At 39.0% G+C, this 144,179-nt stretch overlaps 6 protein-coding genes across 7 annotated transcripts; 4 read left to right on the top strand and 2 right to left on the bottom strand.

The window, feature by feature from the left end:
• Positions 1-3,558: 3,558 nt before the first annotated feature.
• On the top strand, positions 3,559-53,426 carry LOC102236471 (neurogenic locus notch homolog protein 2-like). The gene is made up of 35 exons (XM_023339811.1): positions 3,559-3,958; positions 18,625-18,706; positions 32,309-32,583; positions 33,864-34,071; positions 34,199-34,332; positions 34,718-34,840; positions 35,303-35,536; positions 36,716-36,871; positions 36,963-37,148; positions 37,733-37,846; positions 37,958-38,071; positions 38,158-38,391; positions 40,316-40,426; positions 40,541-40,733; positions 41,615-41,760; positions 41,950-42,063; positions 42,188-42,307; positions 42,391-42,543; positions 43,038-43,266; positions 43,413-43,614; positions 43,905-44,058; positions 44,237-44,421; positions 44,525-44,657; positions 45,366-45,617; positions 45,780-45,892; positions 47,150-47,679; positions 47,773-48,102; positions 48,784-48,929; positions 49,173-49,374; positions 49,489-49,576; positions 49,659-49,812; positions 49,898-50,217; positions 51,028-51,175; positions 51,615-51,712; positions 51,922-53,426. The coding sequence occupies exons 1-35, from the start codon at positions 3,886-3,888 to the stop codon at positions 53,326-53,328; spliced, it is 7,461 nt and encodes a 2,486-aa protein (XP_023195579.1). The 5' UTR covers positions 3,559-3,885; the 3' UTR covers positions 53,329-53,426.
• Positions 53,427-57,287: 3,861 nt separating this feature from the next.
• slc35a3 (solute carrier family 35 member A3) lies at positions 57,288-66,328 on the top strand. Of its 2 annotated transcripts, XR_002753292.1 has the most exons (9): positions 57,288-57,645; positions 57,727-57,925; positions 59,180-59,334; positions 59,430-59,552; positions 61,795-61,969; positions 63,486-63,604; positions 63,741-63,874; positions 63,959-65,499; positions 65,715-66,328. XR_002753292.1 is itself a non-coding variant. In XM_005795618.2 (8 exons), exons 2-8 carry the CDS (start codon positions 57,736-57,738, stop codon positions 64,047-64,049), a joined length of 987 nt encoding a protein of 328 aa, XP_005795675.1. In that variant the 5' UTR covers positions 57,288-57,645; positions 57,727-57,735; the 3' UTR covers positions 64,050-66,328. The 2 variants fall into 2 exon arrangements, 1 of the variants encoding a protein (XP_005795675.1); XM_005795618.2 differs by having other exon boundaries at positions 63,959-66,328.
• A 2,937-nt stretch (positions 66,329-69,265) lies between these two features.
• LOC102229044 (protein FAM78B-like) lies at positions 69,266-75,656 on the bottom strand. The gene is made up of 2 exons (XM_005795617.3): positions 73,805-75,656; positions 69,266-71,358 (listed from the first exon to the last, which is right to left on the bottom strand). Exons 1-2 carry the CDS (start codon positions 74,158-74,160, stop codon positions 70,836-70,838), a joined length of 879 nt encoding a protein of 292 aa, XP_005795674.2. The 5' UTR covers positions 74,161-75,656; the 3' UTR covers positions 69,266-70,835.
• Positions 75,657-75,702: 46 nt separating this feature from the next.
• rex1bd (required for excision 1-B domain containing) lies at positions 75,703-79,761 on the top strand. The gene is made up of 5 exons (XM_005795616.3): positions 75,703-75,842; positions 76,100-76,182; positions 78,152-78,356; positions 79,117-79,205; positions 79,334-79,761. Exons 1-5 carry the CDS (start codon positions 75,840-75,842, stop codon positions 79,404-79,406), a joined length of 453 nt encoding a protein of 150 aa, XP_005795673.1. The 5' UTR covers positions 75,703-75,839; the 3' UTR covers positions 79,407-79,761.
• Positions 79,762-80,067: 306 nt separating this feature from the next.
• On the bottom strand, positions 80,068-90,343 carry LOC102236220 (cytokine receptor-like factor 1). Its single transcript, XM_014471372.2, has 9 exons — positions 90,307-90,343; positions 90,095-90,231; positions 88,594-88,872; positions 87,348-87,477; positions 86,786-86,958; positions 84,172-84,329; positions 83,579-83,747; positions 81,628-81,809; positions 80,068-80,837 (listed from the first exon to the last, which is right to left on the bottom strand). Exons 2-9 carry the CDS (start codon positions 90,150-90,152, stop codon positions 80,814-80,816), a joined length of 1,173 nt encoding a protein of 390 aa, XP_014326858.1. The 5' UTR covers positions 90,153-90,231; positions 90,307-90,343; the 3' UTR covers positions 80,068-80,813.
• Positions 90,344-93,905: 3,562 nt separating this feature from the next.
• LOC102228512 (transmembrane protein 59) lies at positions 93,906-106,654 on the top strand. Its single transcript, XM_005795615.2, has 8 exons — positions 93,906-94,248; positions 95,384-95,489; positions 95,852-95,946; positions 96,130-96,282; positions 102,582-102,687; positions 102,909-103,023; positions 103,481-103,598; positions 104,825-106,654. Exons 1-8 carry the CDS (start codon positions 94,078-94,080, stop codon positions 104,981-104,983), a joined length of 1,023 nt encoding a protein of 340 aa, XP_005795672.1. The 5' UTR covers positions 93,906-94,077; the 3' UTR covers positions 104,984-106,654.
• Positions 106,655-144,179: the final 37,525 nt, after the last annotated feature.

Here is a 144,179-nt window from a genome sequence, read left to right on the forward strand (position 1 = left end):
TCCTCCAGTTACCTTGGCCACTTCTCTAAATAATGCTCTCTTTCCCATGCCTGTCTGTTTAGGTGGATGATCATGTTATGGGATGTTTTATAGCTGCCTCATATTCTTTTCGTTATTGCTTCCAATAGTGATTGCTTGAACATTATTTGCATGACTTTATTTTATTACTTTAAGTGCTGGCTGCTCACATAAAAACCCATAAACCACATTGAGGTTTGCACTTGTGACATGACAACATTTGAAAAGTTAAATGGGTTGAAAGTCTTCTGTGAAAGTGTATCGATTTTTTTTTCACATAAATCCAGAAAATGGGGTTTTGGTAAATTCAATATGACTGCTTAAAGAAATATAGCACTTTCTTAGCACCTTGTTTTCAAGTGTTTTCTCACAGACTCTACGGTCTTTCATCAGTGCAGTGGCAAGGAAGAACTAATCAGTATTTTCTGCCTATGCGGCAGAGCCGCGCCCTGCTCTCAACCCGTCTCTCCCAAACTACAGAAGCCCACATCTGGAGTGACATCACTAAGAAAACAGCCCTGTAGACAGAGTGATTCTCTGACCAGATGCATCTCACATTACTGTACACTCTAAGACTGAGATTGGATCCACCAAAGGTTCGTTTATGACCCTACAAACAATTTAGAGAGGATCGTCTTACGACGAGTCAGTGAGCAGATAGTAGGGGGGAAAAGCAAACACAAGGCCAAAAGGCAGACCTTTTGAATATGAAGTGCGTCTAACCAAACGTCTGAGCACCGCTGCTGTGCCAGCACCTGATAACAAACCACACATGAAGAGCAAAAGACTGACACTGGCCGGAGCAACAAAAGCACTCTTAGTATGAACCCCCTGAGGAGATCAATTTGCTCTCCTCTGGTTCCAGGCTTTTCAGCGGGGTTGAATAGAGGACAAAGGGCAGCTCACAGCAGCAGGAGGTTCAGCAATGTTTTTCTAATGGGGTGTAAAGATAAACAAATGACCAGGAAGAGACATGAGGACATCCCAGACATTTTGGAGGAACCTGTGATTTACACCTGGATTATTCACCTTGATAAGGGATAACGAGTCCCAGATTACTGAGATCTATTGTGGCTTATAAAGTATAAGTGACAGTGAGTATTATAATTATACTCAAATACAGGATCACAGGAATCACAAATCAAAAAATGTTACTTTCTGAGCCTTTTTTTTACATAAAGAAAAATAAAATATCATCACATTATTAAAATAATGGCCTAGGTTCTAAAATTTCTTTTTTTGGCAAAAATATCATCCCTGTTTTATTTCCAAAAGATGATTTAGGAAAGAAAAAACACTTTTGGCAAAATATATGGCTTAGACCATTATATTAGGATAGTGTATGTGTGATAAAGAAATTCAACAAGATATTAGGAAGAAAATTATGGATCTCCAGAGGTTCGATTCATCCTTAGGTGCAGTTTTCAGATTCCTGAAAATGCCATCTGCCCAAGCAAGTATGTATCATAGAATCATAAAAACTATGGGAATGTCACAGTGTTCAGGAGGGAGAGGGGGTTTTCCTGTTCCAGCGATGAACAATCATCTCTGTTAAATGTGTGAATCAACCCCAAATATAGGCAAAAAGACCTTGAGAAGATTCTGGCTGAACCTGGCAAAAGTCCCCATGCATAGTGAAACAACCCATGTCCAGACACTCAGAAAGGAAGAACATATGACTCCAAAAGCATACAAGGCCAGAGGTCTGCTTGCAAATAGACAGAGGGACAAAGGGTCTTCATTTTTTGAAGTGTTTGGCCATAATTAGAGTCATTACCATTACATTTGGAGGGAAAGGAGGAAAGCTTGGAATATTGAGATTACCATCCCAAATGTGAAGCCCTGTGGTGTCAGCATCTTGTTGTGGGGGTGATTTACTTTAAAAGGAAGGAACATAATGGGTCATTATGTGGAAATATCAAAACAGCATCACAGCAACTTAAAGCCTGCATGGGCACAAATGGCTCTTCCAAAAGGACAATGACTTTAATCCTACCGTTTTAGTTGCAGTGCAGATTGGTTTAAGGACAGCAAAGCTAATGTTTTGGAATGGCCACCACAAAGCCGTGTGAGAAAAGCTGAAATACAAGGCAGATTACAAACCTGACATAGTTACACCAGCTTTACTGGAAGCAATGGGATAAAATTCCAGCAGCACAGATTATAAGGCAATTCAACCAAATACCAGGGAAATCTATTTATACCTCTGAGTTTAAAAATTGGTAAAAACTATTAACCAAAGTATTCTTATCCATCATTCTAGGATTTAGCAAATACCTATGATTTCTGTAATCCCAAATTTTAGTTTAAAAACAACAACCTACCCATGGTGAAACATGGTGGTGGCAGATTTATTATCCAGGATCGCCTTTCTTCAGAGGGTACTGGTTGTAGTTTAAATTATAAACAGGTCCATCTCAGTTTAGACCCACAGCCTTCAGGTATTTGTGAGAAAGCTTAAGAGGATGTTTCTTTATAAAAGTGAGACCAACATACGTCCAGTTTCGCAAACTTAATTAGACAGAAACTTTGTGCAGCAACCCAAAAAGGGCTGTGTACAGGAGATGTCTCCACAAACTTGATAGGAAAACATTAGCAAAGACTGAGGATTGTTTTTTTTCCAAGTCACATATGAATAACAAACACATATGAAGCTGAATAACAACGTCCTCCAACAAAGCGTCAGTTTAAACATTTGCACTATTAATGCAACTATTTCATTTTTTCAATTTCCCACTGGAGCAGGTTTGTTAGTTTTGTAGTTATTTGGCCATATGTTTGGAAAGAGGGGCGGACAACGTTTCAAAATAATGTAATTTTGTAATTTAATCCTGAGATATTTGACGTTTCTGCCTTTGAAACGCACTGTAAATTTTTTTATCTGGTAAACCTACCCAAGTTCTACTCAGAAATGTTGATTTTAATACCATAAAAAACGCAACACCACTTTTAAAAAATACCAACAGTTTATTTTATTAGTGTGAGGACAGCTTTATTGACTCTAATAATGCAGTTACCAACAACTGTTTGCATATTATAGATGGTCTAGTCTGCTAATCCACCACTACTTTGTATGTAAACTCCAGTTTTTTCAGCTCAGATTACCTGGAAGCAGTGATTGACACCTCACTGTGGACATGAACCCTGGCTGCGCATTATGGTAATGATCAGGGTAACTTAAGGTTACTTTAAAAGCAGACATTTAAGGCGTAGGTGTTAAAAGAAATACCGAGGGAAAACGTGCATTTCACGGTGAGCAGAGAAGAAAGAAAACTCATTGAACGGGTTAACTTTGAGTCATACCAGACTCCGCCAGAAGTAGAAAAATGAGAAAAAAAATTCCTCCGCCACAACGACACTAACAGCGACTACTTCTATTTTTTATTTACCTTTTACACACCCTATCTACGACAAAATGTCTTTTCTCCCGTGTAATTTTTTTTAAAAATGCCAATAAATGCTGCCTTAAATACATGAACCCCGTAATTTTAAAGACTAGCCATATTTTTTAACCTAACGAATAGATCCCCTGGGTTTCAGCGGAAGGATATGATTTTTTCAGTGGTAGTGACTTCAGCGCTCTGGCAGCATAGAGAGGTGCGAGACTTTTTCAGCGCCGTGGCTACGCAGATGAAGTTTATTTTTTTGGACGGGGTTATTTTGTCACAGTTTTAGAGTAACAACCCGTAGAACACATGTAGACGAGTAATGGGAGGTTGTAAGTAGCCGCTGAAGCTGATTTTGAACCATTTAAATTTCGCGTTAATCCTCCACTGAGACCTTTTTTTTTTTTTTTTGAGAAGTAATCGTTGAAGGGAGACAGCTCAACTTTTGGGCTGGCTGCCCTATGTGGATTTTACATAAAATATGGAACACATACCCGGTTTCTGCCTTGGCAAGGCCCTAGTCTTGGTCTTCTACTTCACTCGGCTAACTCTTGGTAAGTTTTCTACTTGTTGAATTGTAAAATGGTTTTGGCACGAGTTCATAGTTTTCGTGAAACACGTTTTGTTGCCTCGGCATCTGTGAGACACGGGGCATCACTTTGCTTCGCTCACCGCCTATGCGCTGCTGTCTGACTTTATAGTTACGCTAAGAAGAAGTTGAGCTAAAGTTAAGAAAACCCTCTAACTTTAAGGGAAGTTCACATTTCGGTGAATATGGTTCTTTTCGCCTAAAAATAGGTGCAAGCGCGGTTTTTTTTTTATTCACACCTTTCACCAAACTTTTCTTTTTTTTTTACCTCCTACTCACGCGCTGTAAATTTGTGCGTAAAATGGTTGCCTTCTTCCTAAAATGTTTAAGGAATGTATTTTACATTTTTTTAAAAGAACTATGAGCTGTTTAATTCTGATAATATGGTCATAAACCTGAGTTGCACGGTCCAGATGTTTTCAAGCAGAGCTAAAAACTCAAAATGGACACTTCACATTGATTAGGCTGCTGTGCTGAATTAGTAGAGCTGTCAGTAATGACGGATTAGATACTGTTTGAGTTTTATGTTTCATATGCTGCAACATCCCTGCCTTTTCTCTCTTATGAAAGACAGTGAGCTACCATTGTAAGGTTTTCAACTTGCTGGGTTAAATGTCAAGTGCACATCTTCACAGTGTGTGGGATAAAAGGGCAATAAGGGTGAAACATAGAGATGCACTCCTGTCCTGGTCAGATCTGACCGTCTGACTTCAGATTTGGACTGATTCAGATTGCTTTATTTTAAAAATATTTATGCAAACAATCAATTATACGCAGCTTTATAGAGAAAAGGTAGTTTGTGAATGTAATGATCCCTTCACACAGTTGGAAGTGGGGATCAGATGTTTACTTTTGAATACTTTTGTCTGGTTTTCTATGAGGTCTGAGTTGTCGATTTCTGATTTTTACCAATTTGGGTTCCTTTTATTTTAAGTATTTTAACACATATATTGCAATAAAAAGTCCTGCAGGCCCTTTTATGCAAGTAGCCATTTTAAGTTTAGGAATTACAAGATTATCCACATTCACCCGTCAAAGCATATATCGATGGCCCTGAACTTTTATCAGATTTTCAGAAGTAAAAAAAAATAAAATGTTGTTTGTTTATGAGTTATTGACCGTAAACAGGGAATTCATCATTTTGATGTATTTAATGAATAATTAAATAAATAATCCTAAAATGGCCTCCAAAGGAGGGGCTGTACACTATTGTGTTTTTGACACAAATCAAAACAAAGTGCCTGTACATTATTACTTATTGACTATTACTAGATTTTATAAACAGAGCAGCCATATTGGATTCTGATATCGGGTTGGGTTAGAAACCTTTCACTCCCCAACTTCAAATTGTGACTGGCATGTAATATGTATTCTCATATCAAGCAAGCAGCAAGTAGAGGAAAAGTCTTTTCCCTTCTTTAAAAAAAAAACCCAACAAAAAAAACCTTTTATGATATTAATGCAATTACAGCAAATCTGCACAATATATCATCATAGTGACAACAGTGTGTGCACTATTGCAGCTATAAAGGATGCAATGTTGTTCAGGCTATTATATTTCAGGTGACGTGCATTAATTCTCTGTATGCAAATAGTTGAAACAACTCTGTGTATGGGTCAGCTTTCCCATACATTGGATGGGAAAAAACTTCAACTCATGGAAAGTGGTGGAGAAATCATGATGATGATAATGATGATGATGATGATGATGATGATGGGAAAACAAAGAGAAAATTGAGGGAAATGTGTACTAATTGCAATTGATATTATCATTGCAATATTGAATAACATGATCAAAATTACATATTTTCCTAAGATGCAGGCCTCAGGCACATGCTGGACATATTTACAACTGGAATTAGCTGGTTCCATGAACAGAAACATGTATAACAACAATATCTTCAGTATCTATGAAATTCAACAATTTCATACTTTTGTAATTGGCTGTTTTATACCCAAGTCTTTTGACTTGTTCTTATCCAGTGGGGGAAGGTTTGGTAACTCTTTAGCAATCATTGATTTAGAGTAATTTTCTAAAATCTGATCATAGTCTACTGTAAGGAAACGTGATTAAGCCACTCTGAGTAAGTGTTGTCGATCAGATATAGATTACAGAGAGTTGTTTTGGTTTGATCAGAGCTCATAATCCTGAAGCATTATCGGGTCCGTCCATGAGTCAGAACCACATTCAGAGGAAGGAGAGTTCAATTTAAAGTCAATTAACAAAATTTCATTACAGTTTAGATTGAAGCATTTTATGTCGTTGCTTTTTGTAAAGTACCTAATTACAATGAAAAATGGTCCAGAATGGTAACACATCAGTTCACAGTGGGGCTACAAACTGACCAGGATCCTTTATGAACTGATCTATGGATAATAATAATAATAATAATAATAATAATAATAATAATAATAATAATAATAATAATAATAATAATAATAATAATAATAATGCAAGTATTGGACCTTCTTGTGTGAAATTGACTTGTAGTGTGCTAATTTTCTATTTTTCTTATATTTGTGATTATGCCAGCTTTTATTTTCACAGAGTGTAGTGTGACACTCTGCTGTGGATATGAGTTAAAATGTCACTATGCAGTTTTCATGCAAATGTACCAAAGTGGTAAAATATATTTTACATCAAAGGTCTTTGAAACTATTTAGCTCACATTTGATTGATGTTTGTTGGTGTTTTCTTTCTTTTTCTCGGTCATGCTGTTTTTTTTTCATGCACCATAAGTTACTTATGAATGGTGATATCACACAAAGGACGAAAACACAATGTAGAAGTGCTGCAGGCTGTGCAAGGAGAAACACTGGAATGCTGTTGGTGTTTGACATTCCTCCCTTCTCTGTTGTTTCCCCCCCTTCTTTCTCTTAAGCACACACACACACTTACACTCGTTGCACTGGGATTTTCTCTTCTTTCTATTTTCTGTGTTTTTACCTGCTAATGATTGTTTGAGGCTCTGTGCTGTTCCGTCCCATTTAAAACTATTGCAGCCTTTAGATTTTAACCCCTAATGGAACAATGTTTTATTTTTTGTGTGGAAACAGCAAAAAACATGCGAAGTGGCTCCCTAATTGTGATTAAAACACTCTCGTCAGCTACTTTTTAGCAAACAACGGATGAATTCATTCAGTGTAAAAGTTGTTCTATAAGCATAAATCAGCATTCAACTTTTGCTGATACTGTAAAATTGGTGATTTTTCAGCTTTGTTTATTCATTCAGCCACTGTGCTTTGCTATGTTGTCGAGTTAGAAATATCTTGCAAAGATATCTGTGCAAGACATGGGCCCGTATGAGATTCTCACTGTCTTAAGTTAATACACCATGGTATCACCACAAAACCTTAAAACTAAAATCTCAACCTTGGTTTAATTGCCTTTATTTGAAACAAAACAAAAACCCCGCAAGGTATTCAAACTGGGTCACATATACAGTATGACAGTTGTCTACAACATTAATTTATTTTGGTGAATTTATTGACTTAGACACAAATACAGATTTGTTTAATTTATTACTGCCTATGTGAAAACTGTTATACATGCTGTTGTGTTTTTAATAGAGTAACAAAAGTAGAACAAACTTTATTATCTGGTTAGCTAGTCGGGTTGTGTGCTTCGGTAGCCAGCCTTAACTTATACACATGACACTTGCAGATTCAAAACTGTGGGATTTTAAACAGTTATTTAATAGGAGTGATGCGTTGCACTCCTTTAGTGTCTGTCTACACCATGACTGTCTGTGTTTGTTGAGACTGGAAATATTTTTAAACACTAAAGTTCGACATTCAGCAAGCTGACTTGCTGTGCATAGCAACAGGTGGGATGCTGTGTTAATCAATGTTTAATAAATCTGGAGATGAACTTCAGTTACTTCAGCCATTTCTCTCCCATTAAAAGCACTTGGTAAAATGAAGTTATAGCTTGATACATGCCTCATTCTAATGTGTATAACCCACAAACATTTATGAGCAAAGATGTAGACAAAGAAGTAGCAGTGTAGTTTAGCCTTTATGTGGTAAGTAACAAACAACACGTGAATCTTAGAAAGAGAAACTTCACAATATCAAATTATGGAAATATGTTATAATTTATCATTCTTTGGTTCAGCTTTTCAGGTATTTAACTACTGGGTGAAATATTTGGGCCAGTATACCTCTGGGTTTTACATTTCTAGAATATTCACTGTTATTTAGGAATGTGACAGTTATTTTTATTTTTTATTTTTTGGTCAGGAAGCACAATAACACATATGTTGTCTTTCTATTGTTAGAATGGTCATATGTGGTTTGTAGAGATCCAACAAGGTCAGCCTGTAAAAGACTTCCTTTGTATTTGGGGTGTGGCACCAGCAAAGTAAAACATCTGCAGTAGGTTTGCAAGATAATTTAACATATGAATGTAGCACATAGTTTTCTGGAACATACAAAGAGTCACTTGGTGTGCAGGCTATTAAAGAGCTGCTCCTTCAAACTTTTGTATTGTGGCTGCCAGCCTGTATGCTTCTTTCCCCTCATTGAGGGATCATGTGAATGACTTCAGTTACAGAAATCCTGAAAAAGTCCTTAAAGGCCATTGTTGCATTTATTGAAAGTAACACAGATTCATTTCATCCTCCTGTGCATTCCAGCCAAAGCTTCCCATGCATTCCCTATGAGTTCATCTGACATTTTTGAAGTTTATGCAGGAACAGCAACAGTTTGAATTGTCATGACTAAATTGTGAACATTTCTTATTCTCATTAGTGAAAACTGCAACCCCCCCATTGGCAAACTAAATTAAGATCATATGAAATCATGTGTAAATATTAGGTCATCTTCTGGTGTTGCAAACAACACTGCTTAAATCTTTTGATGTGAACTGAAGCCATGGTGTGGAGTTTTTATATCATACTGTTGATTCATTGCATTGTTGAATATAAAAGCTTTCTAGTGCATCTTTGTGAGAACATAGATAAAAAGGAATCAATAATCTCAAAGCATTTAAATTTGATGGCTGAGACTATTTGGAAAAGTCTAAGATTAATGCTGTCATTGCTTTCATAATTACACAAAACAAAGCGATTAAAGCTGAGAGGCTCAGAGCTTAGCGAGGCAGGGGACAAGCAGTTTGACTGACGAGTAGGTGCACAGCGTTCTCCTTCTTGAACAAGCGTTGGTGTCATTGTTGTGCCACACGACAGTGCCACTCTTTGGGTGTGGGCATGTGGATGGCTACATATTTTAGCCTAGTGTGAACTGTAGACAAGCCACCATGCGTGTGTGTATCTGTTTGTGCGCGTTATGCGCTGCTTGTGCAGACCGACAAAGGCCAGCAATTGTGCCATCAGTGGTTTACTTCAATTTGACCCAAGCTGGAGCGTGGTGTGAAATGTGATTTATCTCCATCAAGTTTTGGCCTATGCTCTGGAAGACAAAGATTTTCATTGAACAGCCCACAGGACAGCATTATTTACTGACCTCCAGATTGGAGCGTAACATTGTGGCTGTTTGTTATAATATAAAATATCATCTCCATCCTCTCTGAACTCTACACTGACATCAGGTTGGGCTTAATTCGTTGCTTTTGCATTGTCAATTTAATACCAGAAGGCAGAATAAAAAATGCTGTTATTTTGTTCTGCTATTAGTATTTTTATTTATCAGTAGTTATACAAAAATCCAGAAACAACATGCATGTTGGCTCTTCCTTCACATATTTAGAAAGCTTATTTGATTACAAATTAGTTAATTTTATTAAAGGTAGTGAAATTTAGACCAGACTTACATATCAGATTGTAGTATGGAGGAGAATGGGAAATCTTTAAGACAAAAAGCTTTCCCACAGACAAGAAATGGGAATGCTTTCTGATTTAGCGCTAATAGTTCTCATCATAAAAGTACAAAACATTAATTTTTATGATCTATTTCAATGTAAAGTGTTCAATACTGATAACTAAATAGAGAGTAACAATTATGCCTTGGATATTTTCTCACACTCTGTAATCCTGGCTATTTAGAAATATTTACTGATATATTAATACATTTAGCTACGTGGGTGAGGAATGCAGTGACATAGTAGCCCGAGTGTGTGAAAATTTATCAAAACATCCAGATAATAAGATAGCAGGCTTCTATGTATCATCTTTAGACACCGTGATTGAAACAGAGTAGAAATGATTAGTAATGCTTTGAATGGAGGAGAATTCTGAATATGAAAAAGGGTGGGGAAAGTCCCCAGATTTGCCTTCTCTGGACTGCTCACCTTGTTTTTGTCTCCTTTTCCAATCACATTCTGACGCACGCTGACTGTAACATGTGCACAACAGTATGCTCTGGTGTCCTGGTGTTTCAAAAACAGCTCAGCCCAATGTTATATTCTGCTAAGACTCGCCTTAGTTTTCTAAGTGTCTAGCAGGGCCACGACTGACACTTTAGGTCTTTTTACTTTGAACTTCATGGCTTTTTTTGTTCTTTGTTTCAACCACACTTTTAGCTTTTAAAAACTACTGACCTGCTTTTATGTATTTTGATTGTTACTGGTGAATTATCACAGACTTTGTGACAAAAGGCTGTGATATTGTTGAGCCCCTTTGTACTCTGAGTCTGCAATACATTAGGGTTTAGAGTTCAGGAAACAATTCTAGAGAATTAGCTTAATACATCTCAGTTAATCACATAATTTACCTGTTTTTGCTGACGCTCATCTATCTGTACAGTTAAGACACCACCCTGAACCTGAAGCAGACCTTGAAGCCTGTGTGAGATTTAGGCTGAGATCATCCGCTTGGACCCAGTTCTGTTTGTGTGGGCCAGCAAAGCTCCCTTCGGGGTAATACTGTTTACTCTCTCATACTCTCTCTCTCTACTTCATGCTGAGCTAAAAGTATTTTATTGCAAATTACCATGGCAACATTTTTTTCTTTACCTTGCTAGATAAAGAGGCTTGTGGAGCAATTCCAGGAAATGGGGTTACTTCCTCACTCAGCGCCAACAACTTCCTGCCCTCTCCTGTATGGATATGTGCCAGTCGTCAGCGACAGCCGCTTGTGCCTTTTGACTCCAGTTTCATAATTACTTCCTCTTATCAATCCACAGCTTTTAGCTCAAAACTTCTTTTCTTCATTCTGCTACCTTCATGACTTTAATTTCTTTGTGGATTGAGCAAACCAAAGCTTGTTTGCTTTTTTGTTTTTAACAGCAAAGGATGTTCATCCTACTGTTCTGCTGAAGGACATTGTGGTGTCACATTGCTGTAAAACACCAAAAATGTTAAAGAACAAGAAGGAGCAAATGAAACAGCTGTTGTGTTGCACTGCTGTTACACTAATGCATTTTTAATGTACTGTAGTCCTGAGTAGTCTGTGGTACAAACTAGCTAACAGCTTACTGTGAAGACTACAGTAACTGCTCAGCTGTGATTTGTCTGTGTTGAAAGTGCTGCACACAGTGTGGGGTATCTTTTGTCAATGTAAGCCAAGCTGCTTTGCTGAATTATCACAAGCATCTCCACTCTGTAGAAGAATTCATAGCACAAACATTCGTCACATGTATTTCAGAGTATCTGTGATACACCAGCATGCCACCTTACAGATATATCGCACAGGTTGTGGCACGTTTTTAATACTTGTAACCACATTGATTTCTTTTTCAAGAGCTACTGAAGTATTTAAAGACGTACAAGTGCCATTTTAACACACGGCCCTTAGCATTCATTCATGACAGCCTAGTTAATTAGTGTGATTCTTATTTGAAATTATGAAAACAAAATCTTTTAAACAAAAATTGTGTTGCGTTTTTGTCTTTTAGCTGCTGGAGAAGGTGTTGCAATATTAAGGGCGAAGGCCCGGTTTGATTATATTAGGTAAACATGGATTACCTGCCTGGTTGACTTAGGGCTTTGTCGTACTAACTTCTTTTCCTGTATTTTTTTCACCCAAAACTTATGAAAATACAGCTCTGTTGATTTTTAGCTTTTGAAGGTTTTTAGAGCATATACAGGACTTTCTACATGTAGCCATTTTTGCTTGGTTACCTTTTTACCTAAATGAACAACTGCTTTCTGATGCAATTGCAACTCATGCCTTGCAGAAAAGTCCTCCATCAGAAAACAGGGGCCATGCGGTTTGCTAAAACTCCCTCTGCTATTATCCGCATTATGGGAATAGTTGGTGGTAAATGAAGCACGACAATAATTTCAATGTTGATGATAGAAACAAGAGTGAACAATTTTCTTTATCCGCCATTTCTGGTTTATTCTAACTTTAAGCAAACCTGTTTCCAGTGTTATGATTTTGGGGTGATATGTGTGTAGTTTTCATTCCTGATCCCTAATATTAACTGCTTTCAGAATGCAGTTGTTGAAGTAATCAGATAATAAACAGTGACTCTCGCACATACACACCCCTTTTAAAATTCCTGGTTTTGAAACTCAACAAATTAAGGAAATAAGTAATCTGTTAAGCTTTTCTACTGAAATAATTTTTAATTAATTTACTTTGCACTTGCATTTAATTCTAGTGAATTTGATAAACCTGAAATAAAGTTCACATGTCCTAGTATTCAGTGTTTTCTTTAGCTAAAGCAGGAGTTTGCAGAGAGGTTGCAGAGCAACAAAATAGCCTGGTTGTACAAAGATACACGATAAAAGGTGGGAGTCTTTAGTCATGATTCAATTGGATTGCACTGCAGAAGGCTACGATGCGATTTTAAACTGACTAGACGTATCGCGCACACGCACAAAGGCAAGACATTTTTGTTCAACCACCAGCTCTGGAAAAAAAGTTTTTGGAGAAAATGACACCAAGGTGAAAATATTGCTGTCATGTTTTCTGTCTGTAGCAGATGTAACTTCAAGTATTTGCTAGAAGACTCAAGAAGAAGATGTATCTAGCTTTTCAGCATCACTTTGCGTCCAATCAAATGTCCAAATCAACGCAAAAATGAATTCACTGAAGAAATGAGAAGCTGTGAAGTTTCCTTGTTAGAGTCCAGAATTAAATCTGATAGGAAATCTTGGAGGTCATCTCAAGAGAGCTTTGGACAAGAGTTTGCCTCACAATCTGATAGAAATGCAGAACTTTTGTAGACTCAAGTGGACAAATATTATCAAGTTCAGATGTTCCATACTGATAGACTTAACAACATAAGACTGAATGCTGAATTTGAATCTAAATGTGCTCTAGGGAGTAACAGTTAAAGGGTGTACAAAGTTATGACACCAAGTTATTGCACCTTTTCTTTTGTTTTTATAATTTAGCCTGAAGGATTTGTTTCCTTTTCAAGAGATTGTGGAGGACTTATGGTTCTGCAAAGAAAAAACAGTACCATAAGTTATGCAAGTTATAATCATAATCAAGATTTCTCCCAGAAAACTTTCTAAGCCCTTTAGTTGGGTGCCAGGGCAGTCATTCATCCAGCAGCCTGTCGTGTTTTTGAGTTAGAAAATGTTTAAGGTTGGCAGGAAATTTGAAAATATCACTTGATAATTATGTGCTGTTGAAAGATTGGAAGAATAATACCTGAACACCAACTATAAAGTCTTAAAAAATACAGACATTTTAAAAAGACTTAAATAAATAAGCAATGCTTAGCCTGGTGGGGGCACAAGTAAAGCCTGGTGGCCCCCCAGTCTTATAATACACCCTGCATGACATCATATTTTAAAGTTTAAATTTTTACAGGAATGTGTTACTTGAGTGAAAAGGAATCTTTACCCACACAACATGATTAGATTTTATTCTCTAAACAAAGCACACTTGTAGTGAAACAGGTCAAAAACTTTTTAATGCTACTGTTTGTGTTTATGTCCTTCCTACAGTCGTCAAAACATCTGATAGAGTTTAGCAGACCACCCTGACATTCTGTGTGTTCATTGATGTTATCGTCTGGAGGTTATTGAAAACTGCAAACCGTAATCTGTTATTTGCAGTCTGATAATATCTGTCAAGATCCAGCTACTATCAGGAGGCTTCCTTCAAGGCTCCTCTGTCTCATCAAATTGTAAACACTAACATTCGCTTTTCACTGAGTTTGTTTTACATGTAAACCTTTCATGTTGATCATACTTATGCAGACCAAAAACACACAAAGCTAAAAGGTGAACTGGAAGTTAAACAGAAATAAAGACTTTTATTGAAATGACAAGGATCCAATTCATGGTTGAAGTCAGTCAGGCAGGTAATGTCCACACAGACTGGTTTTTGTTTTACTGTTGACTTGGTCGATCGGGCCAATGTAGGTTCTCACTCCTGGGAAATATTTCTATCTGTGCTCCATTGATAGTGAGGTGTGAGAATAGCCATGCAAAAAAGTCCTAATGCTGGTGTTCACATTCAGGACCACAATCTGAATGTGTGTGAACTTCCTGCTTGTTTTATTTTCCAATAAGTCTGCTTTGGAAACATTTTCCAATCATTCAGTCAGAGTGTTGGTAACCCCTGCAGGATGAGGTCGTTGACCTTTATGTGTCTGCTGATGTGGTATTATGCAGGATGTTCCAAATTTGGTAAAGCTATCGCGTCTGTGGTTACAACAGGTAGTATCGGAAGCTTGTCAAACCTGCTGGGGTAATAAAGGCCTTTGGTCTGAGCTTCTGTTCTTTGTTTATCTATATTTAATTGAAATGGATGAACTATGTTAAGTTAATAGTAATAAGTAATAAAAGTTGTAAGGCCAGAGTGAATTTCATGTTGCAGGCCTAACCACTTAAGACATAAGAAGTATACATGTCTGAAATAAAGCTTTTTTCTTCATTTTGATTTTTTCTTTGCTAGTGAGAACCATGTCTATTTTGGATCTTTTGCTGTGCGTCTTACTTAGGGTGTTTTTAGCTTCCTGGCTAGCATCTGTGTGGTGCTGTGTAGTCAGCAACAACAACATGTGTTTGAAAAGCTAGTTTGAAATGCTACACAACTTAAAGAGGACTATTGTTAATTCAAAATCTGTAAAGCTTTTACCGGAAGAATTTCTGTCTAGATGAGATTTTGTGTTGCTGTGGATCCATGCATATTTCAAGTTGGTCATTTCAACAGCAATAATTTTGATAAAAGAATATTCTGCATGACTACATCAGCATTTGACATTTCTCCAAGGACCAAATTGAAGAGCAGTCAGGTTTGTGGACGTATATTTATGCACATGGGTTTTAAAGTTAACTTGCATTGTTTTAATCAGCTTGTTGTTGTTTTTTTTTTTTACTGGCTTTGTCTATTAGCTATTGTGGTTTTGTCGTGTTATGAGATGCAGTTTTGAGGAGAGGATATATCAGTCAGACAAATAGTCTAAGATTTGACCCCTGACTCAGTAATTGCTATATGGTTGGATGCTGTGGCTGTAAAAAAAAAAAGCAAGAAATGTTACCCCTCATGTTGGTATGGATTGTTCACATTAGCCTTGTATTTCTGAAGCACATTTTTGGATGTTTTTTTCAGACAGAGCTTTGAAAATCTCAGGGAATGCTCTCTCAATGTAACACATCCAAAGAAGCAATGTTTGTTTGGCTATTATTCATGCCGATTGGTACTGGGCAGTTTCTCTTGATCAGCACTGATTAAGTAATGAGCAGGTCAAATTCAGAAAATCAGAATACAGTGAACCCTCGTTTTTTGCCGGGGTTGTGTTCCGAAAAGAACCCATGATAGGCGAAATTCGTGAAGTAGTTACCTTTATTTTTTACAATTATTATACAGCGTAATTAAATACTCTACATTGAAACCAAAGAAAAAAACCTGTTTTCAGGCCCAAGCATTTTTTTAAACAAATATAACGCTTTCTTACATATAACTACAGTAAAATAATCATTTTAATCATCAATACGAAGTACAGTAGGACAAATTGTGACTCACATATTTCTCTGCTTCTGATTATGACGCTGCAGCCTGACTCCGCTCTCTAGTGTCATTTTCTTCTGAAGACTGTGGTGCAACATAGTTATTGGTAGTTGTTGTTGCTCTTTTTTTCTAATGGGCAAAAACAGTTACCAAAATTTGCCAAGCCGTATTACGTTTATTTAAATACCGTAACGTTAGTGTCACACAGGTAGAGAAGAAGCTCGGAGACTGTTTAGCCAATCAAGACGCAGAATACAATGCACTGTGAAAAAAACTGCACAAAAAAGTTTGCAAAGCAGCGAGGCCTTGAAAGGTGAACCGCGTTGTAGTGAGGGTTCACTATAGTTGCATTTAAATTTATCAGAACTCATAACTCCCACCATGTTTGACCTGTAAAAACATCAAACATTGTGTATTTTGATGCAGTTCTGAGTTTAAGAGATGGATAAAGGTTAGTGAAATGTTTTTAAATGGTGTTTAGTTTTCTCTTAGACTCAGAAGTAATAACTTTGTTAAAGAACCTGAAGTACATGTATTTTATGTTTTATTGGTTATCGCCCTAACCCATATGTGCAGACCAGACCTAAAACTCACTATCATCCAGGAAAAACTTAACCGGTTCATCTTATTGCTGATGCATTTTCCATCTTGCTATTGAATTACCACATTCCTCAATGTCTGAGAGCAGCAACCTATCAGGCTTTTGCTCTTTTTAACAAACATGATGATATCAGTTAATGGCACAACACTTCATTTCCATTTACTCGTTGAAACCATAATTTCACTCAATACTTCCACAATGTAGTTGATTTATGTTAGTGTTGTGCTAATGGTTGCTATTTATCAGAATTTGTTTTTAATAGATTCATGTACTTGTCATGTCCTGCTGTAGAAAACATTAAAGTGAAACAAAATTCTACTTATTTTTGCCAGGATGAAGAAATTCTTGTTGCAGTATTTGCATGATCTACTTCTGCAGTCCTAAAATAGCTACGCATTTTCTGTGGTTTTTGTTATGCAGCAGCCTACACTTCTTTTTTTTACTCAAAAGATATCTAATAGTAGCAAAGGCTGAGTGTGTGTGTATATGTGTGTGTGGATGCCTGGAGGATTATGAATTTCACAGGGGTTTGTGTATTGTATCTCCATGTCTAAATGGGTATGCCTGTTTGCCACACTCTAAGGCATAAGTTTGCAGTTGCTCTCTTGTCATGTTCAGAGATACTTCATACACAACAATTTGCAATAAACTTCTGACACTTCATAAGTAGATGAAGTAGTCCAAATATTGGTGTTTGTGTCATCACAGGGACTTCCTAAGTTGCGTGATATTGAGATTAATCTAGGTGCAGGAAGTAACATAACTGCTGAGTGCACTTCCTGTAATGCAATGACTGTTTTGCGAAGACACTGTTTCTTCAAAATCAGCTGACCTGCCCCGTGTTTTGAAAAAAAGCATCTTAATACATTAGAGGCTATTTAAGAAGAAAATATTATTTAACTACTGGTAATAACTCATGCCAGTTCTCTTAATAAAAGACATCCGTTAAGCATTGCTTTCCAGCTGTATCACATTAATAAATAAAATGTGAAAACTCCACTTCTGCTTGGCATGTTGTCTTGGCCTGGTGCGCGTGAGGACCTCTTGAGCCATGTGTCTCTGGTGGCTTGAAGGCACAATGGCTGATGTGTCTGGCAATAAGTGTTTCATTGGATGGGGAATAGTTGGCCTTTGTTGTCTTCTGCAGGATGATTTTTTTTCCCCCCTGCCTAGCCATCCGGCTTGCTCGTGGCCGATGACTTGTTCCAGGATGGCTTTGCCAAGTTGGAAAAGAGAGTACAGAGTCTGCTGCCTAATGTTACTTCTAAAATAAGCAAAGAGGGGAGATTTAGAGCAAGCTTTTGGGATCTTACCATTTCCTTTGAAAGACTTCCAGGATTAATGGGCAAAGCTAAATTTAATTTTAACTCAATTTTAGCTTGTATGTTCCTCCTTGTAGAAACATTTTTTTCACTTAAAGCTGCAGTATGTAACAAACGTAACAAAAATATGTTACGTTTATTACATATTTTTTAAAAACTGTCACTATTTTGTGACAGTATAATAGGAGGCACATAATCTGTGAAAAGATCAATTTCCTCCACCTCCTTCCTGAGCTTATTATTGATGTCTGAAGAGAGAGGGATGAGCAGTGCCACACGAGATTGTGATTGACTGGATCTGATTGGTTGTATCTAGTTAGCACTTGGAGTATTTGGAGAAGGCAGAGGAGTTTGATTTTTCCCACAGATTATGTCTCATACTGTCATGACATAGTGACAGTTTCAACAGACGTAAAAAAAATAAATAATTTTTTTTATACAAGTTACATACTGAAGCTTTGAAGTGACAGCATCTCACATTTAATTTGGTATTCATAAAATAATGCTACTTTACTGACTAAGAAAGCAAAATTGTCATAATCGTAATGGTTGGTTTTCTAAACACGATCTGTAGCATATATTCTAAATTCATTTAATTCATTCAGAGTAGACAACAATTAAGTCATCCTACCAACACAGATGCATTTCAGTAGGAAAATCAATATTTCTGCCACTGTTACTGTTTGTTGCTCTGTGATACTGTGGGAATTGTCAAATCTGACCTGCAAAACATGCTAAAGAAAACATTTCCGAAGTTAGAAGAAGCCTGTTTAATTATTTACAAGATATCTTTTTCTGATTTCTGATCCGTTTTCAGTATTTTGACTGAAACTTTAGCAGCAAAGTAATGACTGTTACTCTAATCGTCTAACATGACTCACGTCTCTTGCAGGTCTGCAGTGTGTGGATGAAAAGGCGCCTTGTATTAACAACGCAACATGCTTGACCTTTAACAATGGCACAGAATACTGCAGGTAAGATCCACTGGCGAGATTCACAACCAGTCAAAAGCTTTGCAGTTTCATTTCACCAGGTCACACTGTGATCTGAGATGTATAAAAATTTGAGCACAGAGGTAGACATGCGTTTATGTAATAGTTGGATATGAAAGGCCAAGCCAAAAATATGGCTTCTAGGTCAACCACAGTCTCTTCAGGGGATCAAGAGGTTTTGTTTGATTGACAGACTGCTTTGTTTGATTAACTACTTTTCCATTAGTAAATAAAAAACAAGCAACAGACATATTTCCTCTCTCCATGTTATTACTCTTAATGAGTCCAGAACAACACACACACACAAACACACACACATTCAGTGTGAACAGAATGAAAGGAAACTGTCCAAATCCCAAGGAAATTGAAGTTATCAAAGAGTGCCAAGTCCATGTCAGCTAAAAGCTAAAAATAATTTTTTTTCTGCTATTGGAGTAATCAAACCATGTAGGAAAGGGACTGCAATGTAAAGAGTGCAACTACTACTTTTTGATGACATATCCTAGTTTGTAATTAGGCCTGAGCTTTCTTTTTAATTCTGTTACCACTCCCAAGCCCAATTCCCAACAAAAAACACACCATAGCTGGTTCATGAACCTGATCGTGTTTCATCAGATGTGATGAGAATGCTGAAACGTGTCTGTTCCCAGAGCTTTTGGAATGTAAGTACTTGGCTGCCGTTGTAGAAAGTGAAGATAAAACCAACAGCTCTTAATCACTATTAAACATTTTCTCTGCTTAACTGAAGGTCAAGTAAACATTTTTCCTGCAGGTGCAAAGTTACCTGTTGTCAGTTTGTATGTGTGTGACAATAAAGCTTTGTTGGAGTCAGTTAGGCTTTGACATTTCAAGGCTTTGCATTGTTTAAGGCAAAAAATGAATTGGATTTTGAATTCAAGTCACAATGATAAATGCAATGTGTGAAAGAAGGTCGGTTTTGATATGATATTCTGTGGTCTTCATTCAAGTTGTTATATCTAGAGAGATAAGAGATGGTTGTTGTGACCACTTAAAGGATGTACATAGTGTGAGAAGTATACTATTGGTAGAACTTTTTCAACAACCAAAAAAGACCTGATTTTAAATGTGGAACTGTGTGTACAGTTAACACAAACATGAGCAGAGTTTTAGGGAACCAATGTTTTACAGTATGGATGTTATTTTTAGGATATACATTAAAAAATATATATGCTAAGCAACATTTAGATCAGTTACAACTCAGCAACTGTAAACAGACACACACAGTTGCTGAGGATGATGATGAGAAAGACAGTTAAAGACAATACGAATTAGGCCGAAAATGAACCGATACTGAAATTTATGACAATGACCATAAATGTATTTTTTGGCTGTATATCGACAGACTATGTTCATGTCCCGTCAAGATACTGTGCTACGTGTTCCGTCTGCAGTCACCTTACTCCACTTTTTATGATTTTAGTGATGCTAGCCTTGTATTGCTAATAGAAGATGGTAAACCCAGATTAAAATGTTGGCTTGGTAAACATTTTTTTTACAACAATGTGGTAAGTAGTGACATCATATTGTGTGTGTGGGAAAGTATTTGGTGCAAATGGGGATTTCTTTAAAATATAGGGATTATTTAATTATGCTCTTCCCCTATTTAAATAATAAATGATTACTCACCATAGAAAGACTAGAAAAAACTGTTTTTAATTGCCAAGATATTGGTAGAAGGGCTAGCAGCCCTGAGGTCATACATGGGTTTTTCAGCATAGAAGAGTCAGCTGACAGAGAGCAGGCCTAGTGTTAGACTGATTCAGTTGCCGATTTTTTTCCTACTGTCTACAAGCAGAACAACATGTTCATTATCATACAGGCATAGTGTATGTACCCATGTGTGCATAGTTGCCTCTGTTGAACCTCTTGGCTTCTATTTTTATTATATTGTCGTTCAAAAGACACATTGTCCAAAAATCTGATTATACGTTTATTAAACTCTGCTGCAAGTTAAACTCAAATAAACAGTCACTGTGGCCTTTTGACATCAACCAGCTACAAGCTACATGGATCTTTGTGGGGGTCAAACTGAGTAGCTGAATAATTAAATAAATCCTTATTAGGAAAAGCTGGAACAATAAAATGCATACAATTATGCTATCTGTTTGATATTAATAAAAAAAGAACAGCATGTTAGAAATTGATGTTTTGTGCTACCTTTTATAAACAGAAAGCACAGAGAAAGGAACACCGAGCTGCGGTATTTTTCTCTGGTTAATTTCAAGATTAGCTTTGAATGGTTTCCCATTTTGATCTATTCCCTCCATGGTTTTTATGTCACCAACCCTTTAGAAACGTCTGCTGTTAAAGCTGCACTGTTGAATCACATGTTTCATATGTGCTCGGTGTTGGTGTTTTGATCAGACATGTTCACCTGTTGTGGCATATTAAGCCATTTGGGTTGCTGGTGTCTGTTGGTTGCACGTGTGGCTTTGTTGATCTTATTTTATTATCATAATCTCTACCACTGAGAGGTTATATTGGACAGAAAGTAACAGAACAATAGAGGGAAACTGTTGTCCAGTTTAGTTATTCACACTCTATTCAAATATAATCGTACACCTTCGACTTCCCACATTTTATAGGAATTTTACAAAGTGGGGCAAAACATATGAAGTGGATAGAAAATGAAATTTTTTTTTTACATTTTTTTTTTCTTTTTAAGACAAATTTGAAGACTGGGAAGCACATGTACGTATCTCCTTTGTTTTGTTCGCCATAATTAAAATCCAGTTTAACTAAATGTCTTCAGATGTCAGTTAGTTAAGAAATAAACTCCCTATTTGTGTTTGATGGGTGTTGGATTTGTTTGGGAACATTACTACACAAACAGTATAATAAATACTAATGAAGACATTAGACAAGTTTAGAGCACATTTTTAAGCAGAGTTAGGTTTTACTATTTCTGAAGCTTTGAAAATCACACAAAGTGCTGTTCAGTTCATCCTCTTATAATGGGAAAACCTCAAACTTGCCAAGAAGAGTTGTCTGACAGGCTAGGTAAGGAGTGGTTTATTCAGTGAACCAGCTGAATCATCCATTACTAACTGTGCATGAGCTGCATAGATCCACTGCTTAGTTGAGAGAATCTGTTGATAGGAGAAAATCTTAGTTGTGCAATCCCCAAATATGGCCTCTATGAAAGAAAACCATTCTTGAAATGGAAAGCCAAAAGAAAGTCATTTAAAATTTGCCTCAAACCTTGTATGGAAAACAGAAAATGTGTGTAAAAAAGTGCAAATTGACATCATGCTTGTTAAAAAAAAATAGCTTGAAAACCAGATATTTTCTTCTATTTCACAATTATGTACCATTTTGTGTTGCTGAGTCTGTGTTGCTCTTTCACATAAAAAATAGCTATGAATATACCTGATTGTTGTGTGGAGTATGATTCTCTCATATGCCTGTCATATCTATGCCTAAAGAGGAGGCAGAAGAAGCTGCTGCTCACAGTTCATGACTTCACTGACCTGCAGAAATCCAGTACATTCTCTAAATTCTGCAAATCTCATTTTAGTCATGAGAATTTCATTTCTTTTTTCTTTAAATTTCTATTTAAATTAACAAAACATTTCCGCTTCCATAACAGGTTAATAAGATATGTGCCTACGAAACAGCAGCATAAACTATGACTATTTTCTCAAAGGCAATATCGTGGGATTTTCTTGCACATCCATGTCTTCGTGGACTGAAATACTTTATCAGATGAAGTGAATGTCCGTGGGAGATGTCAATTGGCTGCTTTTGCAGGGCAGGGTTCAGAAAAGCTGTCTAACCGGTGAAACTGCAAACCATCGGCTTTAGGAGGGTGAGGTGCAAGCTACGAGTCAATCCCTGTGAGGATCTGTCTGTGTTAGCCTGAATGGTAGGTATTTGTAACTTGCATCACAGTAAACAAGTTACCTGGTAACAGAACTAAAGTCATGGTGTTGTTTTCAGCCTTGTGAGGATTCATGTTTAACTTAAACATGAGGTTGAACACCATGTTGTCCAGATCCTCTGAACAAGACCTCTCTGTCTTGTGTTGGCTTCGGAGCAAACTGATTACTTCCTCTCTCATTTGTGAAGCAGTTTTTCTTTGCAAAGTTTTTCTGCAGCATTTTTGAAGAGATTTACGGTGTTGTGTGGATCTGCTCCCTGTTTGATCTGACAGGTAGAATTAACCTGCAGGGCAGGCAGAGGAAGAGAAAGGGACAAAACAAAAGAGGATGTCTCTTTTTAGGTAATTTGAGAAGGAATACCTCAGAGCACAACTCCTTACTAATGATGAGAGACTTTCGAGTGGGGGGGATGGGAGGCACGGAAGAAGTGGAGAGAGGAGTGTAATTTCCCTTCTTGCTTTGCCTCCTTCATCAAACTGTCACTCATCCATCTATTTCCCAGTCCAGCCCCTGCTGAAGGGATTTAGATGCCTCTAGACAAGCCACCTGGTCTGCTAATCTTTTCATGACTATTTCCTAATTCTAGATGAGGTTTGGATGTAATAAATCATTAGTCTTTGTTTTAATAATCATGACTTGATCTCTATTTAAAATCTCAAGGCTTTGTGAGCTTTGTTCTGAACTTTCCCTTCCTCAGTCATTTTTTCTATTAGTCACCTTATAGAATCACAGAAAACCTTTTCGATTTAAAAAGGCTGTCACACACACACACCCCCACGCACACGCCCACGTTCTAGAAATCCACTCTAAGTTTTGGGAATGGTTTCAGCACAAGATTCAAGCAAAGCTCCCCATACCCAAATGTGGGGAACTGTAAGCCAAAGCAGTGATTTCCCAATCTTACACTCCAAAGATTTATCTTCTTCCCACAGCTCAGCCAACAGCAGTGTAGTTGTGGTTCAGACTGGAACCACAGTGATAAGAGTTTTATTGTGAATGTGTGTTTGAACTCTTCTTTGGTGTTTTATCTGGAAGTCTAGGGCAACCAGAGCTGAGTGCAGTCTCACATGCTGCCACTTTAAATAGCTAGCTCTCAGTTAGCGCATAAAATCAATATTTGGATGAGTGAGTTTAAGCTCTGCATGACTCGTGGGGTGCATGACACTTCATTAGCACAGAACAGCATTGCACCAACCTTGTGTTGCTGTATTGTTTGCCCTTAACTCCTTTTTCTTGCACAGTTCAATGGACTGTAAGCTGTAAAGAAATTTGAGTTACTCAGAAAGGGGAAGACTTTCAAAGCAGTGGGGAATGTAGCAACCAGACCATAACCCGCATACGGTGGAGTGGCAAGTGTCCCCTGTCACACATGAATGTCACACTGTGAGGTTAAATGTATGTCTGTTGTGTCTTAAGGTCACACACATTGTCCGCACATGCATTGTGATGATGAGTCTTTATTTGACACTACTGTAGTAATTAGATTTTTATTTTCAACAAAAAAATTCCAAATAAAGGGCCGCTCTTAAGATTGGGAATAAAAAAAATACCTTAAAGTTTGTTTTGTTATTTGAATAAACTTCTTAGGGTAATTGCGATAGTTTGAATCTACGTATTTATTCTTGCCAAATTTAGAGTTCCATGATATTTAAAATAACTTGCATTAACCTAAAACATCAACATTTTTCAGTCTTTTAATTCAAAGGTAGTTTTCACAAGAAAGCAAAATGCTACCCCTACAGCCTCAGAACAAAAATCTTAAGATAAAAAAAAAACTCAGGAGGGTTAGGAAGCATCCATAAAATGAATCCTTGATAAACTGATGCAGATATCAGCCACTATTTGATACAATTTCACCATTAAGTTTAAAAGTCTTAAGACAGTACTCCCAACTGGAGCCACTCCCTTATGAACTGAATGTGTCACCGTGGTCTCATATTGGAGGGAGATAAATAACAAGCAAATCCTTATTTTAAATTTGAGAAAACTATGTATACTTGTACATTATTGAGTTTATGTTCGAGAGATTCTGAAAATTTATTTTCAAGAGTTTTTATGTTAAATCTTAAATCTGTTTGTGTGTGGCAACAACACAGTTTATCCACCCACACACCCGACTGCTTTCTGAAGTAAATTTGGCATTTATGACAAATTTGGTTAAACAAAAATTTTAATAGAACATTCATTTTTTGTTATGAGGTGTGAGTTTGTTGATGATCCAAAATGCACACAAGAGCTGGGAGCACAGATCATGTTGAATTTTCTTTAATGGTAAAACTGAAAATTTACAGAAATCAAAGAGAAGGTAGGGAGCCAGAGCAGAACAAAAGCAGGGACCATTAACCAAAAGCCAGCATGGTAAAATGGGGAAGCAACAGGGAAGTAATGGGATTAAATGGGAAGAACCAGCAAGGAGTGTAAGCAAGATAAGGATTTAAAGGCTGAGGGTGAATGCTGGAACAAAAGGCTTGGTCCGATTAGCTAATGGGTTACAGGTGTGAGGGGAGAGAGCAGACAGAGGCTGAGTCTCTGTCTGAGAAAGAAAGTGGCATAGAGCAGGAGTGTCAAACTCCAGTCCTCAAGGCCCGGTGTCCTGCAACTTTTAGTTGTGCCTCTGCTGCACCACACCTGAATAGAATAATTAGGTCATTAGCAAGGCTCTGGAGAACTGATCTACACAAGGAGGAGGTAATTAAGCCATTTCATTCCAGTGTTTTGTAACTGTGGCACATCTAAAAACTGCAGGACCCTCGAGGACTGGAGTTTGACACCTGTGGCATAGAGGGCAAGGGAGAGTACACAAATGTGTCTAAGAATAACAAGGAATGACTAGACACACATAACAAACTAGAATCACTAAGAAGAACTGAACAAAGGCAAAACCGAAACGAGGCTGATCTAATCAAAGAAAGACTAAAGAACACATAATAATAATAAAACTAGAACCAAATAATCAAAACACCAAACCAACCCAGGATCTGACATTTTAAAATTTTTAAATTCATAAATAGTTTTCTTCAATGTATATCCTGAAAAAGCAGTACCAAAAACAGTTCCAGTTTAGTAAACAAAATGTAAAAACTGAGAGGTACCCATGAAATACATTGAACTTCATGTTTTTATTTTTCTGTTCAAGGAATCACAGGCAAACATTCAGCCAGACAGTATCTCAAAATGTCCTGCTTTTTTCAGTTTCTAACCTATCATAGGCTGTCATTATTCTGTGTTAGTTACAACAGTTTTTGTAGCTTACTTCCAAATTAGCCAGTGGTGTCCTATGCATAGTGTAGAGCTAGATGTGGAGCTTTTATATGTCGACCGGCCCATTGTTGGAAACCTAACTTTAAGCAACCACAGGAACAGCATAATGACAGAGCAACATACAGAAACAGGCACTAGGAACATTCGCAGGCTGAACGGGACTTGTGCTGCGTACCATGGCAGCTTGGATGAGTCTTTATGGGTGCATTTCTAAACATGGCCTGTGATTTTACCACTTGATGCTTGTGTGAACTCCACCCAACTCGACACTCCTTTTTTCGGTCAACACTGATGGTTTTAGTCTGCCTGCCCGACTTCCTTCTCTTTCTGGTATGTCTCGCGCTCTCTTTACTTTAGTTGGCTCTTTAGTTCCATCTCATTTCTTACTGTATCTTTTGCCGTCATTTGATTTGTGTAACTTTGAATAACCTTGATAGTTGCCAACCCTCCTCCACCTTGTGTCAGAATGAAAAGAAAATATTGGTAAATCATAATGTGGTGGTAATTCACCTCCAAATCATAAAAAAGACCCACAATTGAAGTTCAATATATAAGTAAAATTACATTTTGTTTCCTCATTTATTCAGCAGGCCCTGCTGTCTGAATTTAACCACTCGAGGTCTTTAAGATTTTCAAAGTTTTCAAATTATTTTGTTGTTGGACATTTTATTGTATCTGCCCTGTTTATAAGCAAAGGCCACTGCAGTAAAAATTCTAGGGTGATACACCTAAGAAAAAAAGTATATCACTGATTTGTATGCATTTACTTATTTACTGGGCTTAACATTTATGTCTTGATTGAAGAAGATAACTCTACGCATCTCTATGAACTCGACATAATTTAGCGTAAGTCCTTCAAAATGTTATACATCCCCAGTAACTTTTTAACAACAGCATCACATTGTGAGGGTAGCTACAAATGTTAATTCACCAATCAGGCATTTCATGTCCCGCACTCTAGTGGGTGTTGTTTGAGGTCTGTTGTGCCATTTCCAACTTTTACCAGAATGGAATTTGTCAGTGAAGAATCTCATGTGATGCAAACTTTTTATTAATCAATAATTTTGAATCCAACATGAAATGAATGAATCACACAAATATCTCCATTTACACATCAAAACAACTGCTTCCAGAGCTTTATCTTACTTTTCGAGAAGTGCTTGAAAATACATGCTGTTGGTCGATGCTTTTGTAGACCCAAATAATGAAAGGTTTTAGTTGTGGTGCATTTTATGAATTGGATAGAAAATCTAATTTCTCAGTGTTAGACTTGCTGATCAACAATCAAAGCCAATAAAGAGGCTTAAAACCACTAAAATAATTAGCTTATTTCTCAAAAACAGCACTAAATACAGCTGTTTTTAATTAATTTATGGATCAAAACTGCTTTTGCTGCATTTAGTATTCTATGAAAAAGATACAAGTATTTGATCTGCTGATCGCCAGTCAGATCTGGTTGAGGAAATACTGTCTGGCTCTGATCATTGATTGATTGCCTCGTCTCTAATACTTGCTTTATTAGTGTTTTTCTACATGAAATGAAATATTGTACAAAGCTCGATCTCCATGCAGCCTTGCACAAACATTCAGTGAATAGGCTACCTCTGCTCCAGCCAAGTAAGGGGATGATCCGGGGATTGAAATCTGAGCTGGTTTTTACTCCGTCTTGTTTCTCTAACACCAAGTCTTCACGATGGCCGCAGGGGTTGAACAAGTTATTAACCGTAGCTGAGAAAGGAAAAGTAGCAAGAGGAGGTCGTGGTGACATAACTGTAGCTGAGAATGCAGACGTAGGTGGGAAGATTTGGCAGCAACAAAAACATAATTAGGCTGAAGAAAATCTTAAGACAAAGGAGTGGGGAACAAAGAAATTTTGATATTAGAAGGCTTAGTTCACTGCTCACTGAAAACCCCCCACTGTTTGCCAGGATAGGCAGAGGTCAGCATGAGGTAGAGGAGGGGAATGAAGAAAATGAAGGAGCACAGAAAAAGAGAGAAGAAGGGTGCGCATGAGATGGGGGCGTTAATGTGAACCAGCTGTAGAAACCTGACACCCCAAGAGTGGGTTTGAAAGGAGAGGTGGAGGACTGAGAAAGAGAGGGAAAGAGGGGCTGCAGGAAACGGCATGAGACGAGGGACGGAGAAAAGAAGAGGGCGGAAAAAGTCCTCATGAAGTACAACAAAGAAAGCCATAGATGACTGAGGTAGCAAAGTCTTTCTCTGGCAGGCTGTTTTATAAAAGTAAAGGTATTGTAAAGGTTTCTGACTAATGATTTGTGAGAAAATATTTGACTTTTTTGTGTGTTTAGAAATTTGTCAAAATAATCACATTGGGTCCTGTGTTGTTTTTAACCACAGAGTATGTGACAGAGTATTTGGTTAGAGCTTCCTCTGTGAGACACCACTCCCTGACAATAATGTGAATCATGCACAGCCTTGTCTGTTTGCCTCGGGCTCTGGTGATACAGCCAGCGGCTAATAATGAGCTCTCTATCTGGCTGCGAAACCTGAAGGACAGGGTATCGCTTCCTGACGCCACTGCGTTTAGCTCTGTCAACACTGGTTAGATAGCAGCGATTTAATTTTAATAGAGCCTACCATGCATCTTTCCTGTCAGCACTTTTAAATTTTCACAAAAATCCATGACAGGCAACTAATTCTTGACAGGTGGGACTGAGTTCAAAGAGACCTCCAGAACAGATGTTTTAGCAATTGAGCTCTACTTCCTTAAAAAACCCTCATTAAATACACAATAAATCACCAGCAAATCCAGTGATTTAAAGAATATTTTAGTTTATTAGGTCTGATGAGGTGGTATTGTCTTACTTTGAAGATTTTGGCTGTTTCCCACCTTTAAAAAAACAAAACCAAAATAAAAAAAAAAGTTTTAAGTGATGAAAGGTAAACCTTGTATTAACCAGGACATGGGGCTCTTTCTGTGACAGTCTGCTAATGTGATTTATGTTGCAGGGCAGAAGGCCGTGTCATTACTCTGGGACAGAGGGCACAGAGGTGGTCTGAACAAAAACGAGCGAGCTTATTTCCCAGGATGGCCGTCTTGTTGTGACATCGTGATGAAGCTGTATTTGTGTTTATAGTGGGGAGTCAGACTGGGGAGGAAAGTGTGTTTATGTGTCATCTTGAATACTCGTGTTGTGGAGGAGTTGCGCTGCAGACCAGCTGATACAGATGGGGAAGATTGAGTGTGACCGTGTCTAATTTGAAGTTTGTCCTGTTTTTGAAGATTTCACATCTCTAATTTATCATCTTGTCTGCCTGTGTGCTGACTTCACAACACTATTTACGTTCCAAGGGAATTGTTTAGACTTTCAAATCATATTTCCATGAATACTGCTTATGATGTTCTTTGGATTATTATTTATAGGTCCCAAATATTTGACACAAAACAAATAAAGCTTTCTAGGATTTTGCTTTATTTCTTAGCTTGTTAGCTTGTAGAGGTTTAGACATATGGATATTTTATATTAATTTTAGCATAACTGTGAAATTAAAATAATACAAGTAAAGAAAAAGGCTAGAACATTCAGTAAAATCTAACAAAGTAATGAAATTTCTGATGAAGGATAAGTTCGGACACCAAAACGTTTATTCCCATGTAAAGTGGCTAAAATCACAAACAGGCCTCTCACAATAGATTCACATGATTAGAACGTCGTTACTGTGCGTTTTGAAGGAGGTTTGCCCAGTAAAGCTCAGACACACAGTTTGATGTGCTCCTGACTGATGAAGTAAGAGTGACCTTCATGGTGAGATTGGAAGAGCTGTCTGAGGTGTTCATACGGAAGATTGTAGCAGCTTATGTCAACATAGTTGGACCTGAACAACCAGTAAAGCTCAACCACGACAGCAGACTCTTACTATTGTTGACATGAAAGTACATGTTTGTAGAATCTAAAAACCTCACATTTAACTTTTTCGTACAGACAAGTCTAAGACTGAATCATTTAGTCACCAAGGAAGAGAACTTGTTCAGCATAAAATCTACCTTGAAAATCTACATTGTATTTGAGGGTTGAGGACCATCTATCAAAAAGCTAAAGAAAAAAAAAGCTGGAGCAGAACTGAACCCTGCAACATGACCTAATTTATACCAGTGAACTCATCAAGGACTGGCTGAAAAGTAAGAAACTGAAAGGGTCCAGTCAAAGCCGGATGTGCCACCGGGGCCTTGACCAATGTCAGAAACTCATAGATGGAATTGATTTCAGCCAAAGCGGGAAACACTAGCTATCAGGGCATTGAGGGTTTGTTTAATGGATGAAAATAATATTTAATGAGGTGTGATATTTTTCCACATGGTTGTGTTTTTCCTAACTTTTTAACTGTTTTATCCAAACACTTAGTGTTTTCTTCAAAAAAAAAAAAAATTTTTTTTATTACAATTATAGGTTTGTTTTGCAGCTGTGCACGTCTTTCTTATTCTGCCAGGAATGTTCTTACAATGACCTTATGAGTGAACGCACTCGCACAAGTGCTTTCTAGTTTAACTGCTGATAACTGAGAGCTGATTAATTAAAAATGATCTGATTACTGTCTTTCTGGTTTATCTGTGCATCCATGCCTAAAGAGACTGAAAACCATCAAAATAACCACATAGCTTTGTACTTTTTTTTTTTAGGTCTGTTTATGTGTCTGTCTGTGCATTTCATCTGTAAACAAGCTCCTTTAGACTGGGACTTCAGTGTCAGATGTTTGTTGTGAAGATGTTTCTGGTGACTCACACATGGTACCAGGCAGGAGCTTCTAGGATGTGATCGATCTGTGGGCCTTCGGTTTGACGTGATTCATAGCTCCCCTCCTTTCTCATGCGCTTACAACCTAATAGCTTCAAGCTGCTTTGGGGTGGAGCAGCAATTTCTAACTATAAGTTAAGTGTGAGATTGAATTTCACACAATTTTCTTCTCCACTACCTCATTTAAACGTTACACTCCTGTTTTCGGCTTCTCTTCCTTATTATTATTATTATTATTATTATTATTATTTATTTATTTATTTTTACATTTTATAAACCTGTTTATTTGTAAAATGATTTAAAATTACGTGTTAATGTGTCCTTGTGTACGTGTGTGTTAGTTCCTGCGATGTGTATGCCTGCCGTCTATTTCATTACCTCAGCTCCTCAAGGGAGGAAAGTTTAGAGGCCTCAAAGAGAGGCAGCAGGTCGCGCTGTCGCCCACGGTCTCCAGACAGCATGTCTGCCATGTGCCACTGCCGACACAAAGATGACGAATCTATGCAGCACACGAAGGAAACTACCTGACTGCAGATATTTTTTGTTACTTACAGTGTATTATCTATGACCAAAAACGGCCTCGCATAGAGAAGTGATGAGTGAGAGTGGGGAGTGGGAGTAGCTGTGAAAAAACAGAGGAATAGAAAGTCACAAAGGGAACATTGTCTCAGATAAGATCCCTGGTGGACACATTGGGCAATATTATAAATGTCTCCACGCTGCCCTACATGTGGATGAATCACTTTACTGAAAAAGAGCAAAATCGAACCAAAAAGGATGACGAATGTGATTTTGTAAGCTGTAAAGAGTAAAAGACAAGATTTTTTTAGGTTGAGCAAAATACGTTGTGGTGAGAAATTTGCTATGAAGTGTTAATGTTAAGATCCATGCTGCTGCCCGATCACTCTTCGGAAATGTCTTCTTGTTGTTTACAGTTTCTGCCAGGCACATACAACAACTTCCATATAGCCTTACTCCACATCCTTCTGCTTTTCAACTTCTCCTTGTCATCAATGACCTAGATTTAACCCTTTCACAGAACTCTGCTTCCCTAGTTTCTCTAAGAGGGGTTCTTGGGGCAACAGCTCTGAATTCAAAATACTACCTGTTGCAATTTTTGGGTTAGGGTACCTATGCCTGTCAGTTTCTTCAGGCATAGGGGTTTGAATTAACTTTGTATAGCAAAATACAAACCATTTAAACAAACATAAGAAGACTTTTAATAAGCAAAATCATTTACCCCTTAAATATTTGAACTAACTGAACACCACTTTCTTTCTAACTCTCCTAGAGGGATGTGGTTTCCCACATACTGCTCTTTAGGCCACTTTATAGCAGCCTAAAGAGCAGTATGTGTAAAGAGAGTAATTAGACACAAGTATTCACTGGTGCTCTTTGATGTGTGTTTTAGAACAGGATTTGTTTTGCAGATGATACTTGCAGCATTTGGCAGCAGTTGTCTGATGTGGTGTCCTACATCCACCTCACTGAAACTCACTCTTGTTTTGTCTGTTTGCGTCTCTTTAAAGCACACACATGATTGTCTGCTACTTCAATTCATGCTTTCTTGTTGCATTGTCTGCACCGAGTGCTGGTTAGCTTTAATTCCTTTGTGATTTTGTCCGTTTGATTGATAATTTCTATGTTTTTTATCTCTGTGTATACAGGTGTGCTCCAGGTTATTTGGGAGAGTACTGTCAGCACAAGGACCCTTGTCAACCAGGATACTGCCTGAATGGGGGGAACTGTTCTGTGTCCATGTCAGCTGGGGTTCCTGTTCCTGGTAGCGCCTCCTGCACCTGCCCTCTTGGCTACACCGGACAGCGCTGCCAAACTCCCCAAAACTCCACGTGTTATCCAAACAACCCATGCGCCAACAAGGGGGTCTGTACCCTGCTGTCCCTTGTCAAGTACAAGTGTGAGTGCACCAGAGGATGGACAGGTGAGATGATGTTTAATCAGCTCTTTCATCACTTCCCAGAATTATTTGATACAAGGAAAGATAACCCAGCTGTCTATTTTTGTTCAGTTTTTGTTGCTTCTGAAGTTTTAAAGCAGTTCATTCTGGACTAATGGTTTTTAATTTGCTGACAGAGGCATTGCTCGTATCATAAGGATAACTTCCCTATATTGTTTCAGCTGTGTTTTTTTTTTTGGAAGTGTCACAAGAAGAAGGGAGTTTATGAAGTGAAAAAGGGCTTTATTAGCAAAGATTCAGTTCAGGAAATTCCATCAAACATTTTGAAACTGCTCTGATTGCCTAATCCATTGCCTTTTTCCCCTTTAATGTCACACTGTTGAGTCATCACTACGCTTAATATCTGGCTGAAAAAATCTGACTTTCTTTTGCATTAGACCCCATCAAAGCACACACTCTCATAATTTGTCCATCTTCACCACTTTCACCAACCTATTACCTCAATACAAAGTTACTGAGAAATCTAGAACATACTAATGGGTACAAATTAGTCAGGGGCCACAGATGACTCTATGACAGCCTTTTGTACCACAATACATGTAAACTTTCACATCAAATAAAAAAATAATTACTCCCACTACTGCTGTAACAATATGACATATATTTACAGCTGTAATAATTAACTTAACAATAATATAGTAAATAAACATTTCTTGATTGCTTAGAGTTCTCCAGCAGAATTGGAGAACTCAATATGGCAATATGGAATAAATTTGAGCCAAATTTGAGCCAATAAATTTGAATCTTATGTTTATAATTTTCAAATAAACATGTTTGTTGTACAGAAAATTGTATTTTTTTTGTTGTTCTGCTTATTATAGAGCAGCACAAGTCTAACAATGTGACATTGCCTCTTAATTAATGGACTATTTACTCAGGTAGAAAGCGCTTTCCCATCTATCTCTTTGAAAATGAGTTTAATGGCAGGAGGGGTGATATGCAAAATCGACTTTTTGAGCTTTACATAATCTTATAATTTTATCCCATGATGAAAGACATAACTAAAGTGTTGCTTTGACACATTTTAAAACAACTGAAGGTAACATAATTATGTGATTGTGCCGTAAAATGGTATCATGTGCCTGGAAAATCCATAATACAGCCCCTTTAAGCCTGAGGAACTGTATGCAGATTTGATGTCTAATCCCTCAACATCTGTAGAGTGTCACTTTTTCTAACGAGACCAATGACAGCTAAAGCACCAATGTTTAGCGCTTTTTTACGTTTTTTTCCCCAATTTCCAGGTCCACGCTGTGAGCATGAGGACAGCTGTCTCTCCAGTCCCTGTGCCAATGGAGGAAGGTGCAGCTCTCTGCCTGGTGGCAGCTACACCTGTTCATGTCTCACCGGCTACCATGGTCCGCGCTGCCTTAATGATACAAATGAATGTGCAGACACACCCTCTCCCTGCCAGAATGAAGGCGAGTGTGTCAACACCCCTGGCTCTTACAAGTGAGTTTCCAGTGATCACGTGAAAAACGTCGCTACTTCCACATGTTTTTTCTTGAAGGAATAGAAGACAGATTATACTGAGTTTGAAGGAGTTTATTGAATGAAGTGATCTGTGCTTTTGCTACAGGTGTGTCTGTAAGCCAGGCTTCACGGGTCTTCACTGTGAGAGTTCATACATCCCCTGCTCACCTTCGCCATGTCTAAACGGAGGCACCTGCCACCAGACCTCTGAAACCACCTACTCATGCCACTGCCTTCCAGGTAGGACCATTAAGTTTGTATCCTAGCACATCTGCCACCACACTCTTATTGAGATGTAAACATTGGAAGAAAAAACTAAAAACTGTTACACTATAATTGGTATTTATGAAAAAATAACAGTCATATTTGAATGTTTTAATTGTTACTCTGTGCTGTTTGCAGTGCAAACAGTTTGATCTTGATCTTTGTTGTATTAGCCACATAGCAGCCTGTTACATTTAGCTTGTGGAAACAGCAAACACACTCCTGTACGGTTTATACTGCACCAGGACATACTTTATTCTAAAATCGATGTTCAAAACAGTTGTTTTTTTGTCTTCATGGACACACCATTGAATCGATGTGCGCCACATCTTTATAAATGACTGTATTTCATTAATCCCAGGTTTTAATGGAACTAACTGTGAGAACAACATTGACGACTGTCCTGGCCATCAGTGTGCCAATGGAGGAACATGCATAGATGGAGTCAATACCTACAACTGTCAGTGTCCTCCAGAGTGGACTGGTAAGAGAATCTTATGTTTATCTGTAGTTGGGATTAAATTAATCTCATTCCTAGGTCTGGTCTGTGACTTGACATGTACTTTTGGCTCATGGCTTTAAATATTTATTTAAAACTATACATTTGTAGTAATTTAAAATATCTGTACAAAGATATTCTGAATGAAACATGTTGGTAAAAAAAAAAAAAAAAAAAATTATATATCTGAATCTGTTTTCAAGTGCCTGTCATGAGTTTAAAACTAGCCTGCAGAAACACAATCAAAGGAATAAATATCTAATAGAAAGTTGGACACTGTGGGAAAGTTCAATTATTATATATTTTCAATCTCTGTCCAAAGTGACTTCCTTCTGGAAGTGGGTTATGCTGTTTCACCAGAAATCGACTTACCTCAGTTATGATGAAAGCTGGTACCCAGAGTGTTATTTTAACACGTCTTCTTCTGTGTTCATTTCCCATCCACAGGTCAGCATTGCACAGAGGATGTGGACGAGTGTCGGCTGCAGCCAAATACTTGCCAGAATGGCGGTACATGTAGCAACTTGATCGGTGGCTACGTCTGCGTGTGCGTCAACGGTTGGAGCGGCCCCGACTGCTCTGAGAACATCGATGACTGCTCGACAGCCGCATGCAGCCAGGGCTCCACTTGTATCGACCGTGTTGCGTCTTTTATCTGTGTCTGTCCCCCAGGAAAGACAGGTGTGTTATATTAAGAAGACAGTGAAAGAAATACTTTGATATGGATTTTCACTCTTCCTTTGAAAAGAGTATTCTGTCACTTCAACTTGATACTGATTTTATTTTTCCTTTTTTTCTTGGAGATATTGTTGAAATAGTATTCCTGTCTATTTAGTGGAACCAATAAACACAGTTATAGTTATTAATTTAGAAAACTGATGACACTGCTTTGAAATTAGGCATGGACCTATAAAAAACATCAAAAGTATCTCTATATAATGTATAACATGAGCTACATTCATACATACATTCATACATTTCAAACAGAAATTAATTTCTCCTCTTGCATCTAGAATAGTGTGAAATATTTGTCATTACATTTATGATTTTATCTAGACCATTTATTTAATATTTTATTATTGATTTAGGCTTAACCAAAATGACTAAATATTGTGCTCTGTTTTACTGTTCCCTCTTTATTGAGGAACAAAGGTTTGAGAAGGCAATGTTAGTAAAGTAACTAAGTACGTAAACTTTGCTTACATAGAAATTGCAAACAGCAGTATGCTTTACAATAGTAACAAGCATAAAAACAAAAACACAGAAGCTAAAGCCTAAAAGTAGAGATAAATCAACATACTATACATTTAACAGAACAATTATGCAGCCAAACTTTATCTAAAATCCAGTCTGAATCAATGATTAGTTAATTAATTAGGTTATCTACTCTGGTAGGTCCTGGTAAGTCGGTTGCTCAGCAGATCTTTCACTTGTAGTTTGAAAACTTTAGTTTTTATACACATTTAGAGTGATAGATTGCACTCTTATAGTTTTCGCACCATGACAGCCCCTGTCTTTCTTTCCAAATTTGTCCTTCTGTAATCAAGTCATAAGCCTTGTTTCATTCAGAGGAGATGCAGATGCATCACTACAGAACCTTGTGTGATAACTTTGATACTGGCGACCAGCCCATGCCAAATAGAGAAATTACATAACGCAGTGTATACTTACATCTTTGTGATCTTAACTGATGGCTCATTTTTTTTGGAGTTTAACCTTAAAAACAATGCAGGATGTTTCTGTGCAAAAGCCCCATTAAATCACAGGCAGTTATTTCAACAGTCGTTTCAAAAGTTTTGTTGTTTTCTTCTTCACATAGACAATTTGTACTAAATGTTTCTAACATGTTGTTTTTGTCAGGTTTGCTCTGCCACAGAGACGATGCCTGCATCAGTAACCCCTGCAGAGAGGGCTCACATTGCGACACCAACCCCATCACTGGGATGTTTAACTGTAACTGTCCACCGGGATATATAGGCAATACCTGCAACAGAGACAGAGATGAATGCAGCATTGGTGAGACAGCGTCTGGAAATATTTTCCTGTTTAGCTTTCTGCTCTTTGTTTTTCTGTGTGGTTTTAATTGTTTTTTTTCTTTCATTAACAGGTCCTAACCCATGTGAGCATGGCGGTCAGTGTGTGAACACTGATGGCTCCTTCACTTGTAACTGTGTCAAAGGTTACTCAGGGCCTCGGTGTGAACAAGATGTCAATGAATGTGCCTCCAACCCCTGCCTGAATGATGGCACATGTCTGGATCGCATCGGGGAATACACCTGTATCTGCATGCCCGGTAACTTCTTAAGAAGCTGAAAATTACCACACAAATTCAAAAAGAAACCTTAAATGAAGCTTTTTCAAATAGTCAGACTTTGTTTTTGTTTGTAAGTAATAAAGCAAGGCAACTTTATTTATGCTACACCTTTCATAGATAAAATCACAGGGTGGTTTATGGAGATTCTGATGTGGCCTTAAGACAGTAAGAACAACTGATAAAAACAAGAAGTAGAACATTTAACTAAAAGCTTTGTCTGAATAAAAGTGTCCTAAGCTGATTTTAAAGGAATCAACAAAATCTGCAATGTTTTGTGACTTTTAAAGCATTTTCATATTTTTGCTTAGAAATCATCCAGACAACATAAGTCTGCCAAGATAGTACTTTTAACTTGGTTATATTACTAAACGCAATGAAGCCACTTTCATTTTGTTTGGAATAGTAAAGTGATACAGGTGGAGTGGTTCATTTAAAAAAGAAATAAGGAAAAACTAATAAGAAAAAATACAGTATTTTTGTTTGTTTTTGTGCCTATTTTGGGGCCAGCTTGATGTAAATCCACTCACATAATTATTATTTTTTGCTTCTCCTAATACCTACAGGATTTGAGGGGAGTCATTGTGAGATTGACGTGAATGAGTGTTTGAGCTCTCCCTGTCTGAACCAGGGTAAATGTGTGGACCAGGTCAGCCGTTTCATTTGCCAATGCCCAGCAGGTCAGTTTGACACAAACCTGTTTTCACTTATTTCTCTGACAGATCCAAGTCTTCTAGAATTTGCTTAGTACATTGCTTACTTCAACTTGTTTTTCTATAAAATGTCCTCAGGTTTCAGCGGAGATATGTGCCAAATAGACATAGATGAGTGCTCCAGTACGCCTTGTTTAAATGGAGCCAAGTGTATCGATCGACCCAATCAATATGATTGTGAATGTGCAGAAGGTGAAGGCGAATATCACGTTTGGCTTCAGTTGAAAAACTATTTCAATCCCTTGTGTCTTCACTTTAACAAGAACTTTTCTTCATAGGCTTCGCTGGTGTGCTTTGTGAGGAGAACATCAATGAATGCCATCCACCACCTTGTCATCACGGTGTGTGTAAGGATGGCATTGCCACCTACTCTTGTGAGTGCTACCCTGGCTACACTGGCGCCATCTGCAACATCCAGGTCCAGGAGTGCCTCAGCAACCCGTGCCAAAATCGAGGGCGCTGCATTGACTTGGTTGATGCGTACCAGTGTAACTGTCCATCAGGAACCTCAGGTAAGTGATTGGCCCATTTGAACAGTTACCGAATATCTTGTTTTTGTTAGAAAAAGCTACCTTTACTTATTCAGAATCAGCTTTATTCCCCAAGTTGGTGAATACAAATGAGGAATTTGATTTTGACTTCCACTTTTTCCTCAGTGAAGACATTTTAGATATGAGTATATGAAAGGTGATTTTGTGTACATACAGTGTTTTTACAAAAGTGGAAGACATGGTTGGGTTAGTGTGAATATGCAAGGCATGTGGGTACTTTCACTGTTAATTGTTCATCAGAGAAACAGTCTGGAGGAAGAAACTGTCTCTGCCACAGCTTTACAGACGGTGCGATGTAGTGCTGTTTGGGGTCTGCAGAGTGTTTAGTTGCTCTTTTCCTTACCCTCAACCTGTACAAGACCTGGATGGTGGGTCTTAGGTTGTCACAGGAAGTACTGTCTTTGCTGGGCCTTCTTCTGAACAGTATTTGTGCGTGAGGATGGATCCTAGGATATGGAAGTGATCTGTTGTAGACATATTGTTGTTGAGAGGACAGAGAGTGGGGAATATTCACCAGAAGTCCATCATCATCTCTACTGACCTAAGAGGGTTAAGCTCCAGGTGGTTTTGACTGCACAAGTGGACCAGTAGATCCATCTCTTTCCCGTATGTATGCAGACTCATCACCGTCACACCACTAACAGTGGAGTCCTCTCGAAACTTTGGGAGTTTTACAGATTACACCACAGAGGTGTAGTCCTTTTTGAAGGGATAAAAGAAGAGTGGTGAGAGGGCACAGCCCTGAGGAATGCCGGCCCTGATAGTGTGGAGGAAGATGCTTCCCAGCTTTACCTGCTGGTTTTCTGCCAGTCAGACTGCCAAACAGTACTATTAGCTGTTTGCTGCACAAGACTCTTTTGTGTCAAAAATGTTTGGGTTTTTTTCAATTACTTATGTACTTTGAAAACCAAGGGAAATGCATATTCTGATTTATTAATGTTTAATACTTTAAGTATTGGTTAGTTTTTATGACCCTAAATTCTTTATTGTTGGCATTTAAGTAAGGTTTGTAGTTAATATAGCATCACATTTTCTTGTTAAAATGAAGGTATTTTAAACATTATTTGCCCAAATCCACACCAAATCCTTGATTATCTTTATAGCAGTAAGAGTTGTAATTAGATGCTTTGTGTCATCTTTGTTAGAAAAAAGCTAGTAGAATTTAGTGGGTTATTAATCCTTAAGCATAGAAAACATTGATGAAAGTCCTATTGTCACTAAGTATATAATATATTTCTCTCCATTTAAAGCTCACATGCACAAATTCACTTCAGGCATTCTATGTTGAACAGTTTAATGGAGAACTTTCTTAAACGCTAACTTTGTGAAAATGTGTTTCCAATTTGTTGTTGGAGAACTCAAAACTTTGTGGTGCATGTTGGATGTTTAGAAATCTAAATGTCTGTTGCTTGAAACAAGTGCCACCAATGTAAAAGCTGTATGGATTATTGGGTTCAGTAGCACCATTAAAACTGGTGCTGTTTTCACTAAGCCTAGTGTTAGGTCACCCTATTAGATTTTATGCTCCACTTCCTCTCTGCTGTGCCGTCCCCTTCTTTCTCTATCCCATTTCTCACTTCACCTTTAGTAAGCATTTTAATAATGTTAAGCACTTATGTTGTGCTTGCAACATTCCTGTGTGCTACTTAGTCTGTCTCAGTTCTCCTTTTATAAGGTCTTGCTAAATGCGCTTTACTTTGAGTCCAACGCCCTCTAGTGGTGTAATCTTAGATAAAGTCTGTTTCCACAGTAAGATTTTTAGTGTTTTCTCGAACTCCAACCTTTATTTGCGTTGGTTATCGGCCAATCAACATGAAGCTTTTGCAGTAACAGCAGTAATGTCTTAGTTAAACTGTTGTCATCTTTGCATTTCTTTTCTCTTCAGGTGTGAACTGTGAGATCAATGAGAACGACTGTGCCAGCAACCCTTGTAAGCACGGAGAGTGCCAAGATGGCATCAATGAGTACAAATGTGTGTGTTCCCCTGGATACACAGGTATGTGTTTGCTCTGTGCCTGAGTAAAATCCCTAATAATAATCAATTTAGTTTTAGTCCGAGTATGTTACTGAACTTTTCAGTATGACTTACACCTGAATAACTCTTCAACAGGAGATCAGTGTGAGGTCAACATCAATGAGTGTAACTCAAACCCATGCATGAGTGGGGGAACCTGTGTGGACATAGTGAATGGGTTCCAGTGCCTGTGCCCACCCGGCACCTACGGCCCGTTCTGCCTTTCAGGAACTGATCACTGTGCTTCCCAGCCTTGTGTACAAGGAGATTGCATCGAGCAGCAACACGGGTACTCAAAACCACTGATTCCTGGGCTTCAGTGTCAATAGGAACATTAGTTGTACACTAAATTAATATTTGCTTTCTGCTTGTTGTAAATGTTATAGTTGCGTTATATGCTCCTTTTACACATGATAAATCTTCCCTTTGGAAATTATGTCTGAAAGTAATGATTGATTGAAAGCAGAAATAAGAGTAAATTGCATTTACTAAATTATAATAAACTTTTTTAAAATATTAATTACAACAGCCTGAACATGTATTCAGACTCTTCTCCTCATATTGAGATCAAGAGACAGATTCAGTTTATTTTATCCAAGTGCATCCAGTTGCCATCTGAAGTCATTTAAGTAGTGAATAATATTCCTGTAATCTGGTCATTTTTTATAATTAGGGATTAATTTGCTTATTCTATTCTTAATTTACTGTCTGTTTTCTTTATTCTAGTTAATATTCATTTTTAAAAACCAATGTCGAAACTGATTTTCTGACAATTTTTGAAGTTCTGTTCATCTTGTTGGTTGTTCTTGCAAACAAAAACAACAGTTGTAAAAACATATTTATAAATTTCAAATTAATGTCATCATCATTTGTCGTTATTTAATGACCTGGATGTCTTGACTGTGGACATGACGAAACTTGAACAATGAGTCTGTCCCACCTAAAGGAACAGTCTGTTAGCTACCATCAGCCCATCTTGTCTAGATGTTTTGATTGCACCTTTTCGTACTATTGATTCAAATAGCAATCTGTTTCTTAAACTTTCAATATTTTTGCATTAAACTGACTTTATATTCACGCATGGTAATCAGACTAGTAGCTAAGGAAACAGATAACAGATGCCTTTAACTGACTTCACAGTCTGAATTATTGTTTTTTTCTCTCATCAAGGTACCGATGTGAGTGTAAGCCCGGTTGGGTCGGGCAACACTGTGAACAGCAGAAGAACGAGTGTCAGCCGAATCCATGCTTAAATGGGGCCATCTGCCAGGATCTGCTCAATGGCTACACCTGTCATTGCAAACAAGGATTCAGAGGTAGAGCTATGAATTGATTAGGCAAATTTTACTTTCCTGGAACCTGGGAATGATGTTCCCATTAACCAGTGTGTATTTCAGGATAGTCAATGAAGGCTTTATAAAGTAGTTGTTAGATGAAAGCATTCTTCTAAAACGGTGACTACAAGGAGATGCGAAGCTGAGCAGAATTATTTCTTGCCTCATTAGGGGTCAACTGTGAGAAGAACATAGATGAGTGTGCATCAGGGCCATGTCTGAACCACGGCTTTTGTAGAGATGGAATCAACAGTTACACGTGTCAGTGTAATCCTCCATTCACAGGTTAGAAATGTTACATTTACATCACCATGTAAATCCAAGCTTTGTCAGAAGCACATGAGGCAGCTTGAGCTTCTTTATTATTGTGTGAAAAGTGTTTGATTGTACATATTTTGTGCCACAATAGGAAAACACTGTGAGGTGGAGCAGGTTCCCTGTGCCTCTCATCCATGTGAGAGGGGAGGGGTTTGCCTCCCGTCTCAAGATTACACCTCTTTTACCTGCCGATGTCGCTCTGGCTGGAAAGGTACCTGTCTGAGACAGACATGTGATGTGGTGCACAACTTAAATGCTGCTGGCTTTGCTAATGGAGTTTATTTATATAAATAGGAAAACTCTGCAATGAAGACGTGAACGAATGCATGAAGAACCCCTGCCTGAACGGTGGCCGCTGCATTAACACCGCAGGAAGCTACATGTGTCAATGTCAACTTGGATATAGTGGACACAACTGTCAGATAAATGTAGATGACTGCTCACCAAGTGAGTTTCACTCAAGCTAATGTATTCCCCTCATTTGCACAGTTACCTAAATAAAACTTGTACTGGTAATTTCTCTTTTAATGTTGCGTGCAGAAAACTGAAGCAAGTGCATCATACATGTAGGATGAAAAATGTTTTTTAAATTCTAAGAAAGAGGACAAAAGATTTAGGATTCCAAAAAAGTGTTGTAAACATTATTTACTGATATTTTTGTCAATTTAAACAGACCTTCAAAATTACTTGAATCTAAACAACACATTTTTATTAACTATCATATTTATGAATGTTTCAAACCTTTTAAGGCTGTTTTGTTTACTGTACTACAAAGTTGTTTTTTAGGAAAAACAATAGCCTTTTAATACAGCAAAAGTAGCATAAGGATATTGCTGGGCCTTCTGAAGGGATAATTGAAGGCTGAAGTGAATTCTATATTGTATTTAAATGATAATTTTTGTCATAAATCACCTCTATTTCCCTTATTCTGCCCTGACTAGACCCCTGCCTGAATGGAGGCCATTGTGTGGACAAAGTGGCGAGTTTCTCCTGTGATTGCCGCGCGGGTTTTGAAGGTGATCGCTGTGAGACTGATGTGAATGAATGCGCCAGCGAGCCCTGCAGGAATGGAGGCGTCTGCCGTGACTACGTGAACAGCTTCGTGTGCAGGTGCCTGCCGGGCTTCAATGGAATCCAGTGTGAACACAACATCCTTGAATGCACAGAGAGGTGAGCCAGTTGATGAACTTTTTATCCATACAAAAGGGATGTTACGATAGAGAAGAAATTTTCTGCTGTTAATCCTTCACAGACATCAAATTTACACTAAATTCATATTTAAGAAAACATGACTTTCCTGTTATTTTTCTCCCCAGCTCCTGCCTCAATAACGGAACTTGCATTGATGACATTAATACCTTTTCCTGCCGTTGCCGGCATGGTTTTTATGGAACGTTCTGTGAGTTTGAGCACAACGAATGTGATTCCCAGCCCTGTAAAAACGGAGGCACTTGCACAGACGGCCTGGGGACTTACCGCTGCACCTGTCCTGTGGGATACAGCGGACAGAACTGTCAGGTAAAGTGCTTTGTTTGAAAATGAGGTTCTGCAAAAACTTTAGCTTCAGTGCTGAGAATAACAAAAAAAATGAATGTTTTGTTGAATTTAAGATATTACAGTGATGGTTAGGGTGTAATATGAGAAATGTTTGTTCAGTTTTTGTTTGGATGATGAATCAGCTGATATTTTGTCAGTTATAAAGGGATGATTAGTTTTTTCCAAAATATTCGATGTCTGGGTATTTTTTGTTTACTTTGTGCTGTCATCTTTACATTTAAAAGATCTTTTATTATTATTTTTTTCTGCAGAACTATGTAAACCTGTGCAACCAGGTGAAATGTAAGAACGGTGGCACCTGCTCTCAGACAGCTACATCCTGGACCTGCCGCTGTCAGATGGGGTGGACAGGACTTTACTGTGATGTCCCCAACATGTCCTGTCAGGACTATGCTGCCAGGAGCGGTGAGGGATTATTTCAGTTTCAAAACAAATGGCAATTTATGTCAGTGTTATACATGAACAACTGTTTTATCTGCGAACTACCCGTTTTCTATGAAAATCTTAAATCTGATGTTTCTGCTCAATATCATTGTTCCAAGTTATATTCTAAACATTTCTGTCCTTGTCTACATTACTGCAGGTTTGGTAGTGGAGCATGTATGTAAGAATGCGGGTCACTGTGTTAATGTGGGGAACTCCCATCAGTGCAAGTGCCAGTCAGGATACACTGGCAGCTACTGTGAGGAGATGGTGGACGAGTGCCAGTCGAATCCCTGTAGAAATGGCGCTACATGCAAGGATTATCAGGGCACATACGAATGTGTAGTGAGTATATACCTCTTTTTTTTTCTCTGCACATCTCTGAAAGTGGTTGTTGGGTGAAAAAAAAGAATGAATAAGTAAATAAACCTCATTTCATTGTATCCAGTGTAAATCAGGCTTCCAAGGAGTGAACTGTGAGTATGACGTTGACGAATGTCACTCTAAGCCCTGCCTCAACGGAGGAAGATGTATCAACCTCATCAACCGCTTTACATGCATCTGCCCATCAGGAACACATGGTAGGTCTAAACCCTGCTTGATTGTTTTAGGTCTGTTTGGATTAGCTGAATTATTTGTTTTTGCTAAATCCCAGGATAAGGAGCAGGGGAATTCATTTTTTTTTAAATCAGAAGGTTTCATACATTTCTCAGGCTAAAAAAGATCTTTTCCAAACACTTTAGTTTTAGTCTCATTAGAAAGTGAAAGTATTGTTCCCTGAGTGTTTTTGCAAACTGTAATCAAAATTTAAGAGTTTGTTTTCTAAAATTGTGAATTTGAAAAAATAAAGTAAAAAAAACCAAACAAACAAAATATTGCACTCATTATTATTCCATTTAGTAAATAGAAATAATTTTTCTAATTTTAATTGACCTAAAAATTTAGCCTGATTTAATGTCAGACAGTGGGAAAAAAAACTTTGTTTCTATTAATACAGTGTACATAAATATCTGATTTCAGCTATGTGTCTTTTTTTGAAAGCCTTATGTCTTTATATAGGTTATCTTACAACTAATATTATTAGGATTTTTTTTATCTTATGTGTATTCATTTCTTCTGTTTGAATGTGATGGGAGAAAAGTTCAACCACACCACCCTCTACTGGTGTCTGGAGCTTTGACTCTTACATTTCGGCTGTACAGATGGCATGAAGTTTGTGTAAAATCCTCTCTGAAAGATTTGCTTTACATGGTGCATGTGTGAAGTAAGATCTTTTCGCTGTTCTGCAGGAGTCCAATGTGAGGTGAACGAGGATGACTGCGCCCCCAGCCCAGGCTCCTCTGAGCCGCGCTGCAGAAACGGAGGACAGTGTGTTGACGGCGTGGGCCGTTACACCTGCTCCTGTCCTCCAGGGTTCGTTGGGGAACACTGCGAAGGCGACGTCAATGAATGCCAGTCTGGACCCTGCAGTGCTGCTGGCAGCCTCGACTGCATCGAGCTGGTCAATGATTATCAGTGTCTCTGTCGCCTTGGATACACAGGTACGTGCATCTTACCTGCTCAAACTGGTGGTACACAAGTAGAGCGATTTTCTGTTGTTGGTGTGAGAGCATCACGCGAGTCCCTATTGACCTTTCTGCCTTTTGTTGCTGATTATTTCTTAACCTTCTCGTGGGTCTGCTTCTTCCTCCTTGTTCCTTTAGGTCGCCATTGTGAATCGATGGTGGATCTGTGTGTGTCGCAGCCGTGCCGTAATGGCGGCGTTTGCACCATGAACATGAGCTCAGTACATGGCTACACCTGCACATGTCCCCCTGTAAGTCATTCTTAATTTTGCTTTTATTTCCATCATTGTGCGATATAAATATTACAAGTTTTCAATGCTCGTAAACTAATTTATTTAACTGAATACAATTCAAAGTTTTCTGTTTTAAGAAACCAAAAAGGTTTTTTATTATTTTCTTAGTATTTCTGCATGAATTCTAAAAATTCTATATTAAAATCTGTTTCATAGCTAACTTAAGATAAGTATCTTTACTCTGTACTTAAAAGTTTGCACTGGTGCATTTTAGCTTGCTTTGTCTATAAAGTATTTAAGGTGGCAACAGAAAAATGGTCTTTTAACTTAAAATAATTATTTCTAACCACTGTTTTCTCCTCATCAAAGGAACCCTGCATTCATGTAACATTTAGGGCTGCAACTGATTATTTTAGTAATCAATTATCCTATTGACTATTCTCACAATTCATTGGATAAAAAATTGGTATATTCTGCAGATTTTTCATTTTACCGCTTAAGCCTTTTGTGTACAATATTAGAAGTATATTAAACATGCAATTAAACAATTTTAACTGCCTAAAAGGTCAGCATGTGAAGAAATCAGGTCTTTTTGATACAGTGTAGAGCTGATCTGTTGATTACTGATATTGGATGAACTGATAATAGTTGGATTACAAAAGATATTTAATAGATTTATTGAGCAAAATTTGAACCAGGTGAAGCTAAAACTACGTCACTTGTGGAGTTTTGGGTAGAACATATTTACAGACAAATGTATATTTATGTCAGTTTTAAAATGTATACATTTTTGGACAGTTTTGACATAATTATTGCTTTAAGTGTGTTCTTTCAGCAAATGGCCTTTTTAGAGTCTATATTCTTCAGTTAATGATTAATCTATTATTAATTTAATTGATGAATTTTTCAGTAATCGATTCATCACCATTAATCTGAATAATAGTTTCAGTCCTAGCAACACTACTACTTTCTGATTGGGTATCATGAGTTCAGGCTAAAGGTGACAATGCTGTCAGCTATTTTCTTTTCTTTTGCTGCTATTTGTCATTCTCTCTCTTTTTACTAACAACTTTTGTTTGTCTACCCTAACTTCTTGCTGCCTCTATATTTTCATGCTTGCTTCAGAGGACTAAACCATGGCTCAGGTAAAGTAGAATCTCTTTTGTAGGACCAGCTAGTGGCAGTCATTGGAAAATAATCTACAAGCTTATTCGGTGCTTTCTGAGCCTATGAAATATCAGTATAATAACTCAGCGGTAACACTGTGTTTCACAGGGCTTTTCTGGATTCAGCTGTGGTGAAATAGAGGATTTCAACTGTGCAAGATTGAGCTGCCAAAACGGCGGCCGCTGCATGAAGTCACCAGTAGGACAACTTTATTGCCAGTGCCAGCCAGGCTTCAGTGGGTCACACTGTGAGAAGGAGCAGATGTGCTCAGTGCCCTGCCAGAACGGAGGAGTCTGTGTCAAAGACCCGTCCAACCCATTTCAGCACAGCTGCCGGTGTCCCGACAACTTCTTCGGACGATTCTGTGAGAACAAAGTGCCTGGGCCTCTGAGATGCCCTTACGTACAGTGTGAGGTACGACTAGGGGATAACGTGTGTGACGAGCAATGCAACAACCATGAATGCCAGTGGGATGGAGGCGATTGCTCGCTCAGCTGGCCGCAGCCGTGGTTCAACTGCACAGCCAGTGTTCCCTGCTGGGATCTCTTTAAGAACGGACAGTGTGACAAGGAGTGTGACAACCTTGGTTGTCTCTTTGACAGCTTTGAATGCATGGAGGTCCACACAAGCCCATGCAAGTATGTCACTCTCCTCCTTTTTCTCTTGATGATCTATAAAAAACACAAAAATTATTTAAAGCAATTAAAAAAAACATTCCATTTGTTTTTAAGGTATGACATGTACTGCAAAGACCACTTTGGAAATGGTATCTGTGACAATAGCTGCTACACAGAGGCCTGTGGATGGGATGGACTGGACTGCTCTAACAACGTACCGGCCGATTTGGCGGAAGGCAAGCTGGTTATTGTGGTCCTACTGCAGCCAAAGGAGCTGCTGGGAGATCTGAGGGGTTTTCTGCGCTCCCTGGGAGCCCTGCTCCACACCAACGTGCGGGTGATGTTGGACGAGAACGAGGAGCCAATGGTGTACCCTTACTATGGAGAGCAGAGACAGACTGACCAAAGCAGAAGGAAGCGGGAGCTGGCCAGAGAGGTTATTGGGTAAGAGTGGCTTATAATGGGCTTATAATCCATTATAATGGGAAATGCCACTATCCGGGGTTTCTGCTCAGTCTAGCAATAACGGAAAAATACAGAATTTATTTTCAGTACAAACATCTGGTTAAATAAGAAAAGAAAAAACTTTGGAGAAATATGTTTGTTTTTTTCCCAGAATTTCTTCTCCCTTTGTGTAGATGTTATCATCTATCCTTCCTTCTATTTTACCTCCCTTCTTTGTATCCTTACCTATGTCCTCTTTCCACTATGCTTTCCTGTGTCCTTACTTCCATCCTCCTATATTTGCAATTGCAAATATAGGAGGATATACTTTGTTCCTTCCTCCTATGTTTTTGTCTATGAGATCCTTCTAATCTCATAGGCTTTCCTCCTTACTCCCACAATATTTCCTTCATTGTATAATTTTCTTTCCCTTTCCCTCCTTAACTTCCTCACATACTTCCTTCTGTAGAGTTATCTGCCATAAATGATTCACTTTATGTTTCTGAATGGATGTTAAGGAGAGCTGTGAAAAGTTCAGTCTGGAAAACTGTTGAATTTTACATGACAGTGTAAAAGTTCAACGGTGTGTAGGAACTTTGTAGTTCCCTAATCAATGGGTTAAAATAATCAGTTGATATTTTATTGCTGACTAGTTTGGTGTTTTGACCTTTGTTGATGCAGCTCTGTGGTGCACCTGAACATCGATAACCGTGAATGCTCCAAGAGCTCCACCTCCAACTGCTTCTCCAACACTTCTATAGCCGCCTCCTTTATTGCAGCGGCTCACATCAAGGCCGACCTGCCTTACCCACTAGTGTCTGTTAAGAGTAAGTAGATCTACCATCACACATGTGCAATATGATTGAACAGTTTCTCTTTTGATAAACAACACTTTCTCTGAAATGTGTTTTTGCTTCTCTACATCTCACATTTTCTGTTCTTTTTTAGTAAAGTGTCTTCACTTCCTCGTTTTATGAGAGGAGTAACATAACTCCTTTAATCATATCTCTGATTATCCTGAACTGGATGATTAAAAATTACAACTATATCTACCTTCCTCTTAAAAACAGGTGCTCCAATAATAAAGCCCCCCCAGCCATATCTGTACCTGATTGGAGTTGCTGCTCTCATCGTTCTGCTGATTCTGGTGCTGGGGATGCTGGCAGCCAAGAAGAAACATAAACATGGAGTTCTGTGGCTCCCCGATGGCTTCCTCGCCACTAAAAATGACAAGAGGAGAGAGCCTGTTGGACAGGACGACTTTGACATGAAGTGAGTCAATATTCACATCAACTACAAGTGAACCCCAACATACAAGAAACTTGTGATTCATTTCAGTAACAGCATTGCTGATTTATTATAAAATATGTTTTCATCTTGTGTTAGGAATTTCAAGACCCATGATGGAAGCATGGTTGATGGAGGTCAGAGTCAGAGATGGCTCGATGATGAAACTCCATCCAAAAAGCCAAGAGTATGTAGATGATGACTCTTATGTAATGGGTCGTGGATGGTTAAGGTGTGGGTTTTGTTTCAAACTTTATATTTTTTTCCAGACTGAAGACAAGCCTCTGCTTTCCATCCCAATGGATGGAGGTATCGACCGTAGAGAATGGACCCTGCAGCATCACAAAGCTGCAGACATCACTCTCACTCCTCCCCAGGCTGACTTAGATGCTGACTGTCTGGACGTTAATGTCAAGGGACCTGGTGAGACGGCGCTTTTTCGATCATTTTACAAGCTGAAGTATGAGCAAGTGCATTTAGTTCTTAATGTTCCTCTTTCCTCACTCAGATGGCTTCACCCCTCTGATGGTGGCGTCCCTGCGTAACGGTGGAGGTCCGGACTGCAGCCTGCATGGAGACGAGGAAGAAGAGAGCGGAGGAGACGAACCGGGGCCGAGTGTCATTTCAGATCTGATCGCTCAGGGCGCGAATCTGATGGCTCAGACTGACCGCACAGGCGAAACTGCTCTCCACCTGGCCGCCCGCTACGCTCGGGCCGACGCTGCCAAGAGACTGCTGGACGCCGGAGCGGATCCCAACGCTCATGACAACATGGGCAGAACGCCGCTTCACGCCGCCGTGGCAGCCGACGCACAGGGAGTCTTTCAGGTAAATCAGCTTCCTGATTTACCTGAGGGACGAGAAGTCCTGAAAAAGCCAAAAACTGTTTTAGATTTTGTGACGTTACAACCACAAAATTCAGTTTATTTTAGTTGCTCTAATAGCTGGATTTAGAGCTTCAAAATTGCTGAAACAGATGGACTCTTTTTACTAATTAGGTGAGATCTGAAGGAAATTTGTTTCACTGAATTTTAATTATATTCTCTAGATATAGTAGGGGACTCGACACAAATACATGCACTGATCTTGTCACAAAATATCCCAATAAAACACACTGCAGTGTTTGTAATGTGGAAAAGTATTTGCAAGTAAACACAAAAGTGAAGAATGACAGGACAAGACAGTCATTAGGCCTGTCATGATAACAAATGTATTATTTATCGCAGAAATTATTGCAATAAATGATCATGTTGTTTTGTGACCATTTTCAAGTAATATATATAATAATTGTGTAATAATGCAAGTTCATCCTCTCAAAGACCAGTAAACTTTAATTTTATAAGGAACACATAACACAGGAACTGGAATATATCCAAAATAAAACACAGCCAAAAGTAACAAATAAAATGGAAATGAACTGAAACCATAAAAAATGAATTACGAAGTCTCTTAAAATAAAATTTCCCTTCAAAAAAATATTAATCATCAGAATGGAAATTATCAAGCTCATTTTAATGTATCATGCTATTAATTGCAGTGTCATTGTAGTGTATTTAATTGTGGTATCAGCTTTGTATAGTCCAAGACAAATTCCCCCAGGTTTGTTTTCTTCACGTATTGTTATGTTTGTTTTTCCAGATTCTGATCCGTAACCGCGCTACAGAACTGGACGCCAGGATGAACGACGGTACGACGCCACTGGTCCTGGCAGCACGGCTCGCTGTGGAGGGCATGGTAGAAGAGCTGATCCACTGCCACGCCGACATCAATGCTGTAGATGACCACGGTAGGACAACAAATGATAATGTGGTTGTTGGTATGTGAGCAGGGCGGGCTACAACATTAGGTTCATCAACCAAAATGCGACTTCAGAGGGATTACGCCATTTTTAAGAGGCTCCACCACATCTTGTTACTGTCGATGCAACGAGTGGCCAATTCTGAGTGCAACTGGAATGCAGCAGAACAAGCTACCTGCAGCCACCCTGTTAGACAGGACGTCTAAGCTAAAAAAATTCAAGCATGCTGCTGATATCAGGAGTCAAGGACTTCACTACAGAAATCTCAGAAGAACCAGGAAAATATAAACATTTACACACCTTTTTGAGTCATATTGTTCATATTTTGGCTGAATTTTTAAAAAGCAGAGTAGAAATGGAGATCTGATTTTAAATGTCATCTGAAAAAATAATGTCTATTTAACAAATTTTTTTTATCAACGTTTAGGTAAATCTGCTTTGCACTGGGCAGCTGCAGTTAACAATGTGGAGGCTACTCTTGTGCTTCTGAAGAATGGAGCCAACCGCGACATGCAAGACAATAAGGTATGTTGTTATTATAGTTATATTTTGTGTGTGTTGTTATGTCCAATAAGTGTTTTAAAAGCAGTTTTTTCCTGACAGATAAATATATCTATCGTCATGTGATGCGCTTGTTACTACACATTTGTTACTGTATAAATATTGAGGAGTGTTTCTGTTGGATCATCGCAGCCTGACATAAATTAACAGGCTGCATGCGATGTTTGTTTCAGGAGGAGACCCCCTTGTTCCTCGCAGCACGAGAAGGCAGCTTTGAGGCGGCTCAAGTTCTTCTCGATCACTACTCCAACCGCGACATCACCGATCACCTGGACCGGCTGCCCCGCGACACAGCTCAAGAGCGCATGCATCATGACATAGTCCGCCTGCTGGACCAGTACAACCTGGTTCACAGCCCACACAACGGTCCCAACCACATGGGTGGAGGTGGAAACTCTGTGATGTGTGGGGCGAACGGTGGAGGCTTCATCGGCATGCGGCCCGGACCCCAAGGTAAGAAGAGCAGAAGCAGAGGAGCTGGGGCGAAGGCCGGGGGAGTCGGCGGGGGGCCAAAGGAGCTTAAAGACATGAAAGTAAAGAGAAGGAAGAAACCTGCTGGAGGAGAGGGTCCGGGTCTGGCTGCGGCAGGTGGAGGAGGCGGAGGAGGTGCAGGTGGAGGCAGCACTAACGGTGTAAAGGCAGCAGGAGGACTTCCTTCAGAGAGCTCAGTCACCATGTCTCCTGTCGACTCCCTGGAGTCGCCTCACTCCTACGCAGGCGACATTTCCGCCGCAGGCTCCAACACCGCCAACTCTCCTCCCCTCCTGAGCAGTCCCACCTCCAGAGCAATGCTGCCCCCGGTCAGCCACATGCTGGGGCAGCAGCAGGGCTGGGGGGGAGTGGCCAAGCATGGCTACAACGGTCACATGTTCGGTCTCCTCCCGCACACCATGAGAGGAGCTCACCCCGGCATGAGCCACGGCCAGGGCGCCATGATGACCCCCATGAACGTCACCATGATCAGGGAGCCGCTGCCCCCCATCGTCACCTTTCAGATGGTTCCCACGGGAACGGGCCAGGCCATGCTGAAGCAGCCCCAATCAGGGCAGGTACAAGTCAACCAGAGCCAGGGCCAGAACCAGAGTCTGTGTCACACCCAGCCGGTACCGGGACACGTCCGCTGCAGCCCGGGCATGATCTACCCGGACCAGATGAACGTGGCGGTGCCCTCCCAAAACCTGCAGCATCCCCACAACATCAGACACTCCAACGGGATAGAGGGCCAGTCTAGACCGCTGCCACCTTACACGCCCATGCAAAGCCCGGTGGATAAATACCCTACCCCTCCCTCCCAGCACAGCCATGTCCCCGCTGGGTCAGAGGGCACCACCCCGGGCCGCTCCACCCACCCGCAGAACGAGCACCCATACCTCACCCCCTCCCCCGAATCCCCGGACCCCTGGTCCTCCTCCTCTCCACACTCTAACTCGGACTGGTCCGACGTCACCACCAGCCCCACCCCGCTGGGGAACTCCCACCACGCACTGCCATCGTCACGCCACACACACATTCCAGAGCAGGCGCAGATGCAGCCGCCGTCGCAGCAACCTCAGCTCGGAAACATGCAGGTGTTCGCATGAAGGCGCCAGAGGAGAGCAGAAACAGACTGACTCTTTGGTTCAACACATAAACACACATCCAGTGTCTTTCTCATACACTCTCTGTTCTCTAAAATCCTTGTCACCCACCTCCCCTTCTGTTTCCGACTAAGAAAACAGTATATAGTTTGTATAGCGTAATTTGGTACTTTGAGCTAAAATCACATTCTCTGGAGCAGAAGCTTGGCTCTAAAAACTTTTCCATATATTTACATTCATCAGCCAAGACTTTCCTGTTCATTTGGAACCAAATTTGAACAATAATAACCACTGCTACGCCATCCAGGTGCATCACCAACTGGTTCTGCGATTCCCGAGGGATCACGAAGAAAAATTGTCGACCAGAAGAAGTTCAGCTCTTCTTGCTTAAATAACAGAAAAATGAGACTGTTCATCAGAAATCCTCGACACTGACACTCTATCTCTATTCTGAAAAAGTCTGTTAAATCTGTTCGCTAGATGCTACCTTTATGTGTTCTTCAGTGTTATAAACTTGCCGATACTAATTTCTGGTTGACACCGTTCACTCTAAATTTGTAATTTAACGAATCTCAATCAGCTGATGCTTTCATTAACTAAAAAAAAAATCCGCTTGTGGTTCCTCTTTTTTGTGCCAATGGCTAGGTTTTTACCTTTTGTTGTATCATGGTTTTACATTTTCTGTCTGTTCAAGTACATCGATTATGTCAGGCAGTTCTTTAAATGGGGATTTACAGTAAAACAGGTGTTGAGATATTTATGTTGTGTCCTTTTCCACTCTTAAGAAGTATCGGAGGGATTCATTCTGTTGCTTTAAAGCCGTTTGTGTTGGTTTTGTCCGCCGTTGCCGTCTCCATTGTTATTATTCTGTAAGAAGAAATGTACATACACTTAAAGCAATTTCTGCTTGTTTTAGTTGAGCTAAATGTGGTGTTTGCCTTCTTAAAGTGCCTGTTTTTTATATAAATATCTGCACTTCCTGAATGATTTTGAATGTTACAAAGGTGTATGTTTTTACCGTTAAACTGCCTCTAAGCAGTTGTCTTCCAAAAATGTATAAGATTTGTTTATCTACAATCAATGTTTGTCATGATTCATAATCAAGTCTGACCACAAGCAGTGAAAGATGTTTCTTTTTGTTGTTGTTCTTTCTTGTCCTCTGTCTCAAAGCGGATGGTGAGTATTGTTTCTGCTCTGTATTCACAGACAATCATAAAATTGTTGATTATTTTCAAAAAAGAGTGGGAGACCAAATTGTGTTTCGTTAAGCCAAACATGCTCACTGTGTACATATATTTGTTGCTTTTAAAAGTTTTGCTTCTGCTCAACGGTAAGAGACGGAGCGCTTACATCCTGCACCAGCTGAAACGTCGAATCACCGTCAGTGAAGTCGAGCTGATCAATATTCCTGACCTTTACCTTCGTTTCTGTACACAGTCTCTTTAGTTTCACAAACCCATGTACTGTACGATGAGATGTCAGTCTGTATTTTTCATAGTCATAATCATCTGGTACCTATTCAAGGCTGTCTGTGTTCTGTATATAAAATGTTTTTTGTATGTTTACCTTTTTTTTTTATGTTAACCAAATAGCCTATGTTATCCATGCAGTATGAAGTAGTTGTCACCATGTTTGTTAAAAGTAGAACCAACGTCGATTCAGGAGGTAATCTGTTCAAAAAAACAATAATAAACCAAATGTGTTTACTTAAATAAAACCCTGATCTTCATAGACCTCTGCATGTTTGCCCATTTTTCTCATGTAAGCTGGAATATTCTTACATTTTATAGCCTATCGCAAAAGTATTCACGTTTCCACTTTTATTGGGATTTTATGTGACACACCAACACAAAGTAGTGAATAATTATAAAGTAGAAGGAGAAAAAATACATAATTTGCTGTTGTTCCCTAAACGTGTGACGGAAAGTGTGACTTAAATGGCTCACATCAACAAACAAACATAATAAAATACTAAGACAGCGTCCAGATGATCAATTCATCTAAGGGGAAAAAAAAGCATCACTCATCTTACGCCTTGTTTAATCATGAATTGTGATTAAGCACCATTTTGAGACAGATTTTGTTTAATATCACTACCTGCACTCAGACCTGATTACTGTCACACCTGTAGAACCTGAAAGACTTGAATAATGTGGAACTTGTCTGAAACTTGAAGTAGGCCACAAGGTCTCAAAAAGCAACACAACATGCTAAAATAACGTGTTTTTGAATTGAATTTGAACCTGTTAAAAACATTTCTTTGGCATATGAGACTGAAAAAAGGTTATAATGTTGAAATGGGACTGAGTGAAAGCCATCATGTACAAATGGAGAAAAAATTACTGCAGGAGCGCATTAATGAGTCATGCAGAAGGTTCATAAAAGAACCAAAAAAAAAGTAAAGCACAAAAGACCGTTACTCAGCTAAGGTCAGAGTTCATGTTTCAACAGTAAGAAAGAGACGAGGCAAAAATAGGAGAGTTCCAGGGTGAAAATCTGCTGGGCAAAAAGAATATAAAGTCCTGTCACAAATTTGCAAAAAAAACCAAAAAACATCTTGATGACCCCCAATTATTTTGAGAAAATATTCTGTGCACTAGTGACACAAAAGTGGAACTTTTAGGAAAGTGGGCATCTTGTTACATCTGGAGTAAAACGATATGTTCCTGAAACCATCAAATTTCAGGGAAAAAAACCCATGATGGTGGTATTGTGATGTTGTGGTGCTGCTATGCCGCTTCAGAACCATGAGTTCTGCTCTCTGCCAGAGAATCCTGGAGGAGACATCTGGCCGCCCGTTCGTGACCTTAAGCTCAAACAAACTTGGGTAATGCAGCAGGACAGTAATCCAAAGTTCACCAGTAAGTTGACATTGAAATATCTACAAAAAAACTGAAACAAGGTTTCATAATGTCCATATGGAACCTGTTTATATCTGAAAACCTTTTCAATGCGAAACAGTTTTCAAATTTACCTTAGGTTGTCTTTGTCTCATATTAAATTATTTATTTTTTCAGGTGGGAAAAACACAATGACAACAAAAAAACAGATGAAATGTGCACAGGGGAAAATGGATAATGAGAGAAAGAATTAGTCAGAGATTTATGTATGTAAATGTGGATGCAAACTTCTGATTTCAACTGTACCTACTTTTCTCTGAAGCTCCTAAAACATCCAGTTCCCTTCAGAAGTTGAATAGAGTCAATATGTGTATTTAATAACATATTAAATATGTAGTGTGTTCTTGATACTGTGACTAAACGAAAATAAACAATAAATTTAACAATATTCCCACTCCTTATCCACCTATATAATATTACATTTATTACATGCACAATCCATACATCTACAACCAATGGGTTAACTACATTTAATAGTTAACACATCAACATAGTATTTATTTAATTTCAATTACAAAAGTGGATGAATAATCATTATGTCTTTAAATTGCACAAAAAACTAGTTTTAACAACAAAAATACCAAAAATTGAATAGTAATGTTATATATCATATCCAGCAATAATCATATATTTATGACAATTATTTTTGGACATTGTCTAGTTCAATATTCAAATTATTCCACGGTATGACTCCACTTAATACTTTTTTCTAGTAGTTCTGAATTTGCACATTTAACTTGTGATTCCCTCCCTAACTTACAAATTTGATTCTTAGACTTAAACAATTTTTGTTTCTTTATGCCTTTGTAAAGAATTAGCGCCGTCTGTAATTTTACTGTGAGAAACTGAATTTTCAGACAGGACAAACAACCATGCACACACACACACACACCCACACACACCCACACACACACACACACCTAGGGAGAATTTAGAAAGCATGAATGGAAATAGTGTGTGTTAGTATTTCCTAAATATCCCCACTTTACGGATTATTCGTCCACACATTTAGACTTGAACCAGCAGGTGGCGCAATACGCAGCAGTCAGCCGTTAAGGAAAAAACAAGGAAGAGATGTGAACAAGGAAGTGATCCAGGACCTTCGGAGGCATGAGATTCCTCCAGTAAAGCGCTTTTCTGCGGATTGTGTGCGTCTCTTCTGAAGCGTGGTTGAACCGTAATGGCGCGGAGCTTCCCGACGGTCGGTGCGGAGAGCCGGGAGGAGACCCACCGGACTTAAAGGGACGGACGGACGGACGGACTGACGGACGGGAGAGGAGCTGCTGTTTTGACAGCTGGGATTATCCTCCACTCTGTCTGCCTCAGAGAGACAATCCGAACCGAACTGAGGTTAAAAACTTCAAGCAGAGGAATCCTCTTCATGCTGAGGGGAACCTGAGGGTTTGACGGTAAAGAAAAGGTGAGCTCACCTGTCTGTTGCTCACCTGTCTCTGGTTCCACGTCTTCCTCCACGTCAGTCTGACTGTCCGGTTTTCATCAGGTTCCCACCATGGCTTCAGCCCGGCTGAAGTACCTCTCCCTGGGCGTGCTGGTATTCCAGACCACCTCGCTGGTGCTCACGATGCGGTACTCCCGGACCCTCCAGGCCGAGGGCCCGCGGTACCTGGCGTCCTCGGCTGTGGTGGTGGCTGAGGTCATGAAGATCCTCGCCTGTGTGCTGCTCGTTTTCAAGGAGCACAGTGAGTGGACCGGGTGGGGCATTCAGAGGGCTTCACCAGCATGGACGTGCTGGTCCTTCCAGGGCCGATCCCAGGATGTTTAGGGTCCTACGTAGTCCTTGATTTTGGAACCACATCGACCTGGTGTTACTGGAACCTGTTCTGACATCAATCAGTGTCACGCAGTGCCGATGTTGCAGCCTTTTTGGGGCCCTAGACAGATGAAAAAAGTACTAGTTTCACAGATAGATTATTTCACTTATAACAAGTACTTTTTCTTAGACTTAGACTTAGACTGACTGCTTGCACAGGGTGTATACAGAACGAAATTTCGTTGCATACGGCTTGTTCTGAGCATACGGCTCAGAACATTTCGTAATATTTCGTCAATATTAAGGAAATGTTTACTTAAAGCAAGCCTATATTTCCTGTAAGTTGGTTTTGTCTTGTTTCAAGTGTATTAAGATATTTGCTCTAGAAATTAGACCAAGAGTACTTGGTAAAATTTTGTGTTTTTGCACTGAATCCTTTTTGAACTGGTGACATTTTGGTTGTAACAATGTTTGGAAAATATGTACTGTATATTTTTGTTCATTGAAGACTTAAAAATGCATAACATAACATTCTCATTATACTGCCTGGATGTTGTTAGAATTGCGAGATGCGCGATCTTTCCACCGACAACCAGAGGGTTACTCGATGTCCCAAAAAATACATTTTTTGGTTTGCATAAAAAAGAAAATGTCAGCCGTTAAGCAGGATTCATAACCTCCAGCCAGAGCTGCTGCAGGCCCCGATTTGAAGTGAACTCAGTTTCCGTCATAACACAGACGTGACAGAATGTCTCTATTTGTAAAGAAAACAGAATAAAATACCATTAATTTCCTCATGCAGGGTTAACCCTAACCCTACCCTACCCATGGTAGATGTCAACGTGCAGCAACATGTGTGATTGAGGAGCTCATCTGTTGAAGACGCTGTCAGCAATCGAGAGCTCCCTAGTCTGAACCTAGCTTTTTCCCACCTTGTCATTCTCGTCTGAATTAGGTTAAGATTTTTAATAAACTTCTAAATCTTTTAACTTTTAGACCAAACATACACCAAGTTTAACCTTGACGTCCACAAACAATTAAAAACAATTCAGAAAGACTCAGGCTTCACCAACCTTTGCTTTCATTGTTGCTGGACTCATCTGAGGGCAAACAAACACCACTTGCCTCTTTTACTCTATCCCAGCATAAAGACATTTTAATGGCTCTCCCTGCTCTGCTGCAGGTTACAGCATGCGAGCTCTGAACAGCATCTTGCGTCAGGAAATCCTCCATAAACCCGTGGAGACGCTGAAGCTGGCCATCCCCTCGGGGATCTACACGCTGCAGAACAACCTGCTGTACGTCGCCCTGTCCAACCTGGACGCCGCCACATATCAGGTACGCCCAGAGGACCATGGGAGTGACTGACGAATCTGTGCTTTGAAATTAAAAACATTTTCCTCTTTCTTTTCTTTTTGTTTTTTTAACCTCAGGTGACGTACCAGCTGAAGATCCTGACCACGGCCCTGTTCTCTGTTTCCATGCTTGGCCGCAGGCTGGGGGTCTACCAGTGGCTCTCCTTGCTGATCCTGATGGCCGGAGTGGCTCTTGTGCAGGTGAGGTACATTGTTTGGTTTTAGTTTGTTCGAATGAACAGGAATCATATTGCCTCAGTTTAAGATCTCAGAGATAAAGCTAGGCAGTGGCTTTGTTGTTCTATCTCTACTAGTTTTGGAGCGATAGCTCTGAAATTTCAGAGCTGGAAGTATTATTGTGCCACCGGCTGAAAAAAATGTATCTAAATCAATTGCAAAAAGTAAATGAAAATGTCCTCGGTCTTTGTGTTTTGCTTTGATGTAACAATGCTAACTGGCAGTACATCTTATAGCTATTTATTTCCTTTTAAAAGTGTCGAGTTCATAAGAAAAATGCATTTGTGATATGAGCAGCAGACATGAGTATCTGATCCTTCCTCTTTGTCACTTGAATAACAGGGTTTTGTTGTTATTGGAGCCAAACACCCTTAAGCTATCAACACAACCAAGATGGCTGATTTGTGACAAATACTGGGTGAAGCATTTGAAGAACAGGATGGCATCCTGTTCTTCAAGCTTCCTGTTCGAAGAATAGGATGGTGTCCTGTTCTTCAAATGGGACACTTTAAGAACAGGATGGTATAATGTTCTTCAAGCTTCCTGTTCGAAGAACAGGATGGTGTCCTGTTCTTCAAATGGGACACTTTAAGAACAGGATGGTGTCCTACAGCAGTGTGTGAGCAAAATAACAAGGTGCTTCCAGGAAGTGGTTGTTTCTCCCCTGCTTGTTAAATGAGAAATTTTGATTTGCCAAAAATGTTTTGTTGCTTAAAATTTCAACCCAATCCGATGATTAAAAAAAAAAAGCAACTCAAGAATTACTAGCAGAATCATGCATATCAGCCAACAAATACATTTCTTGTACAAATGTGGCTCCATCTAAAGAAAAAAATAAAGACTTTTAAGCAGTGTAAGAATTGCCTGGACCCACTGTTGCAACAAAGTAATAATCAACCGAACACGTTTCAAGACCGTGGTGCTTAAATCTACTGATATTTGACAGGATAACTATTTTTGTGTCATTGTCTACTGATAATATTTCAGTTTTTAACATCCTTTATAAATCTCTAGACCTTAAGAGAGAACTATTTTGGCTGTAATCTGTCTCTTCACTTCAAGGTTTTACTCTGTTTGCGCTTGGCAGCAGATTCCAGATTCAGAGAAGGAAAAAGAAAACACTAAACAGAGCAACTGTCTTGCTTTCAGTTTCTCTCCGCGTTGTCGCTTTTTATTGCAACTGTCTGGATTTTACATCTAATCCTTCAATTCAAGCAAATAATATTTGTATCTAAACCAAAGCTTTCGGCCTATTAAACAAATTCCTTTTTATTTCATCTCTCTGCACCACCAATGCTCATCCTTTCCCTTTTTGTGTGTTGCCACCTTTTTTCCAGCTTACGGCAGCACAAAGAGCACAAGAACAATTTTCTCACAACTCAGCAAAACCGTGAAGATGCCAGCATATGGATTTCAGACACCTAGTGTTATAAATCTACAGACCTAACTGTGAATATAAATGAGTAGAGTTTGAGCCTTTTTTTTTTTAAATCGTGTTATATATGTGATATCATAGTTGATCCAAAAGCAGAGTTATGACTCATTCAGGGTTGTTTAAGTCTTGTCTTCTCTCTTCTTATTGGCAAGGTGTTACTAAAAGTCAACCAGTTAAATTTAATACATGATTATTTGCATTGGTGGGTTTTTCCTTCTGTTTTTTTCGCTTACCGTCAGAAAACAAGGTCATTCTCTACCATCTGCAAATCTGTCAGCTCAACTTGTCGGCTTGCAAAATTAAAATGAAAACAGAAGTTTATCTGAGATGAACATAAGGCGTACTCGGGCTGACTCTGTTACTTGGTGAAGCCAAGCTGACGGACCAAGCAGTGAGTGAATCCGTCTGCTTCTGGTATTCAAAGTAGGAAACTTTAATAAAAGCTTTAGATTACATGTGGATATGTTTTTTGTGTTTTCCTTAGGATGATCTTTTTTTCTACAAATTTCCACGGTGTAGTTTTCGATTATTTACAAACCCTGCAATAAATTAATAGCAGCCCAGTTTGGTATCATAACAAAAAATAAAACTCCTGCTCTTCATCCATCCACTTGAAAGGTTTGAACATTTTTTAAGCTAATGCTGAAGTGAACATCATCTCAGATGCAAAGCCACACGTTTGACCCACTTTGACATGGGTTCTCAAAGCTCCTATTATTAACTTATTAAACTGATGCGGAAAACCAAAGTGTCTTCTGTTTTTGCTCACAGTGGCCCTCCGAGTCTGCGGCGGCCCCAGAGAAGGAGGCCCGCTCCGCAGGCTCCCAGTTCGTCGGGGTCACGGCGGTCCTGGTGGCGTGCTGCTCCAGCGGCTTTGCCGGCGTCTACTTTGAGAAGATCCTGAAGGAGAGCAAACAGAGCGTGTGGGTCCGCAACATCCAGCTCGGTCAGTGGTCAACAGAGATGTTAGATTGGGGCGTTACTGCGTGGCGTTGCGTGTGCTGGTGTTTCCAAAGTGAGAACAGAGGCAGCTGGGTTTTCTCTCCCTCCTGTGAATTTCTGTTAAGACAAATGTTCCTGTTTGGGTTTATTTTTACCTTGGAACATGTGAGGCATGTACTCGGTCTCCTGTGACTCCTCCTGCGAGCTCAAAGCTTTTTCACCTGCGTTAAACATTTGAGAGCCGACTTCTTCTGTTTTAAGGCTGGTAAAGCTAACTTACTTATTTTGACTCAAGCTAAGCTATGCTAAACATAATTCAGTTCTCTCTAAGGGCAAATCTTGTTTATGATCTATAGACTTATGAGCTTTAAGCAGCCATCAACACTTCAGGTACACAGCCTCTGGGATATGCAGCGATATAAAAATTGCAATTTTTTTATTTATTTTTTTTATATCATTCTCTTCTTTAAAACTCAGACAAAAGCCTAAACTGCTAAAAGAGACTTGAGACATTACTCGAACCTTAAGGCAATTTAAATTAGCTTCTTTCCATCAGGAGGTGGCATTAGTCATTAGGCTAACCCAATTCTAGAGTTTAAAACTCTTGAACTATAAATTACAGTACTGCTAAAACTGTGAAGGCCAAAAATTAAGTCTGAATAAAATGCCACTTTAACTTTATTTTTTTAGAGAAACTGTTTTATGATGTGTTATTTGAAAATTAAGTCTGCGCAAACACACTGTTGCTAGCTAGCTGAATTATTCGGACAAACATTGCAGCAGACCATCAGATAAGCTGTCTTATCAAACTGGATCCTTTATCCTGAGCTGGTGACTTACCGATTTGGAAAGCATGCAACAGTAGGGGGCGCTACAACATGCAGAGCTTTACTTTCAAAATTCCCCATAAAAAGACTTGTTTTTCCTGATTTTCTGGTTTTCAGCATGTTTTTTTTTTTGTTGTCTGAACCCGATGCAGTTTATCTTCTGTCTTAAACTCTACTTTTTAGGAATTTGTAATTTTCTTTATACAATCTTAATTAAATTCTTCACACATCTTCTTCACAATTTCCCTTAAAAAAGGGAAACATACACTTCTGTAATATTTGTTGAAGCTGGTGTGCTGGGGATTATATCAACCATTGATAAATATGATTTGATTTGCAGACATGTTAAACTGAATCTTGCACCAGACAAACCTGTTCAACTGTGCAATCTTTTCAGAATTTTTAAAACCATTTAGGTCAGTTACATTAGATTATTGTGAGAGTCCTCCTCAGCGGATACTACAATTATTTTAAAATTTTACGTTTAGAAATAAATCCCACTACAAGTTGAACACTAGGGGCGCTAAAGATAAGAAAAGGGGCCAGAAGCAACCAATTAGAGCAGATCTACCACATTCACATGAAATGTGGATTGCTGTATTTATGCTGTTTTAGCAGTTTGTGTGTTTTGTTTTGTTCTGTTTGGGTTATCCCGTTTTATTTGTGTGTGTGTGTGTGTGTTTCTCCGTCCAGGAATGTTCGGCCTTGTGTTTGGCCTCTTTGGCATGCTAGCATACGACGGGGAGCGGGTAAGAGAGTCTGGAATGTTTCAGGGATACAACACAATCACCTGGACAGTCGTAGCCCTGCAGGTAACTCCTCCTCCACTACCACGGGGTCTGATGTCATTTCCCTACCACCCCATCCAGTTCTGCTGAAAGCGGCTCTTCGGGCCCCTTCAGGTCATGCCTTTGTCCATCTGCGCCTGTGTGTTTGTTGTTTCTCCAGGCGCTGGGTGGTCTGGTCATAGCAGCGGTCATCAAGTATGCGGACAACATCCTAAAAGGTTTTGCCACGTCACTCTCCATCATCCTGTCCACTCTTATATCCTACTTCCTGCTACAGGACTTTGACCCCTCAAGGTAGAAGAACCTGTATTTTTTTTTTTTTTGTATATATGGATGTTTTTCTTATTGTTTCCGGAGCTCATCGTTTTGTTTCCACAGTGTGTTCTTCCTCGGGGCAGTTTTGGTCATCACTGCCACTTTCCTGTACGGCTACGAAGGCAAGCCGCCCGCCAACCCCAGCAGGGCATAAGCTGACTCTACGGTGGCTTCAGGAGGTCCAGTTGGAGCCTCAAGACGGCGGGGAGGAGAAAGGACAGACAAAAGTGCTAAGGGGACAGAAAAAAAGACGGATGAAGGGGGAGGGGGAAGGTCTTCATCACATATTGTGAGCAGAGGACAGAAATGCAAGCATAACACTGTGGTTGGTCTCACACCGAAAGTGCCTCACTTCTGAAGGAGAAGCGATTTTAGGGGGGGAAAAAAAAGGAGAAAACACAAGACAGTGTTTTTTCTCTCTTTACTGTGGCAGAGATGTCCTGGCTGCCACGTCTGCAGGAAAAGGACGGACTGATTGCGTACATGAAGGACCAGTTTGACAACCAGTAACCGTTTACTGCCACGCCGGTCACGCCCATGCAGTAAATGATTGCAGAGGAAGAGAGCACCTCTACAGCCATAGTATTTATTGCTCTTTTTGTCCATTTTAAGCAAACATTAGAACCTGATGTGAGATGCTAACAGATCCATAAACTCAAACAGGTCAATAACTCTGGCTGAAAAGGGTCCAGTGTAGTTCAAGTATTACACGCCCTTCACACACACTTGAACTGTAGTGGCCTGCACACTTTATAGCGCCCCTAATGAAGACGGGGGGAAAGGCTCAACTTAAATTAGGCAGTTATTGGTGAAGTATAAATTCATTCTGAGCATTTTTTTTTTTAGAAAATCTATCCTTTAATTTAAGCTGATTTATCCCACATTCCAACAGAAGCAGTTCTTTCCCCCGTTTCCCTGACATTTAAATATGACTCTTCAAAATGGGAAACACTGAAAAACATGTTGGTTAGTGAAGACAGATGTGCATAGCTTCCCAACAACAATAATTAAAAACTTAAATTAAGGCTGCGGTAAACGATCTAAGTTTATTTTACCAGTATGCTTGGTGAAGAGGATGGGAAGGGAGGTAAAGAAAGCAAAGAGCAACATTTTTGAAGTCTGGACGACAGCAAGGAAAAGACATTTACTGGTAATTTGGGAACTAGGTCAATATATTTGGAAACCTTTGCATAACACTGTTGGTGTTGGGGGTCAAAAGACTCATTTTGTTAAAAAAATTTTTTTTGGTTTCAATTATTTCCATCCTCCTTGGACTGTGTGAGTTAAAGTTGATCAGAGGGACATCATTTGATATTTTTGGAGTACTTAGTTTCCCATTCGCAGCGTGACAAAACAGTTGTAGTTTGTGGGAACCCCGTTAAGTTGCTTCCCACATGGTAATGGTGGAAACTATATGTTCAAATCTAAACAGATACGGATGACCAGGCAGATCCAACTCACTCCACAGGCCTTAATCCTACGGGGAAAAACCTGTTTGTTGAGCTGAGGAGAAGAAAACTTAAGAGCTGACCCAAAACTGTGGATGACCTGGAGAGATTGCACAGGTGCCAAAAGGGGGGATATGAGCAGCACATGTGGCAACAGTGAGTTTAGTCAAAAATAATTACTTCTCAATATTTTAAATATTTCCTACTGTGTAAGTTGGGCTAAATGAAAGGTTAGCGTTCTCTCAGCTTTACCAGGGGTGCCAGTCAGTGTGAACGGTTCTACAAACACATTTTAGAAGACAAGTCTTAAGACACTGACTGTTTCAATGACTACAACTTGTGTTTTCTAAATGACTGCTTTCTTTCTTCAGACGCAGTCTGTAAAATGTCTTCTTGTTGGCAAACTCAGAGAGATTCTGTGACGGGATTGCTCCGCCGTTGTCTCAGCCAGCTGGAGTCAAACATTTGACTGTAATTTGGAGTAAAATGTTTGACTGATGAATGAACCGAGCTGCTTCTGTGACACCACTTGGAGTAAAAACTGGTGATTTGGTCATTGAAACTTGAAATAATCTTTAAATCAGTAATCAGTCTTTAGTTTAACTGCAGTAATTTGGCTTAGGTTTACATTGTTCCGTTTAGGCCAATGATGATGATGAAGCTCTTTGTTTTATATTTTATTTTTATTTTATTTTTTTGCAGTATATTGTATTGACTCTGTGGCCAAACAATGAAACACAGAATCCTTTTAGGAAATTTATGATTTATTATGTTTGTTTGTTTTTGTTTTCTGAGCTACGTTGGGATAAAGCGGGTATAAATATTAAGTTTATCTTAATTATCTACATGTGAAGCTTTTTTGTAAGGACAGTGTGTAACTTATGAGTATGGGTTGTTGTGTTGCTCCTGTTTGAACCTTTCTGCTGTGCAACACATTAACCGGTATATTCAGACTGGAATGTATTAAAACAAAATATAAAGGTGACAATATGGAGAGTTGTGTTTTTTTTTTGGTGCGGTTTGGTAAAATGGAAAGAAATTCAAGAACAAAAGCCTGATATTCTGAGTTGACATCACTGCACTGTAAACAAAAATAATGAACCAATAATTCTCCTTATGAAGACTCCTTTACAGAGAAAGGGATACTTTTGAAACCCTCGAACACACAGACAGCAGATATGATCAGATATAAATATATTTAAATTTATTTTTCCTCATTAAAACATTACAGTCTTCACTATTCTCACACTAGAAAAGCCACAATTCTTTGAACAATAATGAATTCCTTTGTCAGAAGTGCTGCTCTGTTGGGTTTTTTTTCCTGATTGTCAGTGTGACTTCAGACGTCTGAATCCTCAGATTTTTCACCGACCGCTCCCGGGTCGAGGTTAAGGTAGGCGTATCCGTTTTCCAAAACACCCGGCGGCCCCCTCTCTGATAGTGAGGAGTGTGTTGGTCTGTGCATGAAGCCTCGTTCAGCTGGCGCCACAATGAAGAAGCAGCATGGGAGCGACTATGTGTCGTCCATTCCTCCTCTGGCTGGGTTCAGCGCTCCTCCGTGATCTGTCCGGTTTTTTGTGTCGATGAGGCAGTATGGACTGAACAGATGGACCGACCTGGCAAACCAGTGACATTACAGCTGTGCTGCCCTAATTTTACTTTCAGCCTTCCTTCTTTTTTTAATAGCAGTTTAGAAAAAGACGTGACACCGGAAGAGGCACTATGACTGTTTTTAATTCCCTAGGACATCTTTTTTAATTTATCTGTTTGGGTTTTGAGCAGCAATTTTGGACCACTTTTAAATGGATTGTCATGAATGCACAGCCAGCCTTACAATGCCTTTCAAAAGTATTCCTACACTGTCATATTTTTCACATTTTGCTACTTGATTTTTATGATGCACCTGTAAAATTTGAGTGTATCTTTGGTACTATAAATCTAAAAAAGGTGTGACATGAATTTGTATTCAGCCTTCTTTATTCTGATACCTTTAAGTAAAATCCAGTGTGACCTTCAGAGGTCATAGGATTAATAAATTGGGTGACATTTCATATAAATACAATCCCATTAAAGCATGTCAAGGTTTGTGGCTGTGTGTTACAATCCTTGTGGTTAGGCTGGGCTTTTACCTTTCATGTGAACATTGATTACTGATTGGGGACAGCTGTGGAGTAAGGCATGCAGCTGCATTTTGATTGCACATGATTCGTCAACATAGATTTCTTATCTCATTTTCTCATCATTGTCACGTGACAAAATGTAAAAAAAAAAAATCCCATCAACAGATAGAAATATTTTTGCAAGGCATCGTAAAATGGGTTGACCTGAGTCAAGAGGAAATTTTCTAGTGGTTTTCTCATTTTTGGTTTCCTTGAAATATTCAGTGGTTACACTGAGATGGGGAGCGGGGTAAATATTAATATATTCGTATAACACTTGGGTACTTTTGCATTTTGACAGCAGCCATACGTGCAAAATCCCACAGCATTTAAAAGCACTTATGGAGGAAATTTTGCGTTCTCCATTTTATTGGGTGAGGAGCAAATAAATGTGAATAATATTTCAGAAACTTGGCGCTGCGAGCTTTTTTAAATCCTAGGGGGAAAAGGGTTTTATACCTATTTTAAAGCATATTTAATTACAATTAGTCAGCCAGCAATATTATACTGAAGATTTTTACAGACCAGGAATAGGACGGAACATAAAAGGGAAACTGACTTTTGAAGAATCAGCAGGGAGAACGGCTTTATACAAGAGGTTTGTGGGAAATCCTCAAAGACGAATTTGTGTAAAATTAGCATGTTCCTTTTTTAATCTCCATAGAAAGATTCTGAAAATCTTGGGACATTTCTACACAACAGAGGGGGGCGTTACAAAACAAAATTAAAACTCTTCCAGCTGACAACACTGTACGTATCAAAAACACTGGTCTGTAGAAGAAATCTTTTGGTCGCCACAGAGACACTTCCACACTGACAAAAGTCTGTAAAGAGAATACAGCCTCTCAAAACTTTGACATATAAGGGGAAAATTACAAAAACAACAAAACCCACTAAAAACAAAATATAAATAAGGTTAGAGGTAAATTGTTTTTGGACATGATTATGAAAAACTTTAAATTTTACTGAAATATTAAAACAAAAACTCAAGTTGATTGCTCTGTGTCCTTCAGGCTGAAGAGAAACCCAGCCGCCCCTGATCACAGAATAAATCCACCAGAGATATGCAACTTACCAACCAGAGAAGGCACCAATAATACTGACTGATGCATGCATTCATGTACTGGTGCAACCCTTACTGATAATGCTATCCCCTGTTTAAAATGTTTTTAGCAAATATCTCTAGTTCAGAAAAAAAATCCATCCGTCGAACTGATCCACCTGGATGTCGGAGCTGACACAACAAGATGGAACAAAAATACAAGAACATTAAACCACCGAGCAACAAAACCCCTTAATTCACACAAGAATCAGACACCTTTGACTTTTAACACCCCAGCTGCTGTTTCTGCCATGTTTTTAAATGCTTAGTGTTGTAAAAAAAAACAAATAAAAAAACACAAAACGATACATTTGCCTCTCGTCTTGAATGTGTTTCAGCTTCAGCCTTTAAAATAATGTCTTTGTATTGTGTATGACTAAAGAAAAAGAAGAAACATTCCTAATCATTTCACATTGTGTTTCTTTTTACTTTGCTGTCAGTAACCAATTGTGTGTAGAAATTGTTCGTTATTGGCTAAAAACACAAAAATATGTGGAAATCTTGTAGAATCTGGAGACTATCTAGACCAGTGGTGGGCAATCCTGGTCCTCGAGGTCCTCTCAGATGTCTCCCTGGTCCAACACACTTGAATCCAACAGCTGAATCACCTCCTAAGTGCAGTGAAGTTCTCCAGAGTCCTGCTAATGACCTCATTATTTGATTCAGGTGTGTTGAAGTAGAGATACATCTAAAAGTTGCAGGAGACCGGCCCTCGAGGCCTGGAGTTGCCCACTCCTGATCTAGACACTGTGGCTGTAATACTGTAAACTGGATCCATGACCCAAACCTTGATTCTCTGCTAATTACAGACAAGCTTCAAACCCAGGGAAGGGTAAAGGTCTGTACTCTGCCTGGATGAGAGCCACACTGTTCCTTGGTTCAACAATCAGTTGGATCTTGCTATGCAAAAGCGGGAAGAGCAAATTTTCCCAGAGAGGTCAGGAGAAATGTAATTCCTCAATAGCTGGAATGCACTCTCTGGTTTGCCTTCTGAGAAATAAAAACTACTATAACGAGTTTTTAAAGCAAGTCGTCGATTGTAGAGGCAGATTTTTAAACTGCATTTTAAGATGGGATGCAAAACTTAAGAGCGACAGGCAAGGTAGAAAGGAAGAATGAAGAGTTTAGAGTTCCTATTCGCCACTTCCAACCCCAAACTCTACTAAACCCCATCTATTTCACGATACCAGTCCGAACACAGCTCCCACTGGGAGGAAAAAGCAGCATAAAGCCCCTGTAAGTAATACTGAAAGACCATGAATTTATGGAGGTGAAAAGGGGGACAGAGGGTTTGATGATGTGGCATGTAGTTGTGATTCAACATGGTGGTATACTACTGGTTTCCCTTTCTAACAAACAGTCAAATCATTTCGAGGTACATTTGCCTCCTTACATTTTCATTCTCTCCAAATCTAATAGGAGGGGCCTGAAAATCTCACCAAAAAATAAAATAAAATAAAAAAATCCGGCTTTACTGTCGATATCGGCAGGCATCTCTGGCTTTGCAAAGGCAGAACTGGAGCAACTGGGAAGCTTGGATGAAGTCACTGTTAGAAAAGGAGAATCTCTCTGTAGGCTTCATTCATGTGTCATTGTGTACGTGTCGAGTCTGCATTTCCTGTGATCTGAAAGTTGAATCTAAAACTAACCTGAATGAGGCCTCTGGCGTGTTTGAGGCAGTCTGGTGTGACAGCAGCAAGCCCGAACGCAGCCGTTATAAAAACACATCTGCACAAACAAGAACACCTGAATACGTACATTCACATCATCCATCAGAAATGAAAACGATCAATTAATCCCCACAATAGAGTTGTCTTTCCTTCACCTTCACCTCCAAAACTTTTCCTCTGGAGGATCTTTAAGGCTGTAAACCTTTTTGTGTATATCTGCCTGTGTCAAGGCTTGATCACGTCCTCCTGAGCCAGAGGAGCTACATCAAAGATTAATGACACATCCCAGCACTGACGGTGTTTTCTCAGAGTTAAGCAGCGCTCTGCTCGGGTGTGCTGGGTTAGAGTGCACCTCCGTACGCTCCACAGTTCTGCAGCACCAGAGGCTGAAACCTTCTGGATGGTCAAAGGCAGCGGTGGGGAATTAAGGCAGAGTTTTAACACTGATTCAACAATTAAATACTTAACTCTGCTTCTGTCTTTCATCATCATTTTCAGTCGTATGTGGCTCTCTGTGATGTTGTAGCAAAAAGAAACAGTTATGAAGAGCCTCACTTGGCTCTATTTAGGCGGTATGACAACAAGCGGAGGACCTCTCCTTGGCCTCCACATCAGAACCTGGGCGTCATTGGCGTTCGGCTTCCCCATGGCGTTTGGAGGGACGGGCTCCATGCGGCTCAGCACCCGCGGTTGTTCCTGGTACAGCCGGCCCACCAGCCGGGCTCTGGAGCCCAGAGGCTGGGCTGGATCCACAACTATGTCCACCCTCATCCGCCACTTGATGGTGTGTAGCAGGATCTTCTCCTTGGACGTGGTGTTCAGCGCCACCAGCCAGGTGGTGAAGCTCTGGTCCCTCTTGATGTTGGTCAGCAAGGGCGTGTTGGACTCGCTGACCGGCACGGCCCAGGTGACACTGGGGTAAAAGTTATCATTCATGCTGACTGTGAAGCGGGACGGTTTGGAGGTGGGCCCCACTATGGTGACGGTCTCTGTTGTGTTTCCGTACCAGGGATAACTGATGCCATCGGAGTCGCTGATGGCCCTCACCAGACCCTCCCGCAGCTGAGGCAGCTCCCAGCTCGACCTGCAGGGAGACAGAAATGAAATCCCCTTCTGGGTAACCAAGCTTTGGTTTCACAAGCTCAAGAGTACAAAAACAAGTAAAAAACAAACCCAAAACTTCTGTCTATCTATCCGTACATGCTTGCAGGGAAGCAGAGAGGGTCTGTTTTGGGTAAAAAAAACAACAAAAAAAAAAAACAGGGTATGCCCTGGATATCATCCATAAATCTTAAAACCACATGACTTCTCTTTAACGGAAACCAAGTTTAACTTAACCTAACTTCAAACCTCTGTTCAACTTTTGTAAAAGATGGAGTCTTAAGTAGAAATTCTCATTTAATGCTAAAATGTTTTTGACTTGCAGGCGCGACGGTGGCGCAGGTGTAAAGTGGGCGACCCATACGGGGGCCTAAGACCTCAACATGGCCGTCATGAGTTTGAGCCCTGACCTGTTGACCTTTCCCGCATGTTTTCCCTCTCTCTGATAACCCACTTTCGGTCTGACTGCTGTTAAATAAAGGCCACTAGAACTGCAGAAAACCTCAAGATAAAAATAAAATGTAAAAAAATTACATAGATATTTGGAGGGCTCTGCTTGATCCACATTTATTGTGAAACTGAAAAATTAACTGTTTACCAGTCAACAAACTGAAAAAGTTAGCTTCATATATCATCAGTCATACCATCCACATAGTGCATAAGAACACAAAGAAATCTCGTTTTCTTTCTAGCTTATGTTTGAAGCTAGAAAAAAAACCTACTTTCTATGTCATTTTCGAAGGTGGGGAGTTAAAAATTGAGCGTTTAGTGTTTACTGGTGGAGGTTTTTTAGCAAACATAAAAGTCGGTGTTTGACAATACTGTTCGTCAAGTGAACTCATTGACTTCTGCCTGTCACTTTTTATTTCGCAGACGGTTTTGTTCGTTGGTCTTTGAGCACATCTCTGACTGTGGTACTAATTTGATGTTTGAGTGTTTTGCTGCAAGAATTTTAAGACCTTTTGGAGGACTTTTATTTTTTTATCAAACTGGTTGAAGATTATTTTCTCAGACGTCTGACAGAAGAGAACTTCCAACACTTCAACACCTCAAACTATTTTCCACTCTTGATGCTTTATGATGAAATAATTTGGAAATTCAGATGAAGAATCTTGAAGACTTTTGTGTCATTGTTTTAAAAATGTTTTTTTTTGTTCTTTTTTTACAGGGACAAGTTTGACACTGGGGTCAAAGTCACATTTTCTGTAAACAGATAAAAACATATAGAATGACTTAAAGACAAAGAGCTTTGCTTATCATTTTATGCAACTTTGCTATTTACCGTACTATCATTTATCGAAAACAATATTTAATTGACTTGATGTAATGACTTTGAACTTGCTCTGTAATTCAGTCAAACGTACTTTTTTGTTACTAAAACATGCAAACCATAAAATAATAGCACAGATGTTGCTTGAAACACTGAATTAAATGTTTCCTCTTTAATTCTTTTTGTATATCATTTAATCCTAAACTCAATAAAAAAAAAGACTGTAGATTTCTCTTGAAGGTGTAATTCTTTTATTTTGATTGTTTTGCGCCTGTTTTTATCCTTCATATTTTCCATAATTTTATATTTATCTTTAATATTCTCAGTCTTATTTGAAATCAAAAGCATTGGTGCAAGAGGGGGGCATTTATGACCCCGTTCACCCTTTAGCCTTTCCAGACTGTGTGAAATGTAATTTCACTTTTAACAATTCTGTACATTTTTTGTTGTCTCTGTTGATTTGATTGACACCTTTGTCTCTGTTGTTGGAAGCTTTCTAGTTAGTTTGTTTTACCTGGATCCCCAGGTAACAGAACAGCCTTAAAATAAATCCATCTTTTACAGCCGGGTGCTAACCTGATACATTTTTTTGCCAGCGGTGCCAATAAAAATGGAAAGCACTGCAAAACCTTGACAATGCAAACCAAACTGCTGTCAGGGCATGATCATCTCTTTGTTTTGCACAGTTTGCTGCCCTCTCGTCCTCCACTATTTGTCGAGCTTTTATGATTCCGAAGCCCCTTTCCTCTCCCCAGTTTATGCAGTACACCCACCTTAGACCTGGACCCCGCAGGATTAAACACCCCCTCACATATGCCTTCGCTGATAACGCGTGTTTGTGCGTGTTGTGGGGGACGGCATGTCCCCGTGGGCACAGTTTGAGTGCCAGAGAGCGAGCAGCAAATGTTGCTTCATCTAATAGCAGCTTTTCTATTTACGTGCCAGAGTCACAGGAACAAAATCTGTCGGTGGGCGTCTGAATGAAGAAGGGCTGACAAGCACAGTGAACCTGCTGTGTGCACAAATGCTCCAACTCCCAGAGCCATGCACCAGCATCAGCATGCTGGCGCAGCATTGCCCGGAAGCTGCTCACTGTTTGCACGATAAATCACTCAGTCGGGGCACGATGGAGACTCTGGTGACTTAGATGTTAACTTACATGCCGATGTCTCCGTAGGTGTTGTAAAACTCCATCTGAGTGCACGCCTGGATCCAACCCACCACCCAGGTCTCGTTGCGCGGAATGGGGGGCATGACAATCCGCGCAGCGGCTTTAAAGTAGGGCGTCTTGTATCGGAGCACAATGGGGGAGTTTTCCTCTATGACAGTCGGACAGTGGTCTATGGTGGCGGACAGGTCATGCACCACGATGTTCTCCCGCTTGATTCGCGACTTGTTGCAGGCTATGCTCTGAATGCAGCCCATGACTGCGCAGGAGAAGGAGAACCTCACAGGCCCGGGGAACCTCGCAGCTGGCTGGGACTCGACCAGTATCAACACTATGAGGCCGTACATCAGATGAGACTGGGAGGCAGAGGTGGGTGTCACCACACTGAAGGTATACAGATCAGAATAAGGATCACGGGGACTTTCTGACCCCCTGGAGACTCCAAACCAGTCGAGCGCTTCTCTGCTTAGACACTGTCAAAGGGAAACTTTCAGTTTCTTTGCACCCTTTCCTTGAGGATCTGACCCATCCTTCTGCAACCCCTACCCACAGCCTTTGATCCTGCTCCTCCTGCCCGGAGTTGTCATGTCATAAGAGGCTTTGGGGGACCGGCGGACACCGTGGCGCCGGCTGGGAGACCCGGTGTTCGGGCGGCGGCAGCTGTGATAGCGGATGCGGCGTTGTGCATGAGAAGATAAAGCACCTGGACTGAACCCGAGGGATGGTTTTAGTAGAGTCCGTCATGCCTTTGGACTCGAAGCGAAGCAGACCCGGCGAAATAAAAGAAATCTGTGAAGCATCCGAACATCCGCGATGCTAGATCTCCTCTGAAGACAAGACGAATCCGCCGATCAAACTGAGAAATATCCTGGCTGGGACTACTTCCTATGGATGGATGGAACAGTCTCATGCAGAGTAAAAAAAGAAGAAGAAACCCGGTGTCATAGTAACCGTGTTGAGCGGCTTCCGTGGCATCCTCATCCGACGAAACTGCGGAGTGTCGCTGTTCACCCTGCGTGGTGCTGAACCCGCTCATGGACCAATGAACTGCAGGGGGAGACTCGGGGCGTAGGAGTCTACACTGTAGTAGATCTACGACCTGGTTCCTCCATATTGGAATAATGCGTTCTAATCCCACAATAATAAAAAATACAAGCCCCCAGTGGATGGGATGACGACTACACCAGTCTATAGGAGGTGCCCTGTGGGCTCCAGCTTTCAACTGGTTCTAACCTCATAAACACACCTCTGGTTCATATAGTGCCAGTCTACTGTATTGCTGCAAAACAAAATTTTATACAAACCAGACTGAAAGTGATAGACCACTGATAGACAACTGCAAGGTACCACTAGAGTTTCAAATAAAAAGGAAGTTATAAAAATAAATTAGAAAATGAAATCTTAAAACCATATTCAATGTTCAACAGTAGCTGGTTTACATATGAGCTCAATTTTAGTGAATTAACAGCCACTCCCATATAAATGAGGTTGTTTTAACATTAACTTTACAAGCTTGTAGACTACATTAGACTTTATTTGACTTTAGAGGTCTTCAAATCCAGATGGTGTCCTACAACGTTTAGGTAGTCTCTGGTCCATCACACCTGAATTAAATGGCTCAATCACCTTCTCAGTATGCAGCCATGTTCTCCAGAGTCCTGCTATTGACCTCATTATTTGATTCAGGTCTGTTGAAGCAGAGACACGTCTAAAGGTTGCAAGATTTTACCCCTGATCTACATTTTGCTGCTTTGGCCTAATTTTATTGAGAAAGAACAAAGGCAAAACAATAAATAAATAAATAAATAAATAAATAAATAAATAAATAAATATCTCCGTGCTTTTACTTTGAAGGTTGATTGTTTACGCCGAACTGAATCGTCATTTCCGGTTTGCCCAGCATACACGCTGCCGAATCGCAACACTAAAGAAAAACAGAAACGACCTGCGTTTGCCACATTTAAACATGCTGCTGTTATAAAACAGCTGGAGCTGGTTGGCGGTATTTCGTGTTGATTAAGACAACATGGTGAGAGTCCGTTTCATTTGACTATATATTTAAACAGCTCAAAGCTAATGCTAAGCTAACCAAGCTAATAATAAGGTAATGTGGTTTGAATAACAATTTAAAACAACGTCAGATATCAGGTTTGATTTTAGTTGTGATTCTAGTTTTTTGTTACTTTTTTTACCCAATATGATGTCCATATCGGGTGACTGAAGGCTGTTTATCCTCACTACAATACATGCTTTTTGTATCTTATGAAACCTTTCTTTATTCATTAGGTTCCATCAGACTGTAAGGCCCTGATAAAGAGGTTTTATCAGCTTCAGTCTGAGCGGATAGAGACGTATCAACTATTTGAAGAGTAAGTTTGTAACTTCTTTTAATGTCTCAAGGCTTCACACTATTGTACACATACAATATTTTTTTCTGAAGGTGATGCATAAACTTTACTTAAATTAAAGACGCTACATTTTGTTGTAGTTTTCAAGTAAGCATGTTTTTGTGCAAAATATTCCACCCCTTGTTCCGTTAAGCCTGGGATGTCAAACTCCAGTCCTCAAGGGCCGCTGTCCTGCAACTTTTAGATGTGCCTCTGCTGCACCACACCTGAATAAAATAATTAGGTCATTAGCAAGACGCTGGAGAACTGAGCTACACAAGGAGGAGGTAATTAAACCATTTCATTCCAGTGTTTTGTACCTGTGTCGCATCTAAAAACGGCAGGACAGCGGCCCTGGAGGACTGGAGTTAGACACTTGTGCATTAAGCCCTTGTTATAGAGCAGGGGTTTCAAACTCCAGTCCTCCAGGGCCGCAGTCCTACAACTTTTAGATGTGCCTCTGCTGCACCACACCTGAACAGAATAATTAGGTCATTAAGGCTCTGGAAAACTGATCTACACAAGCAGGAGGTAATTAAGTCATTTCATTCCAGTGTTTTGTACCTGTGGCACATCTAAAAACTGCAGGACAGCGGCCCTGGAGGACTGGAGTTTGAGACCCCTGTTATAGAGAAACAGAAGTATAATTATTTGCTTATATTAGTTAGGTCCTTCATTAAGGTAGTGGCACAGTTTCAATGATGTGAGTGATAGATTATGTTCCTTTAACGACCAACAAGGACAAAAACGCCATATTTGCCCTTCTTTTAAGCAAGGATGGAGTGAGGTAGTGTGCTTTCAGTCAGCTGACTGGCAGTGCTCTCAAACATGTGGAGGATCAGCAGCAGTGTGTTTTGTTAACGCTCTGATGCTTCATCTGGAATCTCATTAAACGCACCTTCCTCTTGGAAATTGAAGTTAATGCAGCAATTAAAGCACCAGAAACAGACATAACATTTAATGTAAACACTAAAGGAAAAAAAACTAAATTAAAATAGTTTGATTAAAAAATGTCATATTAAACCTGTAAAACATAGTGTTCAAGAATACTTGAATTTATTCATTAATATAAAAAAAACAATTAAGTACCAATTCTAGTAATTGGGCCATGCCTACTGACAAAATAACTAAAAAAACAAAACACTTAGTTGTTTTCAATAGATGATGTAATGATTTACTAATTGGAATATTGGAAAATGTGGTTTTATTTCAGTCAAATTACGCGTCTTTGTAATCTCTGTGGCATTAGATTGTGATTCTCCCATATGATGCTGTGTTGAATTTTGCAAGACACAATTGTTTGTGATTTGCTGCTAAATTGCAAACCAATCCCCTGTTTAGGAAATGGAGGGAGAATTGAGGTACTGCTATAAATGTGAAGTAATAAATTAGAGTTTCAGCATTTTACATACACTCTGATGTGTGATTTCTCCTTCTGTAGGTATCTTAACACAGTCAAGGACTGTGAGGAGGCTAATTTGGGCTAAGAAATCAGATTATGGGCAGCTTGGGGCTGAAATTATGTGGTCTAGATGGAGATTTTTAAAATTATTTTTAATGTGGTACTAAAATCCCATGTGAAGATCCAGAGATTGACTGGAGATTTGGGGAAAATTAAGTCAGTCATTCTTCTTTCCTGACATTTTATTTTAAATCAGTTCTGCGTTTCTGCTTACTGTGATCACAGTCAATATAGCAAAAAAATCCAGAATTATCCTGAGACTATTACATTCCATTAACAGTCAAGTTTGTGATTCCCTTGAAATTGTGGATAATTTTATTTATTTTCATGTTAGTTTTTATTTATTTATTTAGTTCTTAACATCCCAGTCCCATTTTTATTATGGTTGTTCACATTTTCTCCCCGTCAGAGGGGCTGAATCGCACAGAAATGTGAATTGTATGTCAGTATTAAATTTATTTATTTTTTTTTTTTTTTGTGGCTGCTCAGAGGACACGAAGCCTACTTGAGGACTGGGCCGCATTACGACTTTGAGCACTATAAGCAGTTGGTTAACGAGATAACTCAGGCCTTCAGTGGCATTTCTAAGGAAGTTCTGGAGATCAAGGCGAGGCTTCATCGAGATTTTGACCGAGCTGACCTCTCCGAGCACATCGAAAAGCTGCAGAGCAAAGAGAAGCAGAAACTTGAACTGGTGGGTAAACATCACTGTTAAACACAAAGAGCAAAACATTCAGCCATCCATTGTCTATTCTCATGTCTGTGCAAGGTCAAACGCTCTGAACAAGTCACCAGTTCATCAGAGGACATAAAATATTCACTTTTTTATATTAGTTATTATTTATTTCCTCCTTGTACTTCAGAAGTTAACATGCATATCCTCTGTATTTCCTTTACGATTTGGTAGAATTGTCTTGTAAGCTGCAAAACTTTGGTAGAATATTTTGGACAGATTTCTAACAATATTTTGCTACAAATTTGTCCTATTTCTCCCAAAGTTACTGCTGTAAGTGAATCAGCTATAACAAAGCTGGTTTGTTCAATCTAAGGGGAAAATGTTCTCTTTGATAGAACGTCATTGTTTAACCACCGGGAGGCAGACTTCTCAACCATCAAATTAGGTTTTTCTGTATAAAACCTATCTCACTGCTTTGCTTTCTGTCAGACGTTTTTCTAAGGTTTTATGTTCTCAGCACTGATGTCAGAAAGTTATTTCAGAAGCTTTGAGGATAATCAGGAAAACAGTTTTTCGTATTTGTTTTTACAGCATTTCTCAAACGATTCTTTCCTCTTTCGACCTGCCCCACGTTCTCTCTCGGATTTTACTTCCCAAACATTCTCATTTTCTCAAGCTGCTTTCTGGAAGGGATGATCAGAGTTTTCTTTTTCTCGCATATATGTTTAATTCTTGTGAAATTCCTGTTATCCCTGACTTTTTACCTGCTGGTGCCTAGACGGCCAAGCTGCAGCTGGCCAAGCAGCAGGCCCAGGATCAGCCGGAGGATGAAGGATGTCAAGAAAGAATTCAGGAGCTCAAGCACGAGTACGAGACACTTGATTAATGCATTGTTGACTTCTTTATTCACTTGTTTACTAAAGTATGAAATAAATGCATTTGGTACAACTGTTATGGTAGTTTTAAAGACTGTCTTTTTGTCTGCCGTTGGACAGGATCATAAAGAACAAAGAGGGTCTGAGTGAAATCATGCAGGACTTTAAATACGACTCAGAAGAGTGTGATTGACAGCCGACTCCCTGGACGTCTGCACCGGCAGCCCTGTCTCATGATGAAACCGCGGGGCTGACTTCGCCCTGATGCAACTTCCATCTCAGCTCTTATTGATTGGCCTCAGGCTCCGCCCTGCTCACTGCTGCAGTCTGATCCCACCCAAGGGGGCTCTGCCAGTCCGCCTCGGTGTTTTTTTTTATGTGGAATCATGCGTTTGTATTTGCTGCATTGCTCAACACATGGAATATTCATAATGTGATGAAATGTTTGTTAAAAACACCAAGATGAAATCATTATTGGAGCTCGTCCAACTACTTCTTGCTTATGTCGTTACTTTTTTTTTTTAATTAATAAATACGCTTAGAGTTAAGTTTGAACTTTTTACTGGATGAACATAAGTAATAAAACTCGATACAAAACCTAAAAACAAAAATATAATCTCTTCCAAGGTTAGAAACAATTCTTATTCTGACAATAAGACTTAAAATGTTTTAAATTACTGATGCTTTACTTGAATATCTGAATATACTGTATCTTCTGAAATATTGAAGTGAACAGTGATCATTATTGTCCCTGATATCAGTCAATTCCCCTTTATATCAAACAAAATAAAATGAGCAGATTTACCTAAAGTTTATTTACCTCAGGAGAATTTACAGATCTGAAGAACAGATCTGAACTGAGGAAACACAAAGAGCTGCAAGGGAACCAAAAAAAGTTTGATCGGGCACACCTCTCCAAATGTTATCATGGATAACCCAAGTAAAAAAAAACAATCGGCTTATTTTTATTTTGACACAGTGATGAATTATTAGGGAAAAAAAACAACCTGACCCTGTTTGAGAAAGTAATTTGTCTCTATTGGCAGATAATTTGTGACTTCCAGGAGTTTTTTTGGAGGAAAGTTGAGTCTCATTTAATTAGCCAGGTTGTTTTGATAGTTTCCCCCATATTTGAAAACTGCATTATGTTGTCTTTGTCAGATATTAAAATCTGTTTCATGATCTGACAAAAACAGAAAATATCCATAAGGAGGCACCGTATCAGCTATAATCATTACTATAATAGTGTATTTTTCTTCTTCTGTGTGGCAAGTAGCCAGACAGAGCAAACAAACAGCTACTTAGTAAAACATGAATCCGTTCAACAACTAAACATTTGGCCTAGAAAAAAAACGTACAGTTCAACATTCCTGATTTACATTTCAAGCCTCACCTTAAAATGTAAACATCTTTGACAATCTGTACTCTTGTGGATTCCCCCTTTAGGTTTGGGGAATAAAGTAGCTGCTTAGTTTGCCTATACATTGGTCCGGCTCTGCTGGCTTACAAATCTTTTTAAAAGTCAGGCTCAAATCTTCAAATCCTGGACTTCTTACCCGACTGGAACCACGACGACTGGTTAGACTCCAGAGTACCCGGGCTATGAATTATTGCTTCGTGGAACCTGCAAAGAAAAAAGAAGGTGGTTCATCCTGAAAAGAATATGAGAAAACTATGTTAAATATACACAAAACTCCTAATTACTACTCTCCACCAGCCTCTTTTATCTCTTTCTCAGCTTTTCTTCCCTGCTAACTTTTCTCTGAGGTAATCAATGAGAATCTGTCACTCTTGGCGAATAAAGACATTACTCAGGAGACGATTTGTGCCTTAAAAAGCAGAAAAAAAACCCTGAGCCTTGCTGAGCGAACCAAGTCAGGTGAACTGAAGGTTTCTCTGAGTTCATGGACTGAGGACGCGGCTGAAGGATCTGAACTCCTCACACAGGAACACTGAGCTATTTTTTTTTTTTTTGCAAAGAAGGAATCTGCATGCTAATGCAAAAACAAAAGACGCACATGAGAATGGACTGTTAATTATATGCAAATGTTTTTCCTTTAGTCTTTGTTGTGGTCATCAGCTGAAGATCACAAGTCTGCTCATTAAAATATGAAACACAATCAGGCGTCTTGACGAAGAGCATGTCTCTCTCTGCTCCCACTTCTGAGCCCGTAAAGCTCAAACCGCGCATTTGTACCTGATCATAAAGCACAGACTGAAACTCCACAGAGCCAGTTCAAAGGAAATCTTTCCTCTTTTTGCTTGTAAAAATGCCGAGCAGATGGCAAATGAAAAAAAAAAAGACCGGGTCAGAAATTCAGCTCGGCGTATATTGGTAGAGTAATGGGGTGTTTGCGAAGGGCATTTCCCACAGAAGAAAAAAAAAAAAAAAAGAGTGTGTGCCGCTTACCGACCTGGTTGCGTGTTTTGCGGGTTTTCTGCAGCCACACCCTCCACTGATCGTACAGTTTGATCGACATGCTGCCGCAGCCCGGGGCGTGCTTGCGGACCCAGCCGAAGAACTGCTTGAGTTCCCGCCGCAGGGCGGAGTTCTGCTCACCGGCTTTAGGATCACAGGAGCCTCTTTGTAGCAGCTCTGACGGGAGGAAGGAGAGAGAGGACGAGGAGGGAGGAACCGTGGGAGAAAATGTCAGGAGCGTCATGGTTAGAGTGTCTCGTACGCAGCTTGAATATTCTCATTTTATTGCCTTGAAAGCAGACAAGTAATCCGCGGTTTTAAAGTAAGCTTACAGACTTTTAAACAAAACGGACGTCTGGCTTGAACGAACATTTGAGTCGATATTTTATTCAAAAGTCATCTTTGTCTGCAATTTTAGCTGGAGATCTTTTACGCGACATGCTTCTACCAGCTGTGCACGTCTGTATTTGTTGATTGTTCTTCGTAAAATACCTCAAACTCAATAAGCATCCAAATTTTTTGCTCTCGCCACAACTGGTTAATTAGATTAAGGTCTGGACTTGGACTGGGCCATTTTCAGCCAATGTCTGGCTGTCGACCAGAAAGGTTAATCCACCCCGTCCTGGTTTGCTCAGTTTATCACCCTCCATCTTCCCGTAAACTCTGATCGACTTCTCTGCTCCTGTTGAAGGAAAGCATCCCCTCAGCATGATGCTGTCACCACCATGTTGCAGAGTGGGGATGATGTGCATTGTATGAAAGAGAAAGAGAGGGTTGGGAAACATTCTAAACCATTGCAGCGTAAGAAAAATAATGATTTTGTCTGTTTAACCAAAAACTCTCAAGTGAAACATGGTATTGGCAGCATCATGATGTGGGGAGAGACGTATTGAGCGAAACTGTATTAGCCTGATCTTCCAGCGAGGCAATGCCCCTCCACATACAGATTAAAATAATCAAATCAAAACCAAAGTTCTGATCAAATCCACTGTAGAAATTTGCTGATAATCTACATCCAACATGAGGTTTAATTTTCTCTAATGCAAAAATTAAAAAAAGTCACAAACCCTTGTGTCTGCATGCTGAGCTAACAAACACACAACATATGTTGTCATCTGAGACAACTTCTTGATTAACATCAGCATTTTTGATTTTTTTTATTTATATGAAGAATGTCATTAGCTTGAAGCTGCTTCAAGCTAAATGTATCTAATTAACAATTTATGAATGAATAATAAGTTAATAGTGGAATTAAAATTAGAGTAGAGGTTCAATCTTTTCTAAGTCTTTCTCTTATACAGAGTTTACAGTAACACTGACGCTTAAAACAGAAACATTTCCCTCAGTGCAACGACCTTAGCCGAAGAGGTGACATTCCATATTTGGGTTTCAGAAAGAGAATTTTGTCATCTGCCAAAATCAATCCTTTATGGCAAACGACAGAGCTCGATAACGACTTCCTCCCCCCTGGGAAGTAAATACCAACATAACTTATGTAGCTCATTATCTGCTCCCAAACCTGCTTCCACTCAAGCTTTATAGGCTCTGTGTGTGCCACAGACTGACAGCCAGCTCCGTAACTGGATCAATCTTTGAAGCGGACGAGAGAAATTCATCAAATGTCCCCCAGGCTCTCTGCAGTTCCCTCTAATCCTCTGAGAGGAGAGATCTCTATCTAGCCAGCAAGCCGACTGATGTTTGGTTTCCTGCGGGTCACATGCGGTTCGGATCTTCCTGCGCAGGATGTTTAAGGGACATTGTTTCTCTGGCTTTAATTGCCAGCGAAAGGTCGATTATTAGAAAAGAACAAATGGTCCAAAATCGGAAGGATTTCAAACACTTGGACTCTTTGCAGTTCTGTCATTTGAGCATCAGAATATATTACCACAAAGTTCCCATAAATTTCAGTGAATGTAGTGTGACGAAGTCTGGAAAATCCTCCTTACCTCCGCTGGGTGTGGAGGCTGCGGCCGGGTGGCTCCAGTCACTCCAGATTCCAGGTTTCCTGGAGCCAAAGATCCCCACCGGGTTGCACCTCACCTGGACAAAGTAGACGGTCCCAGGCCTGAGGCCCGCCAGCCGGCATGACGTCAGGTTCCCAATGTTATCCACCGCCTGACAGAGGAAACAGCACCGTGATTAAAGAAATGAGAGGTCACAGAAATGCTTCTCACTGAAACATTCTTTAATAATGTACTTTCACTACAGAAGATGCTCGGATACTTAAACTATATCACAAGGACAATGAGGGTGAATCTAAAGTCCTCACACGTTCATATTTCTATGCAGACAAACCCTGACTGGTAGCTAAATCTCCTCTGCTTTTTTCTCGGCCTATCCTTTTCACTAACAGACCCTTCTATTTTAGAAATGTCGAGCATCCCCGTCTTGAAAACATCAAAGGCGTCTTCTGAAGGAATTACATCTTCAAAAACCTTCACTTCTGCTGACTGCGATCAAAGCCCGGGTTCAAAACGACGGGGTTTAATTAAAATGAAGACACGAGAGGGAAAATTCATCAAGCTGGTGCGAGGATCACCTTCCAGTCAGCGCCGTCCTCCATTCTGTAGCGGATCTGATATTTGGCCTGAAACAGGAAGTCCTTGAGCTCGGGCGGACTGGCCCAGCGGACCATCAGCTGGTCGTCGAGGCTGCCGATGCGACTCAGTCGCACGTCAGCAGGAGGGTCTGTTGTCACTGCAGGGCAAGAGCGTTGCAGAGTTTCTACACAGCTCCCCTCACTGTGCACACTGACAGGACATGTGGGTGAACACTGGACAGACGGAGGTAAAAACTCTAATGGACGCATTAGGAAATACCGAGGAGAAACATTGTGCAATATCCATAATGTGTGTTTTTGTTTTTCACATTCTTTACAAAAATATATGTAGGCTGTCTGAGTTTAGCTGATGTTGAGCTTCAATAAACCAAGAAGCCTTAAAGACAGAATCCCGTTATCTACAGTTCCTCTCATGCCTTCTTCATAAATGAAGACAAAAAGAAGATCTAACAAGGGATTGTTTCATGTTTAACCAAGTTAAATAGTTACTGTGTTATCCCAGGTCTAAAGTTATTTTAAACCCCAGATTCCTGAAAATATGAGGATCTCAAAGATTTCATCTTGTCTTTCTGTGGCAGTCAGATGGCTTGTGGACTTTGGTTCTGCTAAGTCGGCGTTTCCTGTGTGAGCATGATGTTCCTCATTAAGACACAACGGGCTGCCATAAAATAATTCAGCCACTTCGAAGGAGAGGAAACCAGAGAAAATACCAACAAGATAACAGGACAGGAGACAAAGCTGATGTATGAACCTATTAAATATCTGTTTGTAAACTTCTGCTCGACACATCCGCTGCTGCTCCCACTGCTGGTGGGTAACAGTATTTATAAGGTATGTTTATTCTAATCAGAAGGACAAAGGAAATCCACACTTTGCTTTTCTGTTCTTTGCTGTAGCATAATGCAGCTGACGAATCCTCCATTTTAACTCCAAGAACCTTGCAACCTCCAGGCTACTCTGCAGTTTGCAGAGAGGATTTAATGCGGAGCGAAAGCTCCAGGTATCAAACACGGCTTAGGAGAATGTGGTGTTTGCAGAAGGTTAGGGGACTACAGAATATTAGTGCTTTAGTATTATGGCTGTAAACCTGAAACCTCAGAAGTCATTAACTGGGAGGCATCTGCTGACCTGATACTTTTACAACAAAACTTCTGAGAGCGTCGCACCCTGGGAATTATTCTTCCTGCCTGACTGGAGTGTTATTTATTGGCAGGAGATCTGAACAGCTGAGGAGAAAATAACTAAGCAATAAATAAAGTATAGTGGCAAGTGTTCAGACTCCTTTGTATTTCTTTCTCTTGGTTTCATTGCCGCCATTTGCTGAAGTCAAAAAAGTTCATATTATTTCTCATGAATGTACACTGAGCGTTCCATCTTGACAGAAGAAAGACTGAAGTGTAGAAATTTTTGCAAATTTATTCAAAAAGGAAAATTGGAATATCACATGGTCCTAAGTAATCAAACTCTTAGCAGTGGCTTTCATATTTAACTAACTTTTGTTTTTATTTTGGCAAATGGCTGAAATGAAACAACGAATGAGGTCTGAATTTAAAGAGGTCTGAATATCTTCCATACCCACTGTAAGGGTAAGATACACTACCATGGAAAGTGTTTCCCCCCTTTAAAGATGAGACTACCAAACTAATTTTAATACCAGATCATTTATAAAGGGAAGAAAAGAATATCCTTGTTAAAGTCTGAATTAACTATGATGAACTACAAATGCTTAGTTTAATTTTCAACAGTCACACTCAGGCAGTCTTATCAAAATGAAGTCACTATACAACCTGACTGATAACATGAAGTAGGCTAAAAGAAAGGATTAGAAAACCATCTTCCAGTGATCCACAGTGATAGCCTATATGTCGAAATAGAGAAAACAGAATGATAATTGTTTCCAGAAGTGGCCACCCTACCAAAATTACCATAGGAGTGCATCAAAAACTAACCCAAGAGGTCAGAAAAGATCAAAGAACAGCATCTGAAGTACTGCAGATTGAACAAAAAGAAAGAGACTAGTTGGAGCCTAGATGAAAACCACTGCTGATCAAAGTGATACCGACCTTTTACAAACAACCTCTTGATGTTTGAAACAACTGCTGAGACAAATATCCTGTGGATAGAAGAAAGAAAACTCTTTGAAAGGTGTGTAAGTATTTTATACACAGAACTTCCCTCCAACATGATGGAGTAGCAGGATTGCTTTGCTTCTTCAGGACTTTGATGAACTGTCAAAATTGACGGTAGAGAATGCTGAGGCATTAAATTTTGACCTTGAGTTCAGAAAAACTTGGGTTATGCAGCAGAATAAATTTATATCCAGTTATTTTGGTATAACTGGAGTTATTGTTTTCTGATAAAAAATAACAACAACTGACAATCTAAACTATTTTAACAAATAAGAAAAAACTTTAAATTTATAAGAGATCAATTATTTTTCACAACACTGTACTTGGGTTACTTTCTTCAACAACATTTTTGAAACTTCACCACATTTAATCACTTTATTATGTTCTTGTCGTGTTCACCTGCTGTGTTTCCAAGAACCAAACATTTTTCCATGACATGAAGGCCAAAGAGTTTCCTTACTGACCTACATCCAGGACGTCGAGCGAGATGATGTCGGAGGCAGCTGAGCCCAGCTGATTGGTGGCCTCCACCCAGATCTCATACGGCGTGAAGAGAGCGATTTTTTCCAAGATGCGACAAGCGTAACCCTTCTTCTCTGAGCTGTAATTTTCACACTCGTTTTCTCTCCCATGCCACCTGAACACACAAAAAAAAAACCCAAATCTTTTGCTCTGGAGATCACCATCTACCAACTGATTTTGGTAGATCAGTTGGTCTACTGATCTACAAAGAGCTGTGTGCATGTTGAGCGACACCACCGCCATCTCTGAGGCCTGGGCCAGGCTTGACCACAAGTTTGATCTCATGACTGATTGAAACTTCACCACATTTAATCACTTTTTTATGTTCTTGTCGTGTTCACCTGCTGTGTCTCCATGTACCAAACACTTTTCCATGACATGAAGGCCAAAGAGTTTTCTTACTGACTCTTTGGTAAAGACTGATAAGCTATCAGTCTTTACCATAAAGACTGATAAACTATACAAATCAGACATTTTATCTGTCTAAGTGAGGAGCTGCCTCACCTCAGTTTGTACTTCAGGGTGTATTTGGTTGGGATGTGTGTCTCTCCTTGCCCACCGACGCTCCACCTGCAGCTCAAATCCTTTGCATTGTGGGACCAGCATGTTAAATTTACTGGCTTCTCTGGAGGCACTGGAATATAATTAAAGTAGCAGAATTAGGTTTAAGCAATCCCCCCCACAAAAAAATAAAAAATTAAGTGTGCTCAAACATGTCTGTAATGACATCCTTTTGACTTACTGAAAATTGTACAGAAAAATGTTACTATTGTTAAAGAAACAAAGAGGTAAACTCAAAGTGAAAGGTCAAACGTTTCAGGTGAAGTGTTACACTTATTTTGAACAGTTAAGGTTTTTATATTTTCTGTTTCAATCAAATCTCGCACCTACAGTTAGAGTGCTGCATAAAGCTGTCCTTGTGCTAAGCTGCAAACTAATTTCATTTAAAGTCAAACACAATGATGGACTTTTTAACAACGGAGTCCAGTCCTTGTAACTTCAAACTCATATTTAAAATAATTTCTGCCGATGTTTTCCGGATTTCTTGTTCCATCAAAAGTGGCCTTGAAATGCAGCATCAGTCGTGCTCTATAATCAGGAAGCAATTTCTTCAACTCAAATTTAAACCAAATGCAAGCGAGATTTGCCGGCTTTTCAGTGTTTCTGTTTTTCTCCAGCAGTGCATGATGGATTTGAGAAATTCATCTTGATTCAAATAAATATTTCATTTCTGTTTAAATGCAGAAATGTAAAACAAGTAGGTCCCAAATATCTGAAAACAGTTGTGACTATCGTTGCAACAAGTTGTCAAGTTACACCTTGAACGGACGGATGTTTTAAAAATAATTCTCAAGCTCAGTCATATTGGACAGATAGAAACCTGATCACTAATTTTCACCTTCCCAGTCCCTGCCGGAAATAGGTATCCCCACAGCATGATGCAGCCTCCACCATCATTCACAGTGAGAATGGTGTATAGTGTTCATGGACTTCTTCTACTTTGTATTCTCTTATACTTTTCTTCTGGCCCTTGATGTGAAATAGACAATGAATATTTAACACTAGATTGTATTTAGTCACAGAGAGATTAAAATTTTGAACCACGTCTTAGTTGCCTTTCACTTTATGATTATACAGCATTTTGTGTTGGTCTGTTCTGTAAAATTCTGATAAAGCGTCCAAGTTTGCTTATCACTGAAATATCACAAAATGTGCAAAAGTTCAAGGAAGATCAAGTCTCTATACATACTTCCCACATGGAGACAAGAACCAGCGAGGATCCGTCCGTCTGCTCCGTGACACATCAGGTTGTCTCCAGACTTCTGCTGGGAGCCGTTCAGGCTGCGGAGCTCGATGCTCAGGATGTCGGAGGACACGGCGCTATAGGTGCTGCTGGACAGGTGGACTCCGTTCAGAGTCCAATACAAGGAGCTGGCGTGGAGACCCAGCTCTGGGCTGAGCGTGCAGGAGGCCGTCAAACCAGAGCCAATTCTCAGGACGGGATCCTGAGGGGAGATCACGGCGACATCTGGATGAAGGAAGCACAGCGCATGTCATTAGGCCGAGCTAGTTTTTAAAACACTTTCTACGTAAGCAAGACTTGATTCTCAGTAAATTAGACAATACAGACTTGTTTCATCTGTATATTTGTGTCTGGATATTTAGTCATTTTTCTATGTAAAAAGTAGTCCCTAGTGTTGCATAAAACCTTGTAAAATATGTTGATAGACTTATGAGCAGACATAAAACATTTTTAATTTATTATGAAAAAGATAAACCTTTTATGATTACTTCTATGTCAACAAATGCTTCAAGAAACTTTCAGTTTTGTTATCAGCACCTTCGTATTTCTCTAAGGTTATAAACATCATGTTGAGTCCCAATTCAGCTGCTTCTCAAAATAGGAAATAAATGACAATAAGTTCACATAAAGCTTTATAAATTAGAGAAATCATAAAGTAGCTTCTCACTTGGCCTCAGTCAAGCAACTGAAAACATAGCAGCATTTTAAAAAAAACATTTAGAGTAAACTACACACCAAACCTAAATACTACCTTTTTTTTAAGCTATTCTTTGGTGTTGATTAGTTCTCAGTAAACCTTTCATTATTAGCGATTAGTTTACAGGCTTACAGGCTTTTTGTCTGCAGTGTTTCATTGGTTTCAGTGTTTTTAACGAGAGGGATCCTAAAGAGACATGGCCACGTTTTAAGAGATCATTCATTTTAGCAAAATGCTTTGACTGGTTTTTACTTTAATCTTTAAAGATTATAGCCACGCCACCCCACAACAAAGCAGGAGCCCAGATCTTATTTACGTATTCAGCTCATAACGAGGAAGATTTATGGAGCCACAGCAGTTACACAAAAAGATTCCTCAGAGTTTTCAGAAAAAAGTGTTTTGCTTTTTTTTTTTCTCCCTCCAACACCAGAACCACCTATAAACATAAAGATTGCTTGCCTGATCGATGTCCATGAAAAACTCTTTTTGTTGAGTTTTAAAAAAATGTATCTGGGTTTTATTTACCGGACTTCAGATTTGTGACAGTTGTTCATTTTTTCATGTGTCTCTGCACTTTTAAAATCTGGTCACAATAATAAAAATACTGATAATAATAACTCATTCAAGCAAATAAAAACCACGAAGTGGTAGAAACAACATCAGAAATGTTTATCTTTTGAAGCATAGTTTTGACCGTCTGCATGGATCCTAGTTTGGAGCAACAAAAGATAAAAACGACTGATCTCTTACGTGTTGAGGAGAGCAGTATGTCTGGAGCGAGGAGCAGCAGAAACACGAAGAAAATCATAGCTTGTGAGCTGCTACTCTCTTGTTTTCCTGCGTCTGTCTCTTCGTCCCTCACCGGATGGATGAAGCGGAGGGAGGACCTGTGCAGCTTCCCAGTTTGAATTCTTGTGACAAAGAAAAATAAGTGCTTACAATCTGAGAAACACAAGTTGTACCTCGTTACGTCTCCAGCTGCTGCAACACTTAGGTTGGGTTTCCTCCTCCGACTCAGATCTTTAGTTTTTCTAAGCCTGTTCCCTCCCAAATACTCACACACACACACACACACACACACCCACACCCCCACGCGCACGCCCACACACACTTCATCAGATGTCAAAACAAGTCTTTGGCATAGAGAATGACAACCGATTCAGAAAAATGAAACAAAACATTTTCATATATTTGTTGATATAGATATTTCTTTCTAACATGAAAAGTAGTCAGGTAATGATAGGGTTAGAATAAACTTTTTTTTTTTTCAGGATATTGATTAGTCCGCCACACCAGCTTGATGGAATTTCTTTATTCTGATTTCTGGATATTGGAAGATTTTTCCTCACATTAACCCCTTGGTTCAGTCTCTTCCACAGATATTTTTGGTATTAAGATCAGAACTCGCTGTTCATTTTCTGTTGGGATTCATTTTACAGGTCATCATTCTGAAATTACAAAATAATAATAATAATAATAATAATAATAATAATAATAATAATAATAATAATAATAATAATAATAAATAAATAAATAAATCTGCTAATTTAAATTTTGAATAAGGAAAAGGTAGTAAAATAATAATTGTTGTGATTCTTTTTCTCATAACAAGAAATTTGCTTAAACACAGAAATATATGTTTTATGCATCCTAAATCAAAATGTTCTACATTGGTATGGTAACACACAGTTCAATGTATTTTAAAGAAAAGTTGTTTTTTAGTCCAATTATTCAACACTCACACATTAACTCAAAAATGACTTTTTATAGAACTTAAACTGGAACCTCTGACACACCAATTTCTTGGGTTTATTAGTGGAAAATTCCTGGGAACATCAAGGTATCCACATACACTGCCTGGCCAAAAATAAGTCGCCACCTGGATTTAACTAAGGAAATAGGTACAAGCCTCCTATTGGATAAATACTGCATAGGCGATTATCTTTCAGCTGGCAACAAGTTATTTAACCCCAGCTGATGCAATGAGTAACTCCTCATTTCTTAAACAACCATGGCAAAAGACACATCCTGTGGTCGTGGAAAAGACGTTAGTCTGTTTAAGAAGAGTCAAATCATTGGCCTGCATCAAGCAGAGAAAACATCTAAGGAGATTGCAGAAACTACTAGAATTGGGTTAAGAACTGTCCAACGCATCATTAAAAACTGGAAGGATGGTGGGGAACCATCGTCTTCCAGGAAGAAATGTGGTCGGAAAAAAATCCTGAATGATTGTGATCGGCGATTACTTAAACGTTTGGTCAAATCAAATCGAAGAAAAACAACAGCAGAACTCAGGAGTATGTTTAATTGTGAACGCAAAAGCATTTCCACACGCACAATGCAAAGGGAACTCAAGGGGTTGGGATTGAACAGCTGTGTAGCCGTAAGAAAACCTCTAATCAGTAAGGCTAACCAGAAAAAAAGGCTTCAGTTTGCTAGGGAGCATAAAGATTGGACTCTGGAGGAATGGAAGAGGGTCATGTGGTCTGATGAGTCCAGATTTACCCTGTTCCAGAGTGATGGGCGCATCAGGGTAAGAAGAGAGGCAGGTGAAGTGATGCACCCATCATGCCTAGTGCCTACTGTGCTATGATCTGGGGTTGCTGCAGTTGGTCAGGTCTAGGTTCAGCAACATTGTGTGCCCAAAGAATGAGGTCAGCTGACTACCTGAATATACTGAATGACCAGGTTGTTCCATCAATGGATTTTGCCTTCCCAAATGGAACGGGCATATTCCAAGATGACAATGCCAGGATTCATCGGGCTCACATTGTGAAAGAGTGGTTCAGGGAGCATGAGACATCTTTTTCACACATGGATTGGCCACCACAGAGTCCAGACCTTAACCCCATTGAGAATCTTTGGGATGTGCTGGAGAAGGCTTTGCGCAGTGGTCAGACTCTCCCATCATCAATACAAGATCTTGGTGAAAGATTAATGCAACACTGGATGGAAATAAATCTTGTGACACTGCAGAAGCTTATTGAAACAATGCCACAGCGAATGCGGGCTGTAATCAAAGCTAAAGGCGGTCCAACAAAATATTAGAGTGCGACCATTTTTTGGTGGCGACTTTTTTTTTGGCCAGGCAGTGTATTTTGCCATTAATTCATAATTTTTCTAACTCAGTGTTTCCAAGTCTTGGTCATTACTCTGCTTTCCATGTCTTATATGTTTTTTTACGCTTCGAACACATCTGCTTTCAGTTGATGGGTCTCCAACTACGTTATTTCAAATGTGCGTAGAGAAGAACAAACTGTAGTTTTCCAAAACAAAGCAGATTACGTTATTCATTGAATCTAAAGTGTCTATAAACATAAATGTGTTTGTGTAAAGATGTTGGATCCCATTAATGCACTATTGGCCTGGAATAGGCTTCTGCCTCCATGGTTAGATTGTCATGATTCCAGCCCTTCAGCGCTGCCTTGACTGTGCTGATTGCTCATTGCCCTCACCTGCAGTGAGCTGGTCCCTACTTAAACAGCTGCTCGTCACCAGCTCAGTACGAGATTGTCTGTTGCCCCTGTCACAGCTTTCAAGCCTTGTCTCATGTTTCAAAGAGTTTTCTGGTTTCTGATCCTGCCTGTTTTTGACCACAGATTTTTGCCTAATCCTTCTGCTGTTGAAAGTCCTGTTGCTGAACTAAAGCAAAAGTTTAGTTCAGCCTGTTTCTGACCCTGCCTCCTGCCTTCTGGATTCTGGATTTTCACTGCCTGAGACCCTCCCGTGCATGACCCTGGACCGTTTCACGACTCAGCCTCTGGTTGGTGGATTTTGTCCCTGTCGTCTGTTTGTCCCCTGAGAACCCCACAGATCTCCCCTTGTCCATTCACCCTCCCCTTCCCCGGCTGGACTCCTGACCCCTGTGGATTCCTTGTCCCTGACCCACTAGTGTGACCACACCCTTCTACACCATTTACTTTAGTAATAAAACTTTTTGGTTAACCATCCTCTTGTTGTGGCTGCGTTTTGGGTTCTGGTGGATTCTGCTTTTACCATTACAAGATTGGGCAATTATACAAGAAATGGTGGATGGATGGAAGGATTGACAGGTGAATGGATGAACAAATTAATAAAAGTGTATCACTGCAGTTAAACAATATAGGATAATTAAAGCTTTTAGCTCAGATTTGTGCAAATATATTTAAAACCAAAATATTTCATAAACATGTTTTTTAATATTTAACATGTGATTGATTTATGATATTTTCATTGCTCTGGTTCAGTATTCAGTCTTTTCACACAAACAGCACGCAGATGTAGCACAAATCAATATAGCCAATGCAACAAATGACTTTTCACGCATGAACAGTAAGGAATGCAAGAGCATGTGCTTGTGACTTAATGACATTTATTAAATTAAGTAAAAACTGAATGATTGAAATATGATTTTTTGTTATATAATATAACAAAATATCTATCTATAGATAGATACTACCAACATCATTTTTGCTTACCATCTTCTAACAGTTTGTACCAAAGTCATCAGAGGTACATTACACACTGCAGTGAAGGCTGCGCTGCAGGTTCAGTTTAAAGAAGAACGGCGCGTGCGTGCGTGTGTGCGTGCAGGACGGTGATGATGCGCGTGACGGCACGAGCAGGAGCAGATCGGAAGAGCAGCAGACAGACAGGAGCCGAGCCCAGGCAGCAGCAGCAGCAGCAGCACCATCCCCGGTAGCTCAGTGCGGGTTGAAGGCCGACTCTCCGCTCCTCTGTCCAGGCTCCCTCTGATGCTCCGGTTCGGCGGCAGCATGCGCGGCTGGTTCCCCGCCCTGCTCTCGGTTCTTCTCTCCGGGCTCGCTGCCGCGACGTCCTCGGATCTGTTTGACAACCAGCTGGGTGACATCAATTACTGCAAAAAGCAATGCCAGCTTACCATCAAAAACAAAAGCCCCGCTAAAGTAAGTTGCTCCCGTGCGCTTAGCTGTCTTTGAAAGGAAAAGCACTGGCTGAATGCGGGTACGATCCTTATCATGGTATATTTCACCAGCGACATCAGCATATTTTATAACGAGCTATTTTCGGGAGTTATAGTGTGAAGAATGAGTAGCTGAGGTAAACGCATTTCTGCGCAGCTAGATCCAGGCTCGGACATTTCTCTGCATCTTCTTGGATGCGCTTTACGGCGCGCACAATTAGGCCGAAAAGATGTAGCTCATTTTTCGTCTGCGCCCTGGAGGCAAGTCCAAGATGTGGACCGCATCCAAGGCTCGTCCCGTGATTAAACCTTCTCAACACTGCACCAAGACAGATTAGGATCAGGGGATACCAGTTAGTGAGAGTTTGCGGTTTTGCGCACAGAAGGAGGCCAAACTGGACCCGAGCGGGATGCGGGGATGAAGGACATTTTCTTGCGGTTTCTTTGATCTAATGCGGTTAAATCTGCAGCCTTTATCCGCTCTCCCCTCCCTCTGCTTCTCTGCTGCCTTCAGGTGTGGTTCAGACATCCTGCAAGGCTGCGAGGAGCCGACCTGCAAAGCGGGCTTTATAGCACGCTTGAGAACTGTGCGATGCGAAAGAGTAAGGATGTAGGCTTATAATGCATATTAATCGGCCTGCTTTTGTTTATCGTGTTTTGGGAAATACATTCATACCAAGTATTGTTTGCTGAAAAACGAACAGTTCTTATCTCGGCTTTCTCCTAATCATCGACAATCCCCCAGAAAAGATGCTGAAAAAGCTGCACTAAATATTTCAGAGGATCTCTTTGTCTCTTCCGTGCTCGCAGTGGACGCTAGAGGGCGCCACTTCTCCAACTAGCAGAGAAAATCGAGACCCTTCCTCCCCGCTCTCCCCCCGCCATCACATTAAACTTTTCACAAGTCTAAAACAGCCAGCTTGCTCATTACCACACGTTTACCCTGACGGTGTCTAGGAGTCTGTTATAAACTGTATATGACAGCCCACAATATGACAGCCGCACTGTGTCATTAACTGATGCCGTGCTTCATCCGTCTCAAACAAACTTAAGTGGACTTTCTCCCAGACTACCAGGGGATGTTTCTAATTTTGTTTCCCTCTCTGTCTGGCTGGTAGGACTCCATAATGAACGCCTGTCACCGCGGCTGCCGCCTCTATTCCATCTGCCAGTTTGTCAATGGGGACGCCGGCTTTAATACCAGCAAGGAGGAGTGTCAGGGAGGTGAGTCAGTGAGGCAATATTTGCATGGGACTGTTTGTCTTTTTGTCCCCAGATAGAATAACTTCACAGATATTGCATCATTGATGGAGACGTAAGTGACCGATGCCGCACATTTGGGTCAAGTTGAAGTTTTTTTTATTGATATTTTCTTGCAGCAAGAGGCTAGTCACCTTTTTCAACTGCCATATTGAAAATCAGTCATGTGATTTGCCATCCATGCAGGTGTTTGGTTTCAGTGGAGAGTGAATTCTCTTCTCAGGAGACAGCAGAAGCAAATTCTCCCTCGTTCTCGTGCAGCCTGGCCTTTATTTTGTCAATTTTTTATTTTTTTTTTTTTACAACTGTCCTCTTTTTCTGTGCAGCCTGCCAGGAGGCATACATCAAGCTGCTGGAGCAGGAGGCCTGCAGCACCGGCTGTGCCAGCCAACCCTCTGAACCTGAGATCATGAGGAGGAAGGTGAGGGAAGGCAGCTCTGTACACAATAAATTCACACTCCCATACCTACGTGCTGCTTTTCAAAACGAGCATGACTCACCAGTCAGCGCTGAAAATTACCATTACAGACACGTTTGCATACACACTGAGGTCAGCCAGGCTTTTCTGGTCTAACTGTTTGACCAGTTCTTGTCTGTTTGGCAGCTGAGGGCCATGACCTTGCGCCCGAAGCCCCCCTCTGTGATGGAGGCCGTGTCCAGCTGGTGCAATGACATCGTCAGCTCGGCCCAGAGCTTCATCTCCTCCACCTGGACCTTCTACCTGCAGGCCGACGACGGCAAGGTTGTGGTTTTCCAGGTAAGAGGCCCGACCAGATTTTAAAAATTCTTTTTAATTTTAAAGAAGAGAACTTTAATGCAAAGCAATTGTTTACGAGGCAGTTGTTTATTTTTACATTTTTATAAAGCCTTTTTTTTACAACTAAAAATTCAAATTTCTTCTAGTTTTTCAAAACCAACAGTAGCTTATTCAGTTAGTTTCAGTTCAGTAAACCAAAGCCACTTCACTAGGCAGAAACATCCAATTCTTATTTGATTTCTTAACAAAGCGGTTTGGTTTAAATTCAGCTCACATCAATCGAATTAATTCAAAAATACTTCAGTGAAATAGACAAGTGAAGATACTATCACTTTGCTGTGAAATGATTTCACCCTCTCACAAACTTCTGATGTGCTTTTTCCTCATACTTTTATATTTCAGATGATCAAACACATTTTAATATTAGATCAAAATAGTGGTTATTTTATTTTTAAGGTAAAAGATTTCAAACCAAAATGACCAAATGAGAAAATATAATTTCCCTTCCCTTATTCTATCATAAATTAACAGCTATCTGAAATATTGGCTTTATTTCTTTGGTCACTTTTGAATTTGATACTGCCAGACCAGTATAATCAAGAAATTGCTTCAAAAGAACCCATCTGACAATATGAAGTAGGCTAAAAGATGTCAAAAAGCAGCACACCATACACAAATCTAAAGAAATTCAAGAGCAGATGAGAATCCAAGGCTTACCAAACCATTTCTAAGGTTTAGACACTCCAGTGAACCACAACGAGAGTCTCATCCACAAATGGAGAAAATATGGAACTGTGATGAATCTTCCCAGGAGTTGCTGGTGTGTCAAAATTACTTTGAGAGTATGTGGACGAGTCAGTCAGGAGGTCTCAGTAAAACCTAGAACCACATCTGAAACTCTGCAGGCTTCACTTGTCTCATTTAATGTCAGTGTTCAGGATTCAACAATAAGAACGACGGCCCATATAAATTACATCCATCATGTTCAAAGGGGAACCAATGCAAACACAAAGGATGCTTCTCAAATTTACCAACGGAAATGTTGATTCTCCAGAAAATTTCCCTAAATGACTACAATGTTTATGGATCTATTCTGCAGACAGAAGAGACAAAGGGAAACCTTTTGGAAAGTGTGTGTCATGTCACATCTGGCATAATAGTACTACATTTTTCACACCAAAAGGGATCAAATTAATTGTTAAATATAGTGGAGGTTGTGTGATGGTCTCTTAATGCTTCCTCAGTTTAGGGCCTGATTGACTCACTGTAGATAATTCTATTAGAATTAGAATTGGCCCAGTCACAGTTCAAACCTAAATCTGTAAGATTTGAAATGTAAAACTTACAGGAACTCTCCTTCTTATCTGACTCAACTGGAGCTATGTTGCAGGGGGAAAAAATGTTTCAAGATTTCTGTCTCTTAGTGTGAAAAGTTGGAAGAAAAGATCCCAAACATTTCCAACGTTACCTGCAGTGGAAGGTGGTTCTATAAAGTAGAAGTGATCTGAATATATATGAACTCCACTCTTTTCAGGTTCTTATTCTTCTCCCTTCCTTTCTCCATAACCCTTTTCTTCCACTTTACGATTATGTTCTATGTTGGGTTGGTCTATTTGTAGAAAATACATTGAAGTTTGTGGTCGTATTTTGCATAAAAATGTATCAGTCCCTTAGTTTCTCTAGTTATTCTATGGCTCAAAATGAGCCATAGTCATTTTTTTTTATTTCATATGGTTGTAATTTGGAGTTTAAAGGAACTCAGCAGACCCCTGCAGCTTATTTGATGCTGCACTCTGTTTCCTGTTTAGATTGGGAATTATACCCTCGACTCTATGCCTCTCTTAAGGTTGGGCGAGTGCCAGTAGCTGTCGCACCCATTTGGGAGTCATCATGTACTGAATGTGCAGCATGAGTGAGCATGCAGCTGGGCAGGGAAAGGTGGCTGAATTGTGACAGTGACAAGCTCATTTTTTTATTCTCACACAACTTTAAAGGTTTTAAACATCCTCTGACATTATGCCATGACACTCAGGTTTGTACTCTGATAGCCTCATTGGTGAAATCACAATAAAATGGGACACAATGCAGAATTTAACAACCAGAAGACTGCTAAAAATAAAATGTGATAAAATGTGAATGTGGCAATTGCATTGTTAGAAGTAAATTCTCACACTATCGAGAAACTTTTACCAAAAATCTTAAAGAGACAGCATATAGATTTGTTATAATTTCCCTTCCCTGAAACATTTTGACCAGTTGTTCTGAAGCGACGAGGTAGGTGTATTTCATTTGAGATTGCATCCAGTAAAACATTCTTTGCCTTGCTTAACTTTGAGAAGTAAGGTTCATGAAATTTAATTTTTTTTATTTTTTACAAAGATGCAATGTTCCATTGCTTCCTAGAGGAGTCTTAAGAATCTTAAACTAAAGTCAACACAATAAAACACCTATCAATTGAAGCTGTAAAAAAGATTTGCTTTGTTAAACCACCAGGCTGCACAATCAAACCCTGCAGTTAAAAAAGCTGACCAGAAACCTGCATCTCTGTCAAGTGTTTTTTTTTTTTTTTTTTTTTTACTGTTTGGATGCATGGATGACAGTTTTAGCTGCATAATTGAACGTTTCAGAGGGAAATGATAGTGTTTATGTACTCTAACCCTCACAGAAGAGCTTCTGTATGAAAAGAGCCTTCTTCATGTGGGAATTCAGAATTGCGTCTGAGGATTGGTGTGCTAACTTGGCTGTTGCCTTCTTAGAGTTGCTTTTGGACTTGGTGATGGATGTTTGCATGCAGAACAACACTGTGAAGGGAAGCCTGCCTCAGCAGGACTGTAGGGAACTTATCAGGCCTATGTTTAGCTTGCAGTTGATACACTGCCAAAAATGTGACAGGTTCAGACTTAAAAAAAAAAAAAATATCCAACACACTGAGGGAAAGGTGGGAAACGCTCTCTGAAATACAAATTACAGTATGAGAATATCCACAGAGGGCTGACAATCTACAAGCAGCCATTGCGTTGGTTGTGTCTAACTTTGTTTTCAGAAATACACATTTGAAATGAGATACCTGAAAAACAATTTTCCCCTCCCCTCACTCTCTGTCATTAAATCAGACCACACTTCTTTTTTTAGGATCATTAAGATCACCATGACCATAATTTTAGTTGTTTCTGTTTGCTAAATGCCAAAATAATGAGACAGATGCAAGTTTTTATAGGTTTCTATTTGGTAGCTTTGCCTTTTAACAGTATGACTTGGATGAACCTTCTGTGTCCTTCTACAAGAGTTTAACTAGTTTGCTGAAATGTTGGCCCATTCTCGATAAAACTTGTGTAACCGAGTCAGGGGTAGATTTATTGTGTAATTGGAAGACTCATTTGTATTCAACTAAAAGGTTTTTCTCATCATGAAGCAATGTACTTTTATGAAGTAGCCAACACTTGTCCCTCCTGCAGCAAACAGGCCCATCTGGGAATGTGCATAGCAAATTAGCAAGGCTCTAAATGTTACAATGTTTTGTTTTTAGCACTTATCCCCATGCAAGTAAACAACAAGGAAAGATAGAAGGAACACTCAAAATGTCTGCAGTTTTAGCTGAACGATTCGGTGTGATTCAGTGTGGATTTGTCTTTGTTGGTAATGCATCTAGCACAGGAGTCTCAAACCCCAATCTAAAAACGGGTGTTGCGTAGCTTTTATATGTGTTTGTTTCACTACACCAGAATTAAATGATGAGGCCATTATTGTCGCTCCGTAGCACTGGATGTTTCCTGAGGATGCAATTCAGCCACTTGATGCTGAATTGTGTTTATGATACTATCAACACTATCAACTACTGGCCATCAGCTGCAAATACAAGAAGTTATTTTTGTTAATTCCAATATGGCCGACAGATAAAAAGGCATGCCAACCGACCCTGTCCCTCCTTCTACTGTAGACGACTCTTGCAGGTAAAAAAATATTGTGACATCAGATAACCCCTAAAGAACAATACTACTGGTGTATTTTTTCAAATAACAACTTTGTATTTGGAGAAAATTACAATTGATCACCTAAAAAAAACAAAATATATATATATTTTTTTTTTACAAAAAAATTTTTTCCTACCTTTTTTATGCCTTAAGAAAATAAAAGACAATTGGAAAAAAAATTCTGACACAAATTCATGACAATAAATCAATAACAATATATATCTTGATAGACATATGATCAATATCAATAGATAATACGTCTGATAGAATGTTCAATAGTTTCACTGAACTCCAATCCAGAACTGCACAGCATTCTGGGGGATGTAGGCAAAGGAAAAGCTTTGACGGCTCAACCTTTGACAGGCAGCTAAGGAAGGTTGGTGGCATCAACTAACTCACTTGCTCTTTGGTTACCTAGCAACAACCTGTTGAGGAACTTAGGGTTACGTAGCAACAACCAGCTGAGTAACTTGTAGTTCAAGGTTTCACTATAAAGGTAAAAGAAAAAAAGAACAGAGGAATGAAAACTGTGGATTCACCAAAAGTTTGGCAGTATTTCACATATTTAAAACGACAGAAACCTAATCAATAATTATTGATATCGACTGATATGAAAGACTTACATTGTGATACATTGCTCAGCCATATTGTCCAGCCCTAGTGTGTGTATATACTGTATGTAAATATCTGATTTCAACTATATGAGTGGAAGACACTCAGCAATGTCCAAAGTGTAGCCAAGAAATATTAATTTAAAAGCCATGAACCCTTCAGATAAGGCCTCCTATTTCAACTCTTTTTAAAACAGATAATAATGATCTCTTCTTCTGATCATTTCAGTCTACAGCACACTAAAATCACCCATATACCTTTTTCTCTCACAGCGTCTTACACTGGTGCTACATCTGGTTTCAATGCGCTCGGTCAGAAAAACATGACTCATGGGCGCTTTCCTAAATTCAGTTGTAAAACTGCCTTTTCATTTTGGCATTTTGGGAGGTGAACTAACTTTGCGTTTCTCCACTGTGACTCCAGGACGCTGCAGCGCTTTGTTGTCTCAGACTAGTGATTGGGTTTGGTTGGCGCAAACCAACATTCTGGTGCTACTATAGGAGGTTCAGAGCTGGATGAAACACATAAATTAATACATGAACAGGAAAAAAAAAACAGTTGGGAGGATTCAAGCTGCAGTGGGAGATGATTTACCGTTAGGTGCACACATGTGCGTGTTGTTGCTGAGGCCAGCAACACTATTATTAAAAGTGACTGCAGCTGCTGCTGTAGGGAAAAGAGGGTCAGCAGTGGGAAAGCAAAATCCTCTTTTAATGAGTCCTCTGGGTGAACCAAAAACACAACAGTGAAAACAGTGACGACAGGCAATATGTGTGTTTAAGATAGGTTTTTTTAGACACTACATCAGTACTAAGTTAAAACCCATTAAAGTGAGTGAAATGAAATGAAGGAACACAGAAAATCTTAAATAAATAAAAACTCTGTCCTTAATGAGCTTCAGGGAAAATTATTAGTGCTCATAAAATTCTGATGTTAGATGGAAACTTTTAGTTTACCAGAAAATTATCATATTCAAGAAGTATGTGTCCTTCCTTCTTCTGTATGCTTTCTAGCCACATTTAAACATTTCAGATCATCAAACAATTTTTGTGGAATAAACAGGTAATCTGAGTTAATACAAAAAGCAGTTTTCCATCTTGGATTGTATTCAAACCAACCTGGCCCTTTGTGAAAAAGTAACTGTGATAAGTAATGTGCTATTGTTTTCTCATGTTAACTTTAATTATTTTAGTTGAGACACATTGACTTTAAAGCATAACCAGCCTGTTTAAAGTTATGCCAGATTAGGGAAAGTTCAAGTTTTTTTCCATTTGTAGACATCTCTCGCTTTGTTTTACTGAAGTCTAAAGGCTTAGAAAGTAGAAACATTGCTTTGGTTTCAAAACAATGCTCGGCTGTAATTTTGGAAGAGTCATTTTAATAAGCAATACACACAAGAATTTGTATGGAAAAGATATATTTTTTGCACCAGAAGCTAAAGCTGTCAACCCAATCTTGAGGGATGCCATAAAGGTTACAGATTATTATTTATATAATTCTTGTAGAACAAGGTGCTTAATATGGTTTGGTGTGATCTTTGAAATATTGTTTTAAGTGGTTTATCAATCATCTTCTGTCTAGAATAATGGTACAGATCTGAAATCTATATATTAATGAAGAAATTTGGAAAGTTGTGCATGAAATTGGTGAAAGTTTTCTGTCTATATTTCCACTCGTGGTTAAATATCTTTCTGCTCTTGTTCATTGCGACGTCAGAGCCAGCCAGAGATGGAGTACTCCATGCCTGAGCTGCAGGCTCCTCGATCCAGCGTGGCTGACAAACCCTGGCCTCAGGTCCACTCCCACACCCAGAGACCTCATGGTAGGAACATTTTCACAACACTTACAAACAGTCATGTGACTTGGATCAACATTTTGCCTGTAACAATCAGTCCATCGAGCTGCCCTGACCCTAATGGTCTCATGCATGGAATTCCAACATATTGCGTTGAACGTCGTTGGTGTGTTGTGGCAAAATGTGAAAGAGTTTAGTGAGTATTGAGCATGTCAGCAAAGTGGAGCCTTTTTCTAATTGTCTGGCAGGCGTTAAGGGGCGAGGAGAAAAAGGAGCAGGCAAGTCCGCGATCAAAGGGAAGCATCCCATCCAGCATGCAGATGACGCTGCAGCTGACCACGACTTCCTGGGCTGCATGTCAAGGTCAGAAACCTTTGAGAGAGAAAAATATATATTTTTGGTGACCTGATTCACATGATTAAATGATTCACAACTTGTTTGTATCAACAAGTTGTGAAATCTTATTCATGCTAAATTTGAGATCAGATACACCAAAGCTTTCCACCCATTCCTTGTCCTTTTTCCTCCTATTCGGTTGTAGCTTTTGCTAATCTTTGTGGCGTCAGTCCACAGTTTGAAATGCCTCCTGGTGGTAATATTTGACTGAAAAAATTCAAACATTTGAATATAATTGGGATTATCTCCATCTCTGGACACCAAGCCTTGTACTTACTTGACTGCACTTGTTGGCTTGCAGTAAATGAGTGATAACATTTAACAGAGAATGCTATGTATTTTTATTTTTGACTGTCTAGTTATGAATTTTTCTGTGGTTTTGTTTTTAGTGTCTCAGTGTCAGTCTCCCTCTTCCTTGTTCCAGACGCTCAGGTCTTCCGCGGTGGATTTTAGCTGCTTGTCTCTCCCTGTCCATCATGGTCATGTTGTGGCTGAGCTGCGCCAGCCTCGTCACCGCACCAGAGCAGCACATCAAGACGCAGGTACTTACTCAGAAGAGTATCTCCATGTTCTGTCCCCTGCTGTATTCTCCTCCTCTGCCTGCAGTTTTGGATTATTAGTGAAGCATACTATAGCATGGCAGGAAATCCAGGAAGATGAATTACAGTGTTTCTGTTCAGTTTATTAAATCCCTTTTTCATCACCAAATCCTTGTTATGCAACATATATTTTAGTGGTTAAATAGTTTTAAGCCTTGCCCTATGTCAACCCACTTATGCTGTTTGTGCTTCTAAATTATTAGTTGATTATTAATATACTAATAAAGTACTAGCAGTGCACATTATTAGCTGCAATGTGCAGCAGCAGCTATAAAACATTAGATAAAACTCCTTGTTAATTATCTCTCTAAATGTGTGATACTGTCTCCTCTGTGCATATCAAATAGGCCAATAGATGTTTAGCTTAAGTTGTTTTCACAAGTTAGATGATTAATAAGGCTGCACAATTTTTGGACAGCAAGGATCATTTTCCATAAGCATATGGATCACTATCATCCAGTCATTAAAGAGAAAGTACACCTTCCAATTTATAGTTTTAACATCTAAATGATTCCGTCTCATCCAGGTGCTAAAATTATTTAACTCCAAGTGCACAGAAGTGCACACCATAGATTCCACAACGTTATGGCGTATTCAGCAAAGGTCAACCATTAAAAAGATTCATAATGTACTGTGTACATTTTAATATGACTCCACAATAAATGTGTGCATAAAAAAGAATAAGAGCCCACCAAGTACGTCAATCAGGTTTGATTTTTTTGATTTGATTTGGAGACTGACTGAATTGATTACATTTTTGTGACATTATCAGTTCATTTCCATTAATATTTCTCTTCCAGAAAAGGATATTTAAATGTTAGCAACTTAGGTTTCTGTAAATTGAACAATAAACACTTATAACGGTAAGTACATGTAAATTGAACATTACGTCCTCACTGTGTAAAATTCTCCATCTCGTTTCTGTCCTGTTGGAGTCTCTCCCCCCGTTCGTCACTCACTGATCCATATGTGAGAACAAGTCGTGCATTTTGTTGCTCATGTTGCACCGCTCGAGTTGACCTGATTGAGCAAAAACCAATGTGATTTTTGGATTCAGCACATCAAAAATGACCCCAAAACAGCTGAAAAACCCCAGACAATCTTTTGGCCAGTGCAGTCATGTCCTCGTTGGCTCTTTGCTATTGTCTGCTTTTCTTTGCATTTCTCAGCTGAGCATCAATGGAGATAAGGAGTTCATGGAACATGTGCACAAGGTCAACCCTTTCCATCTGAGCTCCATGATCGCCGTCAGTGTGAAGCAGTCGGAGGAGACCCAGGAGGCAGGACCACTTCCGGTCAAAGTTGATCTCAACAAAACCTGCATTTAGAGAGAAAGCTGCTGTTTCTTGTTACTTTTGGTAACCACGTGTAAAACATGTGGCCTGTCATCAACGCGCCACTCAGCAGAGTTTTTAAAATACGTTTCATAAAAAGCACGGCTCCATGTCCTGTTTATTCAGAATGATCAATAACATCTCATGTCAGCAAGATGTGTTTTTCTTCTTCAGTTTTTCATTGTAAAGTCCACTTTTCTGCAAGTTCATCCTCAGATTATCATTAAGGATCCGCTTCGCTCACCGCGGAGAGACGCTGCCTCGTCTCACATCCACACATGAGACGAGCAGAGAGGATAGATTACAGCTGAGAGCACCGCTGTCATTTCTAATGTTGAGTTTGGACAAACTCAGAGATTCGTGTTAGATTTAATTTATCTCATTTTTGCAGAGTTGGGATTAATTAAAATGGCTCACTCAGACTGGAGAGATGAAAAGCGGTGGGAGAGAGGAAGATGAATGAAAGGTGAGCAAAGTACTTGACAGCACCGCAGGAAACAAACACAGTAACAAATACGCAGTTTATGATCTGTTTACATAATCAGCTTTATGAGCTCTTCAGAAATATCGCCGTTGCAAACGGTTCTGAAATTGAAAATCCTCTTCTTGACATCGTTCTCAGGTGAGTAATCCTCACCAGGGAGACAAAAACTAAATTAGCGTCTTTCTGTAATCTAATTCCTGTGTTTGTGTGTGTGTTTGGATAAATCTGCAACAGCACTCATTCATCTGCGGAGAACAAATTCAAATGACAGCATCTGGGCGTGCTGACTGGAAACGAGAAAGGCTGAAGCTGTTATTTATTTTCTTTCCTATTTATTCTGAATTATCCACATAAGTAATCTGCCGAAGTGTTACTGAAGTGCCATGGACATTTAATGCATCACACAAGTGTAAATGCTCTTTGTGTATGACCATTACAGCACAGACCTTACAGAGAAACACCCAGGACAAGATGGCAACAGATACTGTATTAATATAGCTATGACTATTATGATTACTATGGCTCTTATATCACTTCAAGACTTTGTAGCTGTTACCTGTGCCATGTGCTTTCCAATAGCTGACTATTTTGTATGTCCTAGGAGCACATATTGAAGGATAACCCCTGTAATAATGTGTAATGCAAAGCTTTGAACATAGACCTTTGTTATTGAACAGAATTGCACAGTCTTAGAGAAGATATTTTGTTTTCCTCTCCGTGCTTTTGGTGTCCTGTAATGCTCTCTTTTAACCCCCGCTATGTCGACAATTAATCGTGCATGCAAGTGATAAATCCTTTTTCTTTGTTTGTTTTTTAGATGATAGTATGTTCTAAGCACTCGCCATGCCAGTAACGACACTTCTCTATTGTGGACTTGTGATTTTTTTTTTTTGTCTGTTTTATGCGTTCATATTTACAGTTAACCTAAAACATATAATAATGATTTATAGCTAGGACTCTTGTTTAAATAAGCCATCTGATCAGTATATGTGCAGCTTCAAACTCAAAGTTACAGGATATGAATTTCAAACTGTATTTGTTTCTTTTTACTGTTTATTTCCAATGAAACGATACAACATGATGAAATAAAGTGTTTTCACTGTAACTCAATAAAATATGCAAGCGGAGGTTTTTGTTTTTGTTAGAAGAATATTTAATAAATGGATGATTGACATTACAGATTCAGTGTCTGTGTTTTTCCTTTTTCAAAGTTTAAACTACTTTTTATCACTTGCAATATGCATGCAATATATTGCTTACATAAATGTGAAAAATAAATGGTTCTGTACAAAAGTTTGAACTCAGTCCTAATTTGGTGATACTTCCGGGAAGCCAGACTTCCCTGTATTTAAAAGTCATTGGAGGTTTTCTCTTGTTTAAGCTCAGATAACTGAAAGAACCAAGAAGAAGTCCTGGGTTTTAAAAACGCAGCTAGAGCAGATGGACAGTGTCTAAATATAATGTCATGAAAAAATAAAAAGGCCCCTGCAAAGATCTAACTTGCTGCTTGAGATATGTCTGGAGTTGCTTTTAAATAAAGTAATGCATCACTTCTTAACCAATTCAAAGACCATTTAGAGCCACCCTCACCTGCATATTGGTAGAGAACTTGGTATTAACCATCTTTTTCAAGAGCATTTTGACGTGCAGTAGGGAAAGAATCTGGAGTCAAACTTGCAACTTTCAGATTCCTCTCTTGCAGTTGAGTCAGAGGAACCACAACAATCCTACTAGATTGTTGTGGTTCTCAAACTGTCTAGTGACTCAGTTCAGCCTGAGTCACTGCAAGATTTTTGAGGTAATTTTGTCAATTTAATTTGCTTCAGTCAGTGTTTTAATTAAAATGTAGAGTAGCATTTCACCCGTCTGCAGTTATTTTACTAGTCAATGTGAATTTCCTGGGAGTTTAATGTACAAAAACAAAAAATTAATTAAATCATAGAAAAGAAATTATTTATGCCAAGGTAAAATGTTCATCCAACAATGTAGTGTAGTTAGCTATGGTTTGCAATACACTGTGCAGACTTTTATTTTTATTTCAAATAACTATTTTGATTTACCTTTTCAAAAAGTTTCAAAACTCCAACCTCTTAAATAAGATGTTTATTATGTATTAAAAGAAGAAGATTAGTTGTTTAATAAGATGTGCAAGCAGTACAACAGTGTAACTCTAAAACTTCAATTTAGTCTTTACCTTCACCTAAAACATTAAAATTAGCAGCTTTTCAAAATTCATCAGAACTGCTTTACCTGAACAATATACTAATATATGAGAACATATGAACATATTGATTTGGCAATAACATTCCTTTAAAGTAATAAAAGCTTTGTGCAAAAAAAATTTAAAAAAAATCAAAGAAGCAAATCTGAAAATCATTCAGCAACTAAATTATTCCATGAGGACATAATGTAGCAAAATGTAATCTAATTTTTAAATTAAATGCTCTTCTGATTTTTAAAAACGAAACAAAACAAACAAACAAAAAAAAAAACATTCAGCCAGAAATGCATTCAAATGGGGTAGTAAATAGAAAATCCACTTGGGGGCAGCAAAGTTCATGAAGTCTGACAAGTGCTTCGCGCTTCGTGTTGTCTGTTTTTATCATATTTAAGAAAATCTAAAGCAAAACTCTCCTGTTTGGGTTCAAAAAAAGTTCAGACCAGAGAAGAAACTGTGGAAAAATTTAAAATCAAATAATCAGAAAAAAGCAGATTTGGAGTTCATGAAGGGTTTGTGAACTTGTTTGACGGACAGTTATGTAGTCTTTTGGAATACATCTTCGCTAAGGTGGTCAAGAGAGAAATGTTCACAGAAAACATAACAGTTGAACGTATAGTGAGTGAGAAAGCTGCTGCTACAACCAATAAGCAAATAAATGCTATAAATGCTGTTTTCACTGGCCTCCGTCTGGAAAGGACACAACGAGGGGGTGGGGAACTTGATTTTATTTTTTACACTGCAGAGAGCAAACTGTAAATGTAGAGAATCCCAACCTGTTAAAAAGAGAAATGAGAATATGAGGAGAAATAACGGAACTAAGACAAAAAAATTGCGTAGGCCTCTTTGTCACAGCATCAAACACAGACCAGATACAATGAATTCCTAATCAAACAGCTCAAAACAAGGCCAGCACAACAGAGCTTCCAGCGCATGTGTCCAATTAGCATAACATGCTGGTTGGCTGTGTGAAAGACACAAAGACAGAAGGAAAATATCAAAACATGCCTTAGCTGTGACACATAATCAAAGGGTGGAAGCTGCACCATGAGAGGGCGTTACATTACATTACCCCTTGATGTCATGACAGACATTCAGAAGTGGGGTTGGTGCAGAGACTTCAGCTGGTCACTGTGCATGATGTGTCAATGTATCATCATGCATACATGCAACAAGATGTTCATGTCACAATGGACTATTATGCAAAAAATTGGGCAAATGAAAACATCCATCCATCCAAGTCCAGAAATATGCAGTAAGCAGGAACATACAGAATATCTGTAAACTTATCTTCCAGTAACATGGAGGAGGACATGAAGAAACTGATTATGTGTTGTAAAATATTTACCTGTTTCTTCAGCTCCACTCCTTGAGAAAAAGGAGTAGCAACAATATAAGAAAGTCTTGAGGCGTATCAGTACACAATAAGAAGTGTGGCTGCATTTGAAGAAGGGGGTTGGGTACAACCTCATAATGTACCTCAAAGCAGAGGTGGAGCCTAGTCAAAGCCCAGGACATCCCTTTGTTTTGGGTTCATTTTCAGGAAGAACATGGACAGCATGTTGACATTATGGAAGCTGAAATCAAATTTAACTTGATAGTAATTCAGCATTTTCTAGACTTTCCAATTGCTAATAGCACATTCATTCTTTATTAGACTCTGTTTTCAGGGGCATTTTTTTTGTAGTTTAAGACTATAGTTGGTGATGGGGAACCGGAAATATCATGACCTGAAAAGTTATTTCTTACCATAAATGAAAGTAACTGGTTTTGGATACCTACTGTATCCAAAACCTAAAATCATACATAATCTACTCTCAGCATTGATGTTTATCCTTCTCAAAAGCCAACTTTTCTCATTGGGTGGTTGGCTGTAGGTGAATCACTAGGTAATGTCAGGTAATTGTTCTTGCTCTTTGGGATTTTTGTTGACTAAGTGAAATAAGTTTTTTTGGATGCACTTTAAACTTTTAAGCCTAATTTTTCCTTGTTGTTTTGTCTGCTTGTACCAGATGGTAAATGAAACATGGAGAGAAGAAACTGTCCCATTTAAGATTGGGTGCATTCTTCACACACTTATTGATCCCACAAGTTAAAATCTGTCAGATTCCAGGTGCACCCAGGTAGTATCAACAGGTAGTGGAGCTTGGACATGTCAATAAGTTTGCAGAGTGTTGAAACTCCGCAAACTTAGCAAACATGCAAGTCAGTTATGTTAAAACTACAATTAGTCATGAAAACAAACTATGTTGCTGTTGTCTACACTTTTTCTTTGTGGTAGTTCCATCGACAATCAGTCCTACAGCACCACTGCCTGAAATAGCGTGGTTAGTCCTTTCAGTGGGTTCTGGGTTTCCTCTTAAAGGGACATGTGTAGAAATTCTCCTAAGGGAGGCGCTCTCTGGATGACGAGCTCCCCATCATCCAACCTCATCAACACGTTTTGGAAAAAAAAAAATCCTACAGCAGGTTAACTTCTCAAACCCATGCGAGTAAAAAGGTCAAGTCTGCATTTTGAACTCCTCATTCAGAGGAGGATTGGAGCTCAAAATCGTCTGCTATACATTCAGACACTTTAGGTGGAGAGAAGACAATTACCTGCTGTAGCACCACTTTAGTAACTTGACCAGACCGGCCTTCGCTCTGTGCACTCTCAAAGGGTTTGCCTGCGATGGGGTATCATTCATAATGAACTAGAGAGAGATCCAGAATAGAGCCTGATGTGATTTGGTGAAATACATCCTTATGAAGGGTTTATAAAAACTACAGGAACGGGTTGTACTGTCTGTGCTGATGTGTTGACTCACTGAATGCAAATAGGCAGTGTTGTCCTACTCTTCCTCTGCCTCCTACAATCAGCCGCTCTCTGTTGACGGAGGAGAAGACAAACAGGGATTTTATGGCCGCTGCAGCCAGAAACTCGGACAACACGTGTCATGCAAGCTGACATTTATGACCGGATGAGAGTTACAACTGTAAATTCACCCACTGAATGCGAATGGCTAATCTGGTTCATTTACCTTTCATTTCGATTATCTCAAAGCGGTTTTTGAAGCATTATTTTTAGAACTGCGATCCCTTTATGTTTTTTAACTCACATACAGCATATCATGTTGAATTATTCTCCCTCATTGCATGCTCTTCTACATCTCGAATCCACATATCTAGTCATCTTCACATGCCGCTCACTTAATCACCCTCAGGGGGCGCTATGGAACCATGTTAGCGCGCTGGTGGCCCCATTATTACAATTTAATGGTTTATGTGAGTGAAGAGGCAATGTTCCTCTCCAGCTCTCCTCCCTCCCAGCAGCACAGAGCTGTGTGCTGCTCTTATCTGGCCAGACCTGCTGCAGGAGCCAACCTGCAGTGCATTAAACAAGTCACACACACACACACGCGCACGCAGGTGAAGACGCACACACAAAACAGCAGCACCGTGAGTATGTGTGTGTGTGTGTTTGGAAATGAGCAGAATAATGAAAGAGGAGTGTGAGATTGTTAAAAGAAAGGAGAGGGGGAGTTCATCAGGGGGACTGATTGGACATTGTAGTGTATATTTGTGAATAATTTATCAGAAATTTTACACTAAGAGAAAAATGATGAAACCGTAACGCAATGATGGGACCTGTAGATGAGGCGTACGTTGGTTGGCTTTAATTAAGGTGCATACAAACTGGGTTCTGATATTTAAATCAAATTCAATTCACTTTATTGTCATTTCTTTTTATATTTATTAGCAGGCGGCAAAACGAGACAGTGCTCTCCTGAGATCTGCCGCATGTCAATGCTAAAGTCCTTGTGTGGCTAATCGAAAACCCATACAGACATAAACAGAACAACATGTAAGACAAGAGCAACAAAGTAAAGTGCAACGTCCTAACACCAATTAGCACCACTTCACCACCTGCAAGCTGTACCTCTTCTCTGATGGCAGCATGCAGTTCAAATAGTTGTTGTAGAGGTGGTCAGTCCTGTTCCTGCGGTGGTTCTGAAACCAATCCTGGAAGGAGGCAAAGCGTAGCGCCATATATGGAGTCACGATCATCATCACAATATTAAAGTGGGCAACAACCCAAAGGTTCAGCTGACATTGATTCACTCTCTGCATGCAAATGTCCAGTCTGGCAGTCTTCCACTGCCCTTGATGCTCACACCTGATATAGAGCTTACTGCAGGGAAAAGGAGGCATTGAGACTACAGCCACCAGTATCAAGATTGAGAAAATTAGTTTCAAAACAGCTAATCACACTTCCTTTACAGTTAAAACTCATTTAATTGAGATCCATAAGAAAGTGACCAGAAGGCCTACCTGTTGCTGTGCTTTGCCAACAGCTGGCTGACCTGGGATCCATGTCCCATTTTGACAAGGAAAATGAACTTAGCTGTTTGGAGATTTTCCCATTTGTGGAAAACGCAGATAATAATAAAAATCCTTGCAGAACCACTCAAAAGGTTGTTGTAAAGCTACATTTGGTAATCCAGGAGCAACATGCCTGTTAAGCAGCACGCTGCTAGCTAGCTACCCGAACAAATAGCCCGACCAGGTTACGCAGCTTCCATCAGCTTCTTATATTTAACAGTTTTAATAGTTTGTATATAATAGTGCTGAACAGCAGAGAATAAAAACATAAAATCACAGGACACATTTTGCACAAAGGCACAACATCCATCAGGAAGGGAAATTATAAGATTCTGCATAATTATTTTTAACATTAAAAATAATAATGTACGTAAAAGGCCTCAGGCAAATCTCAAACGATGGGTCTGTTATATTTTAAAGGATCAAGTCAATCAGCCGCACACCACCTGAAAGGGTTGACCTCCTTTAGTCATCAGTCTGATGTTTGTAACAATCAACAAATGTTGATTTTGTGAACATAGATAATGAAAGACTGAGTGCTCAGTGAGATTGGACAGGCAGACTGGTGCCTGACCATTTACTGCTTTACAAGCAAAGGCTAATATTTTCAAATAAACTCTGAACTCAAGGGGAAGCCAGGGCAATTAACATGAAAATAATTTTCTTATGTTACTTTAAGAGCAGAATATTAAGAACGTACCATATTTAAAATAAAAATGACTAATTTCAGTGTGAGTTTGTAGTCTACATTCTTGTCTAAGATACACATCTAAATCAAAACAGTAGCTAAATGCTATTGAAACATTATTTCAAATGTAATAATCAATACATTTTATTATTTTAGCAGCATTTTAAATAATTTCAGCTCTTCTGTTTTAAATGAAAGCAATATTATATTTAAATGTTTTTGTATAAATACCATGAAGCCTTGGTATTCCTACTTAAGATGATTGTTTCGTTAGACTCTCATAGAACCTCATGCTGAATTGTGATACTAAAACATAGTTATTCAAATGAGAGTTAAACTTAATATCATCAATATCACAATATTAAGAAATAACTGCATGTTTTCCGAACATCATGCAGTCCTTCAAGTGGGGACACTCCAGTGGTCTTCACATCCCCCCATTATCTTTTGCAGGGCTCTCTGCAATTAATGCCTAATGTGTCTACATTCAATTTCAGGAAAATACAGAGCAATAACTGGGTCTACTTTTATTTGTTTGATTAGTTTGCCTGCCGTAATACTACAAATAAATACTGAACAACCTAAATCTGAAGTCAGAAAATCAGATTTAGTTCTATGAAAAAAATAAAAATAAAATAAATATCAGTTTGCTAGTTTTGGACCAGTCAATTCTGTAGTTCTTTGACTTATGGAAAGTGTGAGTGAAAAGTGCAAAAGTGAATCTGAATTAGAGTCAGATCAGTTTTTGGCATGGTGGAAAGTTTTGTTTACTTGTTGTAACAGGATGAGACATATTTAAACCCTCTCCATTAACATCCCTCTATGTGTGTGTGTGTGTGTGTGTGTGTGTGTGTGTGTGTGTGTGTGTGTGTGTGTGTGTGTGTGTGTGTGTGTGTGTGTGTGTGTGTGAAGCGCTTTGTTTCCAACATGCACTCCCTCACACTAAGACAACCAGCTACACATCCATCCATCCATCCATCCATCCACCACTGCCAGCACCGGACTTTGTTGGAGCACCAACTTTATTTCACCACGATATTTGTCATGAAACCGCACAAAACAAAGAATCAATCAATTCCAGGCACTTTTATCCCCCCATCTCTCAGCCTTTCACAGCCGTAGCAGTCATGCAAGTGCACATGCGGACACAGACGTATATGTACAGCACGGATGCTACCTGGACTATTAAACTGCGAGCAGCCCGACACTCCGCTCTCTCCAAACTAAGCGCGCAGGCATGAAGGTCGGTTTCAAGCTCCCCTCTCTGTGAATTGATTCTACTATGAGCCTACACGAACCTCCGCTCTCCGAGCCGGGGAGACTCGGAGAGAAAGGACAGAAACAGGTTCTGGTGAGAAGCGTCTCTTATTTTACCAGGTGGAAAAAGAAGGTTAACAGATTTGATCAATTATGCTTAGCGCGATAAAACAAGGTAATTAGTCTGTTTCGGTCGGATTTGCATCGGTTTTTATTTAGCGCCATCCCCGCGGCGCTGAATGGTATATTCCACAATTTATTCCAGGGAAAGACTGACAGTTTTTTGGGTCATGAAGCAGCTGTTGAAGTCAGCGGCCTGTCCCCCCTCCTCTGGAATAAGAAATTAGTTCATTTTAAAGTAAATAACTAAAGCCCGTGGCCGATAAGGAGGAATTATAGAATGACTCGTCCCCCAAAACATTTAAACCTATAAATACGACCTCCTTCCCCCCCCCACTCCTCCCTATGCTGCTGCATCATATTATTAAACAGATTGGTGCCAGCGTAACAATTATTACTAACACAACACTGTGAATACTATGCAACTTATGGAAGAATTACGCTGTGCGTGGTTCGGATCCTGTTGGTTGGTATATGTGAGCATTCTAAAAAAGGCCTAATGCAAATTAACATTTAATAATATGAAACTGATTTTCAGTGTTGGAATGAAATTTAAAGGCCCCTGGAGGTAATATAATGAGGAATTTTTATAAGTGTTATTTTCCATGTTGCCAAAATAGGTTCCCGATTATGCTGCTAATGATGCAGCAATGATAAAATGGTGTCTAATATTACGCTACCTTGTTGCTTCTTGGGAACTCGAGTTTATCCACAGTGGGCTCTGTGTTACTGAAGCTATTTTTATTCAGAACCGTGACATAAACGTATAGAAGTATCATAAATGAGCGATAATTGCTCATTTTTTTACGCTGCCTTACTTCTGGTATAGTTAGGCCTACTGTTACTGGAAAAAAAATTATACGCTTTTTTGTGAAACACATACTCAGAATGGGACATGTAAAGCATTCCTGGGCAAAATTAGTGTCACAAAAGTAATATGGTATGAGAAGGAAACATATTGTTTAAGTGAATGCTATTTTACTACTTTGCTGCTGTACCTGCTGGTTTTCATTATTGGGTGGAATTCAATGGCTTGATTTGCCTCCTTACTCCATCTCCCATGTAATTAATTCTCAGCTTCTGTATTTATCCACCCAGTGCAAATGTGATGGAAGTTTTAATGTTTCCAGTATAACATTAACATTAGAAAAACTTTCTGATGTTTATTGGAGAGACTGTATTTCAAGATGGTTGGATGTCCACCAGGTCTTCGACTCATACCCACATCAGCTGTGAGCTTCAGCCTCTCAGTTTATTTAGCTAAAAACTGATTTTACTGTAGGTGTAAAACTACAGAAGTACAACTGGACATTTGGAGTGAAGAAGAAAGATTACTCAGTGTGCTCATCCAACTTTTACGTTTGAGACCTGTATAGATAAAAATGGGTTCAAAATGGGAATCTCCATGAATTATGAAATGGCCTCAAGATAATATAGGTTTCATTCAGGACAGTTCTGGGTAAAACATGGGACCCATATGGGTCCTAAATGTGTTATGCAATTTGAACAAATTTTCTTAATACCCATTTAGTAAGGTCCTTTGTATTTACAATTTTATTCCCTCTTTATATTTATTAGTGACCTTGCCTCAGTTTCCCTGCTCAGAAAATTCTACAGCTGCACCATATTCTTCTGATTTAAACCTTTATTTTTTCTGTTTTTGTTTATTTTTCCCCCTTTTTTTTGATCAAAACCTTCTTTTTTGGAAGAAAGTTAACCTGCATTTGGGTACAAAAAAATGACACAATCATAACAGTCAGGTATAATCACCTTTATATTTTTATGCAATAAAGCGGTGATAACAACCCAAAACTCGCTGTGACAGGAGATCTTTCTATGACTGGTAGGAGTATTACTGATAATAACTTAACAAAACGTGAATTTAAACATTTTAAAGTCTTTTGTAGACAATAACACAGCAGTGTCACTCTAGTATCTATTATTACTTGTCCTAGACTTTTATAGAAATTTAATTCAAGAGTTTAGTACATTTTGTGAATTCCTGAGTATAAAGCAAATTCATTAAGGTATTTATTGCAGACTTTGACTCTCTCTAGTTATTTATGTTTTTTACCTTTTCACAGCAGGCTTACAACAAAAGCCACCTACTCCTTGGACATGTTCCAAGTTTTAAAAAATTGTCCTTAAAGGTGATTTAATTAGTGACATATAACTACATTCTGATTTTCTGGTGCCTGCATAAATATTATTATAAAATAGGAAATTGATGAAATTATCATGGAACCAATTAGGTGAGCCTCGTTAGTCTAGAGTAGAATCACATTCAGCATTGATTCTTAGTGTTTGGGTCACCTGGAAGCTCACATTTTTAGGAGTCGTTTGTTAATGTGTTTCGACCGACTGGAATCTCTTGACGGTTCCAAAGCGAACCAATGCATTCCAGAGCGAGTACATGGAGTCTCACCAAGCGCTCTGAAACAGCACATGGCATGAAAAACCATTGCTGCCTGTAGAGAATCACATCATGTCTGTCACACATTTAACTAAAAACTAACTTCACTGTAGTTCTAAAACTACAGAAGTAAAACTTGACATTTGGAGTGAAAGAGAAAGATTATCTAATAAAAATGGTTTCTTGGTGTTGTTGGTCCACTGTGAGACCAAGCAGCAGCCAAACTCATCTGTAATCTGATTGGATTGCTAGATTTGTGATTGACATGGCATCGACCAATCAGCTGAAAGGGAGAAAATCCTTTTTTGAATTCATTCTGGCTAGGGAACTTGAGCGGAGAGTTTTGTATATATGTTTTGTTTTGTACTAGTAAATAAAGTCAAACAAATGTCTAGCCTATGTCATTGGTTTTTAAAATACAGAGCAGAAAAAGTGTTCAGTTTGTCCTCTGGTAGCCAAAGCTTGTAGAAGAACAACAATAGAGATAACTCAGGGTAACTTAACCTGCTCTAACGATAAGATGATTTGTGATAAAAGTAGAAGGGGTGAGTGTGTGCCTCATGGACTAAAACTGGGAACTGATTCCACAGGACAGAACTTGATATCCAGAGATCAAAAATATGTTGCTCTGATATTGTACGTCTACAGTCTCCTTGGAGAGGTACCATGAGACTGAGTCACTGAACTTATGCACCTATAGGTTTCCACCTATTATTACCTATGGAAAAAGTATTTTTTTTATAGTCTCTAAGCTGCTTTCTTAACTATCAATAACTAAACTGAACTGCAAAAATGAATTAATTTAAAGTAAAACAAGGAGTCAGAATATGTTATAAGAAATAAAACATTTATGTTAGCATTTTTCAAGGTAATGTACTAGTTCATGCAAAAGTCTGCATTCATCCTTCATTATTGTATTTTCATTTCTATGTGGCCTTTTCACTTTTTTTGTACTTCTTGTACTGAACATTTTCAAACGATTGTTCTCTTTGTTGTTAAAGCCATCTGAGATCTGTTAATTGACAACTTTGCAATGAGCCAAATTGCAGTGTTGGGTACTTTGGTATAGCCACAAAGCTAAAGAGAAACAATTTGCTTCAATGTATTCAGTTGAATCTTTGAAAAAAAATATTGCTATATATATATGATTATATATAATCATATATATATATATATATGATTATATATACTGTATATATATACTGTATATATATACATATATGTATATATACTGTATGTATAATGTATATATACAGTATGTATACTGTATATATATATATATATATAAGATAGCATTTTAGTACCAACAAGGTAATTTCTAAATGCCTGGTACTTCTTTTTTATTACTTGTCCATTGTCCTTGTTTTTCTAAGAATACGCCGCAACATGTCATAAACTTTTTGTAAAATGTGAGGATAAAGTGGTCAAAGCACTACAAAAATAATTAATTGAAAAACCTAAAGAAATCATGAGGATGTATTGTTCAATGCTACTTTAGAAGAAACGAGAAAGAAATCACACAGGAGTTAAACTTTTTGGAGAGTACTTTCAAAAACTTGTTCTGGATTTCCTTGACATCTTAAATATTAGTTTTGTGCCGAAAACCAACAATATTGTGATATTGTGCTGATCAAACATAGTTGAGTATTTATTACTATGTTAAAAACTAAGAAGTAGATTAAAGTTGGTAGCTGACAACCTACACTGGCACCCAAATCCGTTCCCTTTCTCCACTAAGCACTCAAGACTCCTCTGTCTAATATTCTCTTCATGACTTAAATTGCTTTATGTTGTTAAATGCCCATCTGGGGAAGTGCATTCCTAATTAGTTAAGGCTATAAATGTTAAAGTGTTCTATTTTTGTTTATACTTAACACTTGTCCACATGCAAATAAACAATAAAGTAGAAAGAAGACTTGTCCACCTAAGCCAGTGGTCTCACATTTATTCCTTCCTCCATCTCTTCTTCCAGTACCCCTCCCACCGTCCTTCCTGTCTGCCCAGAGTCACCAGTCATCCACCGGCATGCGTCCCTCCTCTGGTTATAATTGAGATCATATGCCGAATCCGGCGCTGAAACCTAACACGGGACGTCCACATCAAATAAAACCTGCTGTCAGCAGCGGGGCCCGGCTCCACCAAGTGAAACGATATCTGAGTCCGCCTCACCAACACGCCATAAAATGTTAGCCCAGAGGACCAACAGACATATAGACAGACGGACCACACCTCTGTTAAAGACATTTAATTCTCTGTATGTAAGACTGAAGGTTCTGTCATGTTTGGGTTCAGGTGTTCTTCAATGTCTGAGGGGAAGTTCTCCGTCTCTTTCCACTACTTGCTCCGTCAGTCACACATCAAACAGGGGATCCTCAATGCTCAATGTTAAGGGTTGTTTCAGCTTTTTAAAATGTTTACTATACACACACCTTCAACAAATTGAATTATCTATTTTTTCTGAATAAGCTGAGAAGCTAGTTCTGTAAAAATTTTGCAATATAGCAAAAATGCAAACATACCAGAATTTTCTATCTGTCTAATTCACAAAGTCTTCACCTAAAGAAATAGTTTTTGCTGCTAAGCTGATAGTGGCTCCTTGTGTATTGTGCTTGCATCTGGTGAATAATCTATTGTATATTTTATTTATTTATTTTTTATATTTATGAAAATTGCAGCCAGACAGATTAGTTGTTGTTTGACTTACAGGGTGAAATACTACTAGTATTTTGCAATCATTGCTAATTTTGATGCACAAAAGGAATAAAACTTTGTTCCATTACTGGCTTTACTGAAATATTGCACTAATATTATGCAAGGTATAATTCATCTTCTTTCCTCTTATATTTCCATGATCCCTTGAATGAATTGCCAAAAACTTAAAATGTTTTTGTTGGCACCTTAGAAAGCAAAAGTTATAATTTTTTTAAATTTTAGTGTATCACATTCAGAGGTTAATAACTCAAGTGATATAACTATGCATATAAACCATGTCTAACCTGGCCAGGAGTCATGTTTAGGCCAAGGAAAATCCCAATTCTTCTAGGGGGAGAAAACCTGAAGAGCATTTTTACATTTTCTAAATGAAGACAAGATGCAGTGGTGTCAAACAAAGCACAAATGTTTCTTTTCTGTTCCAAAAATATCTAAATTACTTGCTGATTTACAACAGCCATCCGCACATAAATTTTTCAATAATACAGCGAGATGCTGTTCTAGCAGTTTTGAGGCAAGTTCTCCATACTAAAATATACTGAGATCTGGATCTTGCAGTGAGGAAACCAACTTCTCGTCCTCTCCTTAATATTTGGGACTGGTGTGTTTGTGTTGGATTTTTAAAGCACAAACAACCGTGACTCGACTCTAAGAGTGCAAATTGCTTTCACCGGTTCCACTTGATTGGTGTGTTTGTGACATTTAGTGAGTGCCTTGCTTTGTCAACAAGTTGCTGAGACAGAGCAAATATTGTCCTTACGGGTTGCACCAAAACTGGGGTAAGAGGATGAATCAGTGGATGAGGACAGAGTACACTACAGAATAAATTTAGGAATTGAACAATAGAATCAAGATCAAATTTGTCCAAAAATGTGGTTTTGTTGGTATATTTTGCAACAAAATACACTTGAAATAAAGAATGAATCATTCAAATAATATTTTTGTTTTAAATCCTAGTTTGACTTCTCTTATATGTTTTTCAAAAATAATTTCCTTTTGCTTTATCAACAGTAGGGGCACTTATAACATGCAAACTGATTTATATTGAGTTCTGTCTCTTGTAATTTATCTCAGCCATTAAACTATCTTCTTAGTCAAACTTTTTTTTAAGAAGGGCATCGGCATTTGGATTTTGAGGAAGGGTTGATAAGATAGATAGATGACTCTACACAGTACACGAGCTCCTGTGAAACCCCATCTCCCTGCAGCATACGTCATAGTGTTTTGTCATAAGTGGCTTACAGTAGCATAGTAAACAATGATCATGGCAGAGAGGAATAACTGTTACGAGTTCACACGTCCGGAGGAGGAGGAAATGTTGACTGATGAGCTGCAACACCTCATTTTATTTTACATGTTATTAAAAAAAAGGCTGGAAGGTGTCAATGGGACTCTGACCTTCTGCATCAGACCAGAACCGATCAGGAAGAGTTCAATGTTTAATGTTTTAGACCAACAGTTTGTATCGGACATTTGCTACTCAAAACTATCCTGGCTTCTGTGTTTTTGTGCATCTCCTCATACCCCCAGTCCGCCTCGAAAGATGGATGCTCACACTGAATCACTTTGTGCTTTCTTCTTGTGCTTTCTTAAGTCATTTCTTCCCACCTTTACCACATGCTTGGTCAGTATGAGGGATTCCCCTGCCCCTGCTAGCCTATTTATCTAATTTGGCAGAAAACTTTTCAAAAGTCAGTAAAATAAACTCCACTTGACTGCATTGTTTTGCAACTAGGATACTCTATGCAACTGAATTTGAATTTTGTATAATTTAACTGTTATTTTGAACATGAAATTTAAGAAAAAATATCTGTTTTTAAAGTGTTTCGAGATGACAATTGTGCTTTAAAAATAAACTCAAATGAATAAATGTCAGTGCTGCTGATGCAATTAATGCACTGTGACTTTCACAACTTCAGAATGCTGGAATCCAAAATGTCCTCATGGTGGTGGTTCTGAGTGCTGTTGCCTTGCATCAAGAAGATCCAGTATGTGATTGCTGCCTTACTTGTGTGGAGATTACATGTTCTCCTTGAACAACCATTGATTCTCTCTGTGTACTTCAGCTTTGTCACAAAGTCCAAAAACGTGACCTCTTGGCTAATTGGTTACCCTGAGTTGGCGTGTGTGAGTGTCTGTATGTTTTTCTGAGCAGCCCACTCATTACCAACCCACCCACTCATATTGCAGAGCACATGTAGACATAGAGGAGCAGGTATAAAGAATGGATGAATGATTCAAAGACCTACATTCTACTTCACAATATGTAATTGAACAGGAACTATTGCAAAAAACCCCAACTTGTGCTCAGGTGCTTGAAACAGATTTATCTAAACATGACTGACTTAAGATATTTTCTGAGATTCTTGGACTCTCAAAATCTTCAGAACATTAAAACACGCACACACACACATATGCTGTGCAGCCAGCCCCCTGCTGTATATCGCAGATACAGCAGCATCAACCGTTCCTCAACAGATATGACTGCGATTGAATTGCCCTTTAAGTCCACATGTCTGAGCAGAAAAGATAGAGATCCAGAGAGCCGGAAGATAGATGGAGCACTGGCAGTTATGGTACGGCCGCTGGAAGCCATGGTGTCCTGTTGTTCGTCAAGTAGTCTGGAGATCAGATGCTATCAGGCCAGGAGGTGTCTGCTTTGCACCGAGCGCCACACACAGCAGTGAGTTTACGTAAGGGATAAACAGTGACCCTTGGGTTGTAATCCACTCGCAGGCCGAGCAGAAGCTGTGTGTGGATTACTAAAGACTAACTGCAGACTCTTCGCTTGTTTTACACCTCAAGAGGATCCTAATTGAGCCAAATCTCATTATTTATGGCTGGCAGTGGAGACAGTAGTACTCAATGTTGCTGGTATATCTTTAAGGAGATCAGTCAGGAGCTGGATTTGTTCCTGTAAGAGTGAGCACGCACTAGTTCAGCTTGCATGCAAGTGGCTCTCCAGAGGAGAATTAGAAGGTGGGAGCGGAAACATTTGCTGGTCATGAGAGGCTACGTCTTCACAGCATTGCAAGTGAGCAGTGCAGGCAATGCGTAACAAGGACAAATGATCATCACTGTCAAAAACAAATTGAATATTTTCATTAAACAAATATTTTCTAGCTTTACTTTCTGTGACTTAGTGAATCTTGTTAATACAGATCCATTCAGAGAATTCACTGCAAGCAGCTTCCTCGACTGCCAATTTCCCCTCATTATTAAAACTCAAGAATTGTCGATTTAAAGATACGGCGATATTAAGTTTCATTGCTGACTGATATGAGAATTATGAATGGTGACAGAGGGCAAGAGCCACGGTTCTCCACAGATAGACAAAAAGGAAAGACAACCTCCGAGAGGCGTCCACATAAATGTCACGCTTCTGGCCTGCTAATAATAATTTTTAAAAGAACACGACTTACAATAAAGGCTTCGTCGGAGGAGTGAGGGGGTAAGAAATTAAAGAGAACTAGAAAGCAAAAGAATCAGGAGAGGAAGAGGAGTGTGTTAATATATTTCAAACAAAGAAACAAAGCATATCAGATGCAATGTGAGATTTTGCTGATTTTCCAATGGCTGTAGTCAGGTGACGTGAAGCTGGGCGAGGTGGAAAGCGCGAGAAACAGAGAGAAAAAGAAAGATGAAGGAGACAGACAGAGGTGGGGGGATTTGGGAGTTAGAAACCTCTCAACCATATGCATTTCTGCATCTGCAATATCCATGCAAATGGTGGCATGCATGAGTGATAGGAAAGCAATGAGAGGAGCTACTTTTCTTTTGTGTTACCCTGAATGATGCTGAGCTCCTGCCTAACTCTCACACAAAACCCACAGACCTGCAGATGACAGCACAAATGTAGCTCCTTAATTCAGTATTTTTCTCCATCAGTCTTTAGAAGTGGACAGAACAGCGTCTGCCAACAATTCTCCATCTTCATAAGCCATAAATTGTTTTCACAATATTAAAAAGGCAAAGCCAGGTTTTAGGCTTTTGGGGTGATTCAATCATGATTAGATTTTTATGTGAAGCAGCTGACTAGGAAAAGAAAGTAGAGAATTCAAAATAAGTTAAACATTAAAAAAACAACAGAGGACAAACTAAGAGCTGCCTAAAAGTTGTTTGGTTCTGGTCCTGGCAAGACTGAGGAAACAGCACGCTGATGACCCAAAGAATCTACATGGTTCAGATCTGACAAGCAACTCTTTGAACTTAAAACCTGTTTTAGTTGCAGGCCATTAAAAATATTCTACAATCTATCCTTTTACAAACAGCGAGCCGGAGTGGTAATTCAAACGCAGGTTCATTTTCCTGGTGATGGTCAGGACTCTGACAGCAGCAGTTTGAATGGACTGTGGCTGCCTGATTGATTTTGTATTTTAAAGAGACTGGAAGTTTTGATACGCTGGTGCTCAAATATCCTGAAGCAACAAACGCACCATTTCAAAAGATGTAAGCAATGCCATTAATTAGGCAGATGAGCTCACCCTGCTTTTTATTTTTTTGCATGGTGGCATGCAAACACAAGGATTTTAAATAATTTTAAATATTTTTTAGGAGAAAAGTACTTCAGTGAAACCAGTGAAGTGTTATTTAGAGGAATGTCTCCTTTTTATATAAAAGCGGACAGAAAAAACTTCAAACTAAACTTATAATTTAGTTTTGCACTGGCTGGAGAAGCATCTATTGCCATCAAACTATATTCTCTCAGTGTATAAAACCTGTTTTAGGAACCAAAACAACAAGTTAAATCTTTTCTGCATTAAATAGGAGGAAAATTTGACCCATCCAGGTATTGATATATGAACACATTAACTCAGTGACTATAGTGGACTGTTTTTATTTAGTGACACATAAACCTATCATTGTATATCATCAGTATATACATGGATTGCAGGAGATTGCAGTACTCCATAATCTGAGAATCGTGTAGCTGCTCAGTAAACTTTTACCAATGTAGTCTCAATGCTGTGATGTACGTCCATTGATTAAACAAATGGAAATCAGATGGCTGAATTTTTACATTTAACAGAAAGAAGACTGCGCCTAGCCTGGGGCGCACCATTCCAACTAAGAATAATGCTAATATTGACCCTTGGGAATGCTTTTCCTCAACAAGGACAGAGAAGCTAATCAGAGTTGCTAAACAGATGAACGAATGGAGGGCAATGCTGCAAAACCTGCTGGAGGTTGTGAAAAACTTGAGACCGGGACAGAGGTTTATTTTCCAGCAGGACATTGGTTCTAAACCAGGGGTTTAGATGCAACTTTTAGATGTGCCTCTGCTGCACCACACCTGAAAAGAATAATTAGGTCATTAGCAAGGCTCGGAGAACTGATCTACACAAGGAGGAAGTAATTAAGCCATTTCATTCCAGTGTTTTGTACCTGTGGCACATCTAAAAACTGCAGGACAGTGGCCCTCGAGGACTGGAGTTTGAGACCCCTTCTCTAAACAGTGCCAATGGCCCAAACAGTGTTCAAATGGCCCAGTCAAAGTCTGCAACTTAATACAGAAAATAATCAGTGCCAGGACTTAAAAATGGCTGTCCAGACATTCTCTAATCAGCCAGACTAAGCTGGACCTATTTTGTAAAAAATTGGCAAGAATATTAGTCTGTAGTTGAATTTTATGTGTAAAGCAAATGAAGACACAACTCGAGGATGTAACTGCGAGGAAAGATACAGTAGTTCTACCATGGACTGACCCAAAAACGCCGAGGATTAGAAGGTTTTTGTTAACCCTATAAAGCCCACACCATGAAATAACTGACAGAAAATTCCAATTCTTTGAAACTGGAGCCTTTATTGGTCCCTCTGAACAAACAAAAAATTTTTTTTCAAATATCATTTTCCATATATGAGTTTCATTTTGTATCATATTTGATACATCGGGTCACAATGCTCAAAGATTATTTTTTCTTAAACAAACAAAAACATAATAAAACACAAATAACTCAGATAAATTGTTAATTCCAAACATAAAATGTGCTACAACAATGCAGCAATAACAAATCCACCAATGGAACTGGCAGGGTGGCAGTCTCGAGTACATAACATTTCAATTATTTTCTAGACATATTGTGGCTCACAACCTTTTTATTTTGCATTGTGATAGGCTTGGAAACAGTTTCTGTCCTTGTTCAGACAAAGATGCACTCTGCATTTCTCAGAGAACACATGGGCAAAGTGGCCCACACAGTGCTTGCATCTCTGTCGGGTTCCCCATGTTGGGAAATTATTGAGGCCATCCTTTCTCACATCAGGGGGCAACTCAGTGGTTTTCCTCCTCCTGGGAGGGGTTGGCATTGCTTCCGGAGAGGACAAAGGTCTGCCACACTTTTTGACCTTTCGTGCACTTGTGAGGGCAGTGGCAACAGAGGCCTGAAACCTTCGCAGGGGCAGGTGTTTCTGCCTGGGATGCAGTTTCTCCAGGTTTCTTCTGTAGCGGATCCATGCATTGATTACTGCCACTGTGATGGTGTGCCACCAAATGTAGATGTGCCATCTTCGGGATCTGAAGCTGAACTTGTACAGTGCAGAAAGTATATCAAGAAGGTCAATGCCTCTCATGAACCTGTTGTGTCAACAATGGCCGGTCTGGGAACCATTATGTGGGTTTTGGCTTTTCAATCCCAACGCTTCACACTGCCCAGTGGTTCAACACCAACAAAAGAAGAGAGCAGGTTCACAGCTTTGTTGTCATACCATCTCACAATGATGTTGTTTTCCTGGTTTACTCTGAAATCCAGTGACCCTCTTCCGTTTTTCTTCAGTTCTTTCTCATCCATCAGTTGGCAATTCTTCACCCTGTTCATTCGGACTGTGCCTATGTAGTAGATTCCTCTTTGTTTCAAGTGCTCTACCAATGGAACTGACATAAAGAAATTGTCAGCAAAAACTTTGTGATTCTTTCCTGCTGGAAGGGTTGAGGTCATTTTCAGGACAACATCTCCTGTAGCACCAACATCAGATTTCTCTTGGTCAAGATTTCCTGCCCTTTGGCACACATCAAAGTCATATAGATAGCCACTTTGCCCACCACGTCCCCACATCTTGAACCCCCACTTGTGAGGTTTTCCTGGCATGTAGCACCGTAGATGTGATTTTCCTTTGAAAGGCACCATGATTTCGTCAACAGCGTGACATTCTTCAGGTGGTCATCATCGCCGCTATCTGGGTGTTCCTCAATCCTTGCAGGAGTCCATTCCTCATCCTCATCCTCCCCTAGCTGCTCAATGTCACTTGAATTCCCATCCATAATCATATTCAGAATATATTCAACAGTGTATGTCTTTGCCATCTAAAAAAAACACAGAGGCACAAAAAACAGTGTTTATTTTATCTTTGAATTGGTCAGTTTTCAATGAAAATAAGCAAAAGGTGCAAGTTGCATATCTATTTTTAAGCTATAAATGTACCAAATTATGAACATGCAAACATGTCATTAGTTTATATGAAAAAAGACTGTACATTGCTTGACATGATGTAAAATACACGAAGTACAATAAAAAGATAATTGACTGATTTTTCGAGTTAACTGACCCACTGTATCAAATTTGATACATCACTTTTCAACACGGTTTTACAAAAAAATTCTGATAAAATACTAAGTAATTTTACATTGCATCAACTCAGTAAGTGTTCCTATTGATAGTTCACCCCAAAACAATTTTTTTTTCTTACCTTAACCTTCTAAAATTGGCAAAGTTTTCCTGCTGAAAACGCATGTGTCCCAGTCCTTTGCCATGGCAGTCTTGTAGTATCAGTGGAAAGGCCTCTGGTGAGAAAGTTACTACCCCCTGTTGGATTATCAGTGCACTACATGTGTCTAATTGTATACATCGGGTTTTTTAGGGAAAAAAATGTCACACTGCTCATTTGGAGGTCTCAAAAACTCATGTATCACATATGATACGTTTGGCGTTATAGGGTTAAAGAATTTTAAAATTTGGGTTGTAATGTGAAATGTAAAAACCGTTAAAGGAATGGGAATACCTTTACATTGCCTTGTGTTACTCTGAGTTGTCTCAGGTTGGAGAATCAGAAACTGTTTGAGCTAATTATGAATCACACCAAGGTCAGTTTCATTGCTTATTTCTGCCAAGCAGCTCCAGAACTAGAAATTTCATAAAGTTTAATCCGAATGACATTTTTTACTCCGTTCCACTAACAACAATTTGCCTTTAAATGTTCATTTAAATCGAAGTCTGCTATTATCTCGAAGAACTTGTTGGCCTGCCATCTGTAACCAATTTGAAGTACACTTTAGGCCAGTAGTGGAAAACAACACCCCATGTCTACGCCTGGCGTTCATCTTCCCCAGGCTTAAGTCAGTGCAAGACTCATGCAGTGAAATGCTGTTCACTTGAACTGTTTGAATTTATTTATTTAATACTATGTACAGGAACATTAATCTCAAATGAGAGGATATGCACGGCACCAGATTAAGCCTCTGGCAATATTGTATCCACGTTCATTAAGATGGATAGTAGCTGTATTCAATATAAATACAATAAATCCATAAAGCATTAATGTAAAGTAAAAGATGACACAAAAACCTGTTCTGATTTAGTTTTTCGTCTAACCCGCGAACACAGCTACTTTAAATTTCTACAGTAAATGTAGAACATAAGGTAACTAATTCCTTTCAATAAACGTTGACAGTATTTTTTATTTCATATAAGTATGGAAATCATCACAAATTGTTTAACTTTCTGAGCACAAGTTTTATTCCTTAATGAAAATGCAAGCCTCATTTCATTTACAGTATCTCAGAAGTGTCGACTTGGAGGATCTCAAAATTTATTCTGAATGTTTCCAACAATGGATGCACCAAACTGTGTGTTAATTTGAAAACAAGCATTAAATATGAATTCCCAATTTGCCAATCAAAACTCTGCATGTTTTCATAATGATTCCCTTTTGCATCAGTTCACTACCTGTTCAGCTTCATCATTTAAACATTGATGGTTAAATGATGAAGCTATAAGCTATAATAAAAAGATTTAAACATATTTTTCCATCTGATGTTCTTTTTGGTAAGAGAACATAAAGCAACAACGCCTTCCTTCTCAAGAACTGTACCACCCTTAGAGAACTAAAATGAAATGCAAAAAACATGGCTGTGTGAAGGTTTTATGAATAGCATTTACATGAAACTGCTGTATTTTTGACTTTGGAGTCGGTTTTACAGCAGTAATCTAATGTTAAAATAGACAAAGCCACAAGCTTTACCTTACTGTCATATGTTTTTATTACTTGCACCTGAGGAATTTTAAACTCCTTTGGAAATCTGTGAACTGAAGGAAAGAAACTGTTGGGTCATAACTCTACAGATGTCAAACTTTAAAAAAAAAAAGGCAGAAGGATCATTTTAACTCTATTGTGAGCAATGAATAGACAGAATCTAGCAATGACATCAAATAAGGTTTACTTCCCTATTTTTATTTTTTCTAATTGCTACCTTCAGTGTCATTTATGGAGTAACATTTCTGAGGAACTACAGTATGTGAGTAAATTACTCTGTGGTGTCTGACAAGACAAATGTGGAGGAGCAACTGAGTTTCTGAGGCTTCTTTATCACAGAAGGTAAAGAGTGCAGATGGGTAATGGAGAAGAGGAGTATGTGTTAAGGTATTAATGTATATTGTACTACGAGTTATGCAAATAAAAAGATTTCAAATAACATGCCTTTGCATGCTTACTCCTGGACAAAGTCAGGGTGCGTCACTGATTGATATTGTTTTTAGTGTCCTCCCTTTTTATTGCAGCTTAAAGGAGATGAACGCATAATTTCTTCTTTGTGTGCATGTGTGACTTTCACAGGTCTTGCAAAGTACGTGTATTTGTGTTAAAGCTGTTGCGTGAGGAGCTGGCAGCAGCCTCCTCGCTCCTCTTTTCTCCTGCAGTAATCAGCAGGAGTGGAGGCCCAGGCTTCTCCACCTCTCCCTGCCTGTGGTTTCTTCACATACCGTCTCAGCCGAAAGGGTAGGAATGTTCGGGTGTGTTGGCGTGCGGGTGTGTGTTTAGGCAATTCTGCGCGCTCTTGTGTGTCTTTGTTAGGTGGGTGCATGTGCGCCGAAACACACAGACTGCACAGCAAACGTCAGTGCTTCGGTGTGTGTGTCAGACAGAGAGCGATCTGGTGCATTTGTGTGTAAGAACAAGGGGAGGGGGCTGAAGAGGCCCTGAAAGGGAGAAGACAGAAAACCTGATGGTAGTTAGTTGGCCTTTTCCCTGCAGTAAACAGAGCTTTGCACAGGAATTCAAAGCAGTTGTTTTTTTGTGAAGAGTCTGCACATTTTATTATGGTGAAAACATTTTAATCAAACTGTACAGAATTCAGCATCCCCTCCTTGGAGGGTTTATGATGGTATTTTTTGTTTTTTTTTCTGTTATTCGGAGGGCAGAATGGATTCGAACATCTACACATCTGCACACACGGACAGATCTGTTGGCACCCAAAGTTAAGATGTGTAAAAAAGCCAAAAAAACGATAGTTTTTACAGAATCGTTTGGTCAAACAGGACAGATCAAGCAGAATGCTACTGGGGTTAACGTTTCTGTTGTAGTTGTTCAGGCTCCATACAGCAAACTGAGCAGCCGTTTCAGGGATGAGCGAGTGAATCCATGATTCCATCATGATAACCACACAGCGGTTCAATATCCTGTCGTTTGTTTTAAGTAACTTCAATTCGTCTTTTTTCATGGACAACCCAGCATTGGTTAGGAAGACGCTTTGATTGCTAATTTTAAAGGTTCTCGAGCTAGCCTTGCTAGCAAGACGACTCTCTTCTGTTTACTATAACTATGCTGGCGTCACTTTTTCATTTCCAGCTCGTGAACAAACCATGCAGAGCCCGGTGTTCTGGAAATATCCTCCAGGATGTTGTGAAACTGCAGAAACCAGCTCATAATCTCCATGTGACACGTAATCCTGATGGTTTCAGGAAGCCTAAAGCCGCTGCCTCAGTCATTTCATGGTCAACAAACTTACTGTACATGGCTGGTGGCTTCAAAGTTATAGACCTCTGTCATGTCATGCGTGTACTCTAGAAGAGCTGAAACCCTGCATTGATGTTTTACTTGATGTTCCTGGAAATTTAACCTGAAAAAGTCCATATCCAAAAATGGATTAGTTACATTTGTTTTAAAAGAATTGTTAAGGGTACAGATAACTGTGTGATTATTTTCTACAATTGCTTGTTAACAGGATCCAATCAATCAAAAAGAAATGTATTCAAATTAAATCTTGCTTTTACACCTTTTAGTATAAAATTATGTCATGACAATAAAATATCAATTCATTCTGACATCTTACCCAGGGGTTCCAGTTAATCTGTGTTTCATTTTCAGATAGTATCAACCTGTTTTGTCTTCAGTAAGCAGACCTAGAGCAGTCCCTCAAATCTGTGCTTTGGTGCAGTTTTGGTCAGTTTTGGTCGATCGAGAACAGAGGGAAGCATAACAACTGTTTACAGCTTTCCCCTCCGACTGTCTGTGGACATGCTGAGACTCTTAACCGTCTCCCAGAAACTGCTGCACGCACTCAGCCCCATTCGCACAAGAACCTCTCTCCCTCTGCAATGCCACACACGTGATGGCCATGCAAACAAAACTATTTTCCTTTTCTTTTCTCACACATGTGAAAAGAGAGAAACCTGCCATCAAGTTTGTTAATGAACTGCAGCTCTTCAGCAAGGCACAACGCTGGGCTTATATGACACTGGCCTGGTATGATCACTCAGCTGATGTAATCACAACGTGACGAGAGGTTGGGATGACACACGAACAGAGAACATTTGGTCCCTCTCCAAAATGTGTCACTGTTACGATAACCTGCTTAACATGTTACATTGACTTTGCAGTCATGGTAAAAACATGTATTACAAATCAGGAGCATTTTCTTTGATTCCCTTGTTGCATCTTCATTAGCAACAGCAATGGCAGCAATCTGAATCATAGTGCTGTGAAAACCGATCCTGGAGTGGATCCGCAACCTGTGGCTTTTGGCCAACATGACAGATTAGGTGGCTTTTTGGAAATCACCTGAAATAAAACAGATTTTATTGTGTGTTGACCTTGCGAAACCTGATAAATTAATTAAAAAGGAAATTTAAAAGTGATGATAGCAATGAGTGAAATTCATACCAATGGCTTGCTGAAGACAATAGGAATGTGTTGGAGATCCAAGGCACAGTAAACCTGCAAAGCAAGTTTAATTGACCATAGCAAGGTTTTTGATTTGGATTATTTCTTTGAATGTAGGTGTTCGGTGATAAACTAGAACAGTGGTTCTCAAACTTTTTTCAGGGATGTACCCCCTTAAAAATATATTTTTAGTCAAGTACCCCCTGACACGGGCAAAACATTTTTGGAATTAAAAAGAGGTACAGTGCTGTAAAATCACTGTCTGATTTATTAAAGCCAAACAACTTATATCAGTGAACCTGACAAATACATCCATATTGCAAACATTGCATGGTTAAACAAAAAAGAAAAACAGAAGACGGTGACCACCAGGAAGGTATAAAACCAGTCAAACCGTTTTATTTTAAAGGATATTGAAACTAAATACTGAATATAAAATTCAGTGCATGAACACACATTTATATGTTTTCGAACGTTTTACAAAATAATTTTTCCCAAGACTTATTATGAGGAGCCTACTGATTTTTTAAAGATATTTTGAAAAGCTTCACGTACCCCTTGCAGTACCTCCACGTACCCCCAGGGGTACACGTACCCCCATTTGAGAACCACTGAACTAGAAGATAAAAATGGTCTTGTATGTGTCGGTATGACCAATACCGACACATACAAGACAATCCCATTTTGTAAGTTGTACACTGCATAAACCACCAATCATGAAATTCCCATCTATGTCTTAGTTTTGATACCACATACTGTCAGAATATTGACTCTTATTGTCCAACTTGAATGGCAGATAGTCAAAATAAAACATATTAATTTATAACTATAGAGAGCGCCTTTAGATTTACAATGTTTAAGTCTTTAGTAATTGTATAATTATTAATGTTTTGGAAAGGGTGGATGAGAAACAAAACTAATATTGGGACATGTAGTGTTTTTTTTTTAAATAAAATTAAATCCTTGGCATAAGCCTGCAGTCATCATCTGCTTTGAAAGTGGTCTGAGCAAGAGCAGTGACAGCAAGTAAGCTTAAGTGATTAAAAGTGTGTATATTAATTTAATGAAATTGGTTTATTCAGTTTAATTTTACATGGCCAAATTCCTAAATGGTATTTGCTTAATGGGTTTTTACACTCAAAACATACACAGTCATGTTACTTTGTTAAACCTGGTAGGTTATAGCAATCTAGTCTGATTTTTATTATAAAGTAGATGCAAAATCAACAGACGGTTGACCAAAGGGATGTACAGTAAGAGAATAAAAACACATAGTCAAAAAATTATTTAAACTTTACTTTTTAAGTGCAGGCTGCAGTCACTTTGCTCCACTTGCTCCATCAGGAGGACCAACTCCAGAAGCTCTTATTTTACAAGATCTGAGTCAGTAAATGAACACAGTGAGCCACAGCATTCAACTCTGGTGAAATGCCCAGGCTGGATGCAGACCTGAAAAAGAAGGTGAGGACACTGAACATTACTTAATCCTCTTTGATAGAGCTGCCCATGCCTGTCAGTGTCCTTGAAATTAGTGTGCTCTTCACTGGAAAAGCTTGTTCTGCATATGTAGTCATGGATATTGCTGACACTGTGGACTATGTGAAATTGAAGTATTGCTGTCTTGCAGAACTTTGAAGTGAGTCTTGACACATGTTGAATGGGATTTCATTCAGGTATGATGGGAGAAGAGGAAACCCCTAAGGAACTGCATGTCCACCTCAAATGGATGAATCCTGAAACAATTGCGAAGGAGGCGTCCTCGACTTGGAACAGTGTGTCAAGGTTCTGAATCTGGATTGTTAGACATTCGATAGCGCAACTCAAAGCAGAACTGGTTGAAGTTTTCTCAGTGGCTCATCCACCGTCAAAAGACTTCAATCACACTTAGTCCCATTCCTGCCTCTCATCCAGCAAGTCATTTGGTGACACAAACTTTAAAGTTGAGCAGATCAGACAGCTAGAGTGATAAAAGTCATGCCAGATCTGAAACAAGAAATGAAGCCAATAAAGCATTTAATTTGTTTGCTCAAACAAGTCATCCTGTCCATAAAAAGTACTTGCGTTCTGCTCTATAAACTGTAGTCAGTAAAGAAAAGAAAAATTCTGGTTGTCAGCAATATGAGCCTTCAGTGGGGGTGCTTATTAAAGATAAACTGTGTGTGGCTCGGTTGGTTCCAACAACTAACAAAACCATCTTGCTTGTGATGCTGTTTTTCATTGAGCAACAGTTACTGTTTGCTGTGTTCACAGTGAAGAGGTTCCTTATTCTGCTGCTGAGGTAATGATTAAAGTTGAAGGCCAGTGTTACTACAAACATAACCACATCCAGTGGTTCTGTAATTCAATACAATCCATGGCTTTCAACGGGAAGTTGCCCAAAGATTTCTTTAATAGCCTGTCCTGAGTTTAATGACACTTTCAATGATTAGCAGGTATCAGTGATCCAGGCTTGTCACTTGTTGAGTGACTTGGTCCTTCGCAGTCCTATATCTGTCCTAAATACAAAATGCTCCCATCAATGTTTTCCAATTGCTTTGAGCACATCCTAGGATACCGTCCAGTCTAATTCCAGTCTGTATTTCAACTCCAGAGGGGGAAAAAAATGGTCATAAACATGCCAGATTAGGTCAGCGCTGGTTTCGTAACCATTCCATGACCTCTCTCGTTGGATTTTTCTTTCCCTTCTGTTTTTCTTTCTCTCTCTTCCCTGCACCCCTCTCTGCTCTCTCTTCCCTTCCTACTGTTTCTCCTCTCCACTGTGTGCAGCTCAATCTGTCTTCTGTTTGGCTTTGCTCTCTCTTTCAATCTTCCCCAATCCACAGCTCTCTGTTTAGGTGCTCTATCTTTACCATCTTTCACCCAATTTATAAGGTCCCACTGCTGAAGCTCTAAACTTCACAAGTCCTGATTCATTGTGGGTTCCTTTTTTTCTTTTCCCAGCTCTTTCTTTTTGTTCTTTCCTCCTCTTGCGCCCACTGAATTTATTTTCACTTTTCTACATTCAAGTCACCACCTTTCTGGTGGTTGATGTCTTCACGTGACAGAAACTATGAGTGCACTGAGAGGTAAGGCTAACGATTGGCATTCTTGTCATTAAGTTAAAAAGAAATGAAATATTCTCTGAACATTTTGCACATGATCTTTGAATTAGGATATCAAAACCATATCTTTGCTACTACAACAAAGACGCCAATCTACTACAATATTACCAAAAGTCCAAAACATTATGAACATGAGTTTATTATGCACAAATCGTTGTCTTCCCAAATGTATATGCACAGATTTTAACGTTGCTCAAAAAATGTTTTAGATTCAAGTCAATTTGACTCTAAATTGTACCCTAAAGTTGTATCCAGACAAAGTAAAAATAAATAAGAGCATTTAGAAATTTGATGTGTATGAAAGCAAACAAGCTACTTAAAATAAATAGTTTCATAAATATATTTTGGTTCTGAGTGGCCTCGTCAAAAACAAATTTCAAGTACCACCAATTAAATCAGTTTGTTCAGTTCCTGAAGCAGCAACGCAATATCAGAACATCACATTATCACCACCACTTCTGACGTTATTTTTACGAAATGTTGAACGTTTTACTGCAGACATAAAGAGACAAACCCCTCAAAAGTAGTTCTAGTTATTGTTAAAAGTCATAACTAGTCATCAAAATATTTTTGACAATTGTGTAGTAGCAGATCTTTATGTTCTTTTGTGTCCACAGTCGTTTTTCTTCCCACGGATGCCGTTTCTGTCTTTCTATCTTATTGTTAAATCATGACCACTAACCTTATTATGGCCTTCAGATAAGGTCAAATGATGTTTTGGGTTCTTTTGTATCTCACTGAAAAGCGCTCTTGAAGTGATTTTAGTAGCATGGTCTTTTCTGGTAAGGTTTTGTTTTAACTTTTCTCCCTTTGAGGATTATGTCTTGTACTTTGGTTCCCAAAGCTTTGAAATTGACCTTATAACATTTTCCATACAGACAGATGTCAGGGATCTTATTTCTGGTCGGGTCCTGAATTTCTATCAATTGAGTTCCTTTTTCAGATGTTTTTGTCCACTTCACATTGCCAGTCTGGTTCTATTTAAGTTATGATTCTACATGCCTGGTTTTAAATTGTGCCAATTGAAATTTAACTTGTTTTATTATTTATTTATTTACAATTAAACAATGTTTACCAAATAAATAAAATCATTTAAAAATTGTGTTTTTGAATTACAAAAATGTATTTCATGGTGTCAAACATATATATATATATATATATATATATGAGTGGAATCCGTCTTAGACCACCGAGTTCACCCATACTTCTGGTGATTGAAAACCAAATAAAATCTCATATTTACACCAGATCATGATGTCAAAAACTAAAAATATTACACTCGATCATAAGTCTAAAAACTGAAAACTGCAAAAATGCTTGTTTACATGTATCAGATGAAAAAAATGAAAGACGCAACACTACAAAAATGCACATTGGGTATTTCAACGAGAAAATTGTGAAATTTCATAATCCAGACATATAGACCTTGCTGTCGTGTAGTTCTTCTTTTGGGACAAATGTTTTTGCAGAAATCTTGTGATTACGTTTTGTAATGCACATCATAATGATTTAGTGGCAGTGAAATTCACTGATTGGAGCTTTTCAGAAATACATAATGCAACTCAGTTTAAAACAAACAGCGTGGCTGTTGGGCGTGTTTGTGGCTAAATATTCTGTAATCTCTAGCGGTAATTTAATTAGCCAGGAAAGAATGTGATTAATCAAATCAATTAGATTGCACGAGGAAACATAAATCATGCTGCCCCAGTCTCATTATCAACCTCAGGGTGGACATGTGAAGAGAGTGTGCGTCTGCATGCAAACATGTGCGTGTGTCTGTGTTGCAACGTGTCCAAGTGTGACGGTGAGAAAATGTGGCTTTACCCTTCAGCAGCAACCATTTTACTCTCCGTGTTTGTGAGTGTGTATGTGCTGCTAGTGTACACTAGAGAGTAGTTGGAGAGGAGAAAGAGAGGGATAAGCGTTTGCAGGCTGCAATTATGGGTAATTTTTCCAACAGCAGCAAAATTAAAGCCCCTGAAAACAAAACAAAGAGGGCAAATTTACTCCCTGGACTACTATGTCACTGATGCTCTTGGAGAGGAAGGGAGCACACAGCTCCAGCCAACATGCGTCATGTATGAACTGATGTATGACTGTCATCATGTTGTGGAGCTGGTTTGGATCATGAACAAAGCTTCTTCATACATTTCCTGCTGATAGAGAAGAAAAGGATTTGGTATTTGGTTGCTATGCTACCACACAGTCTGACCACATGCCTACAAATGTTCACGTCCGCATCTCCTGGTTATTATTCATATCTGTGGTATGTTACCAGACACTTCAGCAACATGTCGTGGACGTGCATATCTGAGTACAGTTTTCTTTTCTCAAACACAAGTGGGTTTCTCATTGATCCACTTCAGGACGTCAGGCACAAAATTGTGCACTAGTCTTAATCTTTAGGAAGTGATATGAGATTCCTATAAAACAGGCTTATCAGTGTTTCCCCCAGAAAACGTACTAAGCCCGGTGGTTGAGGCACTAGGGCAGTCATTCATTCAGCAGTCCGCCAGATTTTTGAGTTAAAAATGTTTAAAGTTGACAGGAAATTTGAGAATATCAATTAATAATTATGTGCTATTGGAAGACTAAAGCTTGAATACTGACTACAAAGTCTTAAAAAATGCAAACATAAAAACCTTAAATAAATAAGCAATGCTTAGCCTGGTGGGGGCACAAGTAAAGCCTGGTGGCCCACCAGGCTTATAACACACTGAGGGAAATCCTGGGCTTACGCAACATCTGAGTGTTTTATGCATTTTTTATCAACATTGAAAATTTGGAGTGTTTAAACATTTCCTGTTACAATACTCTAGTCTAGACGGTCATTTTATTAGGTATAATCATTCAATTACTTGTCAGCACAAATAGTAATTCGGGTAATCACATCACAACAGATAAATGCTTTCATGGAGCTGAAGTTAAGATGTTCCAGGTGGAGCAAGAAATCCTCACCTACATGACAAAGAGGGAGATGTTACAACTAAATGACATAACAGCTTTGTTCTCCACCATCAACAAAAATGAAGATAAAGTCTAATAATTTCATATAAATTTTAAGTGTTGGATGAAAATTAACATTCTTCATTTTTTTCAGCTTTCTGCACAACCAAAAACAGTAGGACAGTATAGACAGATGCACATTTTTAATAAGTATATTAACAAATAATTAATATAGAACATCTTTAAATAAAGGCTTTTAGTCTGTACATTTGATAATTTAAGTTGCAGTTCAGTAGATATAGTACCGTCTCATTGGAAAATGCAATCTTGTAAATACTTTACCTTTCAAATATTTTTAGTTTTCGTGTGATGAAATTAGCCTTTAACAGGATTTGACAATTGTTCTAGAAAAAGCACAATGAGTTGCCAGTTATTTGCTGAAATGTATCTGCAGAAAATGTGTCGAGTGGTGACATTAAATTATAACAAAACCATTTCTTTTTCTTTTTATATATTGTTTAGCTCATTTAATAATAACCTTAAATTAGGAGCTCAAAATCTCTGAGCAAATTTATTAGCTGCCTCATTCTTCCTGATCTAGAAATCTGAAGTGTTGAAATCTAGTTCTATGTGAGAAGTCAAGATCTCTTTAGAGCCCCCTACTGGCTTGGAGGCTCTAAGCAATAGCTAAATTTGGTTTGCTTGGTTTCAAATGCTTCAAAAGTTGCTCCCTGCACTCGTCTTTTTAAAGCATAAACACCTTTTCACCAGCACCCAACATCTCATCTGTGCTTGAACTACTGTTCAGCCCATTTCAAAGCAACTGTCTGTAAATTGATTTTGCGTTTATTCAAAACACTCATGAAAAAACACAAATTACAGTTCAGCTTTTTTTTTATGTCTCTGTAAACAGAGATACTGGCAACTCTTTCAATAGATATAAGGCAACCTTCAGTCACATAGCCAGAATCAGCCTCCGACCTTTTTCTCTTCCCATCTATGAAAACAGATGACATTAGGTTGGTGGAGGCTTTACTGTGACGCTGTCATTAAACTCCACCTTTCACCCTGCGGGGGCTCACACTGTGATTTACCTCTTTGGGAACGTACAGTAGGAGGATAATATCTCCATACACTGATAAATCTCTCTTCCTGCCTTTTCTCCTGTCGTCACATCTCTTTTCCTCTTGTCAGGCTGAACCCGGCTGATCTGTTCAATCACCCGAGAGCGCCGAGGCAGGACCCCGTAAAGGTGATTCACTCCATTTCAGCCCTTCATACAACGTTTCTCCCATCCCCTCTGTGTTTATAGGTCCCTTCGTTCAGCTGTTGTTAACCTAACACTGCCGCATCATATTAAAACAGAGGCCATGGAGATCTTTTATTTTTCATGTTGTTTGAAAAGTGAGGTTTATGAAATGCACCTACACTCTCCAATCTATTTTCTTCTTTAAACACTTTTGTTGTGCAAGTGTCACTTAAACGAGTTTTTTTCTGGTCCTGCTCTCCTAATCTTTTCTGTAAGTTTTGTGATATTTTGACATATTTGACAGTTTGAACAGCTGCAGACTGCTAACAGGCTCACTGTGTCTGCTATCAGTGTCTTGTTTGCAGCCAGTGACTGGCATCATGCAGGCAGGTGCCCGTTCCTTCTAAACTTTTGTACACTTTTGTTACTGCTACAAGTACTATAAAGAGTTTAGTCTCCAAGAAACAGAACCTGGTGTGTAGACGGATGCGCATCGTATATTAGCTTTGCTTTTCACATGACCAAACTGAGTTCTTGTTTTGGACAAAGAGAAATAGTCTTTGTCAGAAAAATATAGTAAACAATTACCCGTGATCCCTTCGGTTTCAAGCACTGACCTGTGAAGGCAGGGAAGTGACTGTTGTCTTATTGTATCACGTCATGTCTCCTCATCTTCATTCAGTGTTGCCAGAGAATGCAGGACAACTGGGCAATTATTTTTGATGTATCTAGTTGGACAAATCTGGGCATCCTGAGCAGAGCTCCGGAGTATAGTTGAGGTTTGTGTCCTCATAATTGATGCGCTCTGTTCTGCTGCCTCAGTTCAAGATTTTCCATGATGTCCAGTTTAGTCTTGTCGTCTGTGCCACATGACAATTTTTTAGAAGATTTTCAGTCATGTAAATTAGATCATGGTCATTAAAGGCGACAATGTGCCCAGACCTTTGTCCTAAAATGAGACATAACTGTTTATCCCACATTGGACATATCATATGGTAATCTAAAGCATAAAATGGTAAAGTGAATTAGTGAGTTATTTACCAAATGTTTAGTCAGATGCCAGATCATTGGGCTATGTAAAGTTAGCAATGGCTAGAATACACCTCTACAGATGTATTCTGGGAAAATGAAAGTAAAACACATTGTGTAATATTGAAGTAGCGTCCCCCAAGGCTGCCACTTGTCTTCGATCATGTTTATGGTGCTTCCGAATGGGATCCCAAGGCAGTTATGGAGTGGATGATGCCACAGTGGAAACCTCATTGTAATAGCTTAAAATAGATTAAAGAAAACTGAGGCATATCTTTTACTTTCAAACAAGCATTGGTTAAAATGTTGACAACTAAACCTGGAAATATTAGGTCTGGATTTTACAGATAAAACAAACAAAAAAAGATTATCACTCTCAATTCTTTTTTTTTTTTTTGCACATCTTAAATGCATTCTCATCTTGCTTACAACATCATCAATCTGCCCAAACAAAAAAGTTATTAAATCACAATACAATTTGTGTACAATTTTTTCTGTGTTAATATGCAGTCTGAAAAAGTAAAAAAAAAAAAGGTCAGGTTTTGTAAACCATAAGGACATTTTAGGATTACCATTTTTTCTAACATTTATTTCTGTTGGGCTGGAATCGTCATGCAACTTGTTGAACACAATCTGTTTTGCATACGTTTTACATTCCAGTTGACCCCCAATCAGTGTGCTCATTAATACCTGTTTGATGCTGACATTATTGTGAAAATATTGATGCATTGGCGTGAATTAATGTGAGATTTTTTTTATGTTAAAGTTGTTTAAGGAGGCAGAAGTCCTCTTTTGACCTAGCCCAACCTTGACTAACTACAAGCTCAACCCTCCAGTAAGAACCATTTTCTATTATTTTTGCAGGTAAAGTACTGACTGTTGGAAAAAACTCCACACAATCATTGCGTATAAAATTATATTTATGCACGTTTTATTTTTTACATATCAAAAGCCTTGATAATGAGGTAGTATTTTACTGAGTTCTTCACATTTTATACAGTCTGCCTATAAACAGCAATGTAGATAAGAACAAAGCAGAGCTTCTTAGTGATTCTACATTGGAACTGGAACATCAGTTTTTCAGAGCTACACTCTCTTTAAATAATCTTTTCAGCCTTTTATCCATTCCCCTTCACATTCTCCCTTGACCTTACCAGGTTGCCATACTGCTGTTCTCCTGCTTCACCCAACCCCCAGCCCAGAAAACTGATACTACTCGACTTGCACTGCGTGTCATATTCTTTGTGGATGCATGTAAAACTGCCTATTCAATTAATTCCCAAGCAGGCAGCTCCTTATGAAGCAAACCATACAGGAAGGCAGGCAGAAAGGAGTCATTTCTCCATGGTGTGCCATGTTGCCTTGACCGTTCATCAATGAATATATCTTTTAGTTGAGATTGGGACTTTCTTGTAGAAACACATGTGGTTTGATGCCTCTTTTACTTAATCCTCACTACTTATGCCAGCCTGAAATGTAACACAATTCCAAGGTCCAACCAAAGTGATTCAAATGAAGCAAAATAAACTTACTGCAAGTAAACATTGAAGACCGAGAATTTTATCACATTCAGTTGCACATTTCTTTGACTCTGAGGATGTTTTTTAATAACTAGTTAGAGGCTTTTTTTCTGATGCTTTACATGATGGTTTCAATTTTACATCTGTGAAGTCTCTTAATTTTAATTTTGCTTTATCTTTTACTTTGTGTGACTCTACATGCTTCCATTTCTCCTCTCTCTTTGCTGCTGGTACAATGAGTATCCCCACTGAGAGACAAAGAAGGTTATTTCTATTCTATTCTATTCTATTCTATTCTATTCTATTCTATTCTATTCTATTCTATTCTATTAAGAAAAAGCTATAATCTCAGTGGTCATTACACTATTACTACAAGTCCTACAAATGTGTGTCTCTTTGCTCTATAGGGATAAACCAACTCAAAGTAACATTGAAATGGAAAAAAAAATTATGCATGTTTTTAAAAAAAATCTTTTACAACTTAAAACTTTTAAAAAAAATGTTGCGTTAATTTGTATGAAAAAGCAGCAGCATGAAACTGAGGAGAAAAGAAATGCCAGGAAGGAAGTTGTAGACCAGATTTAAATCAGAATTATTTAGAAAACTTCACAAGTTTTGAACGTCTTGAAAAGATCCATTAGAGCTGCACAATCTGTCACAAATCATTATAGCAATGTCAAGATATGCATAATTCGTTCATTCAATACCCGTATTATATTTTGTGATAATTGTTCAATGCAGTACAATAATTTTTAGAAGGTACAGAAGGTGAAAGGTCACACAGACATTACAAAACTACAGCTAAGTGGCATAAATGCTAATAAAATGTTTTAATTATGTTTATTACCATTAATGTGATAAATATCACAAATATTTGAAACATTTATCAGGGACCTTTACTCAAAACCAGACCAGAACATATCCAATAATTAAAATAATAATAAAAAAGCAATGATTTTTTTTAAATAAGTGGCAAATATCCTGATGTTGTTGCTGAGATTATATTGAAAAATTCTATAAAACACTAAACAAGTGATCTTTAAAAAAATCTTTCATTTAATTAATAAAGATTTTAAATCCCATTGCATCATTCTGCCACCTCCACCGTTTACTTTGGTCAGGGTGTTTTTGTTGTACCTCACTCAGGGGGTTTTTAACCTCTCTGTGCATCTGCAAACAATGAAAATCTTTTATGCCCTGTGTGTAAATCTACAGAGTTAGTTAAGCTTTATTTTTCCTTTTTAACAAAACCTATAAAAATACCGAGCTTCATCATTAAGAAAAAGTCACTGGTGAACCACAAGCCCAAGCCACAAGCTTTTTCTTTTAATATCACCCATCAGATACTTATATGTGGATCAATGCAAAATGTGTCTCTGATTAAAGTAACTTCTTCCACATGCTTAGAGGTTCTAGAAAAAGATTATCTGTAATTCCCTCCATACCTGCTTTGTAAGTTTTGTTGATCTGCCTTTTGTGCCCAGACTTGTTTTGGTGCCATTTTCTCTCCAAGTTTTAAAAAAAGGATTTGATGGAGCTGTTAAATGTGCTATTTAGCTTTTAATATTTATTACAACTCACCCATAATTCATTGTGTTCTTTGTTTACTTGTCATCAGTTGTAATATAAGCAGTTAGTAGTCAACGTCAATATTTTAATGTCTGTTTTCTGGTTGTTATGTTATCTTAATATATAGGGGTTGTATTTAGAAACTGGGTTTTAAAGAAAGTAGCATGGAAATGTTTCTGCACCGTATGCCTCATTCTGTTTTTCTTTCCATTTTGCATACGTTTTGGAGTATATTATTTAACTCCATTAAATGATATATGTGCATTTGATTTAAAGCTGGAAGAAGTGAACGGGGACTCATATTTTACGAGCCGTCTAGTCCTTTGTATGTAGAGAAGAGCCTGTGTTGTAGACACAACAGTGGAATCGGTCCATTGTGGACTAATGTTTCCTAATGGAAGCTGATTTTTAACATCACATTAACACTGACCAGTACATGGATTTATTACTGTAACCTCGCCAATGAAAGTATAACATTTTATCTCTAACCCTAATGTTTTTCCAAATGCAGCCCAGCTATGAATCTAAAAAAAGGGAAAAGAGCCAGAAAACAACAGTGTTATTTCATGTTTCTTTCACCATCAAAACACAGAATGCAATCTGAATATTTTAAAAACATGAAGCACTTTTGGCATAACAAGCAGTCCCCTGCAAGCCAGCATGTGTAATTTTCAAAAGTTTTTTTTTTTCATTAAATTTTAATTCACCTTTGTTTTATTTTTGAAATAGTCTTTGGTTGCACTAGGTTTAAAACTCAACTCTACACATACCGTCCCAATAATATCTAAAATAAAAAAGCCCCCACTGTCAATTTGAGGAGAAATCTCACACACACACACACACACTTCTTCTTAGCAGAACTGATGGAGCTTTTTTTTTAAATGGCCAGTTTCAAGGTCTAAGTCTAGCTCTTCAGCATATTCAGCACATTTTCTATGTTCCATGTTTTCTATATTAGTAATCAGCCACTAAAGATTTGTATGGTTTATTAATTTCAAACCCAGTTTCACAGAGTTTTTGGGATCATTGTCCTGATCAAAGCTTGCTCAGGTCCTTTTGGTGCCCTAGGCAAAATTATAACAAATAAAGAATAAGATAATTTTGAGTAGCAGAATATCACAGAAAATTGATTTTGTCTATTTTGTTTCACAGAAAACAATGATTTAGTTCCAGTGTTTCCATTTAATTTGGATGACTGACTAGTTTCTGAATAAGAGGAGAAAATGAGAAATAAACACTGAATGACAGCAAAACTAAGCTTAGGTCTCCATGAAATAATAGTTAAAGTAATATAATTTTTGGGAGGTTGTATCAAGCGGAAACAAAATTTTGTGTACTCACATGTTCATTAATGTTTTGAAGGCTTAAATTT

This window comes from Xiphophorus maculatus, chromosome 9, assembly GCF_002775205.1.
Source record: "Xiphophorus maculatus strain JP 163 A chromosome 9, X_maculatus-5.0-male, whole genome shotgun sequence".
Lineage (NCBI taxonomy): Eukaryota > Metazoa > Chordata > Actinopteri > Cyprinodontiformes > Poeciliidae > Xiphophorus > Xiphophorus maculatus.

Bases quoted from the DNA above. Each gene is read 5' to 3' on its own strand.
- LOC102236471 (XM_023339811.1), top strand. From the start codon at position 3,886: ATGGAACACATACCCGGTTTCTGCCTTGGCAAGGCCCTAGTCTTGGTC. The intron at 42,064-42,187 runs GTTAGAAATGTT...GTGCCACAATAG, and splicing joins GTGTAATCCTCCATTCACAG to GAAAACACTGTGAGGTGGAG. The intron at 49,375-49,488 runs GTGAGTCAATAT...ATCTTGTGTTAG, and splicing joins CAGGACGACTTTGACATGAA to GAATTTCAAGACCCATGATG.
- slc35a3 (XM_005795618.2), top strand. From the start codon at position 57,736: ATGGCTTCAGCCCGGCTGAAGTACCTCTCCCTGGGCGTGCTGGTATTC. The intron at 61,970-63,485 runs GTCAGTGGTCAA...TTCTCCGTCCAG, and splicing joins GGTCCGCAACATCCAGCTCG to GAATGTTCGGCCTTGTGTTT. The intron at 63,875-63,958 runs GTAGAAGAACCT...TTGTTTCCACAG, and splicing joins CAGGACTTTGACCCCTCAAG to TGTGTTCTTCCTCGGGGCAG.
- LOC102229044 (XM_005795617.3), bottom strand. From the start codon at position 74,160: ATGTACGGCCTCATAGTGTTGATACTGGTCGAGTCCCAGCCAGCTGCG. The intron at 71,359-73,804 runs GTAAGTTAACAT...GTCTCCCTGCAG, and splicing joins ACCTACGGAGACATCGGCAT to GTCGAGCTGGGAGCTGCCTC.
- rex1bd (XM_005795616.3), top strand. The intron at 76,183-78,151 runs GTAAGTTTGTAA...GTGGCTGCTCAG, and splicing joins ACGTATCAACTATTTGAAGA to AGGACACGAAGCCTACTTGA. The intron at 79,206-79,333 runs GTACGAGACACT...GCCGTTGGACAG, and splicing joins ATTCAGGAGCTCAAGCACGA to GATCATAAAGAACAAAGAGG.
- LOC102236220 (XM_014471372.2), bottom strand. From the start codon at position 90,152: ATGATTTTCTTCGTGTTTCTGCTGCTCCTCGCTCCAGACATACTGCTC. The intron at 83,748-84,171 runs GTGATCCTCGCA...TTCCTCTGTCAG, and splicing joins AGGACGGCGCTGACTGGAAG to GCGGTGGATAACATTGGGAA. The intron at 81,810-83,578 runs GTAAGGAGGATT...TCCTCCCGTCAG, and splicing joins AGCCTCCACACCCAGCGGAG to AGCTGCTACAAAGAGGCTCC.
- LOC102228512 (XM_005795615.2), top strand. From the start codon at position 94,078: ATGCTCCGGTTCGGCGGCAGCATGCGCGGCTGGTTCCCCGCCCTGCTC. The intron at 95,490-95,851 runs GTGAGTCAGTGA...TTTTCTGTGCAG, and splicing joins CAAGGAGGAGTGTCAGGGAG to CCTGCCAGGAGGCATACATC. The intron at 103,024-103,480 runs GTCAGAAACCTT...TCCTTGTTCCAG, and splicing joins TTCCTGGGCTGCATGTCAAG to ACGCTCAGGTCTTCCGCGGT.